At 35.0% G+C, this 144,179-nt stretch overlaps 1 pseudogene; it reads left to right on the top strand.

The window, feature by feature from the left end:
• The first annotated feature begins 88,742 nt into the window (after positions 1-88,742).
• LOC100686044 lies at positions 88,743-117,331 on the top strand (annotated as a pseudogene).
• Positions 117,332-144,179: the final 26,848 nt, after the last annotated feature.

Genomic DNA, 144,179 nt, shown 5'->3' with positions numbered 1-144,179 from the left:
ATTTATTGTTTGTCTGGTCATGAGGAAACGGAGCTTTAAAAATTTTGTTCATGCTGAATCCTGATCCCTTATTATAGGACTGGGCACATAATAGGCACTTAATAAATATCAAATAAAAAGAATCAGATAGGTATAGACAGACAAATGGTTTTAAAAGTGAGACAGTGATATACATATTTATTGAAATTTAGTTGATTTTTGATGAATTAATAAATTCATATGACTTAAAATTTTAAAGTATAAAGGGATATGCCAAGAAAAGTCTCTCTGTACCATAAATGAAATTCCAAATTTTCCATAATTTACATTTCCACATAAAGTGGAATATATAAAGAGTAGGTTAAGAAAAGAAGACAAAAAAAAAATCTGAGGAAACCATATGAACTTGAAAATCAAAGTTCCTTGTGAAAAATATCCCCAATAAAAATGTAAAATATCAAAGAGATTTGAAATGAGAATATCTTTGCAGTAGTCAGAAACGGAGTGCAGGAGAAAAATAAAATAATTACGAAAACTAAAAGCAGCACAGTTCTGGAGATGGCTAGTAAGAGCTCATATTTAGATTTATAGGAATTATGTGAGCTAGTTTTTAAACACAGGCATTATTAAAAATTAAACCACATACTTACAATTAGACAAATTCTATTAAAATTACATGAAAACAAAGAAAAGTACCTAAAATTTATCACTTTGGAATTGTTTTACTATACTTTACTTTTTCTGTTATCTTGAGGTTATTTAAATCTATTGTATTTGCATGGAAATATCATGCAAATCACCATGATGTTGATGAAGGATAGTTGGAAGAAAGGGACAAATACCACCCATGTCTGTCCCTCCACTCCCCTGCCCTCCCTCCCCCATTCAAGAGGAAACCACCTTTAAAAGGATTTTATACCACGATGGAGGGAGCCCTCCACCCTCTCCCATGTGATAGGTAGTTGACAAAAACTTGATTGGGTGAAAGGCACAAGGAGTGTTAATCAGATTAAAATAGCCCTTCACCAAGCCCATAAAAACCTCTAGTTTTAGAAATTCTGGTGACAACCGTCTCAGGTCCCCTCCCTCCTTTGGAGCTTTGTACCACCACTTTGGTGCTGATCAGATAGGCTCTGTAGGCTAGAGCACTGGGGCCATGGAGGAAAGGGACCCCGTGTGGCTGCAATTCATTAATGCTGTTCAAGCATCACAAATACATGCACAATGGCCTTGTCTTTATTTAGTATGTCTCAGATCTTAGCTTTGTGTATCATTTCCTTGGTCATTTAAACAAGCTCTTCTCATATACTAAAATAAACCCATGTATCTTATTTATTTATTAAAGATTTTAGTTATTTATTCATGAGAGACACAGGAAGAGAGAGAGAGGCAGAGACACAAGCAGAGAAAGAAGCAGGCTCCATGCAGGAAGCCTGATGTGGGACTCGATCCCAAGACCCCAGGATCATGCCCTGGGCCAAAGGCCGGCGCCAAACCACCCAGCCACCCAGGGATCCCCCATGTATCTTATTTAAAGGTCTCTTGCCTCAGGTCTAATTATACATTTATTTGCATGATTAGAAAATAGGTTTTATCTCCTGCTCAGGTAGAGTGAAGGGAAATAAAGTATATATTCAGAGACATCAAATGACAATTGTCTCAACTATCCTTTGCTTCTTCTAACAAGACGACTTCTTATCTCAGGTTTTATTGTTCCTTTCTGGGTAGAAGATGAGCAATGAACTGTACAAAGAACCCCATTAAGGTTGAAGTACTCAACTGATGATCTGGTGATCACCTCTTCTTCCTCCTTCCTTTATCCTTCTGTCAGAGTTTTTCATCAAAGTAAAATAGGACATATAAAAAAAAATGGGACCATTTTGTTTTATTTATTAAAGTTCTGGGGAGGAAAGGGTTAACTTGACAGTCCTGGGTTACTCTACACCCTACACCTAGCAAAGATATGTCTGTCTTCAGGATGGGCTGCTGAGTAGGCCCTGAGATAAAATCTCTGAACCCTTGGACTATTCCAAAGTCTTGGAACAGGAGATACTGTACCAGGGTGGATTGCTGAGTTACCTTTCTTTAGATTAAGGAACACATTCTACAGTCCACAGATTGGGACTTTAGTGAAGTGGGTCAGGCAGTCTCGACAAATATTGATGGATGATGCTAGAGTGGAGCTTCGGCGCAGGGCTTTTTTTTTTTTTTTTTTTTTCTATCCCAACACCCCCCCCCCCCGCCGGCGCAGGGCTTTTAACCTGATGCGACAGGGTAAGGATCTGATGTGAAGGACCTTTTGACTATTTTAGTATAGACAGAGCCCAAAAAGCCATGGGACAATGGCTTTCCATCCTAATGGCTAAGAATCAAGGGACACTATTATGGGAATCTTATGTCTTCCACATGTATGGAGGGCCTCTGGAGATACTTGTAACTTATACTAATGCACCATGATTGTTATTTCCTGGAGAATAGATCAGAATAAGACATATTCTATAGCACAGTTAGTAGAGATAGGGACAATTTTGAACAACATCCATGTCCTCCCATAGGAGGAAGGTGGGCTTTGCTATATAGCAGCATCCGATGAAAACTAGTCTCAGTATAAGCTTGTAAACCAAGACAGGGTGTCGACTTTGTCCTTAATTTATTTGGAGTAAAAAATAACCAAATCTTGGTCAACTGTAATGATTCCTATCCTTCATATTATCGGATGTATGGACAAGGTCCAATTCTTTGGGGAAGCATAGCAAATATCTCTGTGATTCTTAATGAATTGTTGTGTCTTGAAACTGAATTGTGTCATGACAATACTGCAAAATAGCATCACATTGGGTTTGTTGGTAAGATTATGTAATTAAGCCATATGTAACCACCTTGTGTAATTAAATCATATGCTAATCCTGAGATTGCCATCGAATGTATTGGAAAATCGAGTTAAAACCTCTTCAGGAAATGTTACCAATACAAATGTGTGGCCTGAGGAAGAACTGTATTTATGTAGCTACAAGGCAAATTCTGCACTAAAAAGTTTGGTCAGATTTATCTCAGGATAAATGTTATACTAGACCAAGTGAAGAAATGAGTAATCAAATTAGTACAAAATGTGAAAATGTATGTAATGGCTTTTTAGGGTACATTCATTGTTTATCTGTACTCTACATTGGCTTCTCTGGATTTTAGGCTATTTATGCATATGATATTAATGCATTTATTATGTTTATTATATAAATGCTAAACTAAAGGTGCATGCTGAGAAAAATATGATTTTTTTTTTTTCTTTTGTGAGAGCCGGGCCAAATCGGGGTAGAATGAGCAGGAAAGGGTTAATTCAGCAAGGCAGGGTTGCTCAGTTCCTACCGGTGCCAAAGAAATGCTTGACTTCAGTGTTGGCTCTTCACTGACTCCTGGGATATAGCCTCTGAACTATCTGCTACAGCATTTTTGTATGTCTGAGGTCTTAGGTCATGCCCAAATTTGACCAGACAGACTTATCCTAACAATGTAATTCATGAGCTGAGCTTTCCTGGTTGGCAACTTTTCAGAAGTATTGTCATACCTTATTGCTGGGAGAGTTTAGCATGTCCCTGGGCGACTCCACTGGAAGGGTACTCCTGAAGTTTAAGTCTGGTTTCTTCTGGACCTCAAATAATGTATTCTTTTCCTTTGCTAATTGTGATCTCTATCCATTCATATGACAATGAGTATGGCAGCTTTTTTGAATCCTGTAAGTCCTGACCCTTGACATAGTCCCCTTTCCTGCTTTCCTACTCCCTGTAAGTGGATTTTCCAGACCTGGTCCCACTGACATCTCGGGGTAGTTCCTTTAGAAGCCCGTATCCTATTACGTGATATCTATATCCATATCTATAGCTATACCTAGTCATATTTATCTCTGTTATTATTTATCTTCACCAAAAGGGAAAAAGGTGAGCATAGATAGGTAGATGAAAGAGAGGTATAGATAGATTGGTAATAGGGATATGGATATAGACATGGATGTAGGTATACAGATAGAGATATCCATTGTGTTTTTTTTTTTTTTATTTTCCATTTTGGGCCATATTTGGCTTTATTTTTTGGATAGTTTTGGTTAATTTCTGTTTTTAGTTTTTAATCCTTTTTTTGGTTCATCGAAGACTATATTTTTGTGTATTTTCATCTGTTTCCCATTATTTTTGTTATTTTAAGTGGATTTCAAAAGAAATACAAAATGTCTTTATTTTTGGATGTTTAACTGGATAGCCCTGACTGCTTTATAATATAGAAAAGTGTAAAATGCTTTGGGTTGAATCACTTTTAAAGAACAGCACCAAACATCAATCAGACACTAAGTAAATTGCAGCTATTACAACTATTTCCATTTATTTTATTCAGCTATATATGTTCTCTTTTTTTTCCAGCTATAAATATTCTTGTATAAAACACTGTGAATTCTTCCAAGAAGATAGTGAATAATTCACATAAAAAAATGGCACACAAATCAATTTATCTGCCTGATTTGGTAGAAGAACTCTCAGATCTTTTACTAAAAAGCACATCATGAGACAGTGTTATATAAATTATTAACCTGATTAGTGAAGAGCAATAATCATGTATTTTTGTGGTATTACTGTCAATTGGAAACAAACCAGCTCTATTTTGAATAGAAGTAACATAATTTAACAAACAACAAACATACAGATTGTTTTAAACATGTTGTGGAAATCAGAAGTATTAACTGTGAGTTAGTTCCTTCAGAGAACTTACCATACCTCAAAACTTATTTTCTCTGTACTTAAAAATGTTAACACCTACCCCTCAAATATATTCTTGAAAATTTATTTGATGCAAGTCTGAAGTCTAATGGGGGATTATTTTCTTTCTAGGGACTTTTTTTTTTTTTACTTTGCTTTTAAATTACCTAGTTTCAATCAATGGGACAATATTTAACTTGGCTCTGAATTGCTAAAGTCTCTATTACAGTTCTCTGCAAATTATGAATATGAAAAAAATATGTAAGATCAGCATAACTCCTATTCCTAGGGCTTCAAATTTAGCAAGAAAATGTGTTTCCCTATTAAAATATAAGCAAATATATTATAAAATAGAAATTTTCAAATGGTTTGAGAAAATTTATTAAACATATTACTGGACTTGAAGAGAACAGCATTTTCTCCACTGCCTTAAGTTGGATTCCCAGCTAGCAGACTCTGTGACAGAGATTAGTATATAGGAAATTTATTTTGGAGTGCTCAGTGGATCAGCAGCTATGGGAAAGGAGGAGGAAGGATCAATATCTGGGTTGTTAGCATGGGAAAAAACAGTATGGAACACCCAGTGAAGTTGAAGTATGATGCTGCTTTGTGGTGACCTTGCAACCCTGTGGGAGCTCTGAAGTTGGGATGGCTCTTCAGAATTGCCTCAAATTGCCACCTCTTTATGAAATTTTATTTAAAAATACAAGAAAGGAATAAAATATACCTGACTTCATAGGCATTGAAAATGGGAGAGGAGGAGGCAATAGCAGACAAGAGATGTCAACAACTTTTTAAAACTTTAAAAAAAAAAAACTTTTTTTTAAAACTTTTTAAAAAATGGCAGGTGGATGAGGGAAGAATGTCAGAATAAGCAGAGAAGAAGAAAATGAAACTTAAATGTTTCCAGAGGGAGATAAGAAGTAGGCAGTTTTCCTCAGAGACCCTCATAAAGTCTTGATTGCCAGTAGTATAGAAACGTATTCAGATGAAACATTTTCAGAATTGAAAGAAGGAAGTATTTTTAACTCATCAATTTGTTTCCAGACTAAGGAATGGGAGATATTTTAATGTTAACTGAAGCCAAAATTTGACTTAAGTTTACCCACATTGAATAAAGTTTAAAGGAATGATGCAAGGGGAACATAGAATTACATTTTGAGGATAAATTTGATGCTTTTCACATTTTGGATTTATTTGCTATTGCAAGAAAGAAAAATTGCAAATGATGAATAAATAAGTTGTAGCACATTTATACAATTGTAATGTTATTCAACAACGAAGATGAATGAACCACGATTTAGATACAAACAACCCTGTGAAGAAGAAGCTAATAGTGGAAGAAAGTATTCATAGGTTACAATTTGTAAAATATCCCAGACTGTGGAAAATTTAACAACATATTGTTTAGAAGTCCATCATATGTATGAGGTAAAGCTATAAATGAAATAAGTGAAATTTCAGGATAGCAGTTACATATGGCTGGAAAAAAAAAGACACAAAGAAGAAAAACAAATCTTTCAAGAGTGTTGGTAGTATTTAAACTCTTAAAATGGATGATGTGTTATGTAACACTAATGTGTATATCGTACACTAGTGTTTATTAGTTTTTAGCCTTATACGCATCATACATTTCTTATATCAGTAGTAGTCCATAAAATAAGAAGGAAATAGCAAGAAATAGAATGGAGAATTTGGCTATGTAATCAATGATGTAGTTTTGGTCAAGTCTAACAAAATGTTTTCTAAAAATAGAACGGGTAAGGGGCGCCTTGGTGGCTCCTTCGTTGAGCGTCAGCCTTAGGCTCAGGTCATGATCCCAGAGTCCCAGAATCAAGACCCACATTGGGTTCTCGGCTCAGCAGGGAGACTGCTTCTCCCTCTGCCCCTCACCCTACTCATGTTCTCTCTCTCTCTCTCTCTCACATAAATAAATAAAATCTTTAGAAAAAATAGAACAGGTAAAGAAGAATCCCATTAGTTCTTGACTATAGCTATGATTCATTTGATGAGATATTATATTTGTTTCTTAACTGCACACTTAATGCTTTTCAAAATTGAAAATGCATGTGCTTTACAAAGGAAAAGATTACTTATAGTTATTTGGATAACTGGTTCAGTTAAAGAGACTCTCATTTTTGAAAAGACGACATTTCACAATGGAGCAGACGTGCATTACAATAACCTTCAGTTAAACTGGGTTTTAGATTACTTAGCCATTGTACCTCTCATTATATCCCGTGGTGTTGCTCTTTTCCTATTTCATCGCTCTTTATAACTATTTACGGGAGGATGTGGAAAAGAAGGGGAGGGAGGTGAAACTTGAATTCAGCAGATTTAAAAATTAATAATGAATCTATCATTAGCACTTAATTCCAAACCAGAAAATGAGCTGGACTCTTCTTATGTGCAAAGAGAAAAAAAAGAATATTTTATTTCTGGACCACCGCCAGGCGTCTATTTGTAACTGTCTAACCACTTGCAATGATTTCTATGCCACTGCAGTTTTGAATATCATTCCCACAGATGTTGATTCCTGCTTTTGCAGACATTTAAACTAAACTCTGTCTTCCTAATTTGCATATGTTGTCAACAAGCTGTGCTTTGGTGTAATCCCTGCCAGAGCTTTCCCTCCAATAAATGGAACAGTGGGGATGGGGTGTTATTTCGAGTGACTGTGTAACTCAAGAGCTTAACTAATTACACTATAATTTGAAATAAATCTTTGATGCACTATCTTCAAGAATTAATATAGTAGGAAGGAAAATCACTTTGAGCAAGATGGCTTCATTTCATTCGGCGAGGCTCTGAAATCCGATGTGCAATAAGCTGGCGGACAAACCATTAGAGAGCTAGCAGGGATAACATTCAAAGCAAGCACTTCCACAGCCTCATCCAAAATGTGCTGAAATGACAACAGTGAATATGTATTAGAAGTTTAATTTAGTCTCCTAAGTGACCTTGATCATTTGATTGGGTAGGATCTGAGATCGTGTTTTCAAGTATATTTATGAATGCCTAAAACAGGAGATGGGAAAAAAAAAATCCTTCAAACAGCTACCCTGAAGATTTCTTGGATTAGGAAAGAAAATGAAAAAAGACCAGTTTGGCTCATTAATAATTCAACATCTTTCTGATTTTAAAATCCCCTCCAGTCAAAATCTTGACTTTATTATTTTTTTTCAGAAAATTCTTATTAGTGAAAGCTCTAAGGCATTAGCAAAATGTTTATAAAGACTGTTTCTTTTATTTGCACTAAAGTGGTGTCCTTCCATTACTCCTAATCTGTCTGGAAAATCTAGACTGCCCAACTCTTGCATGTACTAGATCCTTCTGTTTCTTGTTTTTCTCTCACTTGCTGCTGCATTGCTGGTTTTCTGATGCACATTAAGTGGCTCAGCTAAAAACCATATGTATATGACCCACAGAGAAATCTTTTAATCTTTAAAGTATCTTTTTGTATTAATAAAACCATAACCTAAAATATCTTGAATAAAATTTTAGTTTCCTAAACTTGTAAGAATAAACCCCTGTATTAAAACCATCTCACAGTTACATGAAGATTCTTATATAGAAAATCATGAGTACGGCCCTTCATTTACACTGAGTCTCTGAGCATGGGTGTTCTCCTCATTTGAGTATACATACAATGGATATCATATAATAGTGCATACAAATATTTGAATAATCAGGTGGTTGTATGTATTGTACTCATGTCCTTATAAATAATTGGGCAACTGCCTTCTATTTCAAAATTACTCATTGAGCACTTATTATGTGTCAGGAATTAGGCTATGCACTAAAGATTCTTCAGGGAACAGAAAAGTTTCTGCCTAGAAGAAGCTTACTATCTGGTGGTAGTTCACAGAGAAATAAATAAGCAACTATGTTATTATATGGACAAATACAGGATGCTATGTGAGCATAGGTGGAAATTTAACCCAGTCTTAAGGAATGAGAACAGACCTCCCAAAAGACGCAATGTCTACACTGAATTTTCCAAAATAATTGAATTAGATATGGCAGTATTATGTGGGTTTAGGCTTGGGAACAGAGTGGTTTTGTCCTAGGAATAGACTTCTAAAAAGAAAATGCATAGTTTAAAAGGCTAAAGTGATAAGAGATCTATTTGCATGTGAGTGCCTCCCTAGCATTAATAACATATCATTGTATTTATGTGTAAATATGCAAGCCTAAAAAGATAAATAGCGCATTACCAAAATTCACCAAACATGAATGTAGTTCAAGGTACAGTAAAGGAGGAGAGGCTTTTAACCTGAAGCTCATATAACAACTATCAAAAACTTTAAGTCTCACATAAGGAAATTCATCCAAAACTTTCTAATAGTTCTCACTTTTCATTCTGTGCCTTGATTCTTCATACAATTGTACCCTCCTTCCCAGATTGCCAACCTTTGGAGGATACAATCTGTATCTTTTCTTCTTCTTCTTTTTTTTTTTTTTTTTTTTTTCCTGGTTTTCCTGCCCAGCCCAGAGTCCTATATGCAGCAAAGGAAGAAATTTATGTAAGCAGGTGATTGCATATCGGCAAATATTTACAACAGGTATACAAATTAGGTATTTCATATTTTTAAAGACAGGGAATCTTATTATGAGATACATTTTCAGGTGAAACTGCCATTTTTTGCTTTCATTTCCCAAAGTTGCAGTAATAGATATTTGAAAGATACTTTCAATTTATTTTTCCCCCTGTTAGTTAATACTAAGATCTACTTAATTCCAAAGGAAGAAGCATACATTATTGTATGTCAACGATAAACATTTCTAATTCATAGTTTTCCTTCCACATTGAATATTATCATCTCTTTTACAGATACTCAATTCAATACAATCCTCAGACCAATTCAGGCCTAGAGCAATGGCAGATTCCGATTTGTTTTCCTGAGCCAACTGGCCCTCCATCTCTGTTTATATTAGAGCATAGACCTTATATCTGAGAGGAAGTAATCTAAATCTTCTGAAATGCTCTCTTTATCTGTCAGCACTCAGGTATACACACAAATGAAAAACCACAAATAATCACATATATCACAAAGTAATACATGAACTGACAGTTCTGTAAAAATTGGTATTTAAACAACCTTCAAATGGGTATCTTGATGATTCCATAATATTTCTAGATCAGTATACACTGTTGAACTACCGAAGAGCTGATTTTTTGTCTTGTAAATACCTGATTATGCAAAATAAAAATCACACTTCCTTTAAGTGTAGACTGTATATGAGCCTTTTAAGGAAATTTTAATATGTTTTAAAATATTTTAATACATAATTGGAAATGTCATGTCTAAAAACTTTTGGAAAAAAAAACCCTAAAAGCTTGTAAGGACAAAAATAGTTCTAGATACATTATAGACATGGGTATTTTTAAATTTAGGCTATTTTAAAATGCTTTTATTTCTTATCTCTAGATAGCACAACTAATTATAATTTCAAGTTGCTTGGAGTTTTCATTTTACTTAGATTTAAAAATCTCAAATAAAAGGTAAAAAGCTGATAACAGAATTTTATAGAAAACACATTTTCAGGGAATGGCCTGGGATAGTAAAGATCCAGCCTAATTTCTCACACCTCCATCTACAACCTAGTGTAATAAATATTGATGTTATGGATGATAGCATGAAATTACCAAAACTCAATCAATAAACACATATTGTCCTTGAGTGCACTGTGCATACTAAGGAGAACATTTCAGTTTGCAGGAGGAAGAAACTCCTGATCCCAGCTAACTGGCTTACTTAAGGACTTCTACAAACTCACAGAGCAGAAAGAAATTTGCAAACTCATCTATCACAATGCCTACTACATTACATTCACTTATGCATTTGTCTATTTATTTTCCTCTTGCTTGAAAGTTCCTTGTATTTTAAAGTTTTTTCCTCCACAGTGCCTAACATAGTGATAGATAATAAGAGTTCAGGAAATGATTGTCAAGTGCATGCCTAAATGAATGAAAAAATGAAAATGTTTGTACAAATTTAAACTAAAAAAAAAAGAGTAACTAGAATATTCTCTCATCCTTCGAAGAAAGAGCTATTTTATTAATCTTATTCACCTGAGAATATATGATGTGTCATCATCTTATTTCCATCTTATTATTGGACCTTTTGTTTTGTTTTGTTTTTAGCATAAAACCCTTACCACAGGATATTGTTGAACACAAAAAAATGAATGGTGGAGCTTTTAAAAATTTTTTTTAATGTATTGGTTCTCTAAGTCATCTGATATCATAAGTAAATTTTCATTCTGGGTTAATGTTTTTCATTATTACAGTCACCTCAACATGACATTGATGATGTTTATATTTGCTAGTCTTCTAAGTCTAAAGAATGTCCTGATAAATACTTAGCCTCTGCAGAGTTAAAAATATAACTCAGAGGCAATGAATAGGGATGATAATGATTCCTTTTTATGCATTATTATTTTATGGAGCCCATTTGATATTTATAGATACCTATACATTGTCCAGTACGTAAATTAATAAAATATTTTTTCTTATATATATTTATTATGAAGGCAATATACATTTGTTGTGGCAAATGTTGAGAGGTATAAAATAAAGGAGTAAAAAGTGAACTTATAGTCTCATGGAAAAAGGATACTCATTGACCCACATGGTAATTTTCCTTTCACTTTCTTATTCATGTAAAATTTTACAAGGTTTAAGTCATAACATATTTCTTCACACTACGAGGCAAATATATTTTTATAATCATTCATTCATTCCTTTAAAAAATATTTTCCAGCATCTACTGTGTGCCAGGTACTCCTATGGGCACTGGTGATACATCCAGTGAACAAAATAGAAACAATATTGCCCTCATGTCACTAAGGCTTTGGAACCTACAAAAAACAAAAAGAGATAAGTAAATTATATAGTGTGTAGAAAATGCCATAGGAAAAACTAACATGGGGAAAGAGGATAAAGAGATTAGGGAAGGAGTGTGTTTTTTTTGTTTTATTTTGTTTTTTTTGTTGTTGTTTTTTAGCGTGGGTTTTAAATATGATAGAGGAGGCATAACTGGGAAAGTTGCTTTTCAGAATAGCTTTGAAGGAAGTAATAGAATGAATCCAGAGAAATATGGAAATAAAAGAAGAAGGATTGTGAAGAAACAGGAGGGAGAGTAAATATGGCTGCAGAAGAGAGGACTCAAGTCCAGTTGTAGTGAAACTATAACACATTAAGACAAGGGGGGCAGCCAGGAGGCCAGGTAGGCAGCTATCTCAATATAATCTGAATGAGAAATAATGTTGGCTTAAGCCAGAGAAGAAGCACTAACAGCAAAGAGAAGTATGTAATTAGGCAATAGATTTAGTTGACATAAAAACAGAGTGTGAGAGAATGAGCAGAACTAAGTATCGTGCTAAGATTTTGTTCCAAATTACTGGGAAGATGAAACTGCCCTAATCGAATTGGAAAGGTTAGAAAAGGAATAGATTTGGGGCAAAAGATCAGATCTTCAAGTTGAATATATAGGGTTGCCTGTTACGTATTAACACATGTATACAGAGATGAAAATATAATTTGGGACATATGGGGGAAGGTCAAGACTGCAAATTAAACTATGGCAATCTTCAGCATGGAAGAGGAAGGTGGAATGCTCCTTACAGAAGGAGCACAAGTGAGGCAGAGGTGTCCAGGGACTGAGCCCGGCAGCCCAGCTCATCCACATCGGGAGACAAGGAGACACAGAAGAAAATACTAAAACACATGGCAAGGGGAAAGAAGAGGGAAATCTAGGTCTCTTGAAAAACAAGTGAAGGAAGAGGGGAGTGTATTCATCTATCTGAAGGCATAATCAACAATAGTATTATACCTAACACTATTGAAACATTGGTTAGATGAAGCTTGAGAAATAAACAGAGGTTTTAGAAACATGGATGTCTTTAGTAGCAGTGATGATTATGGTTATGTTGAAGTTGTAGAGTTTAAAACCCAATTATAGGGGGTTTAAGAGCATATGTGAAGCAAAAGAGACAACAAATATGGTTTCTTTCTTTCTTTCTTTCTTTCTTTCTTTCTTTCTTTCTTTCTTTCTTTCTTTCTTTTCTTTCTTTCTTTCTTTCTTTCTTTTCTTTCTTTCTTCTTTCTTTCTTTCTTTCTTTCTTTCTTTCTTTCTTTCTTTCTTTCTTTCTTCTTTCTTTCTTCTTCTTCCTTCCTTCCTTCCTTCCTTCCTTCCTTCCTTCCTTCCTTCCTTCCTTTCTTTCAATAGTACAGATTTTGCTGTGAGAAAAATGGAATGGAGTGAATGCTATTGGAAAATGTGAGCCAGAGGCTTTTAGTTTATTTATATTCTTTTTTTATATAAAACTATAAAACTTTTGAGAAACATTAGCTTCTTATACTCTGATGGAAATAATCCAGTAAAGAGGTAAAAAGTGACAGTGCAGGAAAATGTGGACATCGCTATGTAGATTGACTTTGAATAAACATGAGTGTACATGTGGTTGAATACCTGTTTTCAAGTCTTTTGGGTGTATATGTAGGAATAAAATTCTGGGCCACATAACTACAACCCTTTGTCCCTAGTTACTGGATATTTTTTTTTTTACCACCTTTCAACATTTTCAAGGAATGCCCTTTGCTTTTCTGCCATGAGTGAGTTCTACTTAGGTGAAACAAAGACAAGCACCTGTGTCAGGACTTTAGGTAGACCTAGGCTAGAACGGACATGCACACTTATTTGCAAATAAGTTCTGCTCTTCTCCTTTCAGAACAAAGACCGGGGTCCCACATTGAGAACACAGACCACCATTGTCAAGGCCACCACTGATCTTGGGAGAGGGTGAGGAAAAGGTAAGTAAAAATACCACAAAGTTTTGCTACCTTTTTAAAGTTGCTTTTTCTCGATTCCGCATATGCCTGATTTTTTGCCATTTCTCCAGAGGGATGTGCCCATGGTGCTGCCAACTCTGCCATTTTCCCAGCCATTTATCCGCTTCTATTTTTTTCAATTATATATGAGTAATCTCATCAGTTGAAAAAAATCTGTGAGATAAAGATTTTGAGGTTTGGAGTCTTGTTATCAGGTATGAAGTACAATCTTGAAGATGAAGAGAGTCAGTATAATGGAAAACAATATAATTGACCAAAACTATTGGAACCTTGTTAGGTTTACCGTCACATCTTTAGAATGAAACCAGTTAGTATAATAGGGTACTGTTCTTAAGTCACAGATACCATGTGTGGTGTAGGCAGATAGATAAATAGAAGTCAGGATTGAGGTTTTGATAAAAATAATATGATGAAGTAAGTGAGAGATAAGAAATTTGATGTTGCATCAAAGAATTTAACTAATAGTGATTAATTGTGGAGTTTAAGTTGGGCAAGGAAGAAAGTAAGTACATGAGAGGTCTGAGAAAAAAGTAAAAAGGTTGAGGATCAATTAATTTAATATTCTAGTGGGGCAATAGGTTTGTGGATTCAGGTTTCAAGAAAGAACATGGGAGATTGGAGGGTAGTTGGAAAATGTGATATTTGCAACAAGATTATGGAGGGACTACAATTATTCATAACCCATCACACATGCTATTTCAACTTCATCATTTATCATTCTTCCTCCCATCTGCTTACTATGGTTCAGCCCTACTGGCCAATTATTCTCTTCTTAGAATTTTATTACATTCTTATTTTTGGTAAGTGTGACCTTATTTTCTCTTCAACATGGAGCACTTTGTGTCCAAATCTTTAATAACTAGCTCAAAGAATATCACAGACAAGTTTTCTCTGACTCTCCAAACTAAAGCTGTCTTCACTCAGTTCTCCTTACATTTGTCTGTGCATCCACACATACACACGTGCACACACACACACACACACTTTTTTTTTTTTTTCCAGATCTTTCTGTTTTATGTTATTTGAACCACTTGTAATGATTGAAATTTATCTGGGATATTTATTTACTTCTGATTTTCTGTCTTTCTATAAATTTCTCTAAACAAAATATTAGCCTCAGATTGGCAATGCTCTATCTAGTTGAGTATTTTCTGTACAAGGTAAATAGAACAATTAGAAATGAGTAACAAATGATGGTAATGATGTGGAGAAATTGCAACTCCTGTATTCTGCTGGTAGGCATGTAAAGTAGTCAGCTGCTGTGGAAAACAGGTCTTTAAAAACTTAAAAGAATGTACATTTTGAAAAAAAATTACACTTCTGCCCAAGTGAAGGAGTATGTCCATTTATCACATCTTTGATATAGTTTTCTATTTATGTTTAAAAAATTGTCGCTAACTTAGTAGTAGTTAAATGCTTTCATGTTGTTTCTACATATGATGTATTCCCTAGGTTTGCAAAATTTGAACTACCACCAAATATCCAGTTGTGGTCTGAATTTTCTGAAATGTTCTTTCATATATGCACACATATTTATTGTATTGCATACAGTGAGAAGTTAAGCTGACTGCATGATAGTAATACAAATATTTTGTATTACTTGTAGAATTGCTGTCTTTCAAATGTACTATAAGTTATATAATTGAGCTAATACCTAGGATACCTTGTCGTGTTTTTTTTTTCTTTAAAACTGGAATATTGTATAATATAGTCTGGTTGAATTCATAGACTTATTTTTCTTATAAGAAAAAAACATTTATTTTTTAAGTATAATTTTGCATATTGTCTTTTGATGCATTTGTTTTGGGGGGAAGGAGGGAGTCTTTTACAGTCATTATTCACAAGGATAGATGAGTTTGAAAGAAGGATTTTATTGCCCACTTGAACTTAATGGATTCTAGTACATAGAATGAAATAGAGTTTACACTGTGTCATTTACATTGGCATTAAATTGGTAAGACTCACAGAACTCTCATCTGATAGCTTTGCTTGCCAATATAAAATATGATCTTTGGATTATGTCTGGCCTGTTACTGATCGTGCCTAGATGGAAAATCAGCCTTTCAAACTAATAAAATCTCGTGGTCTGGACCTTAATGTCTCATGTCAAATTGATAATAAGGGCTCTGAAGTACCTTCTAGAAAATCCTTAGTTTTCATTCAGACCTAGTAAATGTTGGGTCAGATTGCCTACTACTGAATGTTATTTTACTTGTCTTCTCATGCATACTCTTATTCTGCTATAATTTTAGTCAGATGACTGCATGATAATCAACTATCTTTATATGAAATTAAAATGTCTCCATTTTATCAATATAGAAATTATTTTTACAGTGCCACCATAATTATAAATACAAGTGTGTGACCACATAATTTTAATTGATTATGCAAACTCTTGTCCAATTAAAATTTTAAAATCAAAATCTTAGAACCAGAAGAATATTTGGGGTAAGATCTTTAAAATCATATCAAGTTCATGAAGTGATAGATTATTATGAAACAAACCAATTTATCATCATAAACTTGTTTCAAAAACTTGTTGGATATATTTAAAAGGTGCACCTAACACTGTTGCTTTAACTTAGGCCCTTATTTTATTTTTTATTTTTGCTACATATTTTTATAGAAATGGACTATTTCAAGAGGAAGTTCTATATGTAGCTCAAGAGTGCATTTTTCAAAATAAACTGTTCATGAGGTTATGTGAAGAATGATAACAATAGATTTTTAATGAACTAAAGATAAAAAAGCTGTACAAGATATGAGGTTGTGTTGAAAGAGCCACAGGTTTCAAATGAATGGATTAAAAAGAGGTTTAGTACACAGCACATTACATAAAATAATCAAAATTCAATAAAGTCATAGGCATTGAGCAGTCTTTGTTAATACAAAGATAAATTAGATTTGCTTTTTTTCAGAACTCAGTCTAGTAGGAGAGAAAGGATCTTGACTAGATAATTAAAATGCAATGTTAGACTTCTGGTACAAGATGGCAGACTGGCCACTTAAAAATATTTACTCTGTGTCCTGAGTACACAGTCAAACGATAGCAATAGTATCATGTTTTGAAGTATAAACACTTTACTCTGAGAACATTGGGAAACACCACAGGATGAAATATATCTACACAATTTGAGGGGGAAAAGAGAAGCAATATGGTTCTATAACAAACTTAACAGACAGAATTCATATGTTACTATTATGGAAATAGAACATATCTGAAATATATGTCTTTATACATCCATTGTTAATATTTTTAATTGCTCCAGAATTCTGTCAATAAGTAACAATTATTGTTCCAACATCCAAACCTAATTTATCAAGTCTCTTAAGTTTTCCTGGAGATCTCCTTCTCATCTACATTGGCATTAAATTGGTAAGACTCACAGAACTCTCATCTGATAGCTTTGCTTGCCAATATAAAATATGATCTTTGGATTATGTCTGGCCTTATTGTTCTTTCCCCTTCTAACACCCATATCGCTGTAAATAAATTAGCAAACAACCCCAAGACTGGCAGAACAGATATGCCACAGCTAACTATAGACAAGAGGCCACATCAAAGTGGGTAGGAAGGCAGAGTTGCAGTCAGGAGGAGCCAAACTGACCTATGGGACTATCAATAGGAGGGAGGGATGCTGCAGGCAAGGAGAGGACAGAGGAGCAGATCCTACCCTTAGCATCCTAAGCATGGGGTCACATACCAGGAAAATGAATCTCCCTAATATTTGGCTTTGAAACCAGAAGGCTTTGAAACCTGGAGATTTATTTACTAATCTCAGAGCATGTGCTGGAAGGACAGCACTCTTTGGCAGATTACTCGGAGAACAAAAGAGCTAGTAGGTGACATTCCCCTACCCCTCCCCAGCCTAGACACACAGGCACCTGCAGGAACCAGCACAGCATGAATACTCTCCACCTAATTTGCTTATAGTGTACCCCAACTCTGCATTCTCCTTTGTACCTGTCCCCTCCAACCTGGCCTAGGCAGTTGATCCAAAGAGGCACCATAAGCATGGCTGTATGCAAGCAGCCCCAACAAGGGTCAGCAGCTTGATGTGACTCCTGATGTGACTCCTGCCCTGGGGAGAGGAGAAGAAAACCACACATATCACTTTGGACTGTGGCCCCACCAGTGGGCTGGGGCAGACATCTGATCTGACTAGAGGACTTGCCCACCAATGAACGCTTCTTGGGGAACAATCTAGGGAAAGAGCCCTGTAGTTCTGTGTTACTGAAACTGGGGAGAATGCGGGTCTGACCCTAGTAAAGCCCAAGATGTCCCCATACTGGCCCATTAACATCATAGGAACCAACTCCTGCCCATAACAGGCAAAGAGAGCCATTTCTGATTACTGTCCTAAAGGCAAACAAAGCTCAGCCACAAGAGTAGGGTATATGAAATATGCATAGGAAACACCCCCGAAGAGCCAGATTCTGGTGAATAGGGAACATTGCACTACAGGGCACTATAGGAATCTTCTTTATAAGGCCACTACTTTCAAGAGCAAGTGACATAACTGACTTTCCTGACACATAGAAACAGACAGAGATTTAGACAGAATGAGGAAGCAGAGGAATATATTGCAAACGAAAGAACAGAGCAAAATCCCAGTGAGAGAGCTAAATGAAGCAGAGATCAGTAATGTGCCTGATAGAGAATTTAAAATAATGGTCATAAAAGCACTCATTGGACTTGAAAAAAGAGAGGAGGATCTCAGTGACACTTAACAAAGACAAAACATTAAGAAGAAACTCAGAAATGAAAAATGCAAAAACTGAAAATAAAAATATCCTAGAGGGAATAAATAATAAGCTAGAGAAGTAGAAAAAATGGATCAGTGATCTGAAAGACAGAGTAATGGAAAGCAACCAAGCTGAACAGGAGAAATAAAAAGAATAATGAAAAATGAAAATAGATTAAGGGAACTCAGCAACACTATCAAACATAATGACATTCACATTACATGGATCCCAGAAATAGAAGAGAGAAAAAAAGGGGCAGAAAATGTATTTAAGAAATAATAGCTGAAAACTTCCCTAAACCAGGGAAGGAAACAGAAATCCAAATCCAAAAGGCAGAAAACCCCTAACATAATCAACCCAGGGAGGTCCACACCAAGACACATAGTAATTAAAAAGACAAAAAAAAAAAAAAAGTAATGATAAAAAGAGAATTTTACAAGCAGGAAGAGAAAAACAGTTATATATATGGAAAGGAGCTATCAGCTGATTTTTAAGCAGAAATTTTGCAGGCAAAAAGAAAGTGGAATAATATATTCAAAGTACTAAAAGAGAAAACCTGCAACCAAGAATACTCTATCTAGCAATGCTATCATTCAGTATAAACAGAGAAATAAAAGAGTTTCCCAGACAAACAAAAGTTAAAGTAATTCATCACCACCAAAAAAGCCCAAAGAAATGTTAAATGGATTCTTTGAGTGTAAAGACCATAAACAAGACTAAGAAAAGTAGGAAGCATAAAACCAATACAATTAAGTATATCTATAAAAATAAATCAAGATTCACAAAATAAAAGAATATAAATTATGACTTTATATAATTAAAACACTGGGGGAGGTGATGAGTAAAACTTTAGTACTTTTAGGATAGGTTCAAATTTAAGCAACCATCTATTTAATATAGACTGCTAAATGCATAAGATGCTATATATAAACCTATTGGTAACCACAAATCAAAAACTACTAATAGATATGGAAAAAATAAAGATAAAGGGATCCAAGTATAACACTAAAGAAAGCCAATAATGAAGGAAGAGAACAAGTGAAGAAGAGAGAACTACAAAACAACTATAAAACAAGTAATAAAATGGCAATAAGTACATATCTGTGAATGAGTACTTTGAATGTAAATAAATTGCCTCAATCAAAAGACATAGGATGACCAAATGGATAAAAAAGCAAGACCCATCAACATGCTGCCTATAAGAGACTCATTTCAGACCTAAAGATACATGCAGATTGAAAGCAAAAGGATGGAAAGCATTTATCATGCAAACAGAAGTGAAAAAAATAAAGATAGAAATGCAAAGCAAACTTTAAAATGAAGACTGTAACAAGATACAAAGAATCAAAGAATGATACTACACAATCACAAAGATAATGATGTAATGAGAAGATAGAATACTTATAAATATTTAACCGCTCAACTCAGGAGCACCCAAATACGTAAAGCAGGGAATAACAATGATGAAGGAAGTAATGGATAGTGATATAATAATAGCAGGGGACTTTAACACCTCACTAATGATCAATGAATAGATCGTATAAACAGAAAATCAATAAGGAAACTGATTTTGAATGACACATTGGACTAGGTGGATCTAACAAAGCTATTCAGAACATTTCATCCTAAACAGCAGAATACACATTCTTAAAAAAAAAAAAAAAAAAGAAAAAAGAAAAAAAAAAGGATTTTTATTTATTTGAGAGAGAGAGTACAAGTGGTGGGGGAAGGGCAGAGGAACAACTAGACTCCCTGCTGTGTGGGGAGCCCAACTCAGGGCTCACTCACAGGATCCTGATATCATGACTTGGGACAAAGTCAGGAGCCCAACCAACTGAGCCACCCAAGTGCTCTGAAACCACATTCTTTTCCAGTGTATGTGGAACATTCTCTAGAGTAGACCACATTAGATTACAAAACATTTCACAACAAATTCAAAAAGATCGAAGTCATACCATGCATCTTTTTCAGCCACACACTATGAAACAAGAAATCAACCACAAGAAAAATTCTGGAAAGACCATAAATACATGGAGGTTAAATAATATACTGGCAAACAATGAATGGGTCAACCAGGAAATCAAAGAGGAAATAAAAAAAATACATGCAGACAAATAAAAACAAAAACATAATGGTCCAGAATTTGGGGGAAAACAAACAGCAAAAGCTTTCCTAAGAGGGAATTTTTATAACAATACAAGCCCACCTCAAGAAGTAATAGAAATCTTAACTAGATAATATAATTATACACCTAAAGGAGCTAGAAAAAGAAGAAAAAACTCAAAACCAGTAGAGGGAAGGAAATATTAAAGAGTAGAATAGAAGTAAATTAAATAGGATCTTAAAAAGCAATAGAATAGATCAGCGAAATCAGGAACTGGTTCTTTGAAAAGATCAACAAAATTGATCAACCTTTAGCTAGACTCATCAAAAAGAAAAGAGACAGAGACAGGGAGAGGACACAAATACAAAGGATCAGAAATGAAAAGAGAAATTAACAAATGACACCATCTTTTCAACAAATGGAAAACTGCAAGGTGCCTGCGTGGCTCAGTGGTTGACCTTTGGCTTAGGCCCTGATCCCAGGGTTGTGGAATCAAGTTCCTCATCAGGCTGATCTCAGGGAGCCTGCCTCTCCCCTGCTTGTGCCTGTGCCTCTCTTTTTGTGTCTCTCATGAACAAATGAATAAAAACACTTTAAAAAAAATGGGAAACTGGATAGCAACATGCAAAAGAATGAAACTGAACCACTTTCTTACTCATACACAAAAATAAATTTGAAATGTATTAAAGATCTAAATGTGAGACTTGAAACCATCAAAATCATAGAGGAGAACACAGGCAGTAAACTCTTGGACATAGACCATGGCAATTCTGTTCTAAATATGTCTCCTGAGGCAAGGGAGATAAAAGCAAAAATAAACTATTAAGACTACATCAAAATAGAAAGCTTCTGCACAACAAAGGAGACAAAAAGTAAAAGACAACCTACTAAATACGAGAAGATATTTGTGATTGACATCAAAAAAAGGATTGGTATCCAAAATATATAAAGATTAAATAATTCAACTCTCCAAAAACAAATAATCCAAGTAAAAAATGGGTAGAATGTATGAGCAGACATTTTTCCAAAGAGGACATACAGACAGCCAACAGGCACATATAGATGTTCAAAATCACTCATTATCAGAGAAATGCAAACCAATACCATAATGAAACCTCACCTCATACCTGTCAAAATGACTAAAATAAAAAACACATGAAACAAGTGTGACAAGGATGCAGAGAAAAAGGAACCCTCATGCAGCATCACTGGTGGGAATACAAACTGGTATAGACCCTGTGGAAAACGGTATGGAAGTTCCGCAAAAAATTAAAAATAGAATTACCATATGATCCAGTAATTCCACTACTGGTATTTACCCAAAGAATACGAAAACACCTATTCAAAAAGATATATGCACCTCTGTGTTTATTGCATTATTTACAATAGCCAAATTATGCAAGCAACCCAATTGTCCATTGATAGGTGAATAGATAAAATATAATTTATATATTTAAATGTACAGATATTTATAGATAGATGTGTGTGTGTTACTCAGCCATAAAAAAGAATGAAATCTTGCCATTTGCAACAACATAGATGGATTTAGAGGGTATAATGCTAAGTTAAATAATTTAGAGAAAGACACATACCATATAATATCCCTTATATGTGGAATTTAAGAAAAGGAACAAAGAAGAAAGAGACAAAAAACAGATTCTTCGGTATAAAGAACAAACTGATGGTTACCAGAGGGGAGGTATGTGAAAGGATGGGTAAATTAGGTGAAGGAGATTAAGAGTATACTAATGATGATAAACACTGAATAATGTATAGAATTGTTGAATCCCTATATTGTTCAGCTAAAACTAACATAACATTGTGTGTTAATTATATTGGAATTAAAAAGGAAGTGTTTCTCATTAAAAATAAATAGGATTATTAACTTTTTGAAAAATAAATGGGATGATTAATTCCTGTGAAAACATGATGATATGGTGAAATGAATATAGGAAAATTCATTTAGCCATGACTATACTACTCTGTTTGAGTTATACATAGTCCTGATATTTTCTCTATAGTGAAGAAAATATAATATACCATTTTAGTGCTCACTAAAAAAAAAAAAAGTAGATTAAACCAATTTATATGAATTATAAGGATTAATACTAATTAAATAGTGGAATGTAAATCTGGTTAACAAAGACAAAATGCAAGTTGTAGGTATAAATTAGGGAGGTTGAGAGATACAGTTGATTAAGGAGGATGAGGAAGACACATAGTAGCACTGGTGTCCTCATCTCATAAAATTGGAAGATATGTGCTGTATGGTTGGTAGAATGAAAAACAGTCCCTGCAGGTTGTTTGAATTTCCTGGAGAAATCAGTGTAGTTGCTAAGAGTAGTGTTATAAATAGTTGTCTAAAACAATATTATCTGGCTAGTACTCTTTCTCACTCCCAATAGTGTACGGATTGAAACAATACACGATCTGATACTTTGGTTAAAAGTAAGCTCAAATAAATAGATGGATAAATGGCAAAAAGTTTGAAATAAACATTATTAGTCATGCTTGAAATTTAAGTAGCACCAGAAAACTGCCATTAAAAGAATGAAGAGTATAAACAATGTGAGTAATTGTTGGATTGGATGCTTTTTATTTCATTATAAAATATAATTTTTTGCTATTTTCTTTTTGCTATTTTCGCTACTTCACTTTTTATCCACTGTGATTTATAGTTTGATAAAATATGTATTAGGGTGATTGTCAAGGATATGAAGCAAATAGAACTCTAAGAAACTGTCAATGGAAATATAAAATGGTATAGTCAGCTTGGAAAATGTTTGTTTTGGCAGCCCGGATGGCTCAGCGGTTTAGTGCCGCCTTCAGCTCAGGGCCTGATCCTAGAGACCCGGAATCGAGTCCCACATCGGGCTCCCTGTGAGGAGCCTGCTTCTCCCTCTGCCTGTGTCTCTGCCTCTCTTTCTCTCTGTGTCTCTCATGAATAAATAAATAAAATCTTTAAAAAAAAAAAAAAGAAAAAGAAAATGTTTGTTTAGTTTCTGCTAAAGGGGAGTATAAATAGATGTTACTCTTCAGAAATTCCATTCCTAGGTATGGAAGACAGCTGAAATAATATGGGACATGGATTAAAATACTCACAGGAACAATTTTTTAATAGCCCAGAACTTGGAAGAATCAAGAGTCCATCAACTTCTGAATAGAAAACAAATCGGAATTTATCCATTTTATCAAACATAAGGAAAGAAAAAGATCAGGCTAGAACTACAGTTAACAGTATGGAGGAATTTTGACAACCTAATGTTGAATGAAAAAAAGAGCAGCCTGGGTGGCTCAGTCCATTAAGTGTCTGCCCTCTGCTCAGGTTATGATCTCAGAGTCCTGGGATCCAGCCCCCAGGGGGGCTCTCTGCTGGGGGGGTGGGGGGCGGGGCTCTGCTTTTTCCTCTCACTCTCCCTCTGTGGTCTCTCTTGCTCTCTCAGGTAAATAAAGTCTTGAGAAAAAGCTAGACAGAAAAGATTACATAATTTATTATTCCATTTCATAGTTCAAATAGACAAAACTAATAGTGTTAGACATCAGAAATATGGTTGCTTTCTAGGAGAAGGTAATAATGACTAGAAAGGGACCAAAAAGGTGATGCTTTTGTAGTGCTGGTAGTATTTTATTTATTTGGATAGAATTGACATGGATATTTTTGCGGCGTGATAACCATACACTGATGATTTGCATAAACTTTATATATGCCACATTCCAATAAGATATTTGTCAAAAATATAGTAATTGATACACAGAAGGTTGAACAGACTTTTGAAACAGAATAATAAGTGGCTGGCTAGGAGAATGAGTGAATGAAAAGTAGAAGTGTTCAAGGAGAACAAGAGAATAAAAGATGAGAAATTAAGTAGAAGAAATCATGTTCAAAGAGGGGTCATTGAGAAGAAATGATCTTTCAGTTCATCAGAGTATCAGTAGCTAAATTCTGAGCAGAAAACAGGTGGTCGGCAAAACACCTTTAAAATAGTATCTTAATTGGAAATCTCATTGAATAGTTCGATATGTTGTTGTTTTTTTTTTAATTTAATTTTTGGCTGTAAAGAAAAACTAGAGACTTGGGCCTTCAAACTCTTCCACAGTGTATCATACCTAGCCTGAAATGCATTACTGTCAAATCAGAGTTAGTGTTCTTCACGATTAGCCTTTCAATGGGTCAGAAGTCCATGGGGAATGAAGTTGGGGGAGTTCGGGGGCTCCATTTTTCACTCGCCTAATGAGGTGAATGATAGACTCTGAAAGAGACCAGTCGACTGATTTCTTGGCCAGCAGCCATTACGAACTCATTAGAGTGTCTCTCTCAGGCTTTCCTTAAGTCAGATGATCTGAATTTTCAGTCTGACTGCTTCCAAGTAATCTAGTCATGGCTTGCTCACAACTAATGTGTCTCTACTTCTTCTCTTCCTGGTGGATTACTATAATTCTGAGGGACAGATATTTATATCTCCTAAAAAGAACAGTTTTCTCCCAGAGAAGTTTAATATGCAATTTTTGTATCAGCAAAATAAAGACCCAAGAGCATTCTTCTTGCAGATCATTTCTGAATTTTTAGATGCTAGAAAAGAAATCCCATGGTGAGGCATATTGGAAAGGTATAATTCTTACTTCCTCTTAATTAGTAGTGGTTAGCTTGTTTATTCCCTGCACTGGGCTGCAATCCTATTCAGTCTGACAAATGAGATTTAAGGGTACATAAAGGATTATTTTAGTGAGCATTTCTTGTAGAGCTGATGTGGTACCTTAAGACTTTACCACTTAAAGCTATCTAGCCAATGCCTTCTTACTTCTGATTAAATCTCGAGACCAAAAAATCTTTCAAATTCACGTCCTAACAATAGCAAAATTATTTTTAATGTAATCTCTTTTTAAAAGACTTATATATTTGAGAGAGAGCACTGTGGGGGGAAGAGCAGGGGGAGCAGACTCCCTATTGAGCTGGGAGCCCTCCACAGGGCTCCATCCCAGGACCCCAGGACCCCAGGACCCCAGGACAGCAGGACCCCAGGACCGCAGCCCCTGGGATCCTCACCTGAGTGGAAGGCAGATGATTAAGGACTGAGCCACCCAGGTGCCCCATTAATGTAATCTCTTATTTTTTCCGACAGAATAGTTTCTTTTCACAACTCCCCACCTCCACACTCCGAATGGCTAAGGCAGGGGGAAGAAGGGAAGTCAAGAGGCATTTATCCATGTTATGGATGTTTTCATTTTATTGGCCTGATACCTCTGTATCTACTTCCTTGTTACTGAGAGAATGGATGATTTCTTTTTTTGTTTTTTGTTTGTTGTTGTTGTTGTTGTTGTTGTTGTTGTTTTTCTACTATCTCCTCTCAAATAATGCAGTTTCACTTAGGTTGGAACCAATTCTTCCCCAAGATTCACCAGCCCTATGGTAACTTCTCGTAGAAATTTTAATGAAGTTTGACCTTCTCTTTTATTTTCTGTACTAAACTATTTTGTAGTGCTGTCAGAGGCAGTTTAATAACAGGTGAGTTTCACCCCTAGGCTGATTGTATTTCAGTAGAGGTTGAAGTGATCTCTGTATGTCAGGTTGTTAAATCTGTAAAAAGCTATGTGATCTTTCAAAATGAAAGTCAGTACATCAAGGCAATATAGTTCTCCTTTTTCTTTTTATGGACCTTTCTAAATCTTTCTTCAGTACAGCTCTGAAATACCAAAAATGACTGTTTTTTCCCCCCACAATCATGTATGGTCATCAAATATGCAAATACAAAAATTGTCAAAATAAAATATTCTTGTCTCAAGCTTTACAACCTTTCCAAGGAACTTCATAATTTAGTGCCTCCATATGGACCTATGGGGGATTATTAAACTGTGATTTCACTATTTTAATATATATTCACTTAGCGGTGTTCTTGAGGTCTTACTCTAATTTGTTTCTTCAACATTCACCACAATTCAAGGTACTTCTATATGCCAGCAGATACATATATTAGCAGATTATATGTTAGTAGATAATATATGCAGATTATATATGTCATATATATAGCAGTTTATATGTATGTATATGTGTTTATGTGTTTGTGTGTGTGTATATATATATATATATATATATATATATAATATCCGGACTCTTTCCCTAAATCTGAATTATTTTGGACTTCCTTCCTCCCTCCCTCAGAAACCTACTTAATATAACTGAGCACTTGAAGAAAATTTGTACTTATTTGGTTATATTTTATATTTAAATGCATACTATAGTTTTGTTTACTTGATTTTTATTAAATACAAGCTATATTTCTACTGATCCCTATGTAATCAGTTAAAACTGATTCCTATGTAATCAGCTAAAAACAGAAAAAAAAGTGAATTATAAAATTGCCTTAGAATGTACAGTTTCTGTTTTGTTGAATTGTTTCTGTTTTCTAATTGTACCATTCCTGGAATGTTTGAGATCACTACACCATTATATTATATATTTCATAAGGTCTCAGATTCCTAAAGTCTATAACTATCAACTGATTGACTATGTAAGTTATGATTCTGTACTTTAGAATAACTTAAAAACTTTTTGTATTATTAAAAGTTACATCTAGTTCCAGACTCATAGCTCCTCACCATATCACAGGTTAGTTCTTAAACACCTTATAACTGAGTTACTGGAGTAGTCCTTTAAAGTATTTTTCTAATTCCATACTTTGCATACTGGCACAATGGACAACATTAGGTTGGTGGACCAGATGTATTATTCTGACAACTTTCTCCTTCATCCATAGGAGAGCTATGCTTCTGCTTAATAGTCCCGTCCATGGTCCAGCAGTGGATACATGACATAAGATTTGTCTATCAGATTTTCTTTCCCCAACATTTTGATGTAGAAACTTGGTTCCTAAATGATTTTAATGACAGTGTATTAGGAAGTCATATACATTAACAACAACAGTTGAGTTCTGCACAAATGTCTTAATTTCTGTACCTCCCAAAACTTAGTTTTTTTTCACATCATCCTAGGATCATATAAAATACCCCAATAGTTGGCCAACGTATCCTTTTGCTTGGCCTAATGGATTAATTTCTGCTAGAACAAAAAATAAAAGAAAAATAAAAACACTTGACTCAAATGTATTCTGATATTGCCATCAACGTGATATATTGAAGATAGTATTTCTCAACCAAGATTGCATGTGAAATAGGTTTAGATAACTTTTTTCAAAGTAGTATACCTTGATTCTATCTTTAGAGATTCTGATTAAGTAGGTGAAGAGTGACATACAATTATTCTAATGTGCACCTGAGGCTATGAACCCCAACCTAAAATATAATTCTGATTAAGTTGCTCACTGCTTGTGGCTGATTTCAATAATGGACACAATTTTTTGCAACCCTTCCCTTCAAGAGATGGATCCACTCTCCCACCCCCAAAACCATATCCTGTCATTGAGATTTACTTTGAGTAAAATATGACAGTATGCCAGAATACATACATCATATACAGTGACAAAAAGCTAAATTCTATAACATAAAGATTACTCATTATTTGCCTTCTACTTTTTTCTTTAACTTTATTGCTCATTATTGTCTGATTCTTGCCTTATTTCTTAGTAATATCAAATTGCTTGTAATACAACATGATGTCTATACCTTACGTTGTTTCTTTTATATGTATTTTTAAAGATTTTATTTATTTATTCATGAGAGAGAGAGGGAGAGAGATATTGGCAGAGACACAGACAGAGGGAGAAGCAGGCTCCATGCAGGGAGCCTGATGTGGGACTGGATCCCGGGACTCCATAAACATATTGCCACCAATTACTGTAAATAAATATTCATTCACTTCCTAGGGTTGAGATATGGATAAGACATCGAACTGGCTTAAGTATTATAAAACACTAATTTTATAAATGTATGGTACCGTAAATGATAATTTTATAAATATTTAATCACACCCTGGACTGAAGGCGGCACTAAACCACTGAGCCACCAAGGCTGCCCGTTGTTGTTTCCTTTATAAACTAACTTTCCTTCCAACTTTATTCAAAGTAGCTAAATGTGGGCAGCCTGGTGGCTCAGCGGTTCAGCACTGCCTTCAGTCCAGGGCCCGATCCTGGAGATCTGGGATCGAGTCCCATGTCAGGCTCCCTGCATGGAGCCTGCTTCTCCCTCTGCCTGTGTCTCTGCCTCTGTGTCTCTCATGAATAATAGATAAAATCTTAAAAAAAAAATAAAGTAGCTAAATGTTACACATTCTTTAGACTCCTTGTTATTTCATTCAGAATGCCTTCTTTGAAACAGATTACCATGTTCCTTATCAGTTCTCACATATGCATCTATTTCCATGTTAACACAGTGCATTTATATTATAATTATTTTGTAGGGATTGGAATCTCCAGTGAGATTGTACCTTCTTAGATAGCAGGCTCTATTTATTCACTTTTGTGTGTGCACAAAGTGAATTATGATAATTGTGAAATTTGGTATTATGCGATTTGGTATTTATAACATAGTAAAGATTGAGTGGAAAAGGAAGAGTACACTTAACTGAGCCACTGCTATAATTCAGGAAACATCAGGGGGATTTTGCATTATATCACATGTAGAATGAGTACCCAAGCAGTACCTATATGCTATATGGCACAACTACATAGCCCTGTTTCCCCTCCAGGCTTCTCATACACATAAGCCATGATTTCCTACAGCTCTGCTGACTGGTAGCCTAGCACCTTGGAGCATCTCCTAGGTCAAGGCATATCTAGGCATATCTGGTTAATATACCAAGAGGCTGGCACAAGTGCAGCACTGAGTATTTCTTATTGTACCAGAGTCCTGGAAAAGTTAGCTCTCTCTAGGCACTTGAATCCCAGGAGACTTCATCAAAGGCCTACATGCTGTCCTCAAAAGGATGATGAAAGCTACTTTGAATTTGGAAAGGATTGCAAAAAGATAAACCATTTATTGATGATCATATTGCAGCGACATATTAAAGTGAGGATAATAGTTCCCGCGTATTTGTCATACACACTAATAAATGACGCCTTATTAAATTCTGAAAGTACCAATTAGAAATCTACTAAACTCTTTTTGGCTGATTTTACAACTGCTGCTGTTACCACTACTACTAACAATAATAAATGATAAGGCTGGGATAAAAGCTAACCTGGGAGATATGCTGAGAAAAAAAAAAAAAAAAAAAAAAAGCTTTAGGCAAGGGCTACTCCGGGCATGGTGTGTGTGGTTTAAAACATTTTTAATGATCAATTTCTTTTTTTAAAAAAATTTTTTAATGATTAATTTCTAACAACAGTATGGGCAAAATAGAGGAAATGGTTTAAAATACAAAATTCATTGGTTTATTGTTCAAAATCTATTTCTCATATATGCTATTATAAATTCTGGAAGTATAAAATTCCCTAGAAAAGTAGTTCAGATAAACATATTGGCACCGATTACTTTAAAAATAAATATTCATTCACTTCCTAGGGCTGAGATATGGATAAGACATTGAACTGACTCAAGGGCGATATTAATACTAATTTTATAAATGTATGGTACCGTAAATGATAATTTTATAAATATTTAATAAAATCGCACAATTAAAATATTATTTTATCCGTAATGCATGTTATTTTTTACTCAGCTGATATGGTAAATTACAAAGTTTTATATTCCTGAGAGATGAAATCTTGAGAATATTTTTCTTGAGAAATTGAATGTTAATTTTAAACTATATGTATTTCCTCAGTGGTTTTTTGAAGATATTATAATCTCCTTTCTCAATTAAATACAATTATTAAATGTTTTGAAAGTAAATGCTTTTGTTTGTTTTAGCTTATAAGAGCACCTTGTCTATGCAACCAGTGTCTTTACATGGGCAGCATTGTTTTTGGCCAGTCAATCAGCATTTAAAAATCCGTAACATATTGAATCTTGTTTTCTCCAATTCTGAAATTAAAAAAGGATGGAATTCTTTTTTATCCTACTTTTATGAAGATTATGTAAATTATTTCTGTAACTTAATACCTGAATTGCCCAATTAATGACAATCTAAATACATGTGTTTGCCAAATTATGACTGGAGATATGAACTCTGTTTACATACATCAATTAAATTGATAAATGTATAATTTTTGTCTTTCAAGTTGAAATATCATTGATTCTGACAACAGTTTAAAGTAACTTTAAATTTGTTCTTTCAAGTATCATCTTTTAGTTTTTATGGAAGAATTTCAAGTATGTGATGGGTGCAGTTTGGTACAATAAAATCATTAGTGTATTCATTTGTAAATACAGAAATTATGTCCTCTGAAAAGGAAACCTTTTCAATGTTTTCATAACTTATAAAAGCCTAATTAAATATGCAACCATCCTTTGGAGAGAATCTAATTGAGAATTCATGAACAATCTTTGTTGGTCAAGATCCCTATATCTCTTCCCTTCCTTACTGCAGACAAAAGATCATGGGTTCTATTTTTCAAACTGAAAAGCAATAATGATAAAAACAACTGTCTAATAACCAGTAAATGTAGAAATACATCACTATTTTCTTTTGAAAGGAAAGATTTGCAACTTGCCAACAAATATTAATACCCTCTAAATTGCTTTTAAATCTGTATATGTGATTTAAGTCATTGGGCTTCATGTTCTACAGCATTAAGGATCCTATAAAAGTTTAATTGACTTTCAGGAAGCTTGGAAGGGAATCTTGTTGGTCAAGGAATTAAATCCTAGGCAAATCTTAGAGGGAAAGAGAGAAAGGGCTTGGAGAACATATTTTGCAAAAGAGTAAGCAAAAATGACGCATCTGTCACTTAGCCAATGAAAATAGACCAATGTATGAAAATGCAAGCAAATAATAAATGGGATCTGGATTCAAGTACTGGCTTGTCAACTAATTGGCTGTGTAATCTGAAGTATGTATTTCATGGTTCCAGAACTCAATTTCCTAATACTCAGTTTCCTTCTTGTAAAATGAAGAAGTGGCACTTGACTTATATCTAAACTCCCTTCTAATATTAACATTGTCAAATCTGTGAGACAAGTATCAGTGCTTACTACATAATCTTTGAAATTTTCTACATTTTGAGATGTATTGACTATCCTTTTGTTATCTGTACAGATTCATAATGATAGTGATTATCTAAGTGTTAGATTAAATACATATTTTAAATAAACACCATGAGAACATTTTAACCCCACCCTTCTAGGTTCACCAAAAAGAAAGATACCATCAAATCTTCATGTCATAAGTCTTTTATTAAATAAATAGTTTTTGATATCTCTGTAAAAAGCCTTCTTATGTTTCATGTTCTCTAGTATGCTTCTCTGTCTGTAGATACCAGACCTAAAATAGCTGATCTCAGGAGTAGCAAAGAGGAGCCCAAGGGGAGAAACATATTATCATTCATCTGAACTCATGATCTCCCTTTGATTACTCCACTTACACTTCTTCCCTACCTTTTCTCTCCATCTCCCTCCATCCATCCCAGAATCTACGCTGTTTCTATTCCTTTGACTGGACATAGAGGGAAACAAATAAGAGACAATATAGCTTGAATACATAAACTAATGAGATAGGAAGAAAATGCTAATTATTGAAATGAATGCACTGGGATTTTATTTAGAGGCAAATGAAAATTCAGCTGCTTAAGATTACCGTTCTCAAGGAAAATAGTCTTCAAACTAGCCAATATTAGGCCCATTTTTTTTCAAAACATATTTGTAACTAGATGGATAATGATTATTATTTTTTATTAAATAGTGATTCTGTTTCCACTAAACAAATACAATGCCCGTTGTGGTTATATTTCATTTTAATTGATTATTTAGTTAATCAATTGTTTATTAATGATAATTACATAGCTTCCCCACAAAGTACACTACTCTCGTATTCCTTCTAGGAATTTATTTTATTTTATTTTTTAAGAAAGATTTTATTCATTTATTCATGAGAGACAGAGAGAGAGAGATGCAGAGACAAAGGTAGAGGGAGAAGCAGACTCCCTGTGGAGAGCCTGATGTGAGACTTGATCCCAGGACTTCGGGATCACACCCTGAGCCGAAGACAGATGCTCAACCACTGAGCCACCCAGGTGTCCTGCAATATTTTATCTTTTAATAAATAAAAGATAAATTCTGAGTTAAGGAATGCAAGGTCTTGAAAAACTTTGTACAGAGAATAAATGTGATGATAGTGACTTGGCATAGCTAAACTTCTTTGTAGGGAAGACACACATAGAAATAAATACTTGTATTACAAAGTTCTAAATGCTCTAAGGGGTGTGGGTCAGAAGAAGAGTGCTGGAGGGGAGAAGACTTCATGACAGGGTTGATATTTGGCTGAATCTCAAAGCATAGTATCATTAAGTGCCCTTTAGGAGGATATGTGGAAGACATATTCCAAAAAATGGAAATAGAAGTTTCTAAAGGCACAATGGCATCAAAGAACATGATACTTTAGGACACTGTTATTTTGGCTATGTTAAAATAATGGATATAAACAGCCAAAGGTAAATGTAGCTAGGATGAGAATATGAAAGGCCTAAGCTATCACACTGAGAAATTTGGACTTGATCCAGACATCTGAAAGCCTTTAGATGTTTTTAAGCTGAGTTGCTATATAATTTAATCTTCACTTTAGAAATAAAACTCTGGCAGTATGGAAAATGGGCTGACTGAAGAAGAGAGTAGAGAGGGGTCTAGCCAACTAAAAGTGGTGACAGTAATACCAGGTGAGAGAGATAATGATAGTCTCAGGGGGTGGTGAGGAGAGGAAATATTAGGGAGGCATTTTACAAACTAGAATTTAAGAACTAGTTCATTTAGCGCTGAGAAGTTGCAGATTTTATAATTTAATATTACCTAAAATTTTGAGCTTCGCTATAATACATGGAGGCCATTGCTTAGGATCAGTAAAGGGAAAGTCAGAACTCTAACCAAGGTTTCATATACTGATCTCCATAATGAAGATTAAATTGTGCTATTTAAGTCAGCCCACAACTCCATTTTTGTAATTGAACTATAGATGTGATTCTAATTCACTAATGTATGATGATTTCTCCCTACTTTCCAATATAACTTGTCATTACAGGCGTGTATATGCTAAATGCCTAAGACTAGCATGTCAAGTGGTAGGGAGGGAGCGAATAGGTTTCCATGTCATTGTATGATGAGTCTAGATTATAGACTTGTATTCTTTATTCTTAAGGACTGAATGTAGAAGCATTTTTCAAGTCCTGTTAGGCATTATTGGAGAGTAAAAAATAACATTCCTGTCTTTAAAAAGGGTGTTTTCTTTGATTTTTAAGGACAGCTGAATGTGCTTCAAGTGTCACAGTTCCTTAACAGAAACTCTAAATTTCTGGGATGGGAGAAATGTTGTTTATATTTTCCTACTGGGCACCAAGGTTTTTTTCAATAATGTTCAAAAGAAAAGAAAAACAGAAAAAGGAGAGAGGGAAAATAAAAAAGCAAAAGAATGAAGGAGTGCAGGAGAAAGAAAAGAAGGTGCTGATTGGGGTAGAAGAGCTAAATGGAAGCTGTCTTCGGACATGTTAGCTGCATGGAATGAAAAATAATTATTCCTCAATAATTTTTACAAGCAATAATTAACATTAGAATTAAAATGAAAAATTTAAGGGGCACCTGGGTGGCTTAGTTGGTTACGTGCCCAAATCTTGATTTTGGCTCAGGTCATGGTCTCGAGCTTGTGAGATGGAGCCCTGTGTCAGGCTCCACATGGAGTACACTTCAGATTCTCTCCCTCTTCTCCTATGTGCTCTTTCTTTCTCTCATAAATAAATAAATAAATAAATAAATAAATAAATAAATAAATAAATATCTTTTAAAAAAAACAAAAAGGAAAAATGTAAAAACCCTAATTATTAACTTGAAATTAGTACATGCAAACACATTTTAACACACATCACATGTTTTTATATAAAATAACTATTTTCCAAAATAAGAAAAATAGTAAAAAAAAAAAAGAATAATAGTTAAACCGGGTACTTTCTATCTACTTGATTTTCTCATACTTCATTACAAGCCATACTGCTATATCTGGCTCCATTTGAGCACCCACGTTAGCTCAGTAATTTTTGAAGAGTAAGCTTAATTCAATAGATTTTGAAAGCATTCACTTAACTAATGTCTGCAAATCTTATGAGTATTTTACCATATTGCAGCATTTCAATTTTAAGTCCTTTTATAGAAATAAATACAAAAGCAATAATTTATTTTAATTATTTTCTTAGGATATATTTGTTAAATTTTGAAATATGGCAGATTTTCTAATGGGAGTTGGTTAAGTGGAGCTGAAACACAGCTAAATAGTGTCATTATGATCTTTCCATTCCAGCTTATTCTCTGCTAAGACAATGCTAGCCTTCATTGACTTCCGGTTGGAAACTTCTCTTCGATGTTGTCTCTCCTACACTTAGAGCCCCTGAAAGGCAAGTGGCAGAATGGGTTGGGATATCTCCGTTCACTATCATGACACCTTCAGAATACCCTCAATGAGATTATGCTAGTCATCCACATGCACCTCACATCACACTGACAAGATTCACTTATATCTGTCTTAAGAAAGGTGTTCAAATAGAATAGCAGTTTATGATTGAGGAGCATTAGAGGGAAAAAGTGTGATCATGATGTGAGGTTTGCTCTGCTTCACCTGAGAAGTCCAAAAATGTATTTACCTAGACGGGTTGAGAATAAAGAAGGCAGCTTTAATTTGCCAGAAGAAAGCAACACATATTTTGAGTATATATCAAAGCCTGAGAAACTGAAGTTCTTGTTTCAGCTCTTCAATCTAATGGACTATAGTTCACAAAACTCTATGCTTTTTTTTTTTTTTTTGTCACTGCTTTTAAAGTTTTCTAAGATGATAGCTTGAACAAAAGGTATCTATTAAGGGTGTGATGTAGGTGCTTTGCCTCATATGGACAGTCTTGTTTGGAATCAATTTCCTTTGATGTAATTCCAAAGGAAGATTTATCTTTAATGGGAATGCTAGATCTACTTTTTGATGCAGAAGTTTTTTTTTTCTCTTATAAGGAGAACAACAACCTGCAGTGTAAGGAGTTGAAATCTGAAGCTTACTTCTTTATTGAAGGAAGGAGATTTTGAATTATAGATAAAAATTTTAGAGAATTTTTAAAAGTAATTTCATGAATTATTTTAGGCAATGTGGTGGATGTTCATTATAGTGGGACAGTTTATATCTACCTTGTTTATTCTCACATGAATATTGGGAGTGTTTTCAATATAGAAAATTATTTTACATTAGAATATTTATACACAAAGATAGAATTATATATAGTACATTAGTGCATAGATATATTACATTGCCATATATAATGTACAATATGCACATATGTGTATATAGTACAGTATACTATATATAGCTAAGGATTTACTTTTTTAATACTTCCTCAATGTTCTTTCCCTAAGCTATGGATATCTTCTATACACTCCCTTTTAATTTTTAAATAATAGCTCCAATGACTTCATAGGATCTTTACTTATTTTTACGTAGAGTGACTTTAAGAGCTTTAAGACTTTAAGACTTTAAGACTTTAAGAGTCTGGTTTCCTTTACCTGTGTGGATCCAGAACCCCTCACAATGCTTTGTCATTACCAGGTCCTCAATAAGAGCTGCTTGAATATATGAATACATAAAGAATGAATAAATGTACAAACTTCCAGTTACAAAATAAAAAAAGTCGGGATCCCTGGGTGGCTCAGTGGTTTAGCACCTGCCTCTGGCCCAGGGCGTGATCTTGGAGTCCCAAGATCAAGTCCCACATCAGGCTCTCTGCATGGAGCCTGCTTCTCCCTCTGCCTGTGTTTCTGCCCCCGTCTCTTTCTCTGTGTCTCTCATAAATAAATTTAAAAAAATATTAAAAAAATTAAAAAAGTCATGGGGAATTAATATATAGCATGGAGAATGTAGTCAATAATATTGTAATAACGCGGTATAGTGAGTTGGTAGCTAGACTTGACTTGGGATCATTCATAATGTATAAAACTATTGAGATGTTTTATATCAGATGTACTATGAGGTACATCTGATATTGCATGTCAATTATACTGCAATTAAAAAATGATTGAATGGATAAATACAGGAGTTTGAATAGTCTTATGTATGTGAGTATGGGTGTGTCTAATGAAATAGATTCTTACAGCATTTATGCTCAAATATATAGAAATGTGAAAATGAAGAGAAATAAACTTATTATGTATAAGAATAGTTTACATTGGTTTACAAAATGGCTGTAATCTGAGACAGAACTGTATTATTTATGTTTTTAGTCATTGATGCTTCTGCATCTAAGACACTATCAATATAGTGTCTTGACTAGTTTTTAAAAATCCATTAAATGTTATCAAGAAAGAAAATCTCTTTATATTAAAACTGACCCATTACAGATTATCTAATTCTACAATGAAGTTTAAGTCATAAAAAGAGACTATAGCATAGTCAAATGATTTTCAACAACTGTGCCAAGACCATTCAATAGGTAAAGGACAGTCTTTTCAATAAATGATGTTGGAAAAAATATCCATATTGAAACAATGAATTTGGGAATCTGACCCCTTATCTAACACCTTATAGAAAAAATAACTCAAGATGGATCAAAGACATAAACATAAGATCTAAAATCTATAAAACTCTTGGAAGACAATAGCTTCACAATCCAGGCAATGATTTCTTGGATTTGACACCAAAAACATGAGCAACAAAATAAGAAAACAAGCAAATTGGATTTCATGAAAATTAAAAAAAATTTGTGCATCAAAACACTATCAACATAATAAGTTATAACCCATGGAATGGGAGAAAATACTTGCAAATTATATATCTGATAAGTGATTAATATCCAATATATAGAGTACTCCTAAAGTTCAATAACAACAAAAGTTCCTAATTCAAAAATGGGCAATGACTTGATAGACCAATAGACATAGGCATAGACAAATAATGGCCATAAACACATGAAAAGATGTGCAATGTGACTAATTATTAGAGAAATGTAAATCAAAATCACAATGAGATATCACCTAACACACATTAGGATGACTATTATTAAAAATAAAACTAAGTAACAAGTGTTGACAGAATGTGGAGAAATTAGAACACTTATGCACTGTTGGTGGAAATGTAAAACGATCCACCACTGTTGAAAGCAGTATGGCTCTTTCTCAAAAAATGAAAAATAGCATTACCACATGATCCAGCAATTCCACGTACATACCCAAAAGAATTGAAAATAGTCTCGAAGAAGTGTGTATTTGTACACACGTTTTGATAGCAACATTATTTATAATGGCTAAAAGGATGAAACAATGAAAATGTTCATTGACACTGAATAGATGAATAAAATACAATGTATACATGCAACAGACAATTTTTACTCAATGTTAAAAAGGAAAGAAATTCTAACAGATGCTACAACATGGATGAACCTTGAGTACATTATACTAAGTTAAATATGCCAAACATGAAACAAGACAAATAGTCTATGATTACACTTGTATGATGAAACTAGAATAGTGAATTCCATTGAGACAAAAAATAAAATAGTTTTTGCTAGGGGCTTAGTAAGAATGGAATGAGGAGTTTTTATTTCATAGGTATAGAATTTCAGTTCTGCAAGAAAAGAAGATTTCTAGAAATGAAAGGTGGTGAAGATTACATAGCATCATGGATGTACTTCTTATCATTGAACTGTATACTAAAAAATGGTTTAGATAGTAAATGATATGTTATATGTATTTTACCAGAATTTTAAAAAAAAATGGAAGAGGAGTCATACTATATATTTTTGTAAAATATTGCTATGAGTTTGAAACTTGGTTTCCATTTTTGGAATATATTTGTTTATTAGTCTTTTTTAAGATTTATTTATTTGTTTGAGTGAGAGAGAGAAAAAGAGAAAGCCGAGTGGGAGGGGAAGATGGGGAGGGAGAGAGAATCTCAAGCAGACGCCACAGTGAGCATGGAGCCCATTGTGGAGCTCTTCACCACCACCCTTAGACCACAACCTGAGCCAAAAGCAAGAATCGGACACTTAACCAGCTGTGCCACTCAAGTGCCCCTGTTTATTAGTCTTATTTAAGCATGATTATGTCCAACAATTTCTTTCTTGATATAATAAAGAATATAATGTTTGACAAGAATAGCGTATCATGGTGGGAAAAGTACTGGATTAGAAGTCAGAAAAAGTGTCCTTTCTAAATGTCTCTACCTGGTCATTTAGTACCTTTGACTCCACTGAGTGAAAAATAATAAGTTTAGACTTGAATGAACTTTACTACCCTCTTTCAGAGCTATATTACTAAGTCAAATGTAAATTTTTTGGCTTGACTGGGTTGAATCTGAGATAAGGAAGAGATTTATTCAAAAGAAAATACATCATAGGAACACAAGCAGGAAGCAATGAGCAGAATGATCCCTTTATGTCCATTTCCATTCAATCCACTTGCAATTCACACAGAAACCAATATCCAAGAGATGTTCTCACATGTGAACGTCTAGATGCAACAAAAGGAAAAAAGGGAGACCTGAATTCCTTCTGTATTTTCTAGCCCAGTCATTCCCATCCTTAACTATAATGTCAACCTGTCATAAGTAGTTTTCTGCCTGAGGGTTTATACCAGTGCGTTGAAATCAACTAGAGAGAGGAAGATAGAATTTTATATTCACATCTAAGTAGAATTGTCTTTATTTGGCACAGCTTACCACCTTCTGTTGATTTAAAATTTAAAAATAAAAAGGCTCCTTAGGTTAACAGTATAATATGTTCATCTATGATTCACTGTACACCCAATCATTGTGCAATTTCTTGCATTTGTTTAACCATTACATTATCTTTTCAGTAAATTAGCCTTTATATTCTCCAATGCACAAATGAATACTCTTTAAAGGTTTATTAAGTTGACTCATTGTCTCTGTGATCTTGATAATCACTGCAAATTAAGGCTTTGCAAACTCTCTCTCTGACATTACCTTTCTCTCTGAAGCTAAAGAAAGGAACAGACATAGTATGATCCACATGCAACTTTGGGACCTTTACAACAATTTTTTTTTTCTGCAATAATAACCATTTTGCCAATTCTTCTCTAGCTTAAACTTGTTTGAAACCTGGGCATTTATCTAGAAATTGCAGAGATGTAATTTGCATATGCACATATCTGTATGTGTGCCTGAATATACACATATATATTTATATATAGATATATTTTACATACATACATATGATAAATAATGTTGGCTCGTGATTAGATGGTGAAGATAACTTATTTTTATTTCATTTTTATCGTACTTTTGTCTATTGTCTGAGCACACAAGGAAGTCTTCAGAGCTCTTGTCTCCATCTCTTCTGACCCACACTTGTTTGTCTCCCCTCCAGATACATTTACATGAACATATCCAGAACACTATTCACTGTGTGTTATTTGTGAATATTTAGTAGAAGTTAGTCAAAACATGGCACACTATCAAAAACATTTGTTTGGATTTTTTTTTTTTTTTTTTTTTTAGATTTATTTATTTGCGAGAGAGAAGCAGGCTCCCTGCTGAGCAGGGAGACCGACTCAAGGCTCAAATCATGACCTGGGTGGAAATCAAGAGCTGGATACTTAACTGACTGAGCCACTTAGTGACCTCAAAACATTTATATTTAATTCAAAGCATTTGTATTTTATTCAACACAGTCTTACTGCAGTAACCATGCACAGAGCTAAGAACCGAGACAATTACATTGAAAAGGAAAGCCAATAGTGTAAACACCAATCTTCAGAATATGATAAGTGCTGTAAAAATTATGATAGAATAGATAATATAATGGGCATCCCAGGTGGCTCAGTGGTTTAGCGCCACCTTCAGCCCAGGGCATGATCCAGGGGACCTGGGATCGAGTCCCACCTCGGGCTCTCTGCATAGAGCCTGCTTCTCCCTCTGCCTGTGTCTCTGTGCCTCTCTCTCTCTCTGTGTTTCTCATGAATAGATAAATAAAATATTAAAAAAAAGATAAATTCAGAGATAACAAATTCTTGGCAAATATAAAAAACTAAAGGGAAATTCAATGAAAAATTATTTTCCTTTGAAAATTTGTTTTAAAATGCAACACATTGGGATCCCTGGGTGGCGCAGCGGTTTAGCGCCTGCCTTTGGCCCAGGGCGTGATCCTGGAGACCCGGGATCGAATCCCACGTTGGGCTCCCGGTGCATGGAGCCTGCTTCTCCCTCTGCCTATGTCTCTGCCTCTTTCTCTCTCTCTCTCTGTGACTACCATAAATAAATAAAAAAATTAAAAAAAAAAATAAAATGCAACACATTAAGGTCACCTGGGGATGCAGTCTGTTATGCATCTCACTCTTGGTTTTGGCTCAGGTCACCATCTCAGGGGTATAGATCGAGTCCCGCCTTGTGCTCCACACTCAGCATGGAGTCTGGTTGGGATTCTCTCTTCCTCTCCCTCTGCCCCTCCCACTCATGCTCTCTCTCTCTCTCTCTCTGTTTCTCAAATAAAATAAATAATTTTTTTAAAAGGTAACACATTAAATTGACTCTTAAGACAAAATGAGGAATTTCTTGAATTACTTCTCAAGGAAGTACTTTAAGAGAGAGAGAGAGAGAGAGAAGGGACAAGGTATAATAGATTCTAATATACCAATCATGGCACTCAAAGTTTTGTTTTTGTTTTTTGTTTGTTTGTTTATTCATGAGAGACACCGAGAGAGAGAGAGAGAGAGAGAGAGGCAGAGACACAGGCAGAGGGAGAAGCAGGCTCCATGCAGGGAGCCCTTCGTGGGACTCAATCCTAGGTCTCCAGGATCATGCTCTGGGCTGAAGGCGGCACTAAACCACCAAGCCACCCTGGCTGCCCTAAAGTTTTACATGAAGTTAATGAGAATATAAAATTAATATTTGCATTTATATAGTCTCTGCTATTATCCACAGATAAAATTCAAGAAAATAAAAATTATATGTTAAACCTACTGTGATACTATCAAATGTAAATTTATCTCTAAGATATATTCATAAAGAGAAATAAAATATTTCAATTCATATAGTTTATTAAATTTGTCAGAAGTTTATATTACATTTTTCTTATATAATAGCAAATATAATATATTTTTAAATTTTAATGCTACACTGTTCATGGTAAGGTAATCTTTTTAACTGCAGTTTTTCAGACTCCATATTTAAGAATAAAGTACATAGTCCAAAATTTGTTGTATATCACATTCTGTCAGAGGGAATGAATGCTTTTAGAGAATATTTTATACTTCTAAAATACAGTAATAATTTCTCCTAATAATAATTTCAGATTTTGCAATATCCAAAATTTTTTTCTAAATTCTTTTTCATTTTTGCTTTTCTTTCTTTTGCCTTCGTGGATGTATCTTGCAAGAAGTTACTGTGGATGAGTTCAAAAAGGGTGTTGCCTGTGTTCTCCTCTAGGATTTTGATGGAATCTTGTCTCACATTTAGATCTTTCATCCATTTTGAGTTTATCTTTGTGTATGGTGAAAGAGAGTGGTCTAGTTTCATTCTTCTGCATGTGGATGTCCATGTATACAATGGAATATTACTCAGCCATTAGAAATGACAAATACCCACCATTTGCTTCAACGTGGATGGAACTGGAAGGTATTAGGCTGAGTGAAGTAAGTCAATCAGAGAAGGACAAACATTGTATGTTCTCATTCATTTGGGGAATACGAATAATAGTGAAAGGGAATATAAGGGAAGGGAGAAGAAATGTGTGGGAAATATCAGAAAGGGAGACAGAACATAAAGACTCCTAACTCTGGGAAACGAACTAGGGGTGATGGAAGGGGAGGAGGGCGGGGGGGTGGGAGTGAATGGGTGATGGGCACTGAGGGCGGCACTCGACGGGCAGGATGAGCACTGAGTGTTATTCTGTATGTTGGTAAATTGAACACCAATAAAAAATAAATTTATTATTAAAAAATTCACAACCAGGAAAAAAATAAATAAATAACACTTGATTATAAAAAATCACCTAGAAGTATGAAAAACCCATTTACTTACTTTAAAAATTTAGGTAAATGCATTTTTTTCAATTTTCTAATACCATGTAATAAACCAGATGAAAATTTTTAAAAAAAAGAAAGGTTTCCATCATTAGAGTCTAAGCCTATAGTTTTTTTTTTTAATAGAACTATTTGTTTTCTTGTATGCATACTTAACCCTTAATTTTGTGTCTTCAAATTATATGGATCTAATATACAATATAAACAAAAAAAATCTGGTTATATCATTCTATTGCTTTTTTTCAACATCAATTTTTATTGTACCATTTCAGAAGCTTAAGCTATGGTAGCGTTTTCAAGCCACATAAAAGAATTGTATTGACTACATTGGAAAATTGCTATATTACTATACATGGGTTCTACTCAGTGCTTAGTATATTCATGTCTTCAGGTCTTGCTGTTGTCTTCCAATAATGTAGTATCTTGAATGAATTCCAAATGAGATGTTTGATATTGAAATGAGCTAAGGCATATGGAAGAGTTGAGATAGAGTGAATGAATGTTTCACATATTATAAATGTGAATTATTGGAGGTCAGATAGTGGACTGTTGTGAGTTGAATATTGTATTCCTAAAATTCATACCCTCCTGGAACTTCTGGAATGTGACTGTTACAGATTGAGTTGCAACTCCCCTCCAAAAATACATATGTTAATACTACCACTGGCACCTGTGAATGTGAATTTATTGGCAGATCAGGTCTTTGCAGGTAAAGACAGTTAAGAAAAGGTCATACTGGATTACGGTAGTCTGTGTTCCATGACTGGTATCCTTATAGGAAAATAAAACAGAGATGCAGTGAAATGCACAGAGAGAGGACAGCCATGTGAAATTAGAGGCAGGAGTTGGGAGTTCTTGCCATTAAAGCAAAGGATGCCAAAGATTGCTGGCAAAAAACAAGAAGACAGCAAAAGGCAAGGAAAGCTGCGGGGAAAGATTGGAGGGAATGTGGTCCTGAAAATACCTTGATTTCACATTTCCAGAACTGTGAGACAATAACTTTTTTTTTTTGTTTTAAGCCACCAAGTTTGTGGTACTTTTTACAGCCGCCCTAGAAACCTAAAGACACCATAGTTCTCTCTTTATGTTATACTAGCCTCTACATCATTCACTTTGTTACAATTACCACCTAAATACAACCTCCATCTCTCATTTCCTCATCTCCCTTCTCATCTTTTCTGAGATGTTTATAACTGTCTTACACCTATTTTATCTATTTATCTTATAACCTGTCAATTTCCATACCTAAAATGTAATCAGATTGAAGACAAGGGAATTCTTGTTTCTATTTTTGTTCAGATGTTTGCCATATAATAGTTCCTCAATGAATATTTGCATAATAAATCAATTATTCTGCAAAACTGTATTAGCCACTTAAATAATAGAGTTTGCTGATATAAAGACATTTGTGTTGAAGATATATGTGAAAACTTTTAACTATCCCATTGGGCTATTGAGTGGTTTAAATAGAGTATGTGTAAAGTCTATAATAATCATTCAAAATAGGGTAGCTATTTTCACTAAACTGTACATTTGAATGTAGTAGCTTTTTTTTTTCTTTTTTTATGTTTGGTTTACTCAGCAATGCTTGGAACCTGACCTGCTTCATAGCAGATCCTACAAAAGCATTTGTTGAATCAATATTATCTCTGAAGTAAATGAAAACAAACCTTGGCATGTCGAAAGGAACATTCTAAAGAAGTATTTCAAATGCATTAAAAGTTTTTAAGAAGGAAAGTGATATAATACACTTTAAGTTTTAGAAACAGGTTTTTATGGCTACTATATAACAATAGATTGCAGGAGGTCATGAATGAAACAAGATAAATAAGGAAATTGTTAGAGTGGCCCAAGTGAAAATGATGGGTTTCAATTCAGGAATTATATATGGAAAGAAGTAGAAAAAGTATTTTGGAGGCACAATAAAAATGCTTATATATGGAGTAAAGAAGACCAAGTTTTCTCTTCAAGAGAGTATTTCATTTTTCTGGCTTGAGAAACTGGATTGATGACGGTGTGATTTGTTGGTGTGGAAGACTGGGATATGTATACATTTAATATGGAAAATTGATTTTAATTTTGGACATCTTAAGCTTCAGATGCTTGTGAGGTATCTAAGTGAAGGTATAAAGAAAATAGCTGGATGGTCAGGTCTAGAGGTCAGAAGTAAGTTTCTTACTGAATATAAAAATTTGTGAGCCTGGGCAGCCCGGGTGGCTCAGCGGTTTAGTGCCGCCTTCAGATCAGGGCATGATCCTGGAGACCCAGGATCGAGTCCCACATCAGGCTCTCTGCATGGAGCCTGCTTCTCCCTCTGCCTGTGTCTCTGCCTCTCTCTCTCTGTGTCTTCATGAATAAATAAATAAAATCTTAAAATAAAAAAAAAATTGTGAGCCTGTGATATATAGGTAATTCCTAAAGCCAAGACAATAAGGGGAGATGAGATGAAATCTTAGAAATTCAATATGTCGGAAAAATACGGAATTACTAGAAGAATCAGTTGCTGGAGATGTGGGGAAAAAAACAGAAGATACACTGTGTGAAAGTCAGGAGTCTTACAAGAATATTATCAAAGGTCAACTAATTTTGCAACTCCTTTTTTATTCTGGGGCTCAGAAATGACATCACCATAGGGTCCTATTGAATTGCTTATGGCTTATTTATTACCTTTTTTTGTCACTCTTTGTTCACAAATACTATGTCAATTTCCTTGGCCAACCTGCTGTAGTCTACATTCTCAGTCTAGTCATAATGATAACTTAATGACCCTGTCTGATTTTACCAAATCACCCATTGTTATTTAATTTTTTTGTCTACAATACCCATCCACCCAAACTTTTAAAGTTATTCCCATCAAAGATTCCTATTTATATTCTAATTGGTTTGCTATTTCTTTGTGCTGCATGCATTTAAATTAAAAAAAAAAAATAAGAGGCAGTGAGGACAAAGAAAACAAGAGACAGAGATTCAAATTGCAAAATAAGGCAGCTTAATTTCCCTCATGATTTTCATTGCATTGTTGCTAATTGTATATGACAACTCACATGCTAATAACACAGCCTAAACTAATGTATTAGACTTCTTATTTTATGATGTTTTATAGAAAATAAAGAGTAACATTTGATTGAAATGAAAAGTTGGGCATGTAAATGCCTTGTAGTTGTCAATATGTAGACCACTGATTTTGTGGAAGGACTCAAAAAAGTTTAATACATATATTTTAGAGAATTTTCACAGAGCACAATAGTTCTTATTCGTGAGACTCAGACTGATTTAATTGATTGACTGATTAAAACTCTGAGGAATAGCTGTCTGCCTTAGAGACAGCCCTAGAGATTCTTTGTAATACATTTCAGAGAAATATAGTATTCAAACTAGTTGTTGAACTCTGCTTTTTCTCATGTATACAATGCATGTTCTGAAAGGTGAATTTCCTCTGAGATTATTATTTGCAGTGAAAGATTTTGTGACTCTGGAAAAGCCCAATTCTAACAACCATTTTATTTCCTCTAGCAGAGTTTCTAGAAACTCTCTCTTCAAGTGCCTGAGGGCAGAGAATTGAGAGTTCAGATGCCTGGAGATTCTGAGAACAAGGACAGTCATAAACATCCTTTGAAGGTTTTGTGTTTCTTTAGAAAACATAAGTAAAATTTTTAATTTTATTAGATAATATCTGTTTATTTTATTTTAAAGTGTATTCTTCCTTTCCTACCCTATTGCAATAAGATCTGTGCTCCTGGAAGATGTTTAGTGTTTATCACAGAGGGAGTTCTATATACTCCTGGACCATCTTCTTGTAGGTCCAGAAATGCCAGCTTGTGAAAATTAAAGAAACATGTGATAAAGAGGAACTGAAGAAAGTGGAGAGGGAAAAACAAAACAAAACAAAAAAATAGCAGGAGGGTAGAATATTCCAAAAGAGACTGCAGCAAAAATAGGACAAAGTTATTTGATTTAGGACCTTCTCTTCTTTTTAGGGGTATTCCCTGTGTTTTTTGTTAAGCTCTATTTTTCAGTTTTTCACTTCCCTTTAAATGTATCTATGATGTAAGCTAAATACATCGATGATGTAAGCCTTTGTGTTTGACTTTTGTTGGCTTAAAAGATATATATCAATCTATTATAAGTTTAACCTTTATGAATTTGTCTCCTGAAATTGCAAACAAAATTAAAAATGGTATAAAATTGCATGATGCAAAGCATAACAAAGAGAAGACGTGTAGAGGAATCTAAAATGTAACCACAGGCAGAAGGAGATGCTGAAAAGAAAGCCAGCTGGGTTGCACAATCGTGTTTAGTGTTGCAGGAGTTGATAAGGTATAGGTATCTGAAGTCCCACTCTTGAGAATGTAAAACTTCTCTTGCTGTCCCCTCTCTTCAGTAGACCTGATATAAATAAAAATAAAAAATTGAAATCCTCTCTGGTTCCATTTCTCCATCTCCTAATATTATGAGAAAGGGGTAGTTATGAGTATGCATCAGAGAAAGGTGGGAATTTGAGGGGTCTGAATATTCTTTTTACAAATGTTTAACAAATTCTTCTATTGGTTTTTCCTTATCCTTCACTCTCATTCCAAGTTGAATGACTTTTCAGAATTTTTCAAGAGTAAACCAAAACTTAGAAGGAAGTTTTACACTAGGAATTCAAGAAAGAGAAAACAGAGAAAGAGGAAAAAAGAAATTGTAAAAGAATAATGATGCTGATAATGATAATTAATAACAATATAGGGAAGCTCCACTGTTGAATTTCATGAAACAGCCCAAATCAATAAAGTTTAAACAAAATCATCAAGGTACGCCATGGGAAAATTTTTAAATATTATAGGTAAATAAAAGATGTTAAGAGCTTCCCAAAGGAAAAAGCAATAGGAAATATAATGGGATCAGAAACAAAAAAGGAACTAGACTTTGCAAAACAATGTTAGAAACTAAAAAAATAATAATAATATAATTAATGTCATAAAATTTCCTGAGGAAAAAAAGTTGATTTATAACAACTTATTCTTCAGTTGGCCAAGTTTTCCAACAAATATGAAGATAACACAGAGACATTTTCAGAGAAACAATGTCTCAAAATTTGCCTCTCAGGTATTGTCCTTCAGAAATATATTGGAAAAGATGTTCCAGGAAAAAAGAAAGGATTAAGCAAAAAAGAGGAGGACACAGAATTGGGAAAACAAAGATGTATTCCTAGAGGACAGAAATCAAAAGGATAATATTGAAAAAGATTCCATAGTGAAAGGCAGGGCAGCCTAAGGCACAGTATGTCCAGATCAGAGGAGAATGGAGATACTAGGAGGGAAACCTCCAAAGCAGGGGGTGGCTGACAAATTCCTTGATATGTTTGTCTATGTACAAAGACAAGCTTTATAAGAAGTTTTGTAAGTCTTGCATTTCATTTATTTTGCAATGGTACACATACATTATTTTGATAAAAATGAAGGTTACCATCAACATGATGTTGCTCTCAAAATAATGGCAATATAAGGTAGTAAAACTACTATGTATGATACTATAAAGGTGGCCATGTGTCATCATAAATTTGTTCAAACTCATCGAATGCACACCACCAGTGAACTCTAATGTAAACTGCAGACTTTGGATGATAATGATGTATCGATGTAGGTTCATCAATTTTAACAAATGTCCCACTCTGATGGGGCTTATAGATAATGGGATAATGGGGCGGGGGGAGAAGAGACTATCTGGGAAATCTCTGGCAAACCATAAAGCTGACTTTTAACCTCTGTAGAGAACAAGCTGAGGATTGGCAGAGGGGATGGGCTAGATTGGGTGAAAGGGATTAAGGAAGACAATTGTGATGAGCGCTGGGTGCTGTATGGAAGTGATGAATCATTAAATCCTACACATGGAACTGTTATCACACTGTATGTTAACTAACTGGAATTTAAATAAAAATTTGGGGAAAGAAAGAAAAAAAAATTCTCTCAAAAAATAAAATAAAATAAAATAAAATGTAGGATACATGGGAAATCTCTGTACTTTCTGCTCAATTTTGCTGTGAACTGGAAACTGCTCTAAAAAATAAAACTTCTCCAAAACTTCTCTTAAAAAAAAAAAAACCTCCAGAATTTATTTAAAGTGAGAACTGAAAAATCAGAAATAAAGTGAGGAAACACAAGCAACTCACATTAGTCTTTTTTAGAATAAACTTAAAAAAAAGTTTAGATTCATAGAAAAATTCAGCAAGTAATAGAGTTCTCACATGCTCCACACCCAGATTCCCTTATTAATGTGTTGCAATAATATGGCACAATTGTCACAATTAATGAGCCAATATTGAGACATTATATTAACTAAAGTTCATACTTCATTTAGATTTCCTTAGTTTTACATAATGTTCTTTTTCTGTCCTCGGATTTCATCCAGGCTGCCATGTTGCCTTGAATCAAAACGTCTCCTTAGGCTCCTCCTAGCTGTGAATTCCCTTGAATTTAATGACCTTGACAGTTGTGAGGAGTATTTTATAGACTGTCCTTTAATTTTGATTTGTTTTCATGTTCTTCTCATGATTATACCGGGAACACGGGGAAGAAGACTACAGAGGTAAAATGCCATTATCACCACATCACAGCAAGGCTACATGTATTAATTTTACTTATCACTGTTGATGTTTGCCTTGAAAGACCAGGCTGAGGCAGTGTTTTTCAGGTTTATTTAGTGTAAATTCTTTACAGTAAAATTACTCATTTTTGTCCCTGTCTTCATACCTTGCTCACGGGAAGGAAGTCGCTATGCATACCCTACACTTAAGGAGTAGGAAGTTATGCTCTATTCTTTTTTTTTTTTAAGATTTTATCTATTTATTCATGAGACACTGAGAGAGAGAGGCAGACTCATAGGCAGAGGGAGAGGCAGGCTCCCTGCAGGAAGCCTAATGTGGGACTTCATCCTAGGACTTGATCCCAGGACTCTGGGATCACCACCTGAGCCAAAGGCAGACGTTCAACTACTGAGCCACGCAGGTGCCCCTAAGTTATGCTCTATTCTTTGTTTCATTTCAGTGGAACACTTTAGCTAGCTGTTCTCCTTTCTCACCTTACCTTTAAAGTCCTCTTTATAGATCATAAAATTCATTACAAAGTAGCTCACATTGGTGACATTACCTGCTTGGAAATTTGTCTTTGCAGCTGAAATTGTCTAGCATAGAAGCTCTAAGGAGGTTATTTCTTTTTTTTTTTTTTTTTAATTTTTTTTTAATTTATTTATGATAGTTACAGAGAGAGAGAGAGAGGCAGAGACACAGGCAGAGGGAGAAGCAGGCTCCATGCACCGGGAGCCCGATGTGGGATTCGATCCCGGGTCTCCAGGATCGCGCCCTGGGCCAAAGGCAGGCGCCAAACCGCTGCGCCACCCAGGGATCCCAGGTTATTTCTTCTTTTCTTTTTCTTTTTAAAAATATTTATTTGTTTATTTATTTATTTAATAAAAGAGAGAGATAGAGACAGAGCACAAATGGGGAAGGGCAGGGTGAGGAGGAGGATAAGCAATCTTCTTGGTGAGCAGGAAACCCAATGGTGACAGGATTCTATCCCAGGACCCTGAAAACACAACGTGAGCTGCAGACAGATGCTTAACCAACTGAGCCACCAAGGCGCCATTTTCTTTTCTTTCAGTCTTCCTAGAAATTTATTTGATACTTAGAATAAGGAAATCTTTTTCACAGTGGGTATTTTGGAAAAACAAAACTCTCTTGATTTAAGTGATCAAAATCATCTTTTGTTAAACACAAAGTCATGATTGAGCATTATGATTTTTAGCTTTTTTCTGAAACACATTAATTAGCTTCAACAGCACTGTCAGTTTTATTTCACATTTCTTTTAAATATTTTGTAGTTCATTCTTCAACACTTCTCTGCGTTCATCCACCTTACCACTCCATTCATTTTTGCCTTCTTTTTAAAGAGTCAGAAACTTAATGGGGCATGAGATCTTTAAATGTCCTTCTTTTTCCCTTCCAAATCTATCTAAGTTCAAGTACATTCTCATTCTTAACATCCTGGAATGCATATGATAAGCCAGGCCTTATGCCAAGCCCTTGGGATCTGAGATGAGTGAGACAAACCTCAGCCTTCAAGGAGACCACCATGTAGAATGTTCATGAAACTAAACCCTCCAGCATATTATTAATATCAAAGTCTCTTATCTCTTCTAGGATTATTCTCTATTAATTATTCTTTTTCCTATTTCATATTCAATATACTTTCTCTACTGGACTTTTTTTCCTTGCCTCATGGCTATACTCAGCACCATTTAAGGATTTTACAGATTAATTAAGTGCCTACCAAAAGAACACAGTGACATCAGAGAATGTTAGATAGTCTAGAAGATCAGAAGCTAAGGTGCTTAAAGAGGATATCAGAAGCTAATTTTGGAAAGACAGGGGGGATGAGAATACAAAGTGTCATTTACGCATTGAAAGATATCCAGGAATGGATAAGAGGAAGAATTTGAGCTGTATGACTAGATAAACATTTGCCAGTAATCATGTACAGTTTTCCTACTAGTTCAACTCTTTTTTTTTTTAGTCTTGAATCTGTTCCAAGAAAAATGAAGACTAGGTTCTTACTATATTTTATGCCTGAAAGTTCATTATTCTTGGTGAACTAGCAGAAATGCAAAATTCTTTTGAGTAGGGAATCTTGAGGTTATGCTTGCCTCTGATGTCCTTACACATCACTTGAAATGTGATGATTGTGGCTAAAGAGAAGGTAGTTGTAATGCAGAGATTGAAGCAGCATGAAAGAAGCTTCAAGTTCTAATTTTAACTCATAGGGTTTATCTTGTTCTAGTGCCATTTGCTCTAACTAGGTGCTTTTTGGTCTCCATAAATTGGAGTAATACTTTTAATTTTAGCTGCTATTATGAGATAAACCTTTCTATACTTCCAATAAGCTCCATTTGGGAATGTGGAGGTTTCTCTAATTCTTAAAACTATCAGAAGTCCTGTTGTCTTTGCTGCATGCAGGCTTGATTCTTCCTGGTCTGGTAGCATAAGGTGGTTTTTTTCTACTTGCTCAGATTTTGAAGTTCATGAAATTGATTGTCATTTATTTTATTTGGCTGTGTTGTAGGGGATTTTTTAATTTTATATTAGCATTCTTTTGTTTCTTTTCCCAAATTTAGGACATAAAAACTTATCCACTGCAGCTGTCATCTTTCCAAAATGTTTATCATTTTCTCATTAAATAAATATCTTTACCAACTCATTTTAACCTACAGTTACAAAATATAAAATATTTTTATTTTATATGCAAGACACTGGATTTTTTGTGTATTTGAATAACTAGAATGACATGCATTTGTTTTGGGCTGAAAGATAAGTAAGCAAATAATAGTATTCCAAAATAAAAATTTCTCTTTTTTTAAAGATTTTATTTATTTATTCATGAGAGACACAGAGAGAGAGAGAGAGAGAGAGAGACGGAGACATAGGAAGAGGGAGAAGCTTGCACTATGCAGGAAGCCTGATGTAGGACCTGATACCAGCACTTTGGGATCATGCCCTGAGTTAAAGGCAGATGCTCAATTGTTGAGCCACCCAGGTGTCCCTAAAATAAAAATTTCAAAGCAGCATCACAAATGTTCAAAATAGCATTTAAAAATTACTTCCAATCTAATGTGAAGTAAATCAGTCTCTTTCTGAATATTCCAATTATGCAAGACTTAATCTTGGCTCTTTCATTAATATTCTTGTTATGAATTATAGTGAGTCGAGCAGCATCTCCCCCCTTCCCCATCAAAAAAAAAAAAAAAAGAGTCTGTATACCAGGAACTCATTCATATGACATTATTTGAAAAAGGGTCATTACAGAAATAATTGTTAATAATTTCAAAATGAGATCATCCTGGATGTATTGAACCCTAAATCCAAAGACAAGTGCGCTAATAAGAGGACAAGACAATATGAAGTTAGAAATAGAAACTGGAGTGATGCATCAATAAACAAGAAATACCAAGGATTGCTGGCATCCATCAGAAGCTAGAAAAGAAGCATGGAACAGATTTTCCTCAGAGGCTCTAGAAGGAACCAACCTACCCTACACATTAATTTTGTACTTCTGGCCTATGGCGCTATGAGATAATAAATTTCTGCTGTTTGAACACCCAGTTTATAGTAAGTTGCTATGGAAGCCCTAGAAAAGTAATTACATATCTCATCAAATGTTAGATATTTTTTCTGATTCCAAAGATTCTTTATAATTTACTAAAAACATAACTTTGGCAAATCAACTGAGAAAGGATAGGTTGTTTTTGTTTTTGTTTTCAGGAAAAGTAGACCCTGGAGGGCAGCTTTAGCGGTTTAGCGCCGCCTTCAGCCCAGGGCATGATCCTGGAGACCCGGGACCCAGTCCCTCATTGGGCTCCCTGCGTGGAGCCTGCTTTTCCCTTTGCTGTGTCTCTGCCTCTCTCCATCTCTCTGTCTCTCATGAATAAATAAATAAAGTATTAAAAAAAAGTAGACCGTAGAAACATATCTCACACCTTAGACAAAATTAATTCAGAATGGATCATAGACTTAAATCATAAATTTAAAATCATAGACTTAAAACATTAAATCATAAAACTTTAAGAAATAGAAATAGAAGAACATATGCATGACATTGGGTTTGATGGTGAATTTTTAGATATAAACTGAAAACATAAACCATGAAAGAAAAAGCTGGTAAACTGAACTTTCTCAAAATTAAAACATCCTACTTTTTGAAAAGCAACAGAGAAGATGTTTGCAAATCACATATTTGATAAAGGGCTTGTGTGCATAATATATGAACATCTTGTGAAACTCAAGAAAACAAGCAAAAAAATTAAAAATAAGTAAAGAGCTGAATAGATATTTTACCAAAAGAGATGTATGGATATCAAATAAACTCATGAAATGAGGCTTAACATCATTTGTCATTAGGGAAAAGCAAATTAAAACCGCAGTGAGATTCCACTAGACTATTCAAATGTCAAAAACTTAAAAAATTGACAATAACAAATGCTGGCAATGATGTGGAACAACAGGAATTCATTACAGGTGGGAATACTGATGGTGCAGCTTCCATGAAAGACAGTTTGTCAGTTTGCTATAAATTAAACATAGACTTAACATATGTCCCAGAAATAGCATTCCTAGGAAATTATTCAAGTGAATTGGACACTTATGTTTACACAAAAACCTGTATAAGGATGTTTATAACAACCATTTATAAATGCAAAAAGCTGGAAGCAACCAAAATATGGTTCTACTGGGAAAAGTGTGTAAACAAACTGCGGTCCATCCATACAGTGGAATACTATTTGATGGTATAAAAGAACAACCTATTGCTTCATTAAACACCATGTATTAATCATAAATGGATTCTGCTAAGTGGAAAAAACAGACTCTAAAGGAGACATATTGTATGATTCTATTCATGTGGCACTATGGAGAAGGCAAAACTATAGTTGTAGAAGGCAGGTCAGAGTTTGCAAGGAATTGGTAGAGGGCTAAGTAATTGACTGAAATGGAGATCTACCAAGGAAATTTAGGGTGGTAGATCTGTTCTGTATGATATGGGGTAGTCAAAACCCATAGAAAAGTACGTACACAGTGTGAACCTAAATGTATGAAAATTTAAAAAAAAATCCAACCAGCATTTTTGGGGAAGCCAAGACACAGCACAAACTGTATAATCCAATAGCATTTTTTTACAAATGAATAATATAATTTCACTGAAGAGAGTCAATTGACCTAACAACATTAGAATTGAATGTGAGACAGACATCAGTACTAAGTTATGTTTAGCTTAGTATTTACTCTAATGAATAGATTCAGAAACAACTAGAGGTATATGTGTATGTATTGGTTGGTATTCATAAATATATTCTACTTCTGTCTGCTTAGATGATGTAGAAACAATGACACCTAAGTAGTAACTACAGGGACATAAGAGATCTTGAGACAGAACTACAAGAGATCTTGAATCAGATTTCTCTCAATTTCCTGACCCAGAGAAATGGTGAAATAATAAATGTTTGCTCTTTTAAGCCGCTAAATTTTGAGCTGTTAAATTGTTATTTCCCAGTAGATAGCTAATGCACATCCCCAAAATGTCTTTATAACCATCTCTTCTCACTCCAGGATACAATCTAAGATTATGCATCGGAAGTAGTCATCATGTTTCTTTAGTCTTCTAAACTATGGAAGGATCCCAAATCTGTTTTTACTCTTGCTTATAATGACATTTTTGAATAATGAAATTCAGTCATTTTATAGAATATTCTTTAGCTTGGGTTTGTCTGATGTGGTCTCATAATTAAATTTAGGTTATGAATTTGGGGCTGTAATATTTTTAATTCATGTATACTGCAGGATTTTTTTTATAACAGCAAATAATTTTAACAATCTATATGAATGAAGAAAAGAAATTGGTTAAGCAAATTATAGTTATTCTGATCAACAGAATATAGTAACAGCATTAAAAGTTATTATACAAATGCATTTTTTACAAGGTTAGAATAAAGAATTGCCTGGAAAAAAGAAAAACAAGTTTCAGAGCTGAAGGGATGATTTAATCTCATTAATTAGATTCCTGTTTGTAAATATTGATTTTCTTTGTTAGGGCAAAGATATAAATTTATAAAATATATTTTTGCTTGGGCAATATAAGTAAGCCAATAGGTAATTTTTTGAAAACTTTCTACTGTGTAATCTGAGTCCAAACATATGATCTGAAATCAAAAACTTGTTTTATAACTTTATCACATAATCAAGTTCTAAAATAAAACTTTGTTATGCATTTTTCTACAAATAATGTTATAGATTTTCTCATATCTGTTAATATAAAATAATACGATGAGGGAGAAATACCAATGACATCATTCAATTAAACAATTGATGTTTATCTGTCAGTGTTCTACTCTATCCCAAATATCCTCCCTGCACCAAATAGAAAAAACTACTAAGAAAACACAGAATATTCAAGAAAAGATAATCATAGATTTTACCTGTACATTGAAATCCTGGATGAACCATCCAGTTAAAGCCATTTAACTTCTCCTAACATTAAATTATTCATCTATAAAATCAGAAAAAAAAATTCTATTCAAACAGCCTGAAATTAGTTATTTATGTAAAAGTATTTAGTGGCTTTTCCTTGGGATTATGAAGTTCCAGAGAATTTACATAAAACTGAATATTTGAAAAAATGTACATTTGTTCTTATTAAATTTATGTTTTTTGTCATTTGTGTTCTAAAATAGAAAACATATGACAGTACTTCTTTGGATATTATCCATAAGCTGTTTTTAATTAACCATAAACACGTATAAGTGTTGGTACTAGGAGGAAAGAAAATATGTAGGCATATGCCTTAATAGTTCAGAGTGTTTGGAGTTCTTTCATAAGAAAAGCCATATAAAAATTATATATCAAGGCAAAGTCTGTAGATGCTGAAATGTATAGATACTTGTGACTCAGAGAACTCTTTTGAGGGTGACATAAGATAATGTGTAAGAAGGTCCAAGAATTATATCTGATCCCTGGCAAAATGTCAGGGATATTCGTTTTCTACTTTCCTGTTAAAAAAGCAATTAACTGGTACTAGCTGAGACTCATCTTGCTCCTTCTATCTAAATAGGTCGTTGGGAGCTTGACAGATTTTCATGAGAAAAGAAAAGTGAAATCTCAAGAGAAATTACTGTGTAAGAAAGCATAGGTATAGCAAAAACAAAAAGTTGGAATTTCTGATGTAGATTGTTAGTGTGGAATGATCTAGTGCTTGGGGACAATGTTCTCAGTACAGCCATTTGTGTCTGAATGCTGTTTGCCTCATTTATTCTTCCTCTTTTTGTTTCTATCCATTTTCTTTCCTTCTGTTTTTTTTTCTTCTCAAAACTTTTTGGTCACTAACTTTTTTGATAGTGAGTGTTATACATTTCAAGTAGATATCCATCTAACACAATACCATTTATTTCTTTTAATTCAATATCTGGTGCTTTACTATAATCCATTTCTTTTGTCTCTCCTTGAAAACTTCCACTTATAAGCATTCTGTCCTTTTCTGGCTATTTGACAGTATCCGTTCATCTCTGTTTGCAAATGCTCAGGTCTTTGTTTCTTTGATGCACAAGTTCAACTGACTTTTCTTAAGTCATAGACAGAGCTTAGGTTTTTGGGCTGAACACTCCATTACAATATAATTATTCCTTTTGCATTGTATTCTTTTTTTCCCCTCTCTTTTCTTTGAAATGCCCATCTTTCATCTTTTTGTTCTTAATTTATTAATAATGAGGTGAGGCTCCGCTTTTTTCCTTTGAATTACTTTTATAATTAGTTCAATTAAATCAGTTTAATTAAAATGGCATATATACATAGTGATGAAGTGAGAGAGAATGATGAGAAAGATATTGAAAACACACCAAGCATAATGGCATTTTTATTTCATTCAGTGTAAAGATTAGTGATTCTTTACCTGGGTACACACAACATTTGAGGTTCAGATGGATACAATCCCTTTCTGAGAAACAATACACAAATATCATATATACATTGTCTTGCATAAAACTGAAAGAGACAGATCTCTTTGAAGAATATGTGCAATATATGTCAGGCCATACACGAGAAAATGAGTAGCAAGAAAAAGGCAGGATGGTAACGTGGAGTATTGCAACACAACTTGAACTGAAGGGAGAGTGGGAGGAGGAAAAGCCTCTGACTGAGTAGTACTATAAAAGTACAAAAGAATATAAGAGCTACTCTACATGGAACTGCAAAGAAACTCTTCCAGATACCCAAGGAGTAAATATGTGATTGTGACCATGGGATCTGAGAAGTTAGCATTCAAGATGGGTCCTAGGAAACGGGCAAGAGAAATTGAGAAAAATCATCCCTGACTGCAGTGAGAAAAGTGCATTCATATCGAATGATTGGTAATACCAGTAAATGCTTCAGTATGTTCTAAGTGTTTTGTACATATTGACTAATTTCATCCATTTAACAGTCTTCTCCAAATGATGCTGGTATTGTCTTTTTTTTTGATGAGCCACATGAGGAAGACAGAGATTGATTAATTGGCCTCAATTCAGTGAAAACAATAAATGGTGGAATCAGAGTTTGGACTCAGAAAGTATTAGAGGAAGTCCCCAAGAGAACATGACCTCTGGTTGAGGAGAGCGGGATACCGAGCAATCAAAGTCTTCTCAACCCCTGCCCTGAGACTATGTGGACTGATTAAGACTAAATTTAGTTAAGGCATCTATACAAACTTTTCATGGACTTCCTAGATATAGAGAAGTACTCATCTTGCAGCCACTCAAGACAAATTTTGTATGTAAATTCCCTTGCTTAAACCTTCCACCTGCCAAACTGGAACAGCTTGCCTCTTTCTTTGTTCTCTTCTTGCCCTCTATGCATAGGGGCCACTTTCGAATTTCACCTGGGACAACTCACAAGTTTGAGAAACAACAAGAAAACTGGCTCCAAGTCTCTGTTCTTTACCATTATGCTGTCCCACCTACCTCCATAAGGCCAAGCTGGAGCATGCTCAGATCCCTGGATAGGAAGGGAAGTTATTGGGATGCCTAGGTGGCTCAGTGGTTTGGCACCTGCCTTCAGCTCAGGGTGTGATCCTGTAGTGCTGGAATCAAGTCCCACAATGGGCTCCCTGCATGGAACCTGCTTCTCCCTCTGCCTGTGTCTCTGCCTCTCTCTGTGTCTCTCATGAATAAATAAATAAAATCTTAAAAAAAAAAGAAAGAATGTTAAGAGCTGCAGATTGGGAGAGCAAGAATATATATATATATATATATTTTTTTTTTGCGCTTTTTTTTTTCTATCTTTATTTATGATAGGCATACAGAGAGAAAGAGAGAGGCAGAGACACAGACAGAGACAGAAGCAGGCTCCATGCACCGGGAGCCTGACGTGGGATTCGATCCCGGGTCTCCAGGATCGCGCCCTGGGCCAAAGGCAGGCGCCAAACCGCTGCGCCACCCAGGGATCCCAAGAATATATTTTTGTAATAGCTTAGGACAGATAACACCAAACAAAACCAATTGGGGCTAAAATAGAATTTCAATAAAATAGAAAAATACATCATAGAGGCATTTTATAACTAAACTAGAAGTTCTTAGAAAGCAGGGCCTGAACATTGCACATATATGCCTTTTGCAGAGAAAGATTTTTTTACTCTTATTTAAAAGTAAATATTCCACAGATACTAATTTAGTCTGAGTTTCATGATATATTATAATGAAAAAAGAGGGGCCTATTATTTTGCCCAGATGGAGAACATGGAAATATCAAACGTATTAGGGAAGATTAGAATTAATGGGAAGGAAATGAGTGTTCTAAATATTAGTAGTTTTAGAATGGCCTGCCCTCACATAGCTTCCTATGGGATTTTGAGAGAAGAACAGAGAGAAGAAAACCCAAGCTCTGCATAGAAGTAGGACAGCATTCCTTCCTAGGCCTTCACCTGATATAGGGTCTCTGCAGAGAAGTTGTACAATCTATCAATGTCGTAATTTCAGATCCTTTCATCAGTACATATTATGTGCTTTTTATCAGTTTAGGTAAATTTTGTAGTCACTTTGTATATTTATAGTTGCTTGATTTGATATCACTTTGCCATTTAAGCCTTGAAGATTTAGTGAAGCTATATATTTTTTTAATTTTTTTTTTTTTTACTGAATGTCATTACTTTTCTGTAGCCAAACACACATCTTCAATTCCTTCACATATAAATTAACAGTCCTTAATGAAACTGTGAACCTATAGTACTCGGTATAAGCCTTATAATTCTGTGTATAAATATTTGGATTCTGGAATAAGAAAAAAACAAAGCATGTATAAAACTCTACATCTTTAAGAGTTAAGCTTTATTTTTATTTATTTTTTAAGATTTTGTTTATCTATTCATGAGAGACACACAGAGAGACAGAATCCGGCAGAGGGAGAAGCAGGCTCCCTGTAGTGAGCCTGATGCGGGACTCGATCCCCGCCTGGATCCTTGGATCATGATCCCCGGATCCTTGGATCATGATCATGATCCAGAGGCAGACGTTCAACCACCCAGGTGCCCCAAGAATTAATCTTTAATCAGAAATGAAATTCAACTTAGATGCTTCACATAGGGGGAAGTTGAGGAAGAGATTACTTATAAAGTATTGGCAGAGTTAAGGAAAACAGCAAGGGATGTTGAAGCATACTAGAGTAGCATTAGCAGAAGCCATTAATATCCTTGGGAGCTGTAATAGAGGAAGGAAGAGGAAGAAGAGGAATTGGGGAAAGAAAAGGAGTTGGACGAGGGGGGTAGGTGGCAGCAACTCTAGCCATAGAGACATGCAAGTCTTTCCAAAGCCTCAAGAAGGAAGGAGTAGAAAAGAAACACCTAAAACATTCTCTTCTCTTTTATTCTACTCTTCCAGTGGCTTCCATTGATTAAACCCAATAAAAAAGCACTTATAATGTAGGTGCATTATATAAGGTTAATTTCTTGAAGCACAGAGCAGGGTAAAAACAAGTAAAAAACAGGTGTGGGTGGAAAAAGGCAAACTAATCATCTGTTTATAATCTGTTACTCTGTATTAATTTCTGTGAACCTCAGTCACCACACATATAAAACAGGTACAATATAGTACCTATATTCCAGACATAGGCTGGTTATATAAAACGGAAGTATGGGGCACAGAGATCATCCATGTTAGGTGTTCAGTGAGAGAGAGCAGAAACTTCTAGCTTAAAATGATGGCTTGACACATTGTGTATTTAGTCTCATACTCAGGCACCAACTGAAATTATTTTAAGAAATAAAAATGTAATAGAGTTATAAGTGCAAAGGGAAAGGATTCAGGGTCATTACCTGATCACAAATTACAACAATTTTTTTGCAATGTAGGTTGACAAGTGGTAACTGATTTGGAAGAGAAAGGAAATGAACTGATAGAGGCATATGCCAAGTATAGGACTCAAAACAGGAGTCATTTAAAAGACTAACCATCAGGCTAGAACATCTCTGCTTGAAAAATTATATCAGCCACACATATGCCTCTGACCTAGGGAACAGGAGGTTTATTCTCAGGAGGATTGAATGGAATACACTCACAAATAAAAATGGCAGATATGATGGTTTGGGAGGTTGAAGAAAAAGAGATCTTAAAAATTAAAAAAATAATTGTCAACAGGTCACTAAATCCTCTCTTCTGCTTCAGATGAGAATGCCAGGAACTAAGCAGAAGAATGGTGTTCACATCTCAAGAAAATGGATAGCAGCACAGAAAAGAACTCTACAAACTGATATTTGGGGTTCTTTTAAATAAATGGTTTACTCCCCCACCTCAAGTTTAATGGAAAAATTTTCTCCCAATTATCTTAAAATGAAATCTGTGAATCAATAAGGATACTCACAAACACTTTCCAACTGATATTTTTTAAAGTATTATACTCTTGAATATGAACAGACAAAAAAAATTCTCAGACATATGGGAAAATCCTCCACATAAAGTAGATGAAGGGGTGAGAGGACAAAGAAGAGTGAGAAAGACACCAGAATAAAAAATAGAAAAAATAAATAGCTTCAGAGGAAACAGATCATAGTGGGAGCAGAAGAAAACAGAAATGAGTTTGCACACTCAGAGATACAAGAGGACATAACAACCATATAACAAGAACAAGATGCTATTAAAAAATAAAAAGAGACCCAGAAAATAACAGAAAGAAGCTTCTAGAGAAATATATATATATTTATATATAAATATTTATATATATTTTATTATTTGCTACATACAGGAATATTTGAAATATTTGTACAATCTTCAAGTAATCAAACTCAAGTTCACTAATAAGATAAACTCACAGGTTAGGCATCCCGTTTTAATGCATTAAGAAAGTCAATATCATCACATATACAAACTGAAGGATAGTCTGTAAAACAACTAGCTCTTAGTCTGTAAAAATAATCTTACAAGGAAAAGAACATGAAAAGTGTTCTAGATTAAAAGAAACTAAAGACTTTGGATCCCCCTCAGCCAAAAAAAGAAAGAAACAAAGAAAGAAAGGAAGAAAGGAAAAAAATCCTGTGTTGGAGGATATTAGAGGAAATTTGAATATAGACTATAGATTAAAAGAAGAGTGTTCTATACCCAGCCAAACTATGAATAAATAGAAAATAATGATACAATTATTTTAAACACACATTTCAGAATGGAGAGGACTCAAGAACTTTACTTTCCATGTCCTCTTTCTTTGGAATACACTAGAGGCCACGCTTCCAAAAACAGGAAGCGTGGGAAAGAGTGTTCCAGAAATAGAAAGAAGCAAAGATGAGCCTTTAGAATATGTAAGCATCATCCAAATGGCAGCAGCAACCCATAAAATCTTATACTGATTTTCAGAAAAAATGTGACATGTTAGAAAAGATATGCAAATTAATATTATAGACTATGTAGAAAGAATTATGGATAGGTATTACAAAATTATACAAATGAAAAAATAGGTAAATTAACTCAAGGGGGAAAACAATTTTTCAAGCAAGGAAACATATAACCAACAGTATTAAATCATCATGAGGCTGAAAATGGTGATTTTTAACTTAACTAAAAATAGTGAAGTTAATACTTTAAGACGGGGAAGAGAAATTGGAGTTGATTATGCAAGTGAGCTAAGTTTTCATTTACATTAAGTGGAAATCAGAGGGAAAAAACTATAAGAATATAATTAGAAAAATGAAGATAATCATCAAAAAAGGAGATAAAAAAGTTCAAACTTTAGCAAATGAGTAGCAGGACTGAAAATTGTACATTTAAAATGCTTCAGCTGATAGACCTGAGACAAAGGCTTATGTATAACTTATCTGTGAAGGCATTTTCAGGGATAAGAAATAGAGTTAGTGAAAAAGTAAAGCAGGAAAAGAATAGCCTACACAAGGATCTATCATTGTTGATAGCTATGACCAGTCATCAAGAGCTCAGTATATAACTAGGATGCAGAACAGTATTTCTGTCAGAACTGAAATGAGAAGCCAAGGTTTAGAATTTTGTTTATCTAGTCAGAAAAGCCCATTACCTAAACAAACAAATGAGGGTCAGAGATACTTGAGTCTAGTATCTCCCTGAGCATCCATTTCCTGGGCCATTTCCAGAGTCAGTCCCTCCCTCCACCTTAAATTGTACATTCTGCACATGAATTGCACATTTGGCCAACTCCTCCACACTTCCATTAGGAGAACAAAACAGAGTGGAATCCAGAGATTGGGCTTCTCACTCCATATTTGGTAGACTGTTCGTGTGATTTTTAAAATTAGCAAAGTCTCTTGGGGCTTCAATTTTCTTATCTGAAAGGTAAGGAGATTAGATCACTTCTAAACCTCCCACATGGTATGATTCTATCAACTAAGCAAAAAAGTGTGCAAAATAACTTCACAAAAGAGTTCACAACTGTTAAGTCACTTGACTTGAGCTTCACGCAAAATTGTCCATTTGAGGGCTATCATGCAGATAGGATTTGGCAACAGTTGAAGACGTCCTTTCTGAAAATTGTATTGAAAGTAATGCCAGATATCACTTACATTTGTTGTTCCTTTTCTCATTTATTGTTTTTCCAAGTATCACCAAAACTGACAACCATAAGTTGCATTGTTTTTCTCCTCACTGGACACTGCATCAGTGACATACATTAACTAAAAAGGAATACGAAGTGGCATTAACAATTCAGACTTAATTTATGATTTGGATGACATTCCATTAGTACTAGCCAACCATAGTAGGACACTTAGCATATTAATACTCATAGTTTTGTTTGTATTTTCATTTTTAATAAATCTATAATGTGCACTGTTCTTGCTGCAGCTGCTTCCTTTGCATGCATAATCTATTGTAATATACTTAAATGTTGCTGGTTTGGCTTTTTATGTATTTTAATTAATTTAACTATGTTTTAACCATTATCATTGAGTGAGAAACTTTGGTCTCTTTGAGAAGTAATGTTTAACAGTGATTAAACTGGTTTGAGTGAGGAAAGGTAATATAATATTACATGAAATGTTGGCTAACAAATAAAAAGGGGGAATTGTGAATAGGCTCAGTCAAAAGTTCTTTATAAATTAAAACAATAGGGCAGCCTGGGTGGCTCAGCGGTTTAGCACCTGCCTTCAGCCCAGGGTGTGATTCTGGGGACCCGGGATCAAGTCCCACATCAGGCTCCCTGTATGGACCTGCTTCTCCCTCTGCCTGTGTCTCTGCCTCTCTTTCTCTCTCTCGGTGTCTCTTATGAATAAATAAATAAAATATTTAAATTAATTAATTAAAACAATAATGAGATTCAACTATGCACATATTAGAATGGCTAAATTGAAAATACCAAATAAAGTAGAGGAACAACTGAAACTCTCATTCATTGCTGGTGGGAATGCAAGACGTACAAACACTTTGGAATACAAGTTGGCACTTTCCTAGAAAGCTACGTATAGCCTTAACATAAGATCCAAATATCATGCTCTGGTATTTACTCAATTTATCTGTAAAAGTTATGTCTACACAAAAGCCTGAATATTTATTGTAGATTTGTTTATAATCACTGACAACTAGAAGCAACCAAGATGTCTTTCGACAGCTGAATGGAAAAACAAATTTTGATACGTATATACAATGAATATTATTCAGTAATAAAAAGAAAATATCTATCAAGGCATGAAAAGATATGGATGAATCTTAAATGTGTACCGCTAAGTGAAATAAACCAGTCTGAAGGAGCTACATAAAATGTCATTCCAATTGTATAACATTTTGGGAAAAACAAAACTATAATTAAGGTGAAGACCAATGGTTGCCAGGAATTTAAGGATGGGGCAGAGAGTTGATTAGTTGAAACAGAGAGGATCTTTTTAGGTTGGCAAAGCTATTCTGTATTACACTGTAATTATTGATACATGACATTAACCATTTGCCAAAAGTCATGGAAATGTACTGCACTAAGAGAAAACCTTAACTTGCAAATTTTGAATATCAGTTAGAAGGTCAGTGGAAGTCAGGATGTAGAATGAGACAAAACAATCTAACTTTATTATAAATGTATGAAACAACTACCTGGAAGAGGGTAGGAGGAATGGTACTGACCTAATAAACCTTAGGAATTACTGAGATCTGAGATCTGTTAGACTAACGCAAAAAAAAAAAAAGAAAAGAAAAAGCTGTGTATAAGCACTAGTTGATAAAATTAGTTTCACTGGTGATTCAGGGTTAACAGTTTGATATTTGATATGATTATACTTATATACAGGAAATTGACCAATTAAGTAAAGGGATGGCATATTGTGGGAGCCAGGTTTCTCACAGTTGGCAGAGAAGTCAAGGGCACAGAAGTCATTTACAAGCAAGCAAGGAAGACTACAGTGATCTATATAGTGCTGGATTATAGTTGGAGACATTAGTCTGAACTTGCGTTTAGCTTAATATAGATACAGATGCTTTCATATAGAAATATTTATAGCTCTGTGTCTACATATAGGTTAATATACATATATATATCAATACAGAGTACTTGTCTATTCTGTCATCCTGAATGGCCTATAAGCAATGACACTCCAGTAGCAACAAGCCCACTTCAGCCCAGCTCATGATTTCTGATACCATTCTTCAAACCAGGGTTCCCTAGAGAGATGGATGATTCTGGAACTGGGGCAGTAAATATACAAGATGAGCCTAGAGTGTCCTTTAATAACAGAAAGTAAGGAAGTACTCAAAACCAAACCAAAACAAACAACACATTGATTGGGGGATAGCAAGGGGCCACAGGAGCCAGCTCAGAGAAACTCAAATGGCCAAGATTCCAACAATTTGAGCAATAAAATAAGTGATATTGGGTTATATAACTCAAAATATAAAACAAATACCAATAAGTCCATATCAATATAAATAAATTATTGAATAAATAAATAAATGGGGACAGAATAGACAAGTACCCTGTGAAGAATTCCAAATGATGTATGTAAATATTCTTTCACCTTAGTCAAGTAGTGGTATATAACTCCCCTCTCCTCAAGTGAGAACTGCGCATAGTAATCTCCTCCAATAAGTACAATAAGGAAAGGGGAGAAAGACTAACTTTCCAGCAAAGACACCTCATAAACACTGTCAACCTCAACCAAGTGATCAAAATAGAAATCAATAGCACTGTCATGTTGATAGTATGTAACCTTGGTATGATGTGATGAAAATGGCACTTCACCTCTGGAGCTTCCTGCCAAAAACACATAACTTACCCTTACTATAGGGAAAACATCAGACAAATCCCAGATGAAGGATATTCCAAAATATACCTGATAAGTCCTTTTTTATATATTTTTTATTTAAAAAAAATTTTAATAATAAATTTATTTTTTATTGGTGTTCAATTTGCCAACATACAGAATAACATCCAGTGCTTATCCCGTCAAGTGCCACCTCAGTGCCTGCCACCCAGTCACCCCCACCCCCCGCCACCACCACCCCTAGTTCGTTTCCCAGAGTTAGGAGACTCCTGATAAGTCCTTTTGAAAATTGCTAAGGTTATCAATAAGAAGAAAAGTCTGAAAACGGCCTCAGCCAATTGGAGTCTAAAGAGACATTATAACTAAAATTAATGCAACATTCTGAATGAGATCTTGGAATAGGAAAAATATATTAGGGGGAAAATAAGGAAATTTGAATAAATATATTAAATATTATTAAATATATTAAAAATATATCAATATTTGTTAATCGTGACAAATGGGTATACTAATGTAAGATGTTAATAGAAGGAACAATGCCTAGGATATGGGAATTTCTATACTATCTGCAATTTTCCTGTAATTCTAAAGCTATTCTCAAAATTTATTTATTTATTTATTTATTTATTTATTTATTTATTTATTTATTTATTTATTTATTTATTTAAGAGAGGGAGGGGAAGAGAAGGGGAAGACCAGAACGAGAGAGAGAATTTTAGGCAGGCTCCATGCCCAATGTGGAGCCTGACATGAGGCTCCATCCTATGACCCTGAAATCATGACCTAAGCTGAAATCAAGAGGCAGACCTTGAACCCAACTAAGCCATTCAGGCATGCTAAAATAAAATTTATTTATTTTTTAAATTTAATGTCTGTAGGCAAATTATCAATTATTAAGCAAATATTTATTGAGTCCCTTTGCTTGTAGCCTTCATCTTGTAGAGAAATTTAGAGCCACTGAAGACAATCAGAAAAAAAAAAAAAAAAAAAGAACCATAGTACCTTCTATAAAATGGGCAGGTAGAGATAAAAACATTTAAAATGTACATATACCAGCAACATCAATAAAAACATTTAGATAAAGGAAAAAGTAGTAATAACATTAAAATAAGCACCTAATTGAGGATTTTGTTGTGGGCAATAATCCATATCCCCATAACACTGGATTTGGAAACAGGAAGGAATGTTTGTGCTTTAAATAGACAGCAAATTCTTAAGAACTCATTATTCCAAACCTCTAAGAACTAAACCTTCCCAAAACCTCATTCCACAAAAACTTGTAGCACTTATAAGACATTTCCCAAAGCTTTGTTCTGTGTGACAAAATCCAGAGGGTTTTTAGTGTGCATTTGCAAATCTAAAGATACTGGATTGTAAAAATAGGGAGTGTTAAATTTAATAAAAATGACTTTATTCCTTATTTATACTTTGAAATCTTGACTTTAGGGACATCTGGCTGGCTTAGTCTATAGAGCATGTGACTTTTTTTTTCTTTGAAGATTTATTTATTTATTAGAAAGAGAGAGTGAGAGCAGTGGGGGATGAAGCAGAAAGAGAAAATCTCCAGCAGACTCCCTGCTGAGCATGGAGTTCTATGTGGGGCTCCATCTCAAGATCCTGAGATCATGACCTGAGCTGAAGTCAAGAGTCGGAGGCTTAGTCAACTGAGCCACACAGATGACCCAAAAAGCATGTGACTCTTGATCTCAAAGTCGAGTTCTAGCCCCTCATTGGGTGTGCAGCTAATTTAAAAAAATAAATAAAATAAAATGTATGGTACTTATGAACATGGAAACATGATTGTTTTAAAAAAAAATCTTGATCCTATGTCTCTGGGCTATCTGGCTATGGCCTATTTAAGGTGAGCCTGAATGATTTTTCTCCTTTAATTTTATATCATTATTCATACTTCTAAAAATAATTCTCTCTTTGGAGGAACTTAATAATTAACCAAGCAAAACCAATTGATGAAAGTGGCATATTGATTTTCTCTTTGAAAGGTGGATCTATTTGCATTAATACTTTATATTACCCAAGACACAGCTTGGGTCACAAGGTCTTTAACACATTAAGATAAGTTTTCTTTGAAGCTCCAAGTCATATTCATGGCCAGTCTAGTGATGTTCCTTTATTTATTCCTGTGAATAAATAAACTCCTGTGAATAACAGAGGAATTTACATGCTGTTATTCACATGATTTCCCACTGAGTTTTTACTCTTGGTTCTGAACGCTGTATCTTTTTCCATTTGCTAATTTTTCTACATGTAGAAATTGATAGCAATTGACAATTCAGCTCCATTCCTTCAATTCAAAGAAAAACAAAATACACAAGCTTTTTGTGGATGGAGCAGACTTTACAGAAAGATTGGTGTGATAAAGGGGTTTACAAGTCACAAATATAAAATTGAGTACTATCTTTGAGGTAAAAGAATTTACTGAGTCACTCTGCTGAATGCTTCTGTCATCTTTGTGTCCATAAACTTCCTCCCCCTTCTTTCTTCCATCACACCTCTCTCTGGATGTATAAATTAACCACAAAAAAGGCAAACACAGAGATAAATATTTTCTAAAGGCAAATTCTATTTTCTTATGTAGAACAATGTATTTCTCTCCAGTTTCCTCTGCACATTCAGTTTGGGTACAGTTTTTATATAATCCAGTATATGCTGGGTTATGTTGCTACTTATGAGCAAGCCAGAATTATTTGTCTTTACTTCAGGATTTAATTGTCTGAAATTTCCCCATGAGCTGCTGCTCCAGATATTATAATGGGATTGTAGCACAGTTACAAAATATGCAATAAACTTCATATCAATACACATGGAATAATGCTTCCTTTAATATCCTACACACTGTTAAAACTTATGGTCAAATGTATTCTTTTTCTTATTTTAATTTTCAGAAGCATTTGACAGAATTAATGAATTCTCCTTGAAAGTTTTTCTTTCATCATCAGATACTTTTTATCAATCTTCTTTTGCTGATTATTTATCAGCTTTCTGGCTTCTAAATATTGGAGTGATCCAGGGCTCTGTCTTTAGTTCTCTTTTCCCTCTATTTTTTGTCCCCAGATAATATCACTTTATCCCATAAGATTTGGGATAACTGTATTAACTATAAGTTATCACCACCAACTTTTATCTCCATCTCTGATCTCTTATTTGAAGTCTATATTTGACTGTCCAGCTGCCTACATTACATCTTCTTTGCAAAGTCTAGATCCCCTCGAATTTAATGTGTCCTCAGACTGAATGATTCCTTTCCCCCAAATCTTCACCTCCTATATTCTTCTTCTCTTTCTATGTAATTTAAAGCATCATTCTCCCTTTTAAACTCCGTATCTTACCCATCAGCGGTGTAACAGTGTCTTCTTTTTTTTTTTAATTTTTACTTATTTTTGATAGTCACAGAGAGAGAGAGAGAGAGGCAGAGACATAGGCAGAGGGAGAAGCAGGCTCCATGCACTGGGAGCCCCATGTGGGATTCGATCCTGGGTCTCCAGAATCGCGCCCTGGGCCAAAGGCAGGCGCCAAACCGCTGCGCCACCCAGGGATCCCAGTGTCTTCTTTTAAAATAAATCCACCCAAGGTTAACTGTTTCTCAGGACCTTAATGCTGCCATCTTGTCTAAACCATTAGCATCTCTCCCATGGAGAAGTCCTTCTCTTATACTTGTTCTTTTACAGTGTGTTCTCCATAAAGCTGAATAATTTTATTGAAATGTGAGAGGGTGGGATGCCTGAGTGGCTCAGCAGTTGAGCTTCTGCCTTGGGCTCAGGGACTAATCCTGGAGACCTGGGATGGAGTCCCATATCGGGCTCCCTGTGGGAGCCTGCTTCTCCCTCTGCCTGTGTCTCTGCCTCTCTCTCTCTGTGTCTCTCATGAATAAATAAAGAAATCTTAAGACAAATAACATAAAATAAAATGTGAGAGGGTATTTTTTCCTCACTCTAAACCTTCTTCAATAGCTGATCTCACACAAGGTAAATCCGAAATGTTTGATATAGCCATAAAAGTTCTGTGTAATTAGGCACTTGACATATATATCTCTTACCTGCCCTCTCATCCCCTTCTTGGTCCTACATACCCACACTGAGTCCCACGGTATTTCTGGAGTAAATCAAGTACATTCAATCAGCAGAGCCTTTTTACCTGCTATTCCCCCAATTTTTCTATTCCCTTAGTCCAGTTAAGTTGCTTTGAAAATGGAACCTTGTCAATGAGGCTTTTCCTGTCCACACTATCTAAACTGATACATCCTCCCATAAGCAACCTATCTCCCTTCTCCCTTGCTTTATTTTTCTCCATAATATTTTAACCCCACTCATTATTATTTCTTTGTTTGTTATATTTTTCTTCCCATTAAAAGGTAAGCTCAGTGTCTGGCATATAGACTATATTGATAACTCATTTAATTTATTAATTATTTCTTTTCAAATAATGTTTGAAGATTTTTTGGAAAATTTTATAGTATGACTTGCCATTCAGTAAATACATATATAGTCCTACACTGTCCTGTAGATACAGAATGTATGCAGAAAGAAGGTGAATGGATATTTTATGTCCACTTACTCTTTTCTGAAGAATCATTAAAACCCTGAGATTGTGTCAAAGTTTGAACCATTTTTCTCAGTATGTAAATATTTAATATTGGCAGTGGAGGTATACTTAATTTGGATTGGGAAATGTAGGTTATCAGGAACCTGAGTCCCAAGTTAGGCTTAAAAGAAATTGGGGAATTATCTTCTCTTTCAATAAAAGAAGCAAAAGGATTTCTAAAATAATTTGAAGGATAGAAAAGAAGTTATAGAGCAAGTATTTCTATTACTAACAGTTGTTAGCTCTTATACCTATTCTTGGTTTTTATATTGGGACCATTAACTTACTTCCTCTCTCATAGCCCCTATCATTTAACCTTAGACTTAAGAAAGCCACAGTGGGGCCTCTGGGTGACACAGTCAGTTAAGCACTGGACTCCTGATTTCAACTCAGGTGGTTATCTCAGGATCTCGAGATCAAACCCCATGTCAGACTCCATACTCATTGTAGAGTCTGCTTAAGATTGTCTCTGCCCCTCCTGCTTGTGCTCTCTCTCTCTCTCTCTCTCCAATAAAATAAATAAATCTTAAAAAAAGAAAGAAAGCTACAGTGTCCTTTCATTGATACTATCATTTAACCATGTAATATGAGATGGAATCCCAGCAAATTTTAGACAGACTCAATTACAAGATTTTCTTTATGATATCAGAATTCAATGGACCAGCAATATCTAGATTCAATTTTTTTATAGATAGAATTGCTATGGGAAGGTCATCAGTGAAAATATCTACCCAAGGAAATTATAAGCCAAAAGAAATAATTTCTTACAATGATTACACCTACATCTCTCCAACTAAAGTATTATGGAAAGCATAAAATGAAATTCTCAGAAGGAAAGGAAAAAAACTATGAATACCCTTTCCTCTTTTCTGTAGAAAGTTGTTTCCTTATGAGACCAAGTTACTTATCTCTTGGGAAAGACACCATAAAACTCTTTCTCAGAACTCTTAAATATTCATGGAGTGATACATGTGACTAATGTAATAATTTGGAGTCTTTTTTATTTTAGTGATGATTTTTGTCCAAATAGTAAATTTATCCAACAAATCCAAGCCCTATTCATCACACATAAATTAGAATATCTGCTAAATATTCCCAAAGTAGAGGTGCCTGGATGGCTCAGTCAGTTAAGTGCTTGACTCTTGATTCCAGCTCAGGTCATGATCTCAGGTGAGATCAAGCCCCATGTTGGGCTCTGCGCCCAGTGGTGTTTGGAGCCTGTTAAAGAGTCTTTCTTTCTTCCTCTCCCTTTGCCTCACTCTTACCCCATGCTCTCTCTCTCTCTCTCTCAAAAAAAAAAAAAAATAATAATAATAATAAAATAAACTCTAAAAAAATATTCCCAAAGTAATGGTTTGAATAGATTTATACAGATAATATGGAACTATGGGAAAATTGGATGAAGGAGAGTGAGGTAAGGCTTTCTTCACGAACTTCAGCACTACACTTATAGGTTTTCAAACCATATCTACTCTGGCTAGTTCAATTTAGACTATACAAAAACATTCACCGATGCAAAACAATACACAAATAAAAGCAAAAATAAATGTAACATACTCTTCAATTGGCTTATGATTTTAACAAGGACTACTACAAATAGGCAAATGCGAATAATATTAAGGAAAATAAGCACGACTAAACATGAATAATGTATGATAGTAGCTCAAAGTCATGTAAGATTATGTAGATAGAAAATTTTAAGATTTTTGTTTTTTGGTTTTTTTTTTACATGTTGTCTTTATAAAGATCATTTCCATCTCTACTTATTTTCAAACTGCAAGGACGTACTTATATTGAAGAACTGCCAAAAGAGTAAAAATATTAGTGAAATGGCTAACCTTTCATATGTATTCATATTAATCATATTAAATGTTCATATTTACTAAAAGTAAACATGACATTTCTTCATCAAGAAAATTATTATTTCCTATAGCAATAATTGCAATAGTTACTCTTGCCCTAATCTTCCCTTCCGCTGGATCCACCGAATGAAAGCCAGATGGGACATTCCTATGCATACAACAGGGTCTGCATTACAGGAGATGAACCTCAAAATATGAACATGTTGAAACTTTTCCCTCCTGAGAGAGGGAGATATCTCCTTATTATAATGAAATTCTCCTTGGGAGTGTAGGAGAAGAATTCTGGACTCTTACTCATTGAAAGATAAAACAAATGTATGCAAGGGGGAGATAAGTGTCTCTGCTTTCACAAACCTTGTAATATTTTCATAGTTATTGGTTTTATCCCCTTTTAAATGTAAACACATACCTCATGGAGACAGATCTCCCAGAGTTCTCAAAACTTATTGAGTCATCTTTTAATTTCCAAGTCTTGTTTATTAACCCAAGTTCCAATAAAATTTATTCACAAAGCTCAAACCATACAGAGACATAAAAATTATATCCTCTATAGAACCACTAATATCTGAAGTGAAAAAATATCATTTTTTCCTTAGTGATTAAATAATGATTTTTACCAAATATCTTCAAGCCATTTATTTTACAAACAAATTTGACTCACAAAGAGATAAAAATAATGGCATGATGTTTACTTAGTCTTCCTCATGGGATAATTCATTCTTCTGTACTCACCTATTAATAGTCAGAGTGTTTTTGTGGGGGGTTTTGTTTGTTTGTTTGTTTGTTTTTTATAGTCAGAGCTTCTTAAAGTGCATTTTATCCTCCTTGCTTTTTTCATTCGAATTCTTTCCCTAGGCTGTCTCAGACACACTCATGCCTCATCCAATCCATAAAATTATATTCATAAAATTAAATCTTTAACCCAGAGCTCTCTTCTGACCCAAGATTAATAAATACAACTGCTTACTTGATACCTTATACCTGAAACATAAAAAGACCATTATTGAAATCATGATTCTCATAACCACAAGGTGGTATATTCTGAGTTTTCCATTTAGTGAATGACATCAATATGAATCCAACCATGTAAGTCAGAAACCAAGTCATCCTGATTCTTCCTTCCCCTTTATCTTCAAATCTAATGTTATCTCATAAATTTCTCTAATCTTTGTTTCTTTTCACCCCCATTGTCACAAGTATAAACTGATGCTATCAGCTCTTGCTTGAACTGTTGCAATAGCTTTTTGCATTATCCAACATGGTAGACACTAGCCACAAATAGCTATTTAAATTAACTAAAACTTAAAATTCAGTCACATTTCAAGCAAACAGCCTGGGTATATAACAGTTACATCACTGAAGAAGTTATTGTTAGATTTTACTGTTTCTAAAGTGTTCTATCTAAATCTATTTTACTCCCCATCTAATTAATTATTCACACTGGACACAAGTTAGATTTTTAAAATACAATTTAAAAAACCCCAAGCTGAGGATCCCTGGGTGGTTCAGCGGTTCGGCGCCTGCCTTCAGTCCAGGGCCTGATCCTGGAGACCCAGAATCGAGTTCTGCATCAGGCTCCCTGCATGGAGCCTGCTTCTCCCCCTGACTGTGTCTCTGCCTCTCTGTCTCTCTCTGTCTCTGTCTCTGTCTCTCTCTCTCTATCATGAATGAGTAAATAAAATCTTTTAAAAAAATTTAAAAAATAAAAAACCCCAAGCTACTCATATACACAATTTAAATATTTCATTGGCTTTCCTTCTGCTTTTAGGCTCTAACCAACCATTAAATGAAAGTGATTACTTTAGCTATAAATTCCTGCACCAAACCCAATGACTCCTGGTTATTTTGCACCCCATTTTTCTGGATTCACTCTATAATTCATTATAATCTAACAATCTTGACATGTTTTTCCCCAATTCTTAAATGGCCTTCCCCATCCTTCTTCCCACTTTAAGGAATTTGCATAAGCAGTGCCCTGATCATGGTATACTATTGCCCACCTGCCCCCTCCAACCTTTATTTGGTTAAACATTCAACCATTTGACAACTTAATTTTAAATCAGTTGTCAAAACCTCAGGAAAGCTTCGACATCCTTAATCAGGTCAAATCCTCCTGCTTTTAATAATCATGTATAATATATCTCTCCTTCAAAAGATTTATTGTAGCTGCAATTTTAAATTTATATGTATAATATTGGATGAAAGAGGGCAGGCATGATACCTGTTTTTGCTCATTTATAGTGATTAACTCAGAGAAGCTGCTTATATATTCTGGTTGAATGAATTCAAGTCTTCTTGTGATTTCACTCTTGTAGCTATGATATAGTGACAGGGATTTGGCTATCATCAAAGGGATACCAGTGAATGTACCTGGTTGGAAACAAAGAGACTGACCGACAAAAGTGAAAATCATATGGAAGGATATCCAAGAAGCCCAAAGACCATGAAAGGAAGCTACAGCTATCAAATAAAATAGCCTGTGTCATGGCCTTGTCATTCACACCGTGCTGCCAGTGGCCCAGCCACACTGAACTCCCAAGATCGCTAGCACCACTGGACTCTTAACTCCCCTGTGCACTGAGCAAATAATCCTCAGCTCTTATTGCTTTATTGTTCCCTGTTGAGAGCATCAGACTGGAGAACCTCAGTAACGGTCCCATGCTGCAACTGCCAGAGGGCGGAGAGAAGAAACTACAGAAACTTTATATTTCCTAGTGTGAGGTGGGGCCTTGCCTTCTACCAACAGGCACACACTACAAGCACTCCTCCCAAGCAGAGATGAGGTCAGATGTTAAACCGTTCAATATATCTGCAAAAGCTCTATTTCAAAATCCTCCTGTTTCCTCAAACCCTCAAATAGTTCAAATATAACTATTTTGTTACAAGACCTAGGATAGTTTATTTTGTTTTGTGATATGTGAGGACAATTTTGTGTATTTTATTACAATACATGAGGACAGTCTGTTTGCTTCATCTGCTATTCCCTGCCATATTGCTTGATATTAAAATGGTCCCTGGAATATAAACACACTCAACAAATATTTGTTGAATGGATATTCCTTAATATATATATATATATATATATATATTTTAATTTTTTTTAATTTGAGAGAGAGAGTAAGCATATGCCAGCAGTGGGAGGGAAAGGGACAAGCAGACTCTGCTCTAAACATGGAGCCCAACGTGGGGCAGGACTCCATCTCATGACCGTGAGCTCATGACCCTAAGATCACAATCCTGAATCAGGGCCTAAGCCAAGATCAAGAGTTGATTGCTTAACCAACTGAACCACCCCGGCCCCCCTTAATAAGTATTTTTTAAATGACAACCTTCATTTCAGTGTTTACTATCTGTAAGACACTGTTGTAAATATTTTAAACATATTAATCCAATTAATTCTCATCAAAGCCCTGTGAAGTAGATCTGAGTTCTATCCTCATCTTAAAGATTGTGAAACCCAAATACAGAGAGAATATGAACTTTCTCAGACTCACATAATGGTGAAAAGCAGAACATGAATGTTAGTTCATATAAAATGAGTGATATGTCTATATAACTATTATAGTAAGTGGCCTACAATAGTAACTCTAAAACTTGGTTGGTGTCTGATTTATTAGGAAGAAAAATCTAATTAAAATAATTGATTGATTATAAAGCCTATGATAGTATTACAAACACCACCAGATTAATGTTTCTAAAATTCAACTCTGCTCAGAAAACTTCAGTAGTTCAATGTTTTCTAGTAATATCTTACTTTTTAAAAGAGTTTATTTATTTATTCATGAAAGACTCACACAGAGAGAGAGAGAGGCAGAGACACAGGCAGAGGGAGAAGCAGGCTCCATGCTGGAAGCCTGATGTGGGACTCGATCCTGGAACTACAGGATCACGCCCTGGGCCAAAGGCAGAGGCGCAACTGCTGAGCCACCCAGGCATACCTCTAATAATATCTTAAATCCTAAGTCTATTCTTGTAGAACCACTGATGATTTTATACTGGTTTTCTGCTACCTAGAGCACTGTGTGTCACTGAGAGTAATTTCTACTTCTGTTAATGTCGCTATTACTATTACTCTTATTGCTCACTCCATTTTCATGTGCATTTCTATGTTTCAGTCATTCTTGGGCTATCTGTAGTTCTGGAAAGTCCTAAGCATTTTGTACATTATGAGTTGTGTTTTAGCAACAGAGGTATAGGCAGCAGCAGCAGCAAAGACATTTCGTAGACTCTTGGTGAGCCACGGGCTTTGAGGAGTATGGCTCTCTCAGCACATAGTAATTACTCTTCCTTTATACAAATGATCACCTGATAAGCCCATCTATAGCATAGTGTCCTGTTCTTTCTCTTAAGTGCTGTCTAGTACAGCCCCAATGCCTAGATGGGATGTACAACCACTAGTCACAGTATAAGAGTCATTCCCCAAGCTTAATATCAACCATTCCTTTGGCTGAAACAGAGTTCAATCTGAGACACACAGACACAGGTAGAGACAAGCAACCCATGGCCACTTTAAGAAGGGCTTCAACCCATGTCCCAGTACCTTATTTGCCTACTATCAAAATGTCTGACTTTGGTCAGTTAAATTTGTAACAGAGGTGTACTAGGTTTGGGAGATGCAGCACAAAGGGAGTACAGGTCAAAGCACAAGCTTGCTAGCTGACAGCCACATAGCTCAACAAGCACTCCAGCCAAAGCACGGCAGTTCAGAGCGCATGCTCTCTAGCAAGCAGCAGAGCTAGTTCACAGGCCACAGCCAGAGGAGAAGAAAGACCTCCAGTAACAGTGATCCTCACCTAGAATCCTGCTCATAAAAGACATGGTTAGGGTTCTGCCCAAATCCATCAGCTGCCTACACAATATGCTTTTTCTCTTGTAGTTCCTACTGTCCTAATATCTGGCCACTAGCATTCAGGTTTCAATGGCATTTCATGAAACTTTTGTGAAACCCAACTGAGAAATGATTTTCACTCTGGTGAAGTAGAACTGTACTTTATATATAATACAATATGACATTATAATATTCTGTATATATGTAGTTATTGTCCTGACTATGCTTGAAGTTCTATTCAAGAACAATGGGCAAAATCTTTTCTAAATATTATTATCATTCTTGATACATAACCCACTCCAACTAAGTAGGTCTCAATGACATTTGTTAAAGAGACTAACGGCTGCTTTACAAACTAATTAGCAAATGTTTGTTTGCTATTAACAATGTCCGTTATAATGTGGATCCTTTATAGAAAATATTGACATTAATATATTAGCAATAGGAGGAATCAAGTTCAATGGTTTCCCAAAACTTTATTAGAGTTTCTGGATTCCTGTATTAAAAAAAAAAAAGAAAGGCAAAAATCCTACTTTGTGAACCATGAGAAAGCTAACCTTTCTAAAGGTGGCATGATTTTGACATAGGCAATTTTTTATTTTTACCTTTCTGCCTCTGGTAATGACACTCTTCTAACGGTGAGGCAAGGTTTTGAAACTAGATCCTTGGAAAAAGTCAGTAGGCTCAGTTCTATTCTCAGTTCTGTTAAAAGGTTGACTGACCTGGGGGCAAGGCGGCTAATCTGACTGTGCCTTACTTTTAGTCCCTGGGAGAAAAAACAGTGGCTGTGGCTCCTAAATTTTCCTTAAAGTTGTATGGATTAATGAGAAAGATCTCTAAAATGCTTTCAGTGGCCTAGAAAATGATTACTTATAAATATAATCTACTACTATTATGTTTGAACCATACATCAAACTGGGAGTGCTCAGCCCTTTCAAAACTGCATCCCATGATGACAATGGTTGATTTTGACATCCTTGTGGGGAAGATACAAACTACATATTAAAAAACACTTAAGTCCTTACTCTAAATTAAAAATAAAGAATTGCTATATACTCACCATACATTGTTAATATCGTTTTATTATGCAATTTTACAATTCTATGAACAAATGATTAAAAACACTAAATTTCAATCCTGGAGCTTCAAGGTTGAATCCCTTTTCTGTAAGAACCATCATGCTTTAGATACAAATGGCTTTGTCAGATCTTTCCAGTACAAGATAAGTGGATACTCATGAGTCCTGAGTATTCTCCTATTTGATCCTGGACATCAGACTAGAATTGAGAATCTTAAAATCATCAAAGCTAAGATTATTAAAAAAAAATGCCTTCACTAATTCTATAACATGGTAGACTTTTTTGCTCAACAACAAACATATGAAGCAGCTTCTGAAATAAACAGACTACATTTCACCTCATCACCTTCAGATCTCTGATCAAAATTCACTTTTACACGGATTGTGCTTTAACCATTCTATTTGATATAGCAGTAGCTTCATCTTCACCATCTCTCTCAATCTTACATTGCTTCTTTCTTTTTCTTCATGAGCCCTAACTACACCTGACATTATGTGTATTTTGTATTTGTCTTCCCCAGCAAAATGCAAGATACCTGAGTACAGACCCCTCTGCAAATTTTGTTGTTTTTTTGTTATTTATCTCCAGTGCCTATAGAGCATATAGAATGTACTTAATGAGTGTTGGCTGGCTGGATAACTGACCATGTTACTTCTGATCCCCCAAACTACCCAAAGCCTAAAACACACTTTCGAATATAGTTGGAACGCAAGGTTTACAGAAGTGGTAAATTATTATAAATACTAATCACAGTGTTTTTATATTTTTGACATCCTTATATTCCGAAACTGTTAATCAATCAATACTGGAATTTCGCAAGACTACATATTATAGAAAAGACATTTTTAAAACTCACGTATATCAGAGGCAATCTGTTTGAAAGCAAGGAAAATGTGAGGGCTCTGTTACCCCTAACCCATTTCAATGAAAGCAGTTATGCTTATACTTTTTTCTTGTTTAAATATGTCTCATTCCATCAAAGAGTTTGTGGCTTTAGCATGTTTGAAATTATTCATATGAAGCTAGTGTAAGATATTTTTTGGATTACAGTAATTGAATTTAAACATAAAATAGTTATTTATTCAGAAGACATTATGTATTGAATATTGTTCTAGGATTTAAAAGAAATAGAGTACTGATTAAATAATGAGAGCTATTACCTTTGCCTTTAAGGAGTATATGGTATAGTTACAGGTCAGAGAGTCAAAATTAATATTCATAAAATACTAAGAGCACTACAAAATATCATTGAGTTAAATACAAAATTTACTGTGCTGCATATGCTATATGACTCTGAGAATGGGGGAATATTAAAGAAGGCAGACACAGGGAAATGAATGTGGAAAATTCTACATGACGTTGCAGTTAATCATTTAGTTCTGAATTAAATGTTGGCAATGACAACGAAGGTGATAGAAAAGATGTTTCAAAAGAAAAAAATGGAAAATACTAAACTATGTTTAGCATACTTTTTAAAATAAGTATTGGAATAGATGAGAAAAAAATAAATAATACTTAATATGAGAATATGAAGATTATTTTGCCCTTGAAATAAATAGATATCTGGAAAATTACGGAAAATTTAGTATTCTCTCATGATGCTGAATAAATGAGATTCCTTTCCCCTTTTTTCATGTATTAGAATGTCAAATTGGACATTACAAAGTTGCACATGAGGGCCATGCTTATTTCTGTGAATGTAAATTATGAATAAAATTTTGTGTTTACATTTACTTATTATCTCAGAATAAATATGTAGTCATGTCACTCTGAAGCAAATTTTTAAGAACGTTACTGAGTTTGATTGTTGAACTGAGATGTTAAGAATTTGAAGTTGAGGTTTTTCTGAATCTGTGAAACTGTTGTCACATGATGGAGTCCTCAGAGAAGACTGAGATTTCAAGAACCATTTGCCTTTCATTACATCACTGCAGAAATCCCAAGAGCCATATAATTACTGTTTGCTTTGCATGCTTTGTAAATCCTTGATCTTTTTGCTGTCTCCCACCTCCTCTCGCTCATCAACATGCTTGCTTCTCACCATGTGCTTGCTATCTTGCTAGTGGCTCCTCTTCCACCAACTCACATTTACTCTGAATTTCTGGGTAAGAAAGAAAATACACACAAATTCTTTAGGTTTACAACATATGACTGATTCTCATCTAGTAAAACACATTAGCTCTATTTGCATGTTATAGTATTAATTTAGACTATTATGAGATCTTTTGATTCTTTCTACATGGTGATTTATTTTGTCATTTTGGACAAAGAAACTTCCTGGGTATGTGACCTCACAAAGAGTAAGTCATTTAGAAAGTACAAGAATATGTATAGGCTAAAATTCAGTTTCGTAATAATAAATTTTTTTCTTATAAGGAAACAATAACTTTAAAATGCTAATAATTATATTTAGTGGTGACCCACTTATTAGATTAATTGCTAGACCTTAAATGTGCCTTAACATAATGAACAGATAATCAAGGCATAATAAAGAATAAAAAAAAAGCAATGCTATGAATATTAAGTTGGACAAAATTTGTGCTAGATTTATCACAAATACATGTTAATAATCTTTGAATTTAGTTATTTTTTTAATTTAGTTATTAAGTAGACTGCAGACTGCACATGGACTCGATATTTAAAGAAATCTAAACATAATGGGCAAAAAGAAGTTAATAAAATGTCTACAACTCTTCATTTCCTGTTTCTTTTTTTTTTAATTTTTTTATTTATTTATGATAGTCACAGAGAGAGAGAGAGAGGCAGAGACACAGGCAGAGGGAGAAGCAGGCTCCATGCACCGGGAGCCTGATGTGGGATTCGATCCCAGGTCTCCAGGATCGCGCCCTGGGCCAAAGGCAGGCGCCAAACCGCTGTGCCACCCAGGGATCCTCATTTCCTGTTTCTTAATTGCAATTTCATATATTGGATAACATCTGTCATAAGATTCTAAAGACACACTCTCCCTCTTTCATTTTCAAAATTTTCCTCCAAAATCAGTGGCTGAAATAAAACGTGTGTGTGTGTGTGTGTGTGTGTGTGTGTGTTTATGTGCGCGTGCACGCCATGTAATCATATAGTTTTACTCATGCATGCCTCCTGGATCTGATCAAGTCCAATTCATACTATTCTATTTCCATTGCACAAAAGCTTGCTTTTCTGTTCTGGAGGCTTTACATTCAGTAGATCTGATAATACCCAACCTAAGGGCAGCCTGAGTGGCTCAGTGGTTTGGTGCTGCCTTCAGCCCAGGGCATGATCCTGGAGTCCCAAGATCTAGTCCCACCTTGAGCTCCCTGCATGGAGCCTGCTTCTCCCTCTGCCTGTGTCTCTGCCTCTCTCTCTCTCTCTCCCTATCTCTCTCTTTCTGTCTCTCATGAATGAATAAAATAAAATCTTAAAAAAAAAAAAAAAAAAAAAACAACCTAAAAGGGAGAACACAGGTCCCATGGAGAGGAACCCAGCACAGTGGGACTTCTTTTACAAAAAAAGAATGTGGTTCATGTTGTTTGTTTGTTTTGCTTTTTGTCACAAATGGCATTGTCTTTCCCTATAACCTTTCTGGACATCTGCTATTGGGTTTACCAAGGACTCCACACAGCATCCTTATGCAAATGTGACATCTCTAACACACTGGTTTCTTGGGACATAATGGCACCCATAAACGCATCTTGCACTGCAGCCTGAACCTATTACCACGTTTTCTTTTCCTCTGTGTTTCACTTGAGACTTCTTAGTCACATGATAAGTAGGTTGGAACAGTATCCCCTGGTTTGGTATATGTTGCCTCCAAAATCTAAAGAAACAAATTTTTTTAATGACAGGGAGTACAGTTCATGGGTACTTTATTTTTACCACATGCTCCAGACCATAGACCCCTAAAAGCTTCATGCAATCCACTCTTTGGAACACTTGAAGACATCTAAGTTACCTACTACCTTCTGTCCACCAAATTTTATTAACATAATGCCATTCCTAGAGTATACCAGTGCGATGCAGAACCTATGAAAGTTGAATATAGTCACAGGAGAAAAAAGTAAATTTTACTCCAATTCTTCCCACATAAAAGCAAAGTACTTTCGATCTTCTATAGTGATTAGTAAAATTTTTAAATAAGCAGGTATTTCTTTGTAATCTTTCCCCTTCAGGAATGTGTTGGCTATTTTGAAAACTTCTTTTTCAATATATAATCATTAAAATCAACTTGAAAAGTTCTTCAGAAAATCCTTTTGGATTTCAATTTTAAATGTCTTCATCATACTACATTTGAAGGGAATTGGCATCTTGTCAATATTAAACCTACATGTCCATGAATATTTAGGTTTTCACAGAAGTCTTTCAATAATTTTTAAAATTGTGTACATATAGGTCTTTAAAATATGTTAGATTTATTCCTGGTTTCTTTAGCTTTTGTTATTCATTACAAATACTAGTTTTAAAATATATTTAATTTTCTAATTGTTTATGCCTGTACATATAAATGAGTTGAGTATGTGATATTGACTTTAAATTTCTATTACCTGTGAATAATTACACAGTTTTTTTCCCCCCAATCCTGATACACTTTCATTTCTGCTTTATTTTCCTTACTCCACTGGGTAGTACCTGTTGTACAATGTTGACTAGAAGCAGGGATTGTGGATATTGTTAACTTGTTCTTGATCTTAAAGAACCACATGTTTTCCTTTGTTTCTAATATACTTGTGAAGCATGGAAATTTAGGGTGGAATTTGTGGCTTCAAACCACAAGTCATCTCCTGAATTAATATTCTTAAAACTATGTTATGTTGTATTAGAATGTAATCAGGAATCTATTTTTTGCTTATCTACAAAGATCCAAGTTAGACTTTCTTTGATTTTGTTTCACACACACACACACACACACACACACACACGCAAGGTGAGGTAACACAGGAATTTTTGTATTTTTAAGAAAATTAGCACATATAGACATATTCTATTTATAAAAACTTCATATATATCAAGAAAAATTATCAATTCATTTTTTAAGCCAGAAGCTTCATAACTAAAACAGTAAGTTTTCACTCTGGAGCTACTTTTTAAGGGTTTCAAGTTAGGCTTTAATATATATAAATGTACTTTTTGAAAAAAAAAATCAATCTAATGGCACTAAATTTTTCAAACTTCAATCTGATAAGCACAAATTCAATCATCCAGTGTTCTCTGGGAACTCTAAACCAGAAGTCATAGACACACATGGCTGCACACTGCATTGGGAGAATGAACCGTTTGCTAGAACTGGCTCAAATTGATGTTTAATCATCCTTTCACATGCTCTGAGTGGCAAATAATTTTTAAAAATACATAAATGAAACCATGAAGTTGAAAGTGAATCCTAAAATGTTCAAGATCTAAATACTCAGTTTAAATGTAATAATATTTAAAAACACAAATTGTAACAACTTCTCAAGGATTTGACTTCAACGGTAGATTAGTGCTTAATACTAAATACCAGAAGAAAGACATAATATGATATCTGTACCTGGAAAATGCATATGCATTACCTTAAAAGGCAAGTGGAATAAGAGTGAGGAAATATGGAGGTATTTAAAAAGTTTTTTTGTTCTATGTACATCATATTTTCTGTACTACAACTTCATAATGGAGGAAAGGGAGAAGATAGTAAAAAAGGAGATTATTATTCTTGGAATTTACATCTGATGATAGCAGTTATGGTTTCCCCTGAGCATGTTCAGAGAGCACTGAGGGTCGAAAGACAATCTCAGTGGAATTTTTTTTTTTTTTCTAAGGATAGAAACCTGGAACATTTTGGTATATAACAGAAAGGAAGAAACCAGGCTCAAAATATTGAGCTCATGTGCCAGCAAGGCCACTTAGTAGCCACATGCTTTTAGAAAAGTTTCCTAAGAAGCACTCTGAGACTCAAACTTCTTATCTGCAAAGTGAGGAAAATGCTTTTTGGCTTCAGAATGTTTTGAATATGATTTACAGTATTGTGAATATCTCATATCTGCAAGAAGAAGTAGCTATCACTAGTAGGTTTTAATACCCTCAAGTAACAGTGCCTTGCGTAGCAATAACAGGCGCTCAAGACCTCATTTTGATTTTAAAGTAAGTAATGTAATGTTGAGAAAAGAGATCATTTATGTGAAATTAATACACAAATCTGTTGATACTGATACAGTTTTTTGCAATGATTATGTTTGTTATATGGAGATAATTCAAAAGTTTTTTTTTTTAATTTTTATTTATTTACACAGAGAGAGAGAGAGAGAGGCAGAGACATAGGCAGAGGGAGAAGCAGGCTCCATGCACCAGGAGCCGGACATGGTATTCGATCCTGGGTCTCCTGGGCCAAAGGCAGGTGCTGAACCACTGTGCCACCCAGGGATCCCAATATGGAGATAATTCAGAGGAGTGCTTAAAATCACAAATTCTCAAAACTGACTCCCAAAGTAGAGTCACTGATCTATCGGGACCTTGAGCAAGGTATTTTAATTTTCTGTGCCTCAGTTTCTTCATCTGAATAACAAGAAGAAAATAACACCCACATCACAGGGTTGCTGTGAAGATTAAATAGAATGGATTCAGAGACTTAGTATGATATGAGTATTAGTTATTTTGGCTGCAGATTTGGATTTGCAAAAGATTTATTAATTTTCAGAGAATTTATAAGGTATATAATTTATTTCACTTCCTTTATAGATAAGTGCATTCTTTTGGCATAATACCCAAAGCAAATAGAATAAATAAATATAAATATATATATTTATATTTATTATAGATATAGTACATTATATATGACATTTGAGCTGGCATCTCTCTGGATTTTATTGTAAAAGAAATGTTTAATAAGAAATAGTGAAAGGGATTATAAGGGAAAGGAAGGAAACTGAGTGGGAAACATTAGAGAGGGAGACAAACTGTGAGACTCCTAACTCTGGGAAACAAAGGATTGTGAAAGGGGAGGTGGGTGGGGGATGGGGTGACTGGGTGATGGTCACTGAGGAGGGCACTTGATGTGATGAGCGCTGGGTGTTATACTATATGTTGGCAAAATGAATTTAAATTAAAAATCTAATAAAAAGTGAGTGGTTTAAAAAATAAAAGAAAAAATAAAAGAAATGTTTATCATAAAATGATTAGGTAGTAAATATAAGAAAATAAATATAAGAAAAAAAGAGCAAAAAGAAGATGCTATTTAGACAACATTAAGAAAAGTCAGTGTTGGGGACTGATCTTTTGTTCTTTTCCAGTGTGAGTATGTTATTTACAATTGTTTTGCTTACAATTGTTAAAATGACATAATTTGACATAATTTGAAGTCTGATATAAATTACATGCACATTATTAGTGTTAGTATTGTAAAGAAATTTTTTCAGATAACTCTGATTAAGCTACTAGTAGAATAATGAAATTATCTCCAATTTCCTGGCAAAGTTTCTTCAAAGAGAGCTTATCACAGATTTTAATCACTACTGTTATTAGAATGTTATTTCATACATTGATCCAAATTTCACAAATATTTAATTTTCCCCAAGTATTCCTAGCTCTGCCTATTGTGATTCAAACCGCACAGTGTACTTTGTGGCATGCCCCCACCACACCAGGCAGCCACTGGAAATTTTAAGATTTATGGGCTTACTTGCAAAAGGAGGGGGGTACATGCTTCCAGACCAAGGGTAGGTCGTCTCTGACCTTGTAATAGTCTATAGCAAGAGGAGCACTTTGTAGTCAGGCTGGTAGTTTGAGATTGTCTGAGATGTGGACATCCTGCCCCTAGGGAATCCACTAGCAGATGAAAGGGCCCAAGAGGCAGGGCTGGCAGGTCAAGATTGGCCTCCTAAGCATCATTAAGGAGAGGTGCCTTTGTAAACAGCTAACAGGGCTTTGCTCCTCTCTTTCTTGGATGTGCTGTCAGGGCCCCAACCCTTGGGCTGATCAGGGAAAGCATTATTTAAAGTGACTAAATCCAATATGTCTCTATTCCCCCCTCTTCTCAGACTTCTAAGGAGGTGGCTATCCTGTGGAAGGAGTGCTCCAAACCAGGAGACATGTCTTGGACCCTGCTCACAGCAGCAAGGGTACCTCCCAGAGAGAAGAATGGAGTCCAGCTCCTGGGGTAGACCAGAGGGAAGGTGGGAACCAGTGAGAGGAGACAAGAGGGAAGACCTTGGAGAGGAAGGTGGTATCACCAAGGACTGGGATCATTTACTTTCTCTGCTGGTGATCCCACAAAGAGAAATAAAAATAGAAAAGGAAAAAAAAAAAAAAAAAGGAGAAGCCAATTCTCCCTTGGAAGAGAAAACATGTGTCCTCTCACACCCTGAGTTCCAGTCTATCCTTAAGGATTTCACCCGAGAACCACTTGAGAAAGGAGTCCATGCACTTTTGACACTTCTTGCTCCATGTGGATAGATAATGATAACCAAGTTTCACAGGTAGCCAGGCCACACACCAAATCGGCCACCATAACACTTTGCTAACTTAGTGGATGGGACTGATCCTTTTCTTTTCTTACCTATTCTCCTGGTTTTCCCATGGAAAGGGCAGACTGTGACTGAGTTTTGAAATCCTCATCCGTGCTCTTCTAGGATGCTGGGTATTAGAAATGCCTTATCACTGGCTTCACATTCAGGCACTCCAAAACAACATAGGCTTTAGATTATAGGGCAACTTGGGACCAAGGATGGATTGTTACATAAATAAGGCAAAAAGATGGTTTTGGTATATTAGTCCCTAGGTTGTTTATTTCCTTACTGCAGGCTGCAACCCATTAGCTCAAAAGCCATTGGGTGCTGAACTAAAATATTTACATATCTGGTTGCTTTTGAAATAACCCAAACAAGCAGATTTTTAGCCATTCAGAGCCTGCCTTCTTTGCATACTCATGAACCCTCAGCAACATCTGCTAACAATAGATAGGATAAGCCCTGGGACATAAAAACCCCAAGCTACTGCTGTCCTTCTGCAGCACTCTGACATGCTATCACCTAGACTCATAAACCCGCTCTCTCCTGAGAGTTCCCTGCCTTCCCTTCTGAGTAGCAACCCCACATGAGCCTCCCTGAGCAGCCTATGGGTAGTTCCCTAGCCCCTACAATACAAATATGTCAGAGTGTTACCCAATAAAGTTGCCACCTCATGGTCATAGCTTTTCCCTTGATCAGCCCCCAAATCCTTCAAACACCCCATAAATATGTCATGTGCATACTAATGAAAAGAAAGCTGTAAAACCTCTATTAATATAAGATGAAGCTGACTTTAGAACAAGGAATATTATCAAGGATAAAGAGGGACATTGCATTATGAAAAAGTAACCAATTCTCTAAGATGATTTAAAAATCCTGAATGTGTTTGGACACAAAAAGCTGAGCTTCAAATACATGAAGCAAATCTGATAGAATAAAAAGGGAAAATCAAAGAAATAACCACCATCAAAATTGGAGACTTCTAATTTTCCTCTTTCAATAACTGATCAAAAGGGTAGACAGAAAATCAGATATAGCAGACCCCAAAAACCTATCTACAAACTTGACCAAAATTATACAATATTCTACTGAACAACAATAAAATAAGAATTTTTATCAAGTGTACATGGAATATGCACCAAGGTAAACCATATTCTGGGCCACAAAACAAATCTTAACAAATTTAAAGTAGAAATCACACAGAGGACTTTCTCAGATAACAATGGATTAAACTAAAATGAATAAACAGAAAGATAGATGGAAATCCCCTTAAAGGGCTAGCAATTAATCAATACACTTCTATGTAATGCGTGAACCAAAAAGGTAGTCCCAAGAGAAACATTTTTAAAAGATTTATCTATCAACTATCTATCTATCTATCATCTATCTATCTATCTATCTATCTATCTATCTATCTATCTATCATCTATCATCTATCTCTTTATTTATTTATAGCAAACATACATGAGTGAGGGGGAAGAGCAGTAGGATAGGGACAAGGATGCTCCCCTCTGAGCCAGGAGCCCAAGATGTTAGATCCCAGGACCCTGGCATCATGACCTGAGCCGAAGGCAGATGCTTAACTAACTGAGCCACCCAGCCATCCAATGTCCCAAAAGAAATTTTAAAAACACTTATACTGAATTAAAAAGGAAAAGACATATCAGAATTTATGGGATGAAGGTAAAGCAGTGTTTACAAGGAAAATTATAATGTTAATTACTTATATTAGAATATCCTTCTAATTATTCACCTGCCTCCTGTATTAAATTATCAACCCAAAAGAGGATTTTCTACATGTAATTAGATTATGCTATATCTCTGGATCTCCATCTAATGAAGAATGAAATCCAAAAAGTTTATCATGGTCTTCAAAGCTCTGTATGACACGACACATGATATCTCTTCCACCTCATTTCCTCCTATTTGAGGCCAGCGCTTCAGCAATAGTGTCCTTTTTATTCTTCCTCAAAACTGACAAATATACCCTTGCCCCCAGTTCTTTGCAGCTATCTCTTGCTTTGGTAGCTACACTCCTCTTTTGATGGATGCATGACTTGACCTCTCTTTCATTTGTGCTGTCAGCCCAACTCTGTTAGAGAGGCTTCTCTAACCAGCCTGGGTGAAATGCCACTTCCCTTACTTTGGGTCACTGCAATGGTATGTCACATAGACCCAAACATGATAGAAGTTCATAATTTACTCACTTAACAGTGAGCATACGAACATGTCCATGGTATGACTTTCCTCTACGACTTTGCTCAAAGTCTCAGGCTGAGTGGGGCTAGGCTATAGCATTTTCAATATGGAGCTTGCAAACTTGCTGGAGTCATTGCCATCACTACAAGTAAGAACTTGTTTTTGTGACCTGTTTTATGAGCAGGAAAACCATGAGAGCAAAGTAGTTTTCTGTTTTGTTTTATTTTGCTGCTTTTTAGGGGCCAGATCTAAGGGCTATACACATAATTTCTGCTCACATTTCTGTGAATGAAGTGCCATCATATGACTATACTTTACCTCAACTGGGAACTGTTTGATACAGCAAGCTACTTCCTCAGATAAAGGAGTATCAGTGTGAACTGTAGTGGAAGATTAGGAGTCCCTATTATGCCTTATTTTTTTGTCACAGCATTTACTGTCTTCTTCCACACTATTGCGTCTATTTGTTTGTTTCTGGTCTGTCTAGCCTAAAGAGAAAGGAAGCATCATGAGAAAGGGTAATTTGGGTACTCTACCCTTTTCCTGAAAAGTGATCACAAATGCCTTATTATTTTACACGTTGAGATGCTAAATAGGCTTAGATACTGAAGCTTTCACAATAAAATCATGGAGATATTGAATGGTAGTGAAAATAATTAGCAACATTAAAGTTCTAAAATCTTTTTGGGAAACAGAAGGTAGATGATCAAATTATTCTTAAATCTGAGGCACTTGAGGTGTATTTGGTCAATTTTATTTATTTTATTTTTTTAAAGATTTGTGTTTATTTATTTGAGAGAGAGAGTGAGAGAGCAGGCTCAGGCAGGGAGAGCTGTAGGCAGAAGGAGATGGAGAAGCAGAGTCCCCACCCAGCAAGGAGCCGATGCTGGACACCATCCCAGGACCGTGAGATCATGACCTGAGCCAAAGGCAGACGCTTAACCTACTGAGCTACCCGGATGCCCCTGTCATTTTTCTTATCAATGAGCACATGTAACTAGACTCATCGCTCTTTACCCAATATGAAGATTCTACATGTACTTCCTGATATTTACTCCTGGAGGGTAGGAAGAGTTTTCCTTGACCCTCTTAGGGTCCCTGCTGGGTTCAAAAATTAAATGACAGAGCTGGATTAATAGGAGAAAAGCATACAGATTTACTTATTATAAATTTTACATGAAGTGGGAGCCTTCATAAGGAAATGAAGACTATAGGAACAGTTGGGCCTGTGTGTTTTTACTTTAAGGTTGGTGAAAGATAGACATAAAGGAATATGGTAAGTTAACCAGTATGAAGTAATAATAATATTTATTGCATAGTGGACACTTAAGGCTTAGTTTGTTAGAATTCCTCTTGGCATCCCTTTATCTTTGAAGATATAGATGCTTCTTTTTCTCTTGGTATGGGGGAAAGAGCATCTCTCACAGAAGGGTTTTATGTCTTTTTCTCCCATACCTTAGCTTAAAAAATGCAATATATAAGAATGTCATATTTTGGGATACATTGCCCTGAACCCCAACACACTCAAATATCCAGAAACTTTAAAAATTAATTCGAGAAGTCTTCAAATCAGAATTAAAATCATTGTAAATGGTTTCTGCAGTAAAATCAGGCTTTCAGTAGGTAAGGGTAGTCCTCAGTGTCTCTCTCTACCACAGCAGAACACATAAGCACCATTTCAAGGATGAGAGCAACTAGATGTTTGACACAGGTGTGCAAGGAATAGAGGAACATAAATCATATGAAGTCAACTGCCTAAGAAATTTTCAAAAGTACATTTGGTATTATTTATATCATAAGAATCAGTAACTGCTTTTTCAAATCTATCCAGATGAAAAAGAAAACTGCAAATTTTAGAAATGCCAATCATTAGCAGATGCCCAAGGTGTGTAAGATGGTAGATGGTAGGAAAGGGATAGCATGGGAAAAGGACATTAGGGCCTAAAAAAGATATTCCAGTAATGCCTAGCTCCTGGTTTTCCAGAGGTATTAAAAATTAATGTATACCTAAACAGAAAGTACCCTGCTTGTACAATAACACAGTAAGAATACATTTCTTTTTCTGCTGGCATCACTAAAATCCTATCCACTCTTATGTGATCATATTTATCAGCTTTGGGGAAAAAAGTTACAAAGAAAATTAAGGCGTTCTTAACAGGCAAGAATGTAGAGTTAAAATAGAATTGCAGGAAACAAAGTATTTATCTTTATTTTTCTTCTTTGAAACCTGTTAATAGGTACATATACAATTATAAAATTTATAATATAAAAACATGTATTCATGAAAACCTAACAAAACATTTTTCATCAAAATCGTAGGTTTATCCCCAGAATGTATGTATGTGTGTGTATGTATGTGTATATATATGTGTGTGTGTGTGTGTGTGTTATTTATGAGTTGCAGGCTACTGTTGAGTCTTACAGTCTTCCAGTTGATGACACACCAATAGCCACTATGTTGTAGACCCTTTTTGTCAGTGTATTAGTGTTTTTCATTAGTGTACGTTATTGTTTCATTGTATTACTTACCTATGGTTTCTTTAACAAATGACTTAAAACAATGGGAATGCATTCTTTTATAATCTGCAGGTGGGAAGTCTAAGCTCAGTTTTATGGGGCCAAAATCAAGATGCCAGCAGGGCCACACTCCCTCCAGAGGTTCCAGAGGACAATTTACTTCCTTGTCTCTTCAGGCTTTGGAAACTTCATCACTGTCATCCTTGTCTCAGTTCCCTTCTTCCAACACCAGAGCAAGCCAAGTACCATCTGTCTCTGCCTCTACTTCCTTCTTTCCCCCCTCTTCTTCCATCTACTTAGGTCACATGGTCTTTCCTGTGCCAAATCTCTCTCCTCCCTCTACTAAGGACTTAAGTGATTGCATGTAGTGCCCAGCCAGATAGTACGGGATAACCTCACATTCTGAACATCCTTAACTTAATCAGGTCTGCCCTCTCTTTTTAGTCATGTAAGGTAACATTCCAGGTTGCAGAGATTAGGATCTCTATACCTTGGGTGGCATTGTCCAATTTCCACATTTCAAGAAAGTTTAGATTAAGAATTATAGGCCAAGGAAAAAAAATAGTAAATTAAGTTTGAATCAGTCCTTCAATTCTCATAAGAGTGACAATCTAATTAGTCTGATATTATCAAAATTAACATTTTTCCTGAAACTCAATGATGATCCTAAATCTGATTTATGTGTTTTTCAAAAAGGTCCATTTATTTCAAGTACCACTCACTTATGTATCCTGTAGTTAATGTCTTAAAGTGTTGGTGACTTGAACTGATCCATTTTTAAGAAAGATAAAAAAGAACTTATTGATAATTTTTCTACATTCTAGAAAGCAGTTAGGCACTATAGCTACTTTCATTAACCAAGTAGTAGAATAAACTAGAGAAAATATTACCAACTTTCCTTTCTTTCTCATGAAGAGGCTGTTATTTGAGGGTCTTCTTATTTTGCCTATTAAAATTAAATACTGGGCAGCCCGGGTGGCTCAGTCGTTTAGCGCCGCCTTCAGCTCGAGGTCTGATCCTCCCTGCATGGAACCTGCTTCTCCCTCTGCCTGTGTCTCTGCCTCTCTCTCTCTCTCTCTCTTTCTCTCTCTCTATTTCTCTCATGAATAAATAAATAAAAATCTTTAAAAAATTAATTAATTAAATTAAATACTATTTTAAATTTAAATTTGTGCAGGAGGAAGTGTTGCTAAAAAGATGCACATCTGCAAAGGTTTTAGGAAATATATGTTTTTATGCACATTGCATCAAGATGTTTAAGATTGATAAGGAAAAAAATAATGTTGATTTAATACCTTTAAGGGTAGCCATTGATGTTTTGATTAGTAATCTGGAAAGAAATGTACAAAATGAATATGAAGTTATGTTAAACGTAAATCAAATTTCTACTAGCTATTAATCCCCTGCAATATGTGGCTATGTACAGGAGAAATCTACATGCATAGGCTCAAGAAAGTTAAGCTTCCTAGAGTACTGAGCCTTGTATAATCAAGGTATTATATCTATAATAATGGTTTGTATTATGTTGAACATTGTGTAACAAAGTAAATTGCTGAGGTTTGCTATGGAAGATAGACAAACAATACTTTTTAATTTAAAAATAAACTTCCTTTGCTTCTAAGAGCTTATTAAAATCCCAATAGGACAATTATAGCAAATCATCTTACCTAGAAAAGAACATACATACATTTTATTTCATAATATTATCTCTCCTTTTTGAAAGTAGCCTGAAAATGAATTGAATCATTTTGTTTCATTATCCATTCTCTATTATAGAAAATTTGATATCTGGAGTCACAAGTTTTTTCTTGCTCAGTCTCCCTATTATATTTATAATACATGAATAGGTGGTAATAATATTTTAATGAAAGTACAACATACCACAAATACTGGAGGACAGATATTTTCACACTTAGGCATCTAATGAAATTAAATTTGCCCTGTGGCTAGATAGTGCTGTGGAAAGAATTATAGATTTGAGGTTTTAGTACTGACTTGTTCATTTAGGAGTTGCTTCAACTTTGGGAAAACACTTGAAAATCCTCAAAATTATCTAGAAAGTGAAAGGCACACTTATGTCCATATCAAGTGCTGCAATCACATTATTGGGGGCAATTTTTCTTTCTTTCTTTCTTTCTTTCTTTCTTTCTTTCTTTCTTTCTTTCTTTCTTTCTTTTCTTTTCTTTCTTTCTTTCTTTTCTTTCTTTTTCTTTCTTCCTTCCTTCCTTCCTTCCTTCTTTTTTTTTTTTTTTTTTTAAGAGAGAGAGAACAGGGGAGGGGCAGACAGAGAGAGGGAGAGAGAAATCCTAAGCAGACTCCATGCTCAGGGTAGAGTCCAATGAGGAGCTGGATCTCACAACTCTGGGGTCATGACCTGAGCTGAAATCAAGAATTGGTTGCTTAACCCATTGAGCCACCCAGGTGCCCCACACATTCATTTCTTGAACAGTTTTTTTTTTTTTTTTTTCATATTTGTGAAGTTACTTCTATGGACCAAGCATTGTCCTTGGAACAGAGAATACTAAGTGAAAAAAATGGTGGACAATGGTACCTGGAGCTCACATTCTATCTTGTATGTGAGAGGGTAGGGAAGAGACAACAGTAGATAAATAAAATAAATGATATCCTGGAATATTAGAAAGTAGCAGTTGTTATGGAGGAAAATGCAGCAGAGCTGAAGACAAGGAGATAGGAAACCCAAGGGTGAAGGAGGAGTACTTATAATATTTAAAAAGAGGAAAAAGAAGGCCTTAAGGAAATAATATTTTTGTCAAGTCTTATCAAAGGAAAGGAGTACCCCTTCCAGATGTCTGGGGAAAGTGCATTTGATCGAAAGGCCCTCAGGCAGACCATGTAGGAACAGAGAAAGGGGACAATAAGATTACACCAGGTTGGAGTTACAAGGAATTGAGGGAAGTGCACGCAGCAGAACTGAAGACATGTGAGAGAGAATAATGAATATATTTGTGATTTCCTGTGGAATTTATCTTGATAAGGAGAGGGTTAAATAGATAAGACTGAAGCCACAGGAAATGTTGGTGGTACTCATGGACTGACAGTCCCTGTGAGGTTAAAAGATTATCAGAATCTTGTGCCAGAAGCAGTTAGCTTATAAGAAGGGGTATGGCAGTCAGAGAGGGAGATAATCGAAATTGAGTGCATGGAAGGGTTCTAGATTTGGTAATGGGTAGTTCTAGGAGCATGTTCAGTGAGTGACTGACTGAGGTTGGTGTGAAGAGGACAAACAGGAAAAGAACATTAGAGGAAGGAAGTTCATGGAAATATGATGCCAGGGTGTTGGTGTGATGCTAACTGTGGAGACAGTAGTCATTAGGCACTAAGACAGGAGTGGTGGTGAAGAATGTGATAATAAGACAGGAGTGAAAAACCTTGAATAAAGGACAGAGATGATGTGAGGTGTGTGTAGATGACTAAAAGGACAGACTGTGGCTGTGTAGTCAAATTGGCAAAGACTCAGTGCTGGGAGTATTCATAGAAGACAGAGGAAGAACAACTTGGAAGTGGAAATAGGAAACAAGAAAGACTCCTAGCTCATCTCAAGGCTCATTGCTATAGGAGGAAAAAAGTGACTACAATGTAAAAAGGTTACAGGGGAACAAAAAAAAAAAGAAAAAAGAAAAGAAAAAAAGAAAAGAAAAGAAAAAGAAAAGAAAAGAAAGAAAAAAAAAAAGAAAAGAAAAAAGAAAGAGGAAAAGAAAAGAAAAGGCTACAAGGGAATTAATGTGAAGGAGAGGTCAGGTTTGGGCTTGTTGAAAAAAGTAAGGAAAACTCACAAAGGATGGGGATATAGGGCTTTCTGCTGTTGTCTAACTGTTTGCTTGAAAAGGCAAGAGAGACTTTTAGAAATGTTATGGAAAATGAGGATATAAGAAAGGATGAAAAAAAAACCAGGAGGAAATTAGAATGCAGGATGGAGATACTAACCTAGAAATGTGTATCTTCTTCAGGTGTATGACAGAAGTAGGGATGGAGGGATAGTAAAATCATTTGCACTAATTTAAAGGTAGATAGTATTGGCACAGATGTGAGTGTTAAAGGTAGAGACAGATAGATAGGTGCCTGGGAAATTCACTTCCAATGTAAGAACTGTATGAGTAAAACTGTGAACAGAGTATGTAGGGCTGTAGCTAGTCCATTAAGGTTCAAGGTCTGGAAAAAGATGGTCTAATTTGCATATAGGCCACCCTCTTTGTCAGTAGTAATATATAGTGGAGGCACCTCATAAAATATTAAACAGAAGCCACAGGTCAAACATATGCATGGTATTATGAATAGCTACCAATATTAGAGTATTTAGTGAAAATAGTAAGAATAGAATAAAATGTTAACTAATACTATTTCTGTAAAATAAAAATATATACCTACAAAGCAACAACACAGAGAAGTAAACATAAGAAAACTGTTCATGACTTTGAGATAAGAAATCTTAGTAATGACATAAGAAACATAAAATAATCCATCAGGCTTCAACAAAATGGAAATTTCTACTTTTCAAAAAAACTGATAAGAAAATTTTAAAAGTAAGCCAATTTATTGGAAATATGTACATGTGATATAGGACTTGCAGAATACACAATAAGCTATTATATCTCAATAAAAAACAATTAACTTAAAAAATGACAAAAGACTTGACCAGATGTCACAAAAGAAGATGTATGAATAGCCAATAAGTACATGATAGATGATCAACATCAAAGCCATCAGGTAAATGCAAATTTTATTATTTATTTATATTTATTAATTTATTTATTTATTTATTTATTTTTAATTCATGAGAGACACACAGAGAGAGAGAGGTAGAGACACAGGCAGAGGGAGAAGAAGGCTCCCTGCCAGGAGCCCAATGAGGGACTCGATCCTGGGACTCCAGGATCATGACCTGAGCCACAGGCAGATGCTCAACCACTGAGCCACCCAGGCATCCTGGTAAATGCAAATTTTAAAAATATGAGCTATCACTGTGTACCAACTAGAATGGCTACATTAAAAAACCTAAAATACCAATGTGTGGGACCCTCATACATTGCTGCTGAGAGTGTAATATGGTTCAGCCACTTGATATTATCTTAGAAAGTTAAAATACACTTATTAATGACACAAGGATTTCACTCCTAGATATTTACCTAAAATAAATAAAAACATGCATACACCATAAGACTTCTACATTAATGGTCATAGAAACTTTATTGGTCATAATTACAATCCGAAAGGAAACTATCAAAAAGTGAATTGATAAGCTTTGGTTTATCTATATAATAGAATACTACTGAGCAATAAGAAGTGACAAGAAAAAACATAAAACAAAAGCCTACTGATACATACAACAAGATGAATGAATCTTAGATGCATCATGTAGGTCAAAGGAAGCCAAACATAAAAGAAACATACAGAATTATTCCACTTACATGATATTCTAGAATGGGCAAAACTAGTCTATAATGACAGAAAAACGGTATCCAGACTAAAAGTCAGGCATATTTCTGAAAAGGGCAAAAAAGGAGTTTCTAGAGTGATTGAAGTGTTTTACACCTTGATTATTATGGTGATTATATATTTTATAAAAATTTATTCAACTAAAACTGGATTTAGGTATATCTTGATATGGCTGATTAAGAATAAAAACCTGATCCTTTAGAATAGCAAAATAAACATAAGCAAAATATAGATATACAAATGGGAAAAATATTGCAACTCATATCAAAAGTACTAATCTTTTTTTTTTTAAGATTTTATATTTTTAAAGATTTTATTTATTCATGAGAGACAGAGAGAGAGAGAGGCAGAGACACAGGCAGAGAGAAGAGCAGGCTCCATGCAGGGAGCCTAATGTGGGACTCGATCCCAGGACTCCAGGATCATGCCCTGGGCTTAAGGCAGGGGCTATACCACTGAGCCACTCAGGGATCCCCAAAAGTACTAATCTTTCTAATGTATAAAGTCTCACTAGAAGTTGTAAAAAAAAAAAGTCTAACAAGGAAAACAAAAAATGGGCACAGAAAATGAAGGACTGATTCACAGAGAAAAGGAAAGAACAAAAGAAAGAAAAGAAAAGGAAAAAAGAAAAAAAAGTGTGTGGTTATTTGGCAGTGGGGTGGAATTAGACTTGGCTTTTAAACATTTATAAATTATTCATCTTCACTGATAATTAGAAAATGTATGTTTAAAGTATCTGGAGATGACACTGTTCAATTTATCAAATTGTCAAAAATCCAAGTTAGAAAACATTTGTCTCAGAAGACTGTGGGTAGATAATCTCAGGCATTTTAGTGGGAGTGTAATTGGTATGTGGCTTTGGAGCATTCTGGAAATATCTATCAAAAATAAAAATGTAGATACCCTTTGAACCAGAAATTCTACTCAGAGGAGCTTTTTCTTAGAGATATATTCACATCTGTGCGAAATAATATGTGTAGGATTATTTATAAACATTAGTTATTATTATTACTACTATCACTAACAAAATTCTAACACAATACAGGAAATTAGAATTCATTAATAGAGCACTGGTTATCTAAGTTCTGGTACATCTATAAAATATTCAAAGAAAATCAGGAAACCCTCATGCTGAATTGGAAAGCTTTCCAAAATACACATTGGCATGAATAAAAGAAAGCATATTACAGTGTGTGCAGATCCCTGTCTTGGAAGGAAAGAAAATAGCAGGAGGTGAAAGAATGTTTTCACAGTATAATTTGTTTATGCTTTTCGGTTTTTGAGCCACATATATGTTGAAGCATTTTAAAAATTAAGTATAGTAATTTAAAATAGTAAGCTAATTGTAAAAATCACTATCTGTAACTCTAAATTAATTACTTTTACAGGTGGACAAAGGCAGTTGTGCTTCATCTCTCATCTTATTTCGGTAAAATATTTACATAATGTGTTTGATGATTCTTAATGATTTGCTCACTTCCCCCATTTAACTAGGCTATGGGTGCTACAAATCCAATTTACACATGTGTTTTGGTTTTTCATAGATTCCAAGGGTATTTTTAGCAGAGATCAGGTAATGTAAACGGCCAATTTCACAAAAAAATATTGTAAGGATTAGTGTAATGAAAACAATTAGTCAGAAACGTATAATTTTATTTCATTTTTGAATAATTGAAAAAAAGCAAACAAAAAAAATGTGTGTACAGTATCATCTAAGACCAACGCTCCCCCGCCCCCCCAAAAAAACATTAGGCAAATGTTATTTCATCATGTATAAAGACATTTCTGCCCATATTGTTGCTATTCTTTTTCCCTGTTGACAGATGGTCTTATTATTCTGAAATATTGTGGAAACAACAAGCTAAGACATCAGCAATCAACTGAGAATACAAACAGGTTTCTTCTCATTGGTCTCAATCTGCATTTGAAAGCCAAGTGTGGTTTGTTCCCCTCCAGTTCTGCATTTTAATATTTGGGGTTTTAAATTCATCTCATGTGGTATATACTGGACAGGCCATTTGTAACAATAAAAGATTAGGGGGGAATTGTCAACAAGCAGGACTATATTTATATTTGAGCAATCTTTTTGAAAAAATTCAGTATTTCTTTAAAAACACTAACCAATTTAATGTTCGTAGGTCATCTTTGCTAAAGACAAATGTTTGTTTTGCACAAGAAGTCATTAAAACTTACAAATTAATTGCCCATAACCTAAATTCATATAATGTCCCAGCTGGCATGATAAACAGAATTTTCAGATTTTTTTTTTTTAACCTCTATAGTAGTAAGACTTACTAACCGAGTGTTATTGATTTAGAACAGGTCAGTGTTGCCAACTACAGCATGCTATCTATCACAGTGGGAAGGAATGATCTACAACCCAGCAGTCCCCAGCAATCAATGCAGAAGCTTATAAATTTACATCATTGGCTTCTAAAACACAATTAATTCGTGCATGTTTTCCTAGCAGCAATTAGCAGCAGGCAGGAGTTTTAATGAAATAAAGTTGTGATTCCCACAGGGACTATTTATAATGAACATTACAAAACAACAAGAGCTTCAAACTGTTTACATTAAGAATTGATTAATAACAAAGCCATTAAGCTACATATTAGGTTACATATTGTGCCAATTTAAGGGATACTGCTAATTAAGTAATCATAATCGTTTGCATGTGGCATTTCTAATTAACTTTATATCTCTTTAAGTTTTTCCTTCAGGACCAACAGCATTCGAGTGGCATTAGCAAAAGGAACATTTAGGCCATTTCTTGGAATATTGTTTTCCAATAAAGTAGATTTCTATGAAAACACTTGGTTTAATCAGAGTAAGTGGCTTTTCATGAGAATTATTTTGGGTTGCACCAAGTTTACTCTTGAGGGAATGAATTAACATTAGGTTAGGGTTAAGTAGGATTTCAAAATGTTTCTATATAAATTAAGTTTGGAAAGTAGTTTTAAAACTTCTGAAAAAGTTAAACACTAGAGCTGTAACGCCTAAAAGGATTATATTGATCTGTTTTTTATGTGTGTTATTTATAGAATGCTATATATGCATCTGGGAGGATTCCTAAAGATTGTTGATCCTGGTAGTAAGGGAGGGCTTGAAAGACTTTTTTTCAGTATCTGCGTCATAGGAAATGATATCTCTGCACTAGTCCCACCATCGCAAATAAATTTTGTGACCTATCCCTATTCAAACTAATTTCAATCTATTTTTTTATCACCAAACAGTAGCTTCTATAACTAGCTTATTTTTTTTTCTTTTCTCTATTAAATATTTATTTAAATCCTAGTTAAAGTGTACAATATAGCAATCTCACACTTACATACAAAAGCCAGTGTTCATCACAAGGGCACTCCTTAATCCTCATCACCTATTTCACCCAAACCCCACCCACCTCCCCTCTGGTAACCATCCATGTTTTGGTGTGTTGTTCTCTATAGTTAAGAGAGCATGTTTTGGGGCACCTGGGTGGCTCAGTCGGTTAATGCCCAACTCTTGAGTTCAGCTCAAATGTGAGATTGAGCCTGCATCCAGCTGGCTCCTTGCTCAGTGGGGGGGTCTGCTTGAGGATCTTACTCCCCTTCTCCATCTGCCCCTTTCCTCCTCTTAGTCTCTCTCAAATAAGTCTTTTTTTTTTTTTAAGTGTATTTATTGGTTCGCCTCTTTCTCTCTTTTTTTTCCCTATGATTATTTGTTTTGTCTTTTAAATTCCACATATGGGTGAAGTCATATGCTATTTGTCTTTCTCTACTGACTTACTTTGTATGAGTAGCTTAATTTTTAACAGCCTAAAAATTTCATATTACTAGTTCTTAAATGTATCAATCATAGAGCATTTTACACTGAGTAACACATTCTAGCCTTCTTTTTACCGTAAACTATAAGGGTAGATTTGATTGTTAACATTATCAATTCCCAGATAAAATGAATTTTCTTGTTCTTGACCAAGCCTTCTTCTTATCATGCTGCACATCTGCATGGAAATGCCTGGACTTTTACTAACAATCCACTGACGGTTCAATTATAATAACAGCAAGACATTGAATGCTTGCTATGTTCACAGTTCTGTGCCAAGACTTAACACGGAAATATTTTGACTAATGCTTAATCTTGTAAAATAGATTTTACCATCATCAGGAGAAAACGGAGAGTGAAATGCTAAGTAATTTTGCTAACTCCGAGAACTAGCAAATGGCAAAGCCAGAATGCAAGCCCAGATGTGCCTAACTCCAAAGAAGTAACAGCTACATCAAACTCCATCTCCAGTTAACCCTATTGCTTCAACTCTTGAAGGACCTGCAGCCATCATCTTCCTATTTATTGACAATAGTGAAGATTCTTTTGAGTATCTAACAAACCATATCTTTTTTATTTGCCACTCATTTTGAACCTTGCATGGGCTCTGCTTCTGTCAAAAGAACATAATAGAAGCAATGCTGTACCAGTTTAAGGGACCACTTCCTCTCTTTTGGAATTTCTCTTTGGGAGTTCTAGACTGACATATAACAATTCTGAGTACCTTGAGACCGCTCTGCTGGCTAGGTCTCAGGTAAGCCTACCGTTCAACAGTTTCAACTGAGCCCAGGCTTTCAGCTATTACCACCAAAGATTCCAACAGTGATTGAAGCTGTTTCAGACCCTCCAGACAAGGCTATCTAAATGTTTGATTCTACCAAATGACCTCTGTGCAAGCCAGGGAGTAGAAAAAAACACCGAGCTACACTCTGTCCAAATTTCTGACCTACACAATTGTGAGGTATCATAAACTATACCTGATTTGGTTGGGAAGATCTGAGCTGGATGCTATAATGATATGACACCTTTGGGGGCATCAGTTGGGTGAGTTTATTTTGCATGGAGGAGAGTTGTTTATTGAAAGGATCCACTAATAAAGGTTCTTATTAAGAACTCTTATCTCTCCGTGTCATTCAAAAAGTAATGATTGGTGATGTTATAATATTCCCATAGAATAAAAGGGTTAAAAATACCAATAGGAAACTTATCTTTTTGTTTTGTTTTGTTTTGTTTATGAGTTTTTTGGCTTGTTTTGGTGTGTTGTTAACACATTCAAACTCTTGAAAAGGGCTCAGATATGTAGACTTCAATTACAAAATAGCTCTGAGAGCTCCTGAAGGAGAAGGTCGGGGTGAAAGAACACAGAGGAAGAAAAATAAAGCAAAGCATATTTTACTCTTTATTTAGTGGAATATTTCCCACATTTTATGATGTGTTTCTGCATTGCTCTACAATAATAAGGCTATTTGCATTAAATCATGCCAGTTATGCCAAAAATAAAGTCACCACACAAGTAGTAAGAAATAAGTATCTAGAAGTATAGCTTGCTATTCTTAATTTTGCATTATATTTGTCTGTGATTTTCAAGAAGAAAATTAATATCTATCATTTTATTTTAACTTTTTTTTAAAGATTTTATTTATTTATTCACGAAAGACACACACAGAGAGAGACAAAGACACAGGGAGAGGAAGAAGCAGGCTCCATGCAGGGAGCCTGATGTGGGACTTGACCCTAGAAATCCAGGATCATGCCCTGAGCCAAAGGCTCAACCACTGAGCTCAACCACTGAGCCACTCAGGCATCCCTAATTTTAACTTCTATATAAAAAACATTCAATAATGTTTGTCATATTCATTTTAGCATAAGATTAATATCAGAATTTGGTTTTAAGTGATATTTTCAAGATTGAAGTATTTGTTTCTTCATGTTGAAAGTATAGTAGAAACAATTTTCATTAGCATATTGCTATCGCTTATGCAGATTTTTTTCTTTTACATTTTTAAGAGACATATAAAATTCAAGAAGCCAAGAAAAATCTGGGAAAAGTCACGAACATCAGAATTTCCACATGTACTCAACGTTTAATGAGCCAAAGTCTAAGTAATTAAGTACAAAAGGAGTAAATCATGGAACTGTTCATTATAGTATGCTATTCCCCACCCAAACCTTCTCATGTCTTTAGACTGCTTTAAATTTTCTATGTATATGAAAATACACATATACATAAATTTCTAGTTTATGAAATTGTAGTTTCGGATTGCCCGGTTTCCGCTAAATACATATTCAAATACATAATTATTACATTTAAGAACACTTCTGCAAAATAAATTAAAATGCAGAGGGTCTTTTAAGTAGGTCTGGTACCAATCCCTGTGTATGTGGTGGGGAGGAGGTGGGTTCCCACTTGGAGAAGCAATTCTCAGACACCAACTAGGCAGCCTAGGATTTAACTAATTCTGACACTACCTACCCAGAAAGATCCTCGGATTCCACAGGTTAAATGTTTCATCCTACAAATCCCCCGCTGTCCCCACCCCATCTTCAGATAGCAGTCACAAGTCCAGTTGGTTACCTGCACTTCTGGCAAACTGGTTGTGAATCAGAGGTTCCCAAGACCCTCTCCTCCAGTTCCATTAATTTGCTAGAGCAGTTTACAGAACTAAGAGACATGTTTTACTTACTAGATTACTGGTTGATTATAAGAGGATATAACTCAGGGGCAGCCAGATCTTAGAGACACGGAGAGCAAGGCATGGGGAAAGGGTGCAGAGCTCCCATTCCTCTCCAGCTCTCCAGGTGCACTGCTCTCTCCAAATTTCCATGTGTTCACCAACCTAGATGCTCCTGAAACCTTGTCCTTGTGGGTTTTTATGGAAGCTTCATTACATAGGCATGACTAAGTTATTAACCATTGGTGGTTAAGTCAACCTCCAGCTTCTACCCCTACCTGGAGGTTAAGGGGGTCCTAAAAATTTCCAACCCTCTCATCACAGGATTGGTTCCAAGGGCAACTCATCCTTAGGTGACCTAAGGGCTTCCCAGAAGTCACCTCATTAACATAAAAAAGGACCCTTTTATCTCTCCTATCACAGGAAATTCCAAGAGTTTTAGGAGCTCTGTGCCAGCAACAGTGGAAGACTGAATATAGTTCTTATTATAAATAAAAATATCACAACTTTTTATTATAATTATGCATGGTATTCTGGGTTATAAATCATATTTCCACCAAGTCAAAAGAAAGCAGCAAGAGACCTTTAGTAAAATGCCTATGTTTACAATAGTTTGGGAGGTGAGTAGATACAACAATTAATTTTAAACTTTCTCCCGACTTTATGATAAACCACGTTCCTGCACAAACTCCAGAATGGAGAGTTTACCTTAGGGAAAAACAAAACAAAACAAAACAAAACATAAAAAATATATAACTTTGTAGAAACTAGAAACTGCTGGAATTATGTATTGAAGGGAAGCAAAATATACCACTTTGACATATTGATTATTTTGAATTAAAGTTACTTAAGAAACAGCAAATGCAAGAAGGACACTCTGACCCCCACTATGTCCCTCCGAAAGCAGGAAATAAATCTTTCATGTGAAAGGTACCCTCCCTGTACCAGAAAGGTAGAAAGCATCCTCATCACCAGAGAGAGGAAATTTAAGGCCTAGAAGATTGTATAAACAAAGCTTGTTACTTTCTCACTAATTTACTACCCCAAACCCACACTTCTTTATCTTGTTCATTCTTCACAAATTTATCGTTTCTTTGTCCAAAAGGTATAAAAGCTGCCTGCTTTGGTCATTTTTTTCAGTCTCATATTTTTAGGGGCTCCTATACATAAGAGATTAAATTTGTTTTTCTCCTGTTAATCTGTTTTATGTCAATTTAATTAATAGACCAGCCAAATAACCTAGAAGGGAAGAAACAAAAAGTTTTCCTCCCTCACAATGTATTATTAGACTCATGGCAAGCATCAGGACCGTATTGCACAACTGCATTTTCAGGAGATATTCAATTATAATTTACCAGAGGGGAAGCAGATGGAGAGAGGCCTACATTTCTATCATAGAAAAAGTATTTGGAAGGCCACCTTGTTACTGTTTTGTTTTGTGTAGCCATAATTGGAAGATTATATACTTTACAAAGACGTATTTCTTAGATTTTAGGTGTGCCTTATTTATGTAGTAAGTATATTTCTTAAAATTTTCCTATGAAACAATTGAGAATTTTGTCACTTAAAACTTATTTTAGATATTCCAGAAGACATTACTATTTACATAAAACCTACTTTATAGGTTGGTAATGTCTATACAGTTACCTTATATATATATTGAATCTCCTTCTCATAGTTTTATAGCTTATTTCTTAATGTGCCTTCAGCTCTTTAAGTTAAAACACAAAAGTTATACTGATCTTTTCTGTAACCTGGTTATAAACTTGTGAATACTAATTTGGACATCTTACAAGATGCACTGCCCATTATACCTCTGAACTATTTCAATCAGTCCTGTGTGCTGATGACCCCTAGATCCGATCTCCAAATCCCATCTCCCCATAATATGCAAACCTCTATTTCTAGCTGGCTTCTATCCATCTTCAAGGGGATATCTTGAAGCGATCTCACATTTAACACAAGCAATATTAAACCCATTTTATCATTTCACATACCTTTTCTTGATCTTCTCTTACACACTCTCTTTCATTCTTATCAACACTGGTTCAGTCTACTATATGGTAATTTTCTTTCCCATCTGAGTGATTGCAGTAGCTTTTTATCCAACTCTCCTGTCCATCCATTATTGCCATCAAAATTCTGTTCTTGTACCCCACATCCTTTAGCCACTTTAAACACATTCTCAATCCTAAGCAAGCTTCTGTGTCTTTAAGCAAAGGTTTTTGGAGTGACCAATCCCTCCTGCCTTCCAGGAAATATCATCATTTAAGATTCAACTCATTTTTCATATCAGTACAGCATTTCCTAAAAGGGGGCTAAAATTAATCACCTACTCCCTGGTATTCTTAGTGAATTTAACATATATAATCTGTATAATACTTAGTGTCTGTTAGGTAGTAAGGACTCAAAAATGGTAGTTGTTTTTATGAATTTTATTAAAATGATCTTTGCATGTGTTTGTCTCTTAACCTCCTGAGGGCACAAATTTTATTCTGTTATTTATTTTATTACAACTCTAAGCATACACTTGGCATTTAGTGGGAGAAGCTGTGCATCTACATTCAGTAAATATTACCCTGACTAGGGCTGTAATTTAGAGTTAAAAGTGTTATTTATAATTATTGTCAATAAGAACATACTTTCTAATAGTGATTAGAAAATACTGGTTGATGTGTTTTAATAGTATTATTACTATTACAAACAGGAGAAATATAATTCTGAAAGCTTTAAGTAATGAGTAAACATATGGATATATATATTATATATATATGGAGTTATATTAATATAAATATCTTAAAGTAAGAGAGTTCACACACAAAGTGATGGAATAGTTTCCCATCTCTGAGTTAAATACAATGAATTACCTTTCAAAAATTAGTCATTTTTTTCTCCCAGGTATGTCTGCAAAAATTACATTACTTTTGGGATCTCAACAAATTTGCTTTCAACAAAATATGCTTATAGCTTCTCCAGAAGTATTAGAACAAAACATATTTAAATGGTTGTTACAGCATTGCCCTTGGTTACATCTTTTATCTAGGATATCTGATTTTATTCTGTAGGCCTGCGGCTGAACTGTAAATTATTTTTGTTCTCCTGCGAGAGGATCTCACCATTCCATCAACGATTCAGTTCTGTGTGCAGACTAAAAGGGAAATAAGATATAATGAAATACCCTTAAGGAAAAATTATAGGTGTACTGTAGGTCCGTAGTTGTTCAATATTCTACAGATACAGCACTCTGAAAGACATTATCCCAGTTGTTTAGGTGTGAATAGCATTCCATGGGTGAGGGAATACACATGAAAATGAGAAATGTTCTCATTAATGGTATTATCATTAAATCTTAAAGTGGTTACAACACATAACAGTATATGACTAGATGTTGACGTGTTGGGCAGAACTACTTATTATGAAATACAGAGAATCAGAATGTCCTCTCATTGAGGACACATTAATTCGCCGTTTACGAAATTACAATCAGTCACCATAATCATCATTCTCATCATTAGAACACATATATTCCATATTGCTCTTCTGGGCACTGTACAAATTAGGTTAAAAGTCAACTTAGAAGTTGTTTGCAAATGTGTATTTTATATCATCTGTTGGTTGATTGCTCTCCAATGGCTATTTTTTTATCTATATATCTACCTCTTTATATTCGTATTTTTTATTTGAGCTATCTATGCCCAAGTATTTCAAGATAACAAGAGTTATATTAATCTAAAGAGATTCACACATAAAAATTTTAATTGAGGGTAGCCCGGGTGGCTCAGCGGTTTAGCACTGCCTTCAGCCCAGGCCATGATCCTGGAGACCCGGGATTGAGTCCTACGTCGGGCTCCCTGCATGGAGCCTGCTTCTCCCTCTCCCTGTGTCTCTGCCTCTCTCTCTTTGTGTATGTGCCTTTCATGAAAATACATAAATAAAATCTTAAAATTTCTTTTTTAATCAAGTGCTCTGAAGAAAATAGGATTAAATTATTACTGTATTAGTAATAAGATTTGCAAACTCACTTTTATGATTTTCTGTGTTCAGGTTACATTATGCACTACTAAGGAAGTGAGAGCAGCACGGAACAATAAAGTAGCTACTAGTCACACGAGGCTATTGAGCACCTGAAATTGGCTAGTATGATTTATAGCATGCTATAAGTGTAAAATGTACACTGGATTTTATAGACTTAGTATGAAAAATAAAAAAATAACACATGACATGAATCTTTTTTTATATTAATTACATACTGAAAATATTAATTTTGTCTAAATGGTTAAAATAGATAATTATTAAAGGTAATTTTATTTCTTCTTACTTGTTTGGACTGCTAGAAAATCTAGAAGTCTGTAGTTCACATTACATTTATATCCAACTGCACTGGGTTAGAATGTTTGAAATTCATGTAGCTAGGGTCAGGTAAGTTTCAAAGAAAAATGGAGGAGATTTAGTAAAAGATATATTAAATTAATTCTGTTATCTTCTAAATGACATCCACTGTGTGAAAACTACCTTAAGATTAGACTTACAGGAGCTGTTCTGATACTGTTATTTGTGATAAAATAAAAGTGACAGCCACAGTTCCCCTGTGTACTGGGGAACTGTGACCATTACTTCTGGAGTTCAGATAAAGCCACATTTCCAGGCTATGGGATTCTCTCTTGTGCTGAAATACTGCCTATGTTTACTTGAGTCCAAAACTTATTTGAAAAACTGGGCTTCTAAGATAAATAAGCACTCTTTATGGCCAAATGATCTTGATAAATTGATTCTAGAATTCATTAATATTCTATCTTTAAAGGACGCCAGGAAATAAGATATCGATGAGGAACAGATGAATAGCAAGCTCTGTTATCTTTACCTTTCACATTTCTTATTTCCAGCCTATTTTCCCATATCTGTTTATATATGTGGTTGTAATGAGAATTTATGACATAAGAAGTTTTCTTTTTCTAATTTTCAAACCATATATATACACCATATATTTTCACATCGAGACTTAAGACATATAGTACGTATTGCATTCTTTGTTACTTGTGGCAGAATGACATCAGTCATGTTAATTCACTGTGATGATTCTAGATGGCATATTTTTATATGCCATCTTTGTCATACTTTGGTTTCTCATTTAAAAATAAAAAATAAATGATAAGACGAAATTCTACATAATACAGAATTCTAAAAATACTTGTTAAAGCATTTATTGTACTTTATCTTACTGAATGCAATACCATATCCAGTCTACATCATGTGTCTAATTACTTATTAAGGACTGTAAGCTGGGAAAATGTTCATTACTATTAAATTATCAAGGATGTGATGGTTACTAACAGAATGACTACCTACAAGTTATGAATTATGAGTTTTAAAAAACAATTATTTGGCCTAAATAGAACTTACCAAGTTAACCAGTTTTAACTATTGGAGTACAACATGCTGTTTGTCTCAGCCAAGTAGATGCAAAAAGGAATAGCACAAGACACTTCAAGGGAAAGAAATTGTAGTGATCTTCCCCACCTAGGGCAGATCTTGGATGAAAATGCAAAGTAAATATATTTAGACCTTTTTGACTGACCCCTTTTATTTATTTATTTAAAGATTTTACTTGGGATCCCTGGGTGGCGCGGTGGTTTGGCGCCTGCCTTTGGCCCGGGGCGCGATCCTGGGGACCCGGGATCGAATCCCACGTCGGGCTCCCGGTGCATGGAGCCTGCTTCTCCCTCTGCCTGTGTCTCTGCCTCTCTCTCTCTCTCTGTGACTATCATAAATAAATTTAAAAAATTAAAAAAAAAAGATTTCATTTATTCATGAGAGACACAGAGAGAGAGAGAGAGTGAAGCAGAGAGAGAAGCAGGCTCCATGCAGGGAGCCTGATGTGGGACTGGATCCCAGGTCTCCAGGATCAGGCCCTGGGCTGAAGGCAGTGCTAAACTGCTGAGCCACCCAGGCTGCCCTTGATGGGCCCCTTATAGCAAATCTCCAGCTAAGGGAGGGATTCCCAGCTCTGGCTGCATATTACAACCTACCAGGAAAGACTTCAACACATAAGGCTGTTTGGCCCAACTGAAATGGATTCAATCAATATCTGGTCCAGAAGAAGGGCACACCTCTGTATGGTTTAAAAGTTCCCCGGGGCGGGGGGGGGGGGGGGGGGGGGGGGGGGGGGGGGGGGGGAGGTCTCCAGGTGGTTCTAGTGTGGACCAATTACAGAACCCCTAATTGAAGACAACCAGAAACCCCATATTCCCTGTTTACCAATATTCTGTTACTGAAGCCTGAAGCCTCTACATTTCAAATGAAGCTAATACCCTGCACCTTGCCCTGCTAATTTCTCACTGCTAAAAGTCACTACTAATTTGTTTCATATTTTCAAAGCCTCATTAGGTTACTGGCCTGCTAATTACATATCCCAAATCATAATAAACCACTAATAGATGAAAATGATTTAATGTGTGCTACCTTTCTAATTAATGAATTTGCTTTTTAACCTAGTATTTAGCATATCCTAAGGCATGAATGGATAAATAAAATATGAATTTTTGGCATTCTCAACTCTATAGAAATACTTTAACTCTGGTGGGACATTCAACTTTCCTTAAGTATTTCTACATGATATTTTTTTTTAAAGATTTTATTTATTCATTCATGAGAGACACAGAAAGAGAAGCAGAGATATAGGCAGGGGGAGAAGCAGGCCCACTGCTGGGAACCTGATGCAGGACTTGATCCCAGGATCCCAGGATCATGACCCAAGCCAAATGCAAAGACTAAACCACTGAGCCACTCAGGTGCCCATCTACATGATTTAAATGGGAGCTCGCTATCCTGCTCCCATTATTAAGGAAGGAGATTGCAGGATGAATATGAAGTGAAAATATTTAAGGAAAATATCATGAAAGGTAAGGAAGTTGAGGATTCAAGTAATATAATATGGGAATCTATGCTTTTTTAAGGATTTTCTCATAGTTATTCTATTACTAAAGTGGAATTGTTAGGAAGAGTGGGTATTTTAAAGAGAATCAGTGATGGTTGATATAATGACAGAAGTTTTTGCTCACTGCTAAGGATGACTGAAAAAGGAAGTATGGATATAATTAATTAATTAGAAATAATAATAATAATAATTAATTAATTAGGATGTTTCCATCAGTGCTAAGGAAGGAGATTGGCCATTTATTGTATCATTGCAGTTATTGTATCATTGCAGTTACATGAGACTAAAGTTAATATGAACCAAGTTTAGAGACACCTATCACTAAAAATTTTTTCAGAGGTGAAATGGTGATGTGATTAAGAAACTGGGAAAAAGTTATAGTCTCTGGTTTCAAATACAAGGGTCAATCATTTATTATTGTTGCTGCTGCTGCTGCTGCTGCTGTTGTTATTGTTATTTTTTAGAGAGGGAAGGAGGAAGCCCAGAGGGGAGGGAGAGTGAGAATCTTAAGCAGATGACCTGCTGAGTGTGGAGCCTGACAAGAGGCTCAATCTCACTGCCCTGAGATCATGACCTGAGCCAAAATCAAGGTCAGTGATGCAACCAACTGAGCCGCCAGGTGTCCCCAATCATTTTTTATTGTTTGACCTTGAACAAGTGCCTCACGTTGTTTGGCTGTAAAATAGGGATTGTGTTTATCTTTACCTCATCAGTTTGTATTTAGGAGAGAGGAGTTTAAATGGGTTAGTAGTGTAAGTAAAATCCTTAAAAAGCACATGGACACAGTAATATATATAGATATTAACTATTATTATTACTAAAAATGTGCAAAGCTACATATGTTTCTAGTTTATATACAATTATATCTATACATGCTGTCATGGTTCCAATTACCAATCTCTTACTCCCAAGAATTTACAAGTTTTTACAATTCGGAATGTCTCGGGCCCTTTTTTTTCCTGGCCTGTAATAAGACATTGCAGTATTTCGTAAACTAGGTTGAATCACTGCACTTTGTCTCATTGTATTGATCTGATATTTTCTATTGAATTGTTACACAATGTCTCTGTCTCTCTGGATGACCTACCTGTCAACCTTTGAAAGTCTTGTTACTATAACTTATTCAATGTCTAATCCATGAAGTTAAGTGTTTACTGCTGGTATTTTTATATCTACTTTATATTAATCCTTTAAAATACCCATTTGGGTAAGTATATTCCCCTGTTGGAGATGAGAAAACTTGGCCTTAAATGTTACATAATTAACTCCAAATCATTCAGCTCATTAAATATCTGAGTAAGAATTCAAACTCAGACATAGATGTTTATGCTCTCATAAACCAAAGTTTATGCCCTGTTGCCCCTGATTTCTTCTTGGTGCTCTAATTTCTTTTTTCTTTAAGATGTTATTTATTTATTTATTTATTTATTTATTTATTTATTTATTCATTCATTCATTCATTTATTCATTCATTCATTCATTCATTCATTTATTCATTCATTCATTCATTCATTTAAAGTGAGAGCAATGGGGAGGGGCAGAGGGAGAGACAGAATCTCAAGCAGACTCCCCACTGAGCATGAATCTCCACCTGGGGCCCTATCTCAAGACCCTGAGACCCTGACCTGAGGCAAAATCAAGAGTCAGCTGCTTAACTGACTGAGCCACCCAAGTATCTCTTGGTGCTCTAATTTCTAGCCACATATTTTAGTTTATTTTCTTTCTTAAACAGATTATTAGCCTTCACCTTTAACTTCAAGGATGAATTGGTATACAAGTTTTATTTAGACAAATACACAGATTGGCTTATAATAATATTTTATTTCATTTAGAAATGTTATTCTCTTATTATTGGTCTGTACCATAATGTAGATCATGAAGCTATAGCAATTTAGTGAACAAGAATTGTTCATAGAGAACTGGCAAGGGTTTCTGAGAAAACCACTTTGGTTAAGAGATGTTTAGAGCAAGAAAAGACTTCCTGTTCTCTTGAGATACATGAATGTATGAAGGCTTATTTCGAACTGTTATTATCATTTTCTATCTGCTTTAAAGGTGACATATTATACTGGTTCAGGCCAAAACTCTGAGACCAGCCTGCCTGGCTAGGTTAATCTTAGAGAGGTCACTGATGATGTGATCGTCAAGTGTGAATATCCAGCTACCAATCTCAAGTGAGGATTCCTACCTCATGGAGAACAGCCAGCCACCAGAAGTAGGAGCTTGCACACTGGCTCACTGCATCTTCTATTTGTTCAGAGTCCCAGAGGAGGACTCAACACACAAAGCATTGGTTGAGATATTTTACTCACAGAAAGCAGAAGAGACACAACAGAATGAGATTGGTATTTGCTGGTGTGTGCTGATCTACCACGGCTGGTAGGTCTCTCCCAATGCACACACCCTTCTCATGCTGTAGGGGAAGATTCCATTTCTTTCCATCTAGGGCACTGGACAGGTGACATATGATACTCTTAAGTTATACAAGGAAGCTCACTGAGTATCCAGAACAGAATGTTTTCTCTTAATAAGAATAAGAATATGGACCAATGATATAGTTCAGGACATGGCTTCCATATTGGGGAATATTCCAGGGCCAGGGCACTGATGGGGCAAGCCCAGTGAAGGGCAACAGGTATGCAATAGCTGCTTCCCCAGCAGTGATTATAGTCAAATTACATAAACTCCATATCACAAATTGGGGGTCATGATAATTTCACCCTCATAAAGTATTGGGAGGATTAGATAAGTTAATATATGAAAAATGCCAAGAACAGGGCCTGGCATATACTAAGCATTCCATTGAGTATTAACAATATTTGTCCAGCTGTGACAATTTTAGAATACGACTATTGTTTGGTGCCTCTCTGTGGGTGCTGTGCTTAAACTCCATTCCCTTTGTATCTTGGTGGGCTTGTGACTGCTTCAGTCAATAGAGTATTTCTGAAGTGACACAATGTCATGTCCTAAATGAAGTCATTAAGTGACCATGCAGCCTCTGCTTTTTTTATGGGAACATTCACTCTTGGAGCTTCATGAAAAAAGTCTTTCTAGATTGAGATTATCATGCCAGAGAAGTCTCACAGAAAGACCATGTAAAGATGCCTGGATATTACATAGAGCAAGAGAATGATGCTCAATGCCTTCCCGCCCCACCATCCCGACATGGTCAAGTCTTCCCAGCAGAAGCCCCAGACATGAACCAAAGATTATCTACTCTCCCCTGCCATCTCTAAATTCCTGACTCACAGAATTTGCAACCATAATAAATTATTGTTTTATACCACTGAATTTTAGATGGTTTGTTACACAGCAAATGGCAACCAGAATATAAGCCTCTTTATTTTTGTAGCATATATTAGAATCACAGGTTTTGCCTTATAATTGGGAATATTATTTTGCCTTATTACCTTTATAACTACTGTCTTTCCAATGGTTCCCTTCTAACTCAAACCAATTGAATCCAACTCAATTCAAACCAATAACCTGAGTTCTTGGTTTTTGCTCTCTGATTACCAAACACTTTAATTCAAAAATAAAATTACAAAACTGCTACAATTTGACAGTTGCCAATCTTTCCACAACTCCTTCAGTGCTACTTACATTCTTTCCTGCATGAGGCAAGTCAATCATTTCTCCTTATGTATTTTTCTCCATCTTGCTTTTCTCCTGAATAGATCGATCTGCCAACGTCCTATTACACTACACTTTCTGATCTTAGATGATCTTGGCTCCTCTTTCATGGAAAAATCATGGTAGGAATCCTGTCTTTTTCTCTGCTGTCTTCTGAAAAGTGATTGCCATCTCTAGCTAATTGATCTTCTATTTTCCGTCCTCCACTTTTCTTTCTTTATTCTCTCTTCATCCTAACTTAGTGAAAAGGTAATAGTCTTCCTCCCATCTAAGGCTAATCCCAATGCCTTAAATTTATATGATACCTCTTCTTGTTGCCTTGGAGCACATGCTCCAGTAATGATCTATTCTCTCACCAATATTTTCAAATTTTATCATCTAAATCTTTTTTTGTGTACTGATATGGTCATGTTTAAATGTCTCCTATTCAGGCAAAAGAAATCATTCTATGCTGATTTTGATGAGTTAATCTTTTAACTTGTCTTTTGTATTCTTTTGCATTTCTTGAATTTTTCTAGTGCATACATGCTATACATAACAGAAAATATAATAGGGTTAATTTGAATTAACCACTTTTCTAAGTTCTAGGCATGGGTATACAATGAAAAAAAACACAGAAATTTTGTTCTCCATTACTTCAACCTCTTTGGACAATATATTAATGCAGACAGCATATTAGATGTCTCAGAACAGCATCATTTGTAAATTTAGTAGCCAAATCTCATTACATGAGACTTCTGGGTTTAGCTCAGATATATAGAGAGCTAGAATGTCATTGTCACCCTTATGACAAGAGAAAAAAAGCTGAACATACTGCAAATTAGATTTTTCTTGAACTCTGGAGAGAACTGGAATGGCAAGGAAAGAAGTTCATCCAAAATCTGGAGAAAAAGCAGCACAAGCAGGGAGAAACAGGACACAGCCATTTGTTTACTTGAGTTAGATGCCACCAAATGCCATATAAGTCAGTGAAAATATTAAGCTAGACATTTTTAATTAATTGCAAAAGGCTGAGTAGGCTTAATGTTAGACTATAAAGCCCCTGAGGGCCACAGACATAAGATAGTCGTGTCCCTTTTGCAGAGCATTTTCTCTTGGAGCCCCACGAGGTTCTCAGGGAATATCAGGGAGAAATCTGAATAATGCAAAACAAAACAAAACAAAACAAAACAAAAACAGAAGAACTTCCTTCATGGTTCTTCCTGGGGTTGAAGAATGATAACCACTGCCAGAACTCCATCCAGACTCCTCTTTCTCTCTCTCTCTTATGAAATAAAATATTTTTTTGTTTTTGTTTTTTTGCAGATCTTTCGGGTAGAAAACAATTAAATTTGTAGATTAGGTGCAGAGGTGGAAATTCATTGCAACCCAAGGTGGAAATGGGTGGCTGCCACCCTTCCCCATCCCAGATGTATCCCCTATCTCATCTAAGGAGCAAAATCCTTAATCTGTAGGAGTTAGGGCCTCAAAATTATAAACTAACAGCACTAGTGGAAAAGTACTGAAGTTAAGGATGAAAACAAAGAATTTTTTAAAAAGGTTCTACTTGGAGAAGGAGCTAGGGAATGCACTAGCTCTAGTTTTGTATCTGGAGAAGAGACAGTATACGTACAAAGGGCACATGGCTGAGGTCAAGGCTCATGGTGTCTGCTTAAGACTGAGGCTGGTCAGAGCATCAAACACCCCACCCAATACCCTACCAACAAGCTAATATACAACTAGTAAAACTAATAGTGGAAGACATCTGGGAGAACTCCAAGACACAGGCTTTCTCTAGGAAGAAGTGCAAAGGACAATTCACAACTAAGTAGAAAGACAAACAAAAGGTATTACTAGAGGAATTTGTAGGCTTGATGCACTGAAGATAACCCAAACCCAGCCCTATATCACAGCCAAGTGACGCTCGTCCCAGGAATGCAAGGCTTGTTCAATATTGAAAAAAAAAATGTATTTTATCATATTCATAGACTTACTAAATAAGAAAAAAAAACATTTTATCAACAAATGAAGAATCAAATCATTTGGCAAAATCATACATCTGTCCCTGATTAAAAAAAAAAAAAAAAATTCCACAAACTAGAAGCAGGATACTTCCTTAATCCAGTAAAGAATATCCACAAATCCTACAGCTAACATTATATTAGATACGAGTCTACTTTCTGTCTAAGATCAGAAATAAGACTGGGATGCCTGGGTGGCTCAGCTGTTGAGCGTCTGCCTTTGGCTCAGTGCGTGATCCTTCCTGGGATCCAGGATCGAGTCCCACATTGGGCTCCCTGCATGGAGCCTGCTTCTCCCTCTGCCTGTGTCTCTGCCTCTCTCTCTCTCTCTGTGTGTGTGTCTCTCATGAATAAATAAATGAAAGCTTAAAAAAAAAAGATCAGGAATAAGGCAAGGATGCCTCCTTTCCCTCCTCATATTCTACATTATGTTGATGTGCTAGTAAGAAATATTTGCAATAAGGCAAAAAGAAAAAGGAAAATAAAGGCCATATAGTATAGACAAAGAGAAGTAAAATACATGATTGTCTATACAGATAGTCACAAAGATTATCTTAAAAAGGGCTCCTAGAGCTTTAAATACATGTAATTCATTTTGTCAATGATTTCTTTGTCAATAATGCTTTTTAAAGCTTTTAAAAATTGCAAGCTAACAAAAGCATGTTAATTTGCTCTATGGAGTCGACAATGACTCCCTAAATATTAAAATATACCTCCTAAAGTCCCAGCCAGTTCCTACCACAGTCCCATGGTCTCCTGCCTCTCTTTTCAACATGACAGATGGCGTGTCCTTCATTAGTGTCCTTCATTAGTCAAGGACTGTCTGGCAGGTGGAGTGGCGGTGGCCACCTCCAGGGCCTTTGTAGTGCCCATCAAGCAGGTCAAGCCGCTGCTGCAAGTGCAGCCTGCCAGCAGGCAAATCACACAGAGAAGCAGTATGAGGGCCTTATAGACTGTGTGGTTCAGATTCCCCAAGGACCAGGGAGTCCTGTTCTTCTGGTGTGGTAACTTGGCCAATGTCATCAGATACTTCCTCACTCAGTCTTTCAGTTTTGCCTTCAAAGGTCTTCCTGGGTTGTGTGGACAGGAGAACCTAGTTTGGTCACTATTTTACAGGGAATTTAGCACCAGGTGGTGCCACTGGGGGCAGAGCATTGTGTTTTGTGTATCCTCTTGATTTTGCCCGTACCCATCTAGCAGCTGATGTCAGCAAAGCTGGAACTGAAAGGAAATTCAGCTTGGTGACCACCTGGTTAAGATCTACAAATCCAATAGGATTAAGGGCCTGAACTGGCTTTAATCTGTGCAGGGTATTATCATCTACCCAGCTGCCTACCTTGGTATCTAAAGGGCATGTTTCCAGATCCCAAGAGTACTCACATCTTCATCAACTGAACGATGGCACAATCCACCACAGTGATTGCTGGGCTGACTTCCCGGGGTGGTATGATGATGCAGGTAGAGGGCAAAGGACTGACATCATGTACGCAGGCAGGCTTGACTGCTGGAAGACGATTGCTCATGATGAAGGAGCCAAAGTTTTTTCAAGGGTGCATGGTGCAATGTTTTCAGAGGCATGGGTGGTGCTCTTGCACCTGTCGTGTGATGAAATCTAGAAGTTCAGGCAAGTTATTTCCTAGTTTTCCCCCTGGTGAACAGGCATGTTGTATTATACAATATACCTAAACACTCTTGACAGACTATTGGCTGTCTATTTATCGGTGGTAACTATTTACTGGTTCCAAATGGGAAGCCATAATATCCATCTGATTGGTTTTCTCTTAAAGCCATTTCCATGATGAAGAGACACAATTATATTTTTTATTTCAGTCACTCTTGTTTGAAGAAATAAAAAATGTATGAAATAATACTGCCTTTTAGAAACAATTACTTTTACTTTTTTTCGTAATGAATATTGATCCTTTTTTTTCCAAACAAGGAATAGATTCCAAAATTCTTTGTAACTAATTCATTATAATTCATGATTAGGCTCTAGGAGTATACTTGAACTAAAGATAGTATCACTCCATGAAGATCAACATTTAAAATGAAGATTCTCAACATTTCTATTATTTTTACATAATTTTATTTCAATATAATCTTTTGTTTTAAAGAATGCCCCTAATTTTTCTTATGAACTTTCTCAGAATATTATCGATTTCAGTAATTTCATATCCATTTGTAAACAGATTTGTCTTTGGATTTACTTTATGATTACATTACTTTCATACCACCTGTTACAATTATTTCGCTGTGATTTAGCCCCTTTTCTATTAAGCAGTGGGAGTAACTTTGTGCTCTAACCCTTAGCAAATCCTTCCACCATAATTCTCTAGGGATAAGCGGTAGTTAAGAAACCAGTTTTATGTTTGAATATCCAAATTAATTAAATGGACATCAATAGGCTTGACTTAGAGTATGTGCCCCTCAAAGACATTGTCCATTTACCAAACCCATAATATTAGTTTGTAAAGGTCTGTACTTCTTTAGAGAACTTGTGAGTAATGTTTACACCTTCTTAAAACTATTTAAGTGCTACCCTGAATGTTTTCATTCACTGAATGTTACACCTTCAAATGTTTTCACTCAATAGATACCCTAGGGAGCTCTGAAATTCTAGTGGGATATGGAAACATTTATTTATTTTTTAAGTAGCTGAACATATGGGCAAACATCAGTATATTACAAACAAAAATAAATTGAAAGATATATCCCTTCCTAATTGTATTGAAAGAATTCAAATGTTTTCCATGGACTGTCTAAACTTAATTCTGTAGAACAATTGATTACCTATTGTTGGTGGCATGAACCACTTCCTTTTGGGTCACTGTAATTATTAGAAAACAGTTTCCTGGAGTCGTGGGGCTCACTTTCTCTCTTTTAATATAACCTACTTAGAGGATTGAGTACAATTTCTAATGTGTATACAATAATTTTATAGACTCCATGCAACCTAATTTGAAACAAACTTTTGGGTTTAGACGAATAAAACTGCTTATTGTGTCTACCAAATCTTTACCTTATTTTATGAGCTGTAGATACAGCCTCTTCATATTCCTATTCTTCCTCAGTACCTAAGAGGTTACTGTCTTTCACAGTAAGTGAACCCTGAGTTAACGTGGCATGTAAGTCATATAAACTTAAAAAAGATCCCAAATTGACAGGTCTTTCCTCTCACAATTAGAGAACTCTACCACTTTGTTTTTGAAGTACATTTTTTTGCCACCCAAGACTAGTGATTCAAAATAGCTGCTTCTCTCATCAGGGAAATTATAGGCAATTATGAAACCATATCCTCAGCCCATAATAATGGGATAGTAAACACATTTTACTGAAAGAAATGCAATAGGCTTATTTCTCTAGATCTTCTAAATTTTAAACTTCGGATAAGTCAGGTCACTAAAGATTCAGAATCTAGATGTTCTTTTCTTTGTTAATTTAGTTTTATATAGCTATACAAATATCTATTTAGCCTACAATGAGGAACTATAACAAATATGTTGTAGCTACTTTGTGTTTTGGCAAACCGATTATATAAATCAATACATATTCAATACATTCAATAATGTCTATGGGACAGGCAATAATGCTAGTCACATTCCATGTTGCCATATTCTGAGAAACTCTTGAGGGGCACATTTTTCTCAGTAGTTTCCAGCGCCTGAAAAATACTCCTATATACAACAAATGGCAAGTTTTATGGTTGAATATAATCTGATTAATGTAGCTGATTTTTTTTTTCAGATGATAATTTGTGACTTACCCCTGGCTAGTGTGAAGAAGAATGTGACAGTGTATATTTGTATAGTGATCTTACCCCCGGATTCATCTTCTTATTTTCCTCGTGTTTTTCTTACACCAGAGGTATCTTCATTCACTCAGAGCCTAAGGCAGCTCTGACTTGTCTGGTAATAGGGCTATTCCTTCACTTCAAAATGGTGACAGTAAAAATTTGAGATGATGCCAATATAGAACGTATCAAGCTTGTGACAAGAAGCAGGAGTTGCTATCCGGAGTCTAAAGAAAACAAATAACAGAGAAGATTGGCAGATGCTCTGCTGCTGACTCTCAGGAGCGTGCATAAACACATGAGTTTCCTTCAACTGAGGAATACGGGCTGCTGTTTCTGCATTCTGCTGGTATAACTGAAGCTAGCTTTACTATATTTTTACTGTTTTGCTACCCATATTTTAATACAAGCTCATGTGACCTGAGGAAAGAGGCTCAGTCAGGAAGCATGTGTCTAAAACCTAAAACTTTAATGACTTCATTTTCTATACTATTGAATATAAACTCCCCAGAAAAACTTTTAATACCTTTGACAATGCAACTAGATGTTTCACAAAGTACATGTTCATCTTTATTTTGAGATACCTTGTAAATATATCATACTAACTTACTCCACCAATCAGTCCCTTATTTATCCATCCATTTATTCAATTAACATGTTAGTATTTATTAGTTTTATAAGGTAATGGTTATTAAAAGCCTGCCATTATGTATTTAACGTAATGCTGGCAGCAGCATCCCTCTTCTCCATTATTATTTAGGATTAAAAATGTTAACTTCCTAAGAAAACCAGTAATGTCTACCTCCCAGAAGAGTGACTGATAGTAATTCCTAAGTCTAAATTAAAATAATTTTATTTTTGTGCTAATGAGCTATTATAAAAGAAGAAGAGCCCAGGAAATGTCAATGTATTTAATTTACAAAGATTTTATAATGTTTTATTTTATGTTTAATCTTTATTTTATAATGTCACTTAGAATGTATTCTAGTTGAAACAACTTTGAAGAATTAAAGTAAAAGTTCATTAACGTTACTCTGGGGAGACATTAATAAACAAGTTACAATAAACATTATCTATGTTATATTGAACTGCACTGAAAACCAGAACTCACACTCCCAGTAAGTTAGGCCACACTGTTCTATTAAGTAAAGATGTATGAATCCTCATGTCAAGATGTTTAGCGGGAACCCAGAAAAAAAACAAAACAGAACAGAACATCAATTAGCCTCAATAAGTCCAAGGTGAGACCAACTGAGTGGAATGATTATTCATGCCAGCAACGGGGGAATTTTTTAAAAAGTGTGTGTGTGTGTGTGTGTGTGTGTGTGTGTGTGTATGTATACATATACATACACTCTCTCCATTTATGTATATAAATATTTATGTATATAAAGAGAGAGAGAGAGCGCGCTCTGCAACTCAAGATGTGGTATATTATATGATATCATTGGAAGTATGCAGGATCCTTACTGCATCCAAATGCATTTTATCAGGATGTCCAAGTAATGTGCAAACATTAAAGTTTGAGAAACATTGCCATAAGCACTATGGAGACTAATACAGAGATTGCTAGCCTCCCAGCAAGGACAAATGGACTCCCAAGGAGTATTTGAAGAAATGTTATTGAAGTGACTTGTTATAAGCTGTTATTGTGTATTCTCTCCCTGCCCAGATATTTCTATATTCAAGCCCTAGTATCTCAGAATGTGTATGTATTTGTGGATTGGGTACTTAAAGAGGTAATAAAATTAACAAGAGGTCATAAGGGTGGGCCCTAAAGCAATATAACTGGTGTCCTTATAAGAGGAGGAAATATGGATGCTGGTAGATGGGTAGAGAGGGAAGACCATGAGACGATACAGGGAGAAGATGCCCATCTACAAACCAAAGAGAGAGCCATCAGAATACAGAAATCCTGCCAACACCTTGACCTCACAGTTCTAGCCTTTGGAATTGTAAGGAAAATAGACCTGTGTTGTTTAAGACATCCAGTCTCTGGTACTTGTTATGGCAGCCTGAGCAAACCAATACAGGTCTATTCATAAATGTTTGGGCAGAGTTAAGAATGGTAGAGTACTTCCAGACTAACAAATCAAAGAACTGTCCCCACTTCTAGGTCCAAGGGCAGTTATAACTGTAGTAAAAAGATTCCCTTGTAGAAGCGATGGTCTTAAGTTTAATGCAGCTGCCAAATAATCGTAGGCTGGCAGGAGAGAAGCATGGAGAATAAATATTCACAACACTTACTACTTCTTCAATTTTCTTTGTCCTCTTGGCTAAATCTAATTGGCAGCCAGAGGGTAACAGTCTACTGATGATGCAGTTTGTATAAGTTAACCTCCTAAGGGAAAAACAGAGTAGACAATGATATGAAGTAGTTTGGAAGAGCAAATAGAAATCATGCAGCAGAACTGCTTATCTTTCTTCCTTCCTGTTTATTAAATGGTCCTCATTTACACCCAGCCAAAAGACTGCTTTTCTAATGTCCTTGCATCTATCTGTGCATAGCCACAGGATTACCTTCTTTTTCAGATATGAATAGAAATTGTTGGGTGGAACTTCAAGTCATGCTCCTTACAAAAGGGATATAGCTAGCTGGAATATGCCCTTTGTCCCCTCACCCTTCTTGCTGAAGCCTGTAATGGATCTGACCAATGCTCTGACAGCAGTGGGAATTGAAAGCAGATATATGGGAGGGATGTAGGTCTCTGATAACTGTGCAACGCCTCCAAGTCCTGCATATGCCACTTTGGCATGAGTATTATTTTAATCTGAATCCAACTGGGAACTCACAGATGCAAAAAGTTCTCCTCCTTCTCTTATCTGCCCAAAAGCTGGGAATACATTTCCCTTTGAGGAAATCCTATATCAGAGAGAGAAGGGGACTCTTATCATCTCAGATGAGGAGTTGATACCAAGATCAATTTGTGTAAACAACCCTTACTAAAATAGCTCCTACCTTCCATTATGAATTCCCTCATAAGTTTTCTAGTTACTTCCCCATAAATTACTGTCCCTTGAAACCCAAACCCCTTGCCTTCGTTAAAAAGGTCCCAATTCTAATACCCCTTGAGTATTGTTTCTTTTCTGTGAACTCCCATGCACATAAATATTAATAAAAATTACGTGCCTTTTCTTCTATTAATTTGTCTTTTATTAGTTTAATTCAGAAATCCCCAGTTAGTGAATCTAAGGTGGTAGGGAAGAGTTTTTCCTCCAGGCAGTGTAAAGTTGGACTGAATTCAAACTGTTACAGAGGTGAAGGTGAAGAAAGCTATTTAAGAAGCTTCAAGAGATAATGAATCTATATTATTTTTTTAAGTTAAATAATGTCTCAGAAGGTTTTCTGAGGTAAGGCCTTCTGTGCAACCCCAGTAAAATCACAGAATTATTCTAAGTGTCACTTTTTTTACCTACAAAAAGAGTTTAATAATAACATCCCTGGTACACACAGATAATTATTCTGAAATATATATGATAGTACTTGATAAATAATGAAGAAAACGAGTTGAGAATCAGAATTTTGTGATCTAGTCCTTGGTCTAACTAATTGGACCTAATTAGTCACTTTTTTTTTTTTTTTTTGGTTGATGGTGAATTTTTGAAAAGATTATTTATTTATTTATTTATTTATTTATGGTCATTTTTAAAGGATTTATTTATTTATTTGTGAGAGAATGATAGAAAGAGTACTTGCATGGGCAGAGGACCACAGGAAGAGAGTAGGAAGCCCTATGTAGGGTTCTAGCTCATGAACATGAAACCATGACCTGAGCTGAAATCAAGAGTTGGATACTTAACTGACAGAGCCACCCCAAAACCCTGATAGTGTCCTTATCAGAGGCTCAGTTGGATGGATTCACTTAATCTATACAATGGAATATTACTCAGCCATCCAAAGAATGAAATCTTGCCATCTGCAATGACTTGGATAGAACTAGAGGGCATTCATCATACTAAGTGAAATAAGTCAGAGAGAAACAAATACCATGATTTTACTCATATGTGGAATTTAAGGACAAAAAAGATGAACATGGGGGAAGGGAAGGAAAAATGAAATAAGACACAAACACAGAGGGAGGCAAACCATAAGAGACTCTAAACTCTAGGGATCAAACTGAGGGTTGCTAGAGTGAAGGTGGGTAGGGGATGGGGTAACTGGGTGATGGAAAGTAAGGAGAGCACTGGAAGTAATGAGTCCTGGGTATTGTACGCAACTGATGAATCATTGAATTCTTCCTTTGAAACTAATAACCCACTATATGCTAATTCAATCAAATTTAAATTAAAAAGTTTTTAAAGACTTTATTTGATTTCAAATAAGAATTTGACAATTATATGACTTATTTTTATTTATTAGGGATTATGATATAGGTTTAAATCCAATTGCTGAACTTTAGTATCTGTAAGGAATCTGCCTACATAATAGTGAATATAATGTGATATTAAATTCATATTAAATAAACTATTTAAAAATGATCTTCTACTATATCTCTACTGTATTTTTAATTCCAAAAGAAAATACATTTCATTTTTTATGATTGTTTTCCATTTTTAGGCCACTAAGTTATGGGGAGATGTAACGTAATCTTGAGGAAGTATGGATTGAATTAGGATTCTAACTTTGTAAGAATAAAAAAGCTACCTCCTGTGGCTCTCTTTGACAATAATACTTTTTTTCTATGAACTATGGTGATATATATATATATATATATATATATAGTTATATATGTATATCTATATATCAAGATAAATATATCATTATTAAATTATATTTTTTTCTATTCTATGTGCTATTCTAGATATATTACATGAATTCTGACTGATTATAAAGAATTTAACTGTGTTCTTTCCTTAAAATGCATGTGTGTTTATATGTGTGTAATATTGAAAAATTGAAAAGAGAAGTACAGAGAATATAATTCTGGGAACTGTAATCAAAAGAGGGCAGGGGGAATCAACACAGATTTTCAGAAGGAAAATTTCCAATTATGCCAACAATTACATGAAAAGCAGATAAGAAAGCTTAGTTGTCAGGAATTGTATCATGCCTCTAGTTATGGAAAGTAATTAAGAAGGAAGATTATATCAATCTCTCTTTGCATTAAAGAGTGTTGGTAAGATATAAAAAATATCAAAGGTTAGATAATAAGCAATAATTCATCTTTGCATTTAGGAGTCATAAAAGTTTCTGATAATACTCTGCTGAATTATTTTGTTTGCAATCAATTAGTAAATGTTTTAAACTCATAATTTATAACCACATTCACTTATGAATATTTGTTACCCATATAATGGGTTAAGTCATTGAGCATAAAATGTCAAATTTATCTAAGTTATTATAACCATTTGAATGATGTAGTTACCATGTATACATAGCTTCTTTGTCCATCATAACATAAAAAGAAAACAGTTAAAATATAGACAGAAAACAAACAAGAGCCAAAAATATCTAGGGTAAAAGAAGAGTGTTACTCTTGCAGTGTCCTCCAAATACAAAAATGGGTTTGCATGCTCCTAGGAGGTAGGACAGTAAGAGGTATGACTCATTTTCCCTTCAAGTTTGTGTTGTGCTTTCCAATCAATAGAACTAGAAAGGTCTTTTGGAAGGCTCCAAGCTTATTTTTATGCTATGTTCTCTGCTTATGTTCTATGATTGCCTCTGATTCCCACTGGAGAAGGTTTGACAAACCACCAGCACTCTTCACTTTGATTGAAAAACTTAAAATCATAGAATTACAAGAATTTGGATGTGGAAGAAGCTTGGATTATCTAGTACAATCCCAATTGTATGTTCAAATCCCTTCCTAATGATATTCATGATACAGTATCATTGATACTCTATTATGATACTTTAATTACCAGCATTTCTTTAATTGAGCAAAAATCTGCCTGTTTCCCTTTTAGCTCTTCCTATATATTTCTACTGTCCCAGATTATAAATAGATCATCTGCTTGTTCAGCAGCAAAGCAGTCCTCAGGGTGTGTATGTGTGTGTGTGTGTGTGATCCTTCTGGGGCACACATTTATTTATCTTACATTTTATACATTTAATTTCTTGATTTTATATTTTTATTGTAGAATATAAATTACATGAAAATACGCCCATTTTAATGTGCAGTCCTACAAATATTAGCAAATACATAGAGTTGTATAAGCACTATCACATTCCAAATATTCCCTCTTGTTCCTTTATACTCAACCACTCCTGCCACCCTTAGCACTTACTAGTGACAAACACTCTCCTTGAACAAAGGTTAGTCAGGTTCCTCTGAGCCCTTTTCTTGACTAGGCCTTGACTTTAGGTTTCTGTGATCATCCTTTAGGAGTCATTTTAGCAAGAATCCCACTACGTCAGTGTAGGGAAAATCTTCCCACCTGGGGATATATGATGGGATTTTCATGACTATGAATTTTACATTTCTATAATATTTTCCTAACTTCTTATTCCAAAGAACTATTTCTTTAATGTATGAATGTGTACACCTGCACTTACTTTTAGTCCATGATGAAATAGCAGTTCAATAATTTTAAGTAACTAGCTAAAAAGCACATGTAAGGGTTAAATGTTGCATGCTTGTATCTAATTATGTCTTTGTGTTCCTCTGGAAGGAAATATGCCTTTCTTTACTTGCATGAGTCCTCATCCTGGCCTGCCTTCAACAAGAATCCTTTTAGGTTAATTTTAGCAAGAATTCCTCTTCCCCTGATGTCTCCTCTTAGTAATTTTCCATCCGCTGATGTCTCCCCTAACCTGCTTCCTGGCTATAAATCCCCCTTGTTCTCTTTGTATGTAGAGTAGAGCTTGATCTCTCCCCAAATGCAATGGTCTTAACACTTCCACCCATTAAAACAGTCTTGAATATAGTCTTCTTTACCATTGTAAGAAGGGTCAGAATAATTTTTTTTAACATCATACAGAGATAATCATTCTGAGCATTTTGCTTTGGACTCTAACAAGTTTGTTTCTTGAAAGTACTCAGACATTCCCTAATTCTTTATAAACTCTGTGTCCTGTGTTCCATGCCATTCTCCAACTAGCCTTTTCACCCTACTATATATTGTAAATATATTTTAGCAGACAAAGTTCTTACCCCTTTGTTAGTAATTATTTCATGTTCTCTAGCAGAGTTATTTCACTCTTTTATGATTCCATATACTTATATTTCTTATTTAATTTCATTTATCCAGTAATATAATTATTCATACGGTTGATTCTAATATTCAATTGTAAGCTCTTTGAAGACAAAGACTGAACATTTTCAACTTTATATTTCACAGACAGCTGAAAACGTCATAATTGTGACTCAGTTTCAAAGGGTGAAATTAAAAACAATAGTCTTTTAATCCTATGCTGAAGCCTTATTAGAATATTTTTTTCAAGAGTGAAGATCACTAGGAAATGCATTATTAAAGCACCAAAAGAAAGTAGATTTTTCCCCCTGCATTCCAAATTAGTTTTTTTTTAATTTAGCATAACTTTTATAGAAAATGGAACTAATCCTCAGAGAATTTAAGTGTTTTATCCAGGTCAAGTCAATGGTTATTAAGTTAATCCTAATTGGAATTAATAAAGAATACTGCAAGAAGTATGCAAAATTTTGTCTTATGCATATATATTTTTTAATGCAGAATATTTGCCTTCCCACACATATGATTTAAGACCTTAGGGCACTTAAAAAAATAATCTATCCATATTATCCCTTTTTATCATCAATAGATAATAGATATACCAGGTGCTTCTGTTGTTTGCTTGTTTTATTTTTGTTTCTCAAATGATTTCATGTAGACAAGCAGGGAAGGCCTCTGAATAGAGGCAACATAATGTCAAATCTCACAAGTTACCATTTAATTTTGTGCAATTTTCATGTCTATGAATTTTGCATTTCTGTAATATTTTCCTAACTGCTTATTCCAAGGAACTATTTCTTTAATTTAAGAACTATGTACACCTGCACTTATTTTTAGTCCATGATGAAATAGCAGTTCAATAATTTTAAGTAACTAGTTAAAAGGCACAGGTAAGAGTTAAATGTGGCATGCTTGTATCTAATTATGTCTCTGTGTTCCTCTGGAAGGAAATATGCCTTTCTTTGCTTGCATGAGTCCTCAAATTATTCTTGATTCCTACTGATGCAGGCACTTGTCCGGCATCTCCTGTGACTGAGATTGCAGTGGGTTATCTATGGCCTGAAGGGCTTAATCTTGCCAACAATCATTCATGTCTTGTAATTGTAAAGCATTTTGGTCTGGGTAGAAACATTTATTATGCAACAATGCTTCATCAAAGATAGATTTAGTTATAAATTAAAGAATTGATGCAATGTTTCCAGATACTGTGACACTTTGAACTGAGTTATTTGAACTATTGCAATTTGAATAACTTAGTTATCTCAACTTCTCACTTACATGAGTATCTATACGGAGCAAAATGGTACTTAAATTGTGTGAGAATATGGCAGCCCCAAGAAATCATCTAGGTCAGTACTTCTTAACCATTTGCGGGGCTGGTCAGGAGACCCTTTGAATAGATGAAGAAATGATGAATATCATTACTTAAATAAAGTAGCCATCAGAACTGTTTATTACATGCTACCCAACTAGTTACTGAGGTAAAAACTTAATCTTTCTGGATATCAAATTCCTCCTCAGTGAAATAAATGAGTTGAATTAAACAAACTTCAGTGTCTGATGCTTTCTAAAAATCTATGTTTATAAGAAACATAACATATTAACTTATCAAATATCAGAAAATATCTAAAGATACACTAATGAGGCAAGCTTATGAAACATATGTAAAAACTAAATAATAAATGACATCTTAATTTATTATTTACAAATAATATTGGACTTTGGAAAAGATTTCCAAAGTCTCATATTCAAGGAATCTCTAGTCTGATAGGTAAAGTGTTTCACAAATATATAACTTCCAACAATTAAATATATTTAAGAACAACAATACACAAGACAGTTATTATGTAAATAGTGAGCTAGAATTTCATTGGTGCTTTGATTTTTTTTTTTATTTTTTATTTTTTTTTAAGATTTTATTTATTTATTCATGAGGGACACAGAGAGAAGGAGAGGCAGAGAGACACAGGCAGAGGGAGAAGCAGGCTCCACACAGGGAGCCCGATGTGGGACTCGATCCCGGGTCTCCAGGATCAGGCCCTGGGCTGAAGGCGGCGCTAAACCGCTGAGCCACCCGGGCTGCCCTGATTTTTGATAAAGACAGTTTACCATAGGCTAAGACGAGGTGCTAGGTGTTGTGAGGGACATGAATAGAAAGAATGTTGCATCAAAATTGAAACATTTTAATAGAAGTATTGTCGGAGGTGGTCTTAACGGCTCTACTAGCATCATGATTACTTTGTTGTGCCCCTTGGCCCCCAGTAACTGCTGCTTAGGTAGAGGAAATTTTGAAAATTAAGTTTGGGTCTCAGATGAACCCAATTCTACCCTTGGTTCTAAATTTACATCAAGTCACCTTATTCATGAAGGGTCCTGAAGGTAGGATTTCTTAAAAAAATATTATTGTGATTGTCTCTTTGAAATGTAAAAGTAATATCAATAATTCAGTGAAACTGGATCAATGCAATTCAACCACCAAATGTTCCAACCTACAGTGAGGGCTCAGATAGTTTTAAGTGCCCCATACAGGTCCTGGTCATTGAAGGAGTCCTAACTCAAATTGCTCCAACTTCTCCAATATTGTAATAGCAGAAGTAAGAATTATATTTCTTGATTTATTTACTTTTAAAAGATATAGAAGGTAATCTCACAATAATTCATTATTGGTTCAATTTCTTTTACTTACAACTTGAATTTATGGATTCAAATATCAAATGATAAAAATATATTATATTCTTATGCCCAGGTTTTAATATGAGAATGATGAGATTTATCTAAGCTTGTGCTCCTGGGAAATATTGATGGTTAAAAACTCATGTCCCAATTTTGTGTCCTAGAAAATGGTATATTGCAAAGAACCATCCTTTCCTATTTGATTGAGCAAAGACTCACAGGTGACTGGTGTTTTACATATGACAAGGCTAAACAATTGTTTGTTCCAACCAACCTAAATAAATTAAACATCCTCTAAATGTTTGACTGGCCAAACTTTATTCAGGCATCTCTTCTTCTCCCCAGGTCCTTAAACTTTGACTCACTCTTGATTTGGAGCAAGTATTGGAAACTTAACCAAATGTTGGATCCTAGAACAACACCTATTTGTGTTTAACTGTACGATCGCACCATCTGCTCATCCCATTTCCCCATACCCTGCTCTTTCTATCTGTACTTACTCATCGTTTCTGCCTGACCTTTGAGGTACTTACAGAACTTAACATGGAAACATTTTCTCTATTGTAATAGTTTATTTCCCCCTACTGCAGTCATCTTTTGAATAAAAATCTCTTCTTACCTAAATCCAGATTTGTTTTTTTTCTTAACAAATATAAGGTCTTTGTCTGTTTCACTAGATACTCAAACCAAATGAATTTTATACATAATAGCTGAAGTTATGGATATGGCTTTTACATTTCAAAGAGAGAGTCACAAGAATATTTTTTAAGAAAACCTACCTTTAGAAGATTAAGAAATCCTTCATGAACAAGGTGACTTGTTCTAAATTTAGAACTAAGGGTAGAATTGGGTTCAACAAGACAGCCTTAATATTTCCCTCAGATTTGTTTCCCTCAGTCAGGTTTCTTCCTGACTCTAGACTCTGACTCCCTTTTCTCAGAGCATTTTCTTTTCTTTTTTTTTTTTAAGATTTTATTTATTTATGAGAGACACAGAGAGAGAAGCAGAGATACAGGCAGAGGGAGAAGCAGGCTCCCTCCCAGGTGTCCCATCAGAGCATTTTCTTAAGAAAATTGTGGTTGTGAATTCTTTCTCTATCCCTTTGATATATATGTAAACTTTTTAAAAGATTTTTATTTATTCATGAGAGACACACAGAGAGAGGCAGAGACACAGGCAGAGGGAGAAGCAGGCTCCATGCAGGGAGCCCAACATGGGACTTGATCCCAGGACCTGGGATCACGCCCTGAGCCAAAGGCAGACGCTCAACTGCTGAGCCACCTAGGTGCGTTCCTATACATAAATTTTTTGAAAAGCCTCTTGCCAGTGTTGAAAACAAGGAATATCTTCCCCAAGGACCTAGGAGCCATTTTTTTTGAAATGTAAACATCAGGAAAGAAACCTCCTCTATCTTCCAGTATCTGTGGGAAGGTAGGAGCCTAACTTCCATAGGCACCAATCAGTATACAACAAATCATAGAGAAAAACACACAGATTAACCACAGAGGAAAACATTCACAAATTCTGAAATAATGCACATAAGTCATTAAAAATTCTCCCCCAACAATGTACTAGTACTTTTTCACTAGCTCACCCTAGAACTTAAAAACCATCACATCTTTAATTTCGATGGGGTTGACTTTAGAATATATTCTTGACTCCACTGATGCAAATTAGTCTTCAAGAAAAGTTAAGTTGCTTGTGTTCTTTTGAGGGAAGATATGGATATATGCTTAATATACTTTAAAAGATCTACATACCTTCATTTATTCAACCAATATATATTTATCATTTTCTATTAAAAACAATGTCCTAAATGTTGGGATTTTTTTTTTTTTAAATGTTGGGATTTTAATATCAAAAAGAAAGAGAGAAGCAAACCAAGAAACATAACTATAGAAAACAAACAGATGGTTGTGGCAACCGGTAAAGGGTGACTGAAATGCAACCTATATATAATACACTCATCAAGCTATGCTCCATGATGTTCCATGGTGTTCAAGGAAGAAGAGATGTCTTTTTCCAATTTGCATGAAGATGCCTGGGGACACTAATCTTCCTCCTCTGCATCATGCACATCATGATAGCAATATTTTTAAAACAATTTATAATTTTCTGCCTCCCATTATCCAAACCCTAATAGCTTAGAGATTAGGGTCTATATGTCTTATTTTTGAAAGTTTCTATTTAAATTCCAAGTAGTTACCATACATGTAATATTAGTTTCAAGTATACAATAGAGTGATTCAACACTTTCACACAACACCCAGAGGGCATCAGAGCAAGTGTGCTCCTCAATCCCCATCACCTATTTCAACCACCCCCGCAGCACCTCCCCTCTGGTAACCATCCGTTTGTTCTCTATAGTTACGTTTCTTGGTTTGCTTCTCCCTTTCTTTTTGTTATTAAAGTCCCAACATTTAGGACCTTGTAATAGAAGATGATAAATATATATTGGTTGAATAAATGAAGGTATGTAGATCTTTTAAAGTATATTAAGGCATATATCCATATCTTCCCTCAAAAGAACACAAGCAACTTAACTTCTTGAAGAATAAGCTGCATCAATGGAAACAATAACATATTTCCTAATATAATGAGGCTCTCGGGTATATAAAATGTGTTTATGCTTTTCTTTAATGGTACCAAATATCTCCAATTTGGAGCATTCAAGTATTACTGTCATAGTTTTATTTTTCCTCTTTTACCATTGCTGTCATGCTGGCATTTGTCATGGACATCACTGCAGTTTCTTTCAGCTTTCTAATTTACTTCTATATAGATTTGGAAACCAGAAGATAAAATTCTAACTGATCTTATGGAAGGTAGGACTTGAGGGATTCTCTTTACTACTAGTGAAACACCATCATTTATTGATGATAAAATGGTGTAACTTTGGAGGGAGGAGGACAGCTATCCTTGACTTATTTTTAAAATTATATGCCTTGGTTCTGTCTTTTTCCTTAGCCTCTTCATCCTCCTACTTATCCTCATCTTTTTCTTCTTCTTGTAACAGTCTGGTTGTTCAATAGATGAGTTGCAGATATGTGATTTTTTTTTTTTTTTTTTTTTTTAGGCTCTATGTCAACTTTGGTTGTAAAGGAAAATGTGCTTCATTAAGTACCTTCTATACCAAGTAAGCCCACTTTCCTATCCTCATCCAATATGAAACCACAAAAGGGTTACAACAGAAAGCAAGTCAAGATTATCTATTTCACTCTACAAAGCTCTTTGGTCCTGAATTTATATTCTTACCATTTATTTTATAAGTGTTCTCAGATTCAGTGTATTCAAATAAATTTATATTCTCTCTGACAATGCAGGTGACCCCATATGACTCTATCTGTATTTCTGAGAGGGTTTTTCAATCTTCACTGGCTTTTATATTACCTTCAGGGAGTCTTTTTATTGATATGTGCGTGTAGAGTATTACAAATGGGATTGCTCTTTCCTAATCCTTTGAAAGTTGTAGCCAATGAATATACATAATAACAAAATTGCAGGCATGGCTGCACCTTACTGAAACACACATCTTTTATCCTTCAATAAAAAAAAAGAAGAAACATACATCTTTCAAATAAATGACACTGTTTTATATGGTGGTGGTTGTGGGTTATGGTACCCCTGAATAGTCATTATTTCTACACTGAAATGTTTGCTCAGAGCTTATATTTTTTGAGGAATGAATTTTTGAAATTAGTTTTATTTGTCTCTTTAAGAAGTATTAGAGAAACAGAGAAACAGAAATCTTCAGAGCTATATCTGTTGGAAAATAGTGTGATGTAGTTGAAAGAACATGCATGGGTTATATAATTCTGGGTATAAACTCCAATTCCAACAATAGCTCTGTGACCTTCAGCAAGTCACTTAATCTCTCTGATCTTCAGGGTTTTTTTAAACTTTAAAATGACTTATTTGATTTTATTCACATAGGAATAGTTCAGAGTTTCTATGAGAAATAAGTGAGATGACCTTTAAAGAACTAAATGCATAGTGTGTTTCCAACAATGCCACTTTCCTTTTCTCTCCATATTTCTTTAAAGGAACCTGTGGATGCTAATGTTAGAGAAACCTGATTTGCAAACAAAGTTAGATTGGAGTTTTATCAAAGGCTGGTTCGGAGGATATTTTTAACAGGAGACTCAACCCAAGGGCCTAAGCTATCTACAGCTTGTGGTTCAGAATTCCCTGTTGTATTATTTAATTTAAGGTAACACTAGATAGCTGCTGTAACCAATCAACAATGAACTCTCAGTAGTTAAAGAAAATGGAAATTTATTTCTCACCCAGGTAAAGTCAGCAGGAATAATGGGGAGCTCTGTTCTGTGCAACCATTCATGACTCAGGCTAATGGAGGCCCTGCCACATTCAATCTGCGGCTTCTAAGCTCACCCATGGGATCAATATCTAGCCAACAGATGGGAAAGATAAAGTGAATGAATGACAGATCCGAAGGTTTATTAAGCTTGGAAGTGATAATCATAACTTCTGCCCATATACCACTGGCTCCACCCAGAAACAAAGGAGGATGGGAAATGTAGTTACCACCTGGGAAGCCATGGCCAGGCAACAATTCTGCTCCATAGAAGGGACAATAAATTATCGATAGAGAACTGGCAGCCTCTTGTCCACTTGGAAAAGCTTTGAGAATTGCTAGGGAAAGCCTGCCTGTGCCCTGTTAAGTAGGAGTGACTGAATAATATTAGTGAAGGAAAGTCATTCTAGCCTAGGAGAATGGTGAGGAGCACAACCTTGGTCAAGGAGAAATAATTAGTATCGAAAAGAAAGGATAAGTTTGCGTTTAGCTGATACAAAGTGATTAAACCTTTATCTACACCATTCAAACCTGAAAAAAAAATTAAAACCATGTCCAAGTTGGTTAAAAAGAGAATTATAATCATAATAATAAATGAACGAAGCAAATGCAAGGATCTATAAATACAGCACCATGAAATACCCACACATCTCTCAGAGCTCCAAACAAACCTACTTTGTAAAACAAAATTGTCCATTAAACAGATAATTTGGCTAATTAAACTTTATTAATAAGTAGATATTTTTGTTTTTGCAATTTGGATTTACAGTTATGAGATTAAATAGTTTAAGCAACTGAATTGCCTCAAAAAATGATTATTTGTAGGTATACTTATAATATAGTAAGAATTTTTATGGCTCAGAATTGCTCTGTCAGGAAATAGTAATTCCTAGATCTCAATAAGAGCTAGAATCCATATTTTTTTTTCCTGCTTTCCACTCATGCCCTTTCCCAATCAGGGTTTGTTATTGTCCAAATTATGTTATAGACATCTGGTCGAATTGAATTAATTATTGATCTGATCATGTCATATCCTGCTCATTTCATTAACTATTCAGTGATCTCCAGTATTTGTAACTGAAGTTCAATCTCTTAGCAAGTCAAACAAAGATTTACATTCTAGCTTCTGTTTATCTCTCAAAATTCATCTTTAGGTAATTAGCAGTAAGAACAATTGTAATACCTATCTTCTACAGGGACGCCTGCGTGGCTTAGTGGTTGAGCATCTACCTTCAGCCCAGGGTGTGATCCTGGGGCCCGGAATCGAGTCCCACATCAGGCTCCCTGCAAGGAGCCTGCTTCTCCCCTGCCTGTGTCTCTGCCTCTCTCTGTGTATCTCTCATGAATAAATAAATAAAATCTTAAAAAAAAAAACTAGTATCTTCTACAAAGTCAAATTTCAGTAAGTCTCCAGGTATCTGAAACAGTGAACATGAAAATGTTACAATCTTTTATGGAAGAAAGATTTTACACTATAATTATTTATATCAAGATTTTACACTATAATTATCTATAATTATTTATATCAATTATTTATATCATGAGAAGGTGACATCTGCTTAGGAATGTATATCACAGAGGCAATATGATAATAACATGAAAAAAAGGATTATGATTATGCATATAACTTTAAAAAAATATTTATTCATGAGAGACACAGAGAGAGAGAGAGACATATACAGAGGGAAAAGCAGGCTTCCCATGGGGAGCCCAATGTGGGGCTTGATCTCAGGACCCCAGGATGATGACCTGAGCTAAAGGGAGATACTCAACCACTGAGCCACCCAGGCATTCCATGATTATGTATTTAACTTGATTTGATTTCCATAGTGAACAGAGGATTTGAAAACAATTAGAGTAAACAACGCTATAACAAGCAAATTTGATGTACAAAATGGTGTTGAGGGAGTTCAGAACATGCCACTCCAAAATATGCCACTTTGGCATATTGGTTATTCTCAACTGATGGTGCTTTAAAAATAGCACATGTAGAAAGGTGTTATCCAACCTCTGCCTCTTTCCCTAAAAGCATGTCATAAAACCTCTCATGAGAAAAGTATCATCTTTTTTAGCAGGAAGAGAAGAAATATTCTTCTTACCAGAGACTGGGAGTTGACACCAGAATGGATCTGGACTACTAACCAGCTGTAAACAACTGTGTTCTGTAAACAGACCTGCCTGCTAAAACACCCCTCATCTTCTTTTAGTTTCAACCATATATTTCCTAGTTACTGGTCCCCAATTTACTGCCCCTATTCCAAGCCCCCTTGTCTTGTCCCACCCCCACAACATGTCATGTTGTTTAAAATGGTGTATGAGCTTTGGAGCTATCAGCTTCTTCAGATCTTCGTATTCCTTTTGAAGACTCCTGTGTGCATATAAAAATATTAAATAAGATTTGTACACTTTTCTTTTGTTAATCTGTTTTATGGAAGTTTAATTTGTCTACCTGGTCATAGACCTGAGGCAGATAGATAGATAGGAAGCAGATCTTTTTTTAAAAGGTTTTATTTATTTATTCATGAGAGACACAGAGAGAGAGACAGAGACACAGGCAGAGGGAGAAGCAGGCTCCCTGCATGGAGCCTGATGTGAGACTCGATCCTGGGACCCCAGGATCAACCCCCTGGGCTGAAGGCAGCGCTAAACTGGTGAGCCACCCAGGGATTTCCATGGAGGCAGATTTCCTCCCTTAGAGGGCATATCAATGAATAGCACTGAAAAAGGCCAACTCTGAAACTTATGAATGAATGACTCCATGGCTGCATTAATTTTAGGGCTCCCTTTAGTTCTAAGAGGTACATAGGTAACAATCCTTCTACATCTGTAGGGAAGATAAACCTCACTTCCTTATAGATCTTCTCAGGAAGGAAGATCATCAGAAAGATGACCCCATTGCTGGAGCTACATGCAAGCAAGGCCAGGTGTTAACAATCTTCAGCAGACGGACCATGAGCTGAACCTTTCACTTGTCACTTATCATATGCATCTAAGTTTGTGACCCCAACACTCCATGTGTGTATCATATCTTTCTTTTTAAATTTTTATTTAAATTAGCATATAGTATATTATTAGTTTCAGAAGTAGAGGTCAGTGATTCCTTAATCTTATATAATACCCAGTGCTCATTACAATACATGCTCTCTCTAATGTTCTAATGTTCATTACCCCCCCCTCCCCTCCAGCAATCCTCAGGTTGTTTCCTATGATTGAAAGTCTTTTATGGTCTGTTTCCTTCTCTGATTTTATCTTGTTTTATTTTCCCTTCCCTGCCCCTGTGTTGCTTTGTTTCTTAAATTCCACATATGAGTGAAATCATATGATAATTGTCTTTCTCTGAGTGACTTATTTCACTTAACATAATACCCTCTAGTTCCATACACATTGTAAATGGCAAGATTTCATTTTTTTTGATGACTGAGTCATAGCCCATTGTGTGTGTGTGTGTGTGTGTGTGTGTATACACATACATATATGCATATTTATATATATATATGCATATACCACATCTTTATCCATTCATTTGTCAAGGGACATCTGGGCTCTTTCCATAGTTTGGCTATTGTGGACATTGCTGCTATAAATATTGGGGTGTGGGTGCCCCTTCAGATCACTACATTTGTATCTTTGGGGAAAATACCTAGTAGTGCAATTGTGGGTCATATTTTCAAGTTCTATTTTCAACTTTTTGAGGAACTTATACACTGTTTTCCAGAGTGGCTGCACCAGCTTGCATTCCCAGAAACACTGTATAAGTGTTTTCCTTTCTCTGCATCCTTGTCAATATCTATCATTTCCTGATATGCTAATTTTAGCCATTCTGACTGTGTGAGGTGGTATCTCTTTGGGGTTTTGATGAAATACTGTATCTCAGGGGTATTTCCCTGATGCTGAGCAATGTGGAGCATGTTTTCATGTATCTGTTGGCTGTTTGAATGTTTTCTTGGGATGAATGTCTGATCATGTCTTCTGCCCATTCCTTGATTGGATTATTTGGTCTTTGGGAGTTGAATTTGATAAGTTCTTTATAGATTTTGGATACTAGCCTTTATCTGAAAAGACATTTGCAAATAAATCCTCCCATTCTTACATTGTCTTTTGGTTTGTTGACTTTTATTTTTCTGTGCAAAAGCTTTTTATCTTGATGAAGTCCCAATAGTTCATTTTTGCCTTTTTTTCCCTTGATTTTGGAGACATGTCCAGCAGGAAGTTGCCTGTGGCCAAGGTCACACAGGTTGCTGCCTGTGTTCTCCTCTAGGATTTTGATGGGTTCTTGGCTCATATTTAGGTCTTTAATCCATTTTCAATCTATTTTGGTGTATGGTGTAGGAAAATGGTCTAGTTCCATTCTTCTGCATGTAGCTGTCCAATTTTCCCAATCCATGCGTGCATCTTAAATTTAAAAAATCGATCTTATAAAAAGAAAACCTTTTTGGCAAGGTTGATGTCCAGCTACAGTAAAATATTTGTAAACGTTTTTAAATGTTTTGAAACATGATACCAGTTAGCACCACCCATGCAACCAAGTCATTATTCCTATTACAAAATTATTTAACTGTTTAAATAGAGAACTACAAGGGATTATATGTTTTTGACATTATAGAGAAGTTAAAAATAATATCCTTGCCACTCTTTCCTCAATATGGAATGCTAGCCATTTGATTGTCATAGCAAATAGAGTAGTGTAAAAAGTAGAGTTAAATGATTTCCTTGAATGCACTAGTATGGTTAATTCCCCAAAGTATTTCCAGATATCCTTTTGTTACATATACATAAGGTATTTTAAGGGAGAAAGAGTGAAACAAATAGATCATCAATTAAAATATAATTTTTTTAATAGAAGAATAAAAAGTAGAAAATCTTGATTATTTAAAGCATTGGATATGCTATTATTACCTGACTTGAAAATTATTGAATCAATTTTCAATTCAGGCAGTATTTCCAAGGACAGTAGAAATCTGTAGGGAATTTTGGGAAAATCTGCAATAAATTATGCTTATACTGCAGAGATTTAATTAGGGATTTTTATCTAAAATCTGTTGGAGTTTTGCCAGTTAGTCATTAAGTTTTATCCTTGCTTGGAAGCCATCCTAAAATTTAGTGCTATGATCCTCTGTAAGATACAGAGTGACGTTCTAAATCTAGCATATTAAAGTAAGTAGAAAAAATACCAAGCACACTTTTTAGATTTTGAAACTTTAAAAATTTCTCTGAATAATTAACCTATTGGCACCAAGAACACTAATTTTAGTCCTTTTTAAAATAAAATACATCCCCAGTTTATCATTTTATTCCTAGCAAAAGTACCATTCTATATTGTTAAAACAGGTCTCATCTATGTCTTGCATTGATTCTTCATACTATTCCCATTACAGGATGAGCTTGAGAAAACAGAAATATTTCTCTAGGTGTCTTGCATGAATTTTACATCCCTATCCTAGAACTATTACATTAAAATACCTTAGGACAGTCCTAAGAATCTTCAGTTTCAAAAAATTCCCCTGACTTTTCTACATTCTGTTGGAGATTTAATTTTTTTTCCCCTTGGGGTGCTTGGGTGGCTCAGTGGTTGACCATTTGCCTTTGGCTTGGGTCATGGTCTCAGGGTCCTGGGATAGAGTCTTGCATCAGGGTCTCCTGCAGGGAGCCTGCTTCTCTCTCTGCCTATGTCTCTGCCCCTCTCTCTATGTCTCTCATAAATAGATAAAAACTTCTAAAAAAGTCAAAAAAATAAACTTATGTCCCCTTGAGTTTACATGTCCCTTCGTGTTTGCATTATCAACTGCATTGTGATTATTTGTTTAGATGGCAATTATTTGTTAATGGCTTCCCTAGAAAGACTATGAGATCTTTGAAAAAGTGATTTTACTAATTTATAAATATTTGAAATATAGTAAACCCAGTGTGTGATACAAGGCATATGTCTGTGAAAAGACAGAATGAAATTGTATAAATCCAGATATGTAAAGAATAGCTTGGGAAAAATAGATTCATTTGAAGACCACAGCATATAAAACATTGCAGAAGTGGTTACAAGAATGACATAAAAATGATATTACAAGCAAAAACCATTGTATTGTTTATAAATCTTCATTGAGAGAAAAGTGGGAAATATACTCAGAATGATGGGCAGAGGTGAATGAGAATGGGAAAAGCTTTGAATGCAAACCTGGAGAATTTTAACTTTAACTCATGCAGTGAAGAACTATTTACTAAGGGGGAAATAATAGGTTGAAAATGGTATTATTAAATAAGTGGCATTATAGAAAAAATATAGTGTGGCAAAATATATTTAGTGTAATAGTGTGGGATAACTGGGATGGTGAAGAAAATTTAGAAGCCACCATAAATAGGAATAAGGAAATGGTAAAATAGTGACATCACCAACTTGGATGTTGTTTATTACACATACACACTTATATTTAGAAAACTATTTGTAAATTTTACATAAAATAATACAATTTTTTAAAGAGCTAAATCAGTCACAGACATAAAGGATATTTTTTAAATTGATAATCGCTGTTTCATTTGTTTAAAACCTCTTATCTTAATAGTATGATCTGAATGATAGCATTCAGTCATAGCTATAAAATTACATTATGATGTCTTTCCTAAATTTTGGAGTCCAAGAAAATATATACCATAAGAGCACTTCAAACAAAAAACTTTCAACTTTTAAAGAATGAAAAGAAGAAAAATCCCAATCAGTTATAAGATTTAAAGAAATGATTCATGGAAGGGATCTTGAAGGATTGGTAATATTTTAAGCCTAATATTAGAATCACATTTCACCATTTGAGTTAGGCAAAGAATTATGAAAACAAAAACAAAACAAAAAAAAGAATTATGAAAACATTGGAAAATTTTAAAAAGTGCTTTTCTACAGTAAGAAATAGACATAATTAGCCATACTCTAGAGAAGTTGGTGGTGAAGATAAGGTTTTTATTTATTTGTGCTAGGTTGAAAAGCTTGAACATCATGTAATTGTATTTTCCAGCAAGAAAATGAGTACTGTCAGAAGGGGAAACTCTGTGTTTATCTCAAGAGTTATAAAATAGATGGCTAGATGTATGAAAGAAGCTCTATTTCATGAGGAGGCTAAAGATGTAAATTAAGAAGAAGGTGGGCAGATGAAATAACAATTCCCTAGAGGACATGGGAGCAGATAGTTGCTGAGGTAAAAGGATGCATAGAAGTAGAAATAAAAGCTTTTTTTCTTTCTTTTATATAAAAGGAATGGTGTCTTTTTTATTGCTTTGGGTATGCCTTATTAAGATGAAGTGTTAAGTAATCATTCGACAACAACATACATGATAGACCAGAAGAAAAGATTAAAGAGGCAGGGGTACTCTTTGAAAAGATTTTGGAAACAGATAATATCCTGATTCGAAATGTTGGATCTATAACAAATTCAGATGAATATTAGGTCTCATGTGTTGTACCACAGTAATTGACCTAAGCTGGAAAGAATCTAGAGTTGAGGTTAAAGAAAGAGGCCAAGACATTAATGGTAGCACATCACTTAACAAGTTACAGAAATTATAAAAGTCTTTTTATCCTTTAACCTATTTTGGTGAATAGAATATTTTATCAGAGTTGAAAATTACATTGAATATCACTTAGTCTGCCATACATACAAATTGGAATGGCCTTCTGCTCATAAGATTTTCCCAGAGGTCAAGCTGTGCAAATTTTCTTGTCCAAGTGATCATAATAGATTGGTCTAGGGCTAGGGATCCCAGCTTTAAGAGAACCAGAGACAACCTCTTGAGAAGTTAAGTTTTCAATGATGGAACACTAAAATTCAGTAGTATACAGCACTGAAAAGTTTATAGCAATACTTGAGAAAGTCAATGAACACGGATAAAGCCACTGTGTGTTTGTTTCTTGCAATCGAAAGAACAATTAATAGTCACTTATGTTTGAAGCTGTCTACAAATAAAATATGAAGATACTTCCCCAATATCACACGTTGCTTATGTGACAAAGCTACAAACTTATAATGTAAAATGGCCAACGAAATTATTATAAATCATTTTATGCAAGTGAATTTAGGAAAGTGCTAACAATAAGTAACAAGTAAGCTGGAGCTACTTCTTAGATTATTATGAAACTTCAAGTAATTCATTCAGATTTGGTCTCCCCTTTCGAGTCCTTAACCTAATTGGAATAGTTATTATTCACTGAAGAAGAATATACTTATGTATATATATAATCAATATTGGTAATTAAATTTATACATTCTCATTCCTTTTCACAAGGGTATTAATACTTCAAGAACCAGGATGGAAATAAAGCATATAAAAGTTTATATAGAAGGGAAATAGAATTTATTAAGAGTTTGTTTTACAATGAATAGGCAGATTGCCTATTATGTTTTAACAGTATCTGACCCTAAGCCTTTGTGTTTCCTTTGCATATTTCTTGAAAAGATTCTGGAAATTCATTTGTCATCATATCTGTAAATCATCATTTAAAAAATCCATTTATTAGTTTTAGAATTACAAATATCAGTTACTGAAAAAATATTTATTGTTTTAGGTTGCACTATATGATGGTTACATTTTAAATAATATATCTCTTGAAAAGTATGCATATTTGAGAATTGTATGTGGATGTATGTGTATATATCAGTCTTTCTATTTATCTAGGCATAAATGTGTACCATAACCTTGCATTGTGAGGAGAAAAGTAGAAATAAAATCTATTTTTGAAGCTTTAAGTATGGAAATGGTTGCATCAGTAGAAACTACCATACTGTCTGGTGTACTGTTGACACACAGCTTGCTGGTTGGCACAAGGATATTTACAGCACTGCTGGAGTAGAAGCTCCTTCAGATGAATTCACTGAGCTAAATTTTCAACTAAAAAGGTGTTTAGAGTGTCATTCAACCTGGAGAATACAAGGTTTCAGTGAAAGATTTGCAGCTGTAGAGACAAGAGTGTCTAGGAGTCAGAATTCTGAGCACATAAAATGGGTACTAAATGAATTTCTGTAACAAAGAGATGTGTTAGTTAATAGGATAAAGACAAAAGAAAATACAAATACACCACCAGAAGGACAGTTACAGGAAGAAAAGTCAGTTACTTCTGATGTAAGAGTTCCTCTTTGAGGAAATGGGCGAGAACATCTTATCTGAAGTACAGCCTCGTGATTAAAACAATGGTCTCAATGTGTGATGAGTATGAAGGAGGGCACTGGTGATGAGCACTGGGTGTTACATTTGTGATGAGTCATTAAATACTACTCTTGAAACTAAAATTACCCTATAGGTTAACTAATTAAATTTAAATAAAAATTTGAAACTAAAAAACAAACAGAAACAAACAACAAAAGCAAAAACAACCAACGGCCTCTGATGTAAAACAGCCTGAGTTTGAATTCTGCTTCCTGAGTAATCTAATTAACTTCCACATCATGCCTCAGGGGGTTGTTATGAGAATGAAATGAAGTAATATGTGCAAATTTGTTGACATAATAAATATCTTAAAATGTTATCTATCATCATCATTATCATTATTAACTTTCTCATTTGTTTTCAATAGGACATCTCTTGGCGGAGCTTGGATAAAAGATAGGACTTTTCAATTATAATCCTTCTCAGTTAAAATAATGGACCGATGATATTTCTACCTATTTCTTTCACATATTTAGCATTCTTCGTGAAAAAATGAAAAGAGTATCAGGCTAGAAAACTAAATGAAAATTTTCCCTGTAAACTGAATGGCTAATCTTAAAGTCTGTGATTCTTTGATTACATACAAGAGCAACAAAACGGACACTTAGATGCTTACAGGTTAACTTCTTACAAAAAGTTTGTCAAATGAAGATAGTGAATTGCTTTTCAAGGATCTCAACTAGATTCTTTCTGTCACTAACATTTAATTTCAGCCTTTAATTGAAGGATGACATATGGCTCATGACAGCTTAATGAAAAGACATTGAAATATATACATTGTTAAGTCAGTCATGATTCTAAGAACCTCATTTATTGTAACATTATCTAAAAACCTCTGCAAAAACAAATCAGTAAGTTTTCTATAAACAAAGGGGGATTTTTTTTTCTCACACTCACTGCGGTTTAAAATTCTAGAGACAGTATTCCATAGACTATTTTTTTTCTGTATGACTATGAAGATCAATACAAGAAAGTAAAGGCATATGGGGCATAGGGGATAATACATTTTTAAAAGTAATATGGATGAAATGATCAGATGAATGTAATTATATGGTATTGCATTCTTATGCAGAATGGCCTTTGATTGAAATGAATGGTGCAGGTCTTGCATTTATCAGCACTATCCTGAATTTAGCAATGTTTGCCTGTATTTTCTTGGATTGCCCCTTAAAGCTTACTTTCCTCTTTCTTGTCTCATCTTGTCATTATTGTTGTTTTAATGATTCTTAACCACAACTCTTACCTCCAGTTTGTAGTTTATAAGTGGGAATGTCCATTTCTATGAAGCACATTCATGTGAGGTTGTCTATTTCAGCACCCTTCAGCCTACAGCACCTTGATAGCTGCTGATCATTGCATCCCCAT

Source organism: Canis lupus, chromosome 6 (assembly GCF_011100685.1).
Source record: "Canis lupus familiaris isolate Mischka breed German Shepherd chromosome 6, alternate assembly UU_Cfam_GSD_1.0, whole genome shotgun sequence".
In the NCBI taxonomy this organism is placed as follows: Eukaryota; Metazoa; Chordata; class Mammalia; order Carnivora; family Canidae; genus Canis; species Canis lupus.
The sequence above is the reverse complement of the archived record's forward strand: the minus strand, read 5'-3'. Positions and strand labels throughout refer to the sequence as shown.